Here is a 134,034-nt window from a genome sequence, read left to right on the forward strand (position 1 = left end):
CAGAAGGGAACATTTAATGTACAGTCAGTGAAAGTGATTTTGTGCCAACATTTTTATTTATTCATTCTTAAATCATTCACAATATACAGTTCATTGCACTTTTAGACTATATTTAATAAAAAAAAATAAAAAAATTGAGTGGAAAAGTGAAATACGCTGGAAAAAATCCTGGGATGATATTTTAACAGTGGAAAGTATGAGTTAATAACACATGAGGTAGGCTATATGAATAGCCTTTAAAGGAGCAGGTTTAAAAAAGAAAGAAAGAAAGAAAGAAAGAAAGACAGAAAGAAAGAAAGAAAGAAAGAAAGAAAGAAAGTTGTTTAAACTGCTCAAAGATTCACTCAGAACCATATAAAATATTCTTATGCAAAGGTTTTGCAAATTTCCAATGAAACTCTAAAGCAAACCCTTCTTAAGCTTCCATTACCTTGGTTTGATGTAACCCGGCCCATCTGGGGAAGAGAGTGGCCCAAAACTCAAAGAACTGGGGGGAGAAGTGAAGATAGAGGAGGGCAGATCGGACTGAAAACAAATCACGCCAACAGATCTCGCGCCGCACATCACATCTGACGATTCGACAAACTTGCTTTGGGTACATTTCTGTCGTGTTGACGGCTAAATCACTTTTTAATGTTCGAGTAACTAGTCTTTTGAAGTCGCGAGATGATGGATCGTCATAGTTTGCGAGATGCAACTGTAGCGCTTCGTCGTCCGCGAATGATTTAGTTTTTCCTTAAACATTTGCTTTTGCACTACGAAATAATTCGCTGATGGAGTTTCGTGCCACACTTCAAGGCACTTTTAGCATTTTCGTTTTTAAGTACAATAACGTTGTTTTCGGATGCACGCTGGACAACTGAGCAACTGACTAACTTTACAGCATCAAAACAGGTAAATATGTATTTCGTTATGATTTACTCTTAAGTTAGCAAATACAGTGTGCATGCAGCTTTTATGGGAACAGTTTGCATTTCATTTTAACTCACAATTGTTTTAAATGTCGCGACGTCAACTTGCTGTATTGGAATGTGTCATATGCTACAATATAGCCATGCTGACAAGAAAAGGGATTAGCAGTTTAGTTTTCACTAGTTATATTTAGTGACTTGAACAATCTCAAACTTCAATCAAGTGTCCCAGGTAGGGATGGGAATCGTAAAGAATTTGAGTTTCCGATTCAGATTCTTCTGAACGGTTCCGGTTCTTAAAGATTCGTTCTCGTGCCTTTAGCCATTCTTAACAATCTGCCGCCAAATGACTTGATGATCTGAGATTTGGATATAAGAAATCCAAAACAGACTTATGCATTCCAAATAGCCCTAATTATCCTAAATATATAGCTACCTTCACGTTGGCGCTTAACTACTGAAGATTGAGTTTTCTTTAGCCTTAGATACAACATAACAGTACATCAGTAGCCTAACAGCTGATTTATTTCCAGTCCAAACACGACAAAAGTGTGATTTAGAAAGTGAATCAGATTGATTAATTAAACGAGCGATTTATAAACTCACAACAGTTATTTGTTCGGGAATTAAGCCTCACTTATCGCGTTGTTTGTTTTTAAATCATGAGTTATTCGTTCAGGATCAGACTAGGATTTTGATTCACTTCAAAAGAACCGGTTCATAAGAGTCGTTGGCAGTCAGGCTACGATGGGCTGTACGTTTAAGATGTTAAAGATTACTTAAAGGTATAGAAATGTAGAAAACAATGTTGGTGAACCCAGTGTCATTAAAATAATTCAGTTCTGGTTTAGAATAATGTAACCGGTTTTCAATAATAAACAGTTCCCGCTGTTCCCTTAAAATGTAGTCTGTTTTTAAATGCCATAGGGCATAGTTAGTTTTTCCAAGTGAGTTCCCAAAGAAGATTTTTAAATATATATTATGTATGCCTATAATTTAACAAGCACAACATTTCTTTGGCTTTCTTTGGTTTTTCTGTTGAAACACAAGCTCAAGTAACTAGTTTCCAGTAACTTTATAGTACAAAAATAATAAGGTGTTATCTAAATTTCACTTTGTTTGTTTAAAGGATTGGCAAAAAAAAAGTGCGGCAAGAGTGTGCCTTGTTTTCCTGAAAAACAGAAAAGTGTGTGCATGTGTTAAATTTAATGTGATGCCCAGTTGAGAGCATTAGCATAAGAATAAAAGGTCTTAGTGAATTTACCATTGTGTAGAATGAGAAGCGCCAGCAGTCAGAGGCAAAGCGAGTGAATGGATTCAAAAAGAAAAAAGAAAACGAAAAAAAGATGGTGCATTCAGATTATTCAGCCTGGTTTGGGCTACGGTCATCAGCTTCAGAAACATGGGTCGACCGTGTCACTTTCATCTTCCCTTCCTTGCAGCTCTGCACATTTTCACACATTTCTCTCTTGTCCTGCTGCCTAAATCAGGGCTGTACAGCTTTGGAATTCCGCGGGAGATTTTAACAAACGCTCATAAAGGGGGAGGACGAGACAAGACAATGTGATGACATTGAAGGAAAAGATTTTAGAATTCCCTCTGCACTTAGGATGGAATACATCAGGGACATTTTGTAAAGATTTATTTAAAAAAAAAAAAAATTATTGTCATATTCTTGAGAATACAGATGCAGTTATTGTACTTCCTCGGCAAACTAAATGAATTAATTCTCAAGTGAAAAAGGCGTAACTCTTTGGAATCTCAAAGAGCTGAACTAGACCTAGACTTTGTATCTTGGTCAACACTGTGTCTCAGGCAAGACCTTGAATCTCTTTATCACCAAGCAAGAGTGCCTGAAGTACACTTGTGCCCCAAAGTGAATTGATGAGACTTTAATAGCCATTAAAAGTGCTGTGAAAGACAGCTGTGTTTCAAGTTAGTACGCCGTGTTTCTAGTGTCGTTCTGAATTGAAGATGAGGGCAGTGTGGTGAGAAAACAGAGATGTGAGAAGTGGTAGCTGCTTACATTAATTTGCCCTCTCAAAGGCTGTTCTTTGAAACCCATCTCCTTGGCTTTGGCCCGTAGGACACGGGACAATCCCTGCATTTTAGTAGCTGGTGTCAGACACCCCTCCAGACATCTGCCTCATTCTCTCACAAGTGTCTAGGGTTAATTAGGATCACATCACATCCGGTTTATGAGTGTGGATGGAGTCTTTCAGAGTTTTTTCTCCCTCGTTCTCTCATGCAACTATCAGGGCATTGTTAAGTTTGTACCAATTTCATCAAAGAAACCCATGAAAAAAAAATGCATATTATAAGAGTTTACAAAGCCATTAAATAGCATATGGCAAATCAGCGAAAGGCCAGGGTTTGATTGATTGACCTCATTAGTCACTAGCAACTTTTGCCAAGCTTAAAGGAAATAAGGCCCATTACAGAGAGTCCTGGTGCCTCAGAAGAAATAGCAAGTTTTCATTTTGAGGAACTAGTTGATCTTTTAAATATGCTGGAGACTCGCCATATGTGTTATTTTTAATAATGCATCAATGCATTTTTATATGAATTCCAGATCCCAGTGGATTTGGAAAAAGTTGTTGGTGTGGGCTAATGCATGCTCATGTGTGCGGGTAAAGAAAGTACATGGGCAAGAACGCCGTTCACCTTCCTCTGAGGCCTGTTAAGTTGTAAACCTTCTACTTTGTTCTCCTTTGCATTTTTTCCCCGCTCTCATACGTGCACGGTTTCATTTCCTTTGTGCTGTGGGCTGGCGAGCCACCGTTTAAAGAACAGCTGGAAAATGAACAGTTGAAATGTATACTGTTTACATTTAGTTATATTTGACTTGCCATAGCTGTGACTCTATACACAGTGAACGGCTAACGTTTCCCAAACCACACGTCCACCTGTGATTCATGCAAAAACCTCCAGACACAGTGTGCGGAGGACGGACCTACATTTATTTTATGAGCTGACCATGAATAAACATCATACTCAACCAAAATTACAAGTCTGTATTTGAATTTTAGATGAGGTGTAGTAACAGATGAGTACGTTGGAATATCCATAGAACATAAAAACAAGCAGTGGTACTGGGAATTATATGTATAGATAATGGTCAGAGTGAGTTCAGTGGTTCTCAGACTGCATAGGAGTTTCCCACGACTCAATATAGTCCTTTTTCCCTTTGGAATTATTAAGCTTTTTCAATGTTATTTCTAATGTATGATCTATATAAAATGTTATATGGGAGCAATCAAAGTCCATGCACCACACTGATATTCTTGCACTAAAAAAAGTCCAAAGAATACAAATATAGATTATACTTGTTATACAGATTGTGAATATTGTAGTTTAATTCTTGTTGTAGTGCAACTAGTGTAGCCCAATTCTCAAGCAAGTGACTCTGAATCAATACTACTTCTTAGTAAATTGTGGAAACAGTGTAGATTGATTCCCAGTCAAATGACTCTTATTTTTCTGTTCTTGTTAGTTAATCAGAAACATAAAATGCAGTTAGTGTGGACTGACTCCCAAAAATGATTGACTAATGTAGGGCTGCTTGATTTTTTGCGATTATTGGATTTTCATAATCGTTGGAGGCCAAAATCGAAATCGAACCATTTTTTTATTAATTGCACAGTCCTACTCTGAGTCAATTCTTTTTAGTAAATTAAACACACACAGCTTACTAATCAGTGTTGCTATCGATTGGTTATTCACATGATGAAGAGTCATTTAACGTACACATTTTGTATTTTGTCAGTTAAATTAAACATGTTTTAGGTTTTTCTTTTTTTCTTTGTGTGTTTATGAAATATTGAGGCCAGTTTTTATATTTGTGCTGTCTAAAAATTCGGAAACAACTAATTTAAAGTGTTTTTTATTCATTTATTACTGAAATTATCTCACTATTTATCAGTGAAATTACATTTCTTTTTTCTGAATACTTCTTGAAGCTACTAAAAGAATCATTGATGAAGCTGTTAAGGAACTGGAATTGTGAAGATGAATAAAAAATCCAGAACAGGAATCGATAAATTCTTCACAAATCCCATCACTGTCTTGAATTTTTTTTGGATTTGATCAAAGGTGGTACTTATCCTGAAAAGTTTGTGAACCACTGAGTTGGTAGAACTTTTACTTGCAATCCTTCTCAACAAGGGAGGAAGGAATCTAAACCTGTGTGTGTGTCAGGATAGGCCTTATGTGCAGCGGCTTACTATCAAGTCAACAGCCAGCGTTAAATCAAAGTGCCGTGTGACACTGTGGCCTCTGAGGGTTACCTTTGATGTGCTAGTTAATTAATTCCTGAAGGGCTGCTGACAGGCTATCCAGTTCTCCATTATGGGAACCTCTTCACAGCAGCTGCCTGTATCGTTATTACAGTTATTCTATCATCTTCACCGTCGCAGTTTACCCTCTCACTGTCACAGGCTCAAACAATAGCACACTGTTCCAAGTGTTTGTTGTCAAGAGCTAATCGGATGCAGAAACCCAGTCTGAATTGCAGAGGCCACCGGCGGTTCGCCGTGGTAGTCTTCTGTTTCCGGAATTATTGGAAACGGAGAAGTCGTTGCAAGGGAGTTGTGATTTATCAGGCGGCCTCCCAACTCCTGACCAGACTTGCCAGGAATGGAGTGGGCAGATAGATCAGTCTCATTGCGTTCCATAGGATGAGCAGGGAGATCCAAAGAGGAGTGCTGAATCCCCGCCAGGCCACAGACTCCTTTCCGACAGACTGGAAGACGAGCTGGATGTGTTGAGCAAGGAGAAGCCATGTGGTAATCTTTAGCAATCAGCCCGCTCTGTTTTCCCCTGACACACATGTCCACTCCCGCTCGTGGCCTCTCCCTGAACGCCGCGCTCGCTGTGGAATTCTCAGACTACACTGTGCTGGATAAGGATCATGTGTGTCCCTGTCATCATCTCGCAATTCCCAGTGTAGCTTAAATATATGACTCCCCCCACACTGGGATCTTTAGAACAGTGTGTCTCGAAGATTAATAACATTTATGAAAGGGGAGGGGAACGGGAAATTCTGTCATTATTTTGCGCATAGCAATGCTAAGTTTTGGTCTACTCAAAACAATAGAGGGCTGAAGCAGTGAATCCTGAAAGCTGGAAACGAGTGAACATCAATAATGGGTTATTGGTTACATGGTCTGTGGTTAACATAAGCTCAAGATATTTTCACAGCGACATAAAATACGTCAGTAATTCCACGCTCCTGATTTTTATTACAAATTTTTGTGTCTTGAAAAAGGCCATGGCTAACAAGTGGCTAAATGGGATTACAGAGGTTGTCTGGGATGGTTTTTGTGCTTGCGCTCATTCAAACGATTCCAACTCATACTTTCCAGCTTTTAGATTTTAAATAAGGATCATAGGATTTGTCAGAAGCTTAGTGGTGGTAACATTGAAATCATTCGACGGTGGTGTAATTCGTTCGTAGAATAGATTTAGCGTTTTTCAGTACGTCTGGCTTCAAAATTCATAAAAGTTATGTTCATTTGTGAAGATTACATTGATGATCAAAACATGGAAGAATCATAAACTTTTGTTGGTCACACACAAAGACTTTTTCTACAGTAATCCAAAAGCCAGTAGAAAAGTCCTATTGGCTTTTTGCGAAGGAAACCAGAGTGATGCAAACTTACATAATGGCCTACACAAATTCATTTGGAAAATTCATGTTTCAAATTGATATTTATAATAGTGCCGACAATAAACTATAGGTCTCTAATTGGCCAGCAGGTTATCACAGCCAGCTCACAGATGGATGGAGTGTCAGGGTGTAAAGCAGCTGGTAAAGTTAATAGGAATCCACACAAACACTATCACACGTTACAGATACCAGTGTGTCTCCACCCTCCGGACCCCTGCACAGCTGACAGACCACTGACTTGCAAAACAGACAACAACAAAAAAGCTGTAAAATAGGCTCACACATGCCGACACCATGAAGACCTCATCAGAGAAACCAAGATAACAGAGAAGCCTCAAACTTTGAACTGAGGAGATGCGTGGACCTCAGGGTTCAGGGATGACTTTATATAGGAGAATGATGGACTGATATTTTCAAGACAGGACTGTGCATGTAGCTCATAAACCAAACAGTGAAATGATCACTTGGATAGTTCTAACTCTAGGTTCTGTTCAGATTATTTATTAAAATGAAACAATACATTTAATACGAACAATATGAACAAATAAATAATAAATGGAAAATCTCTGTATTTTATCATTGCCTTTTTTTCTTTTCTTTTCTTTTATTTGTTGCAATTTTATAAAAGCATGCATCACAGGGATTTTGTTTATGTATTTAGACTGAATATTTATGGAGGATCATATTTATAAAAAAAAATATATAATATATATATATAATATATAATATATATATATATATATATATAAAATAAATGAATAAAAAGTTAAAATAAAAAATTAGAGTTAAGAAAAATATAAAGTTTAAAATAAACGAGAAAATAATTAATAAAGGGAAAGTAATACAAAGATCATATGAGTACTTAGTAATTTAGGATTGTATTTGTTTTGTGAAGTCATTTCTTTCTTTATTTTAATTTATGCAGGTTAAGGCCTCCATAGTTACCGACCAATTTAAATAAATAAATAAATAATTTAACCCTTGTTAAAATGCATTGGCTGTTTAAAAACATGCATTATCACAAAAACAGCCATGTGCTGGTTGTTCAGTTGGCATTCATTATAATTACGTAATGATATTTACCCGTAATGATACCGAACACCCTCAAGCTGCCAAGCCAAAGTGTACAATAAAATACGTCCCATTCAGTAAGTTAACTGCTAATTACGTTGAAACTACATTACACCACAACTATAATTGCCTTCACAAGCGTGTAATTAACATTTGTGTCTGTTTCTTTCTGGGAGGACAGACGGAGGGATGACAGCTGGGCCTGAAGCGAGAGAGCGCTAACTACCCATTTGGTTTAGTGACCCGAGCAAATGGTGTGCAGAGAGAGCAAATTCTTTCGTGAGATCTGTGATGTGACACGCAACAGCTGCACTACGCTCTGTTAAAGTATCCTCTCAGTAAGCCTCACCTTATTTATAAACACTTGTAGTATAAACACAGCTCTCATAACGATTTAATTAGGTGCACAAACATATACAACTACATTCTCAGCACACTCAACAGAGCTTCGCTTTGACCCTCGCTGAGAAGCTTTCTGAAACGATAGACTTGGTTGTAAAGTCAACATCTGTTTCAGATTTTTAGGAGGACAAAGAGATCAACCACAGGATATTGCATATATGCAGGGGTTTAGGGGTTGGGGGGATGGGTAAGGTCATCCTTTGGTCTTTCAGACGTTTCCTTGCTGGTCAGCGGGGTATATCTGATTCTGCATGCCAACTCATCAGGTCTGTCAGTGTTCAGAGGAGGATCTTGTAGTTCTCTGAAACATTCTTGGTTGTTATGGAAGACATTAGTGAGAGATTCTGATTGTGTTATTGAGTTTGTGCAGCATTATTATATTCTAGAAATAACAAGATCTTTCATGTGGGTTGATGATTATGCAGAGTAAACATCAAAGAAAAATGAAGATGATTTTCTTCAAACAGTGGAGAGCAAGAACGGAAGCACATCTAGTTTAGAAATTTTACTGTACCATACTTCAATGGTAAGGCTTCATTGGTTGTATTAGAATGGCATAAAATATTGTTTGCAAAAAGCATTTTAACTTTAAATGACCAAGATTGACTGTAGGTAAAAATTTACTGAACAGTATTCCCAATTGTTTTTTTTTATGTTGCATGCATTGTGATAACATTTTACAATAAAAAAAAATTGTTACTAAAATCATCATTATTAAGCAGTTTTTACTGCAAGGTATTACAGTCTTATCAGTCATAAAAGCACAGTTATTGTTCTGATATAAAATGTGCATTGATGCATATATTACCATTTAAAAAATTGTGGTCTGTAAGAATAAAAAAATATATAATAATTTTTGGAATGTCTCATATGCTCACCAAAACTGCATTCTTTTGATAAAAAATACAGTAAAAACAGCAATGCTGTGAAATATTATTATGATTTAAAATAACTGTTTTGTATTTGAATATATTTTCAAAATGTTATATATTCCTGCAATGAAGAAGCAGAGCTGAATGCTCAAGAAACATGTTACTATTACTTTTGAACAATGTAATGCATCCGTGCTAAATAAAATTATTAATTTCTTAAAAAAAAAATAATAATAATAATAATAATTTAAATTATATGATAATGGAAAGGTGTTGTAGCGTCCTAAAGTCATTACTCAAAAGTGATGTAATTATGGCTGAGTGGAAGTAAGTGATCCCATTATAATATAGAGAAAGCAATAATTGATAACCATTTTAGAGTCACTTGCCTGACCCTGTTGACCTCATGACATTTATATGCACTTCATGTTTGTAATGCTATCCATGTTCCTGGATAACAAGAGACTTTCCACATGCAAACGGCCACTGAACACACAATTATTATTAAGTATAAGGAAACAGTCTTGTCTTGTCTAATCACTTAGAAATGAGTTCTTTTGAATATAATTCACAATAGCATTTATGACCGCTCAGCATGGTTTAGTGCAAAAGATAAGGTGCCAAAGAAGACTAGAGAGATCTTCAAATAAGAGAAAGTTTGCATTCCATTGTGTTGTGTGAGGCAAGCCGTAACACAGTTGAAAAGGAATGAAGCTCCACACCAGACATGCTCATGTCATTAGCATACAGCATGTGTTTATTTGTTAATTTAGCTGTTTATTTATGTATCTATCCTGTGGTTTGAGCTTATGATGCTATCCGAGAAGCATGTGCTTCTAGATTTGCACTCATTACTTATTGATAGAAAATGTTCAGCTGTATAAGATGGTACATGGTGTTTCTTCAGCATCCATTCGATTGTTCAGAAGGGCCACAGGGGTTTCTCTCTCATTATCTTTGGGTTTTGTCGACCTGTCCTTTTTTTCACCCTCCCAGTCCTGTGGGGTGGATGGTCTTTTTTTCACACCTGTTGCTTCCTTTCAGACTGATTACAGGCACTGAAAGAAGCAGTCAAAGCTGCCTGTCATGCATTCAGGGGAAAAAATGAAGAAAAGTTCATGGAGCTTCCTGGAAGAAAAACACTTTTGACACTTTGGTACCGAGTCCACATAATTGCTGGTGTTAAGTAGTCGGCGTAATTGCATTCCTCAGAATGGAGGGAAAGTTGTGAAGATGAAGTGGATTTTGTCCAGTTTTATTGCTTGGCTTCACCTGCTTTTGTCAAACTATTGCCTAGAAGGAAATCAAATTTACAACAAGTATAAAGTGAATCAAATTTCCTCCTTCGGTGAATTGTTCAGCTCTAATCATTATGTGTGACGGAGAATTTGTTAAGGGGGTCTACACGGTCAGCCTGTGAGCAGGAGTGTTCAAAGGGGGGATTTTGGGAACGGTCACGACTGAACTTTCTGGCCCAGCAGTAGGTAGGGGGGCGGCTATGGAGGATTAGCCCACAAGCCTGCGTGGTCTCACACCCCTCTGTCATGCGGACCTGAGATTCTGATCCTTTTCACACGCTGCATTTGTCAGAGCAGCCACGCAGAAGAACAGAGTAGCTTTCTTGTCGTTTTTCACCCTCACCACCACCTGTCCACTCGGTTACGCACACCTGTACTGTCAGATCGTCTCGTCAAAGGGTCAGAGTTTGGCTTTGGATTGGAAAAGAGTAGTATGAGGGACTTTATATATCGGCTATCAATTGGTAGAATTTTGGCTATTTTGGGATGGGTAGCCTTAGCTTTAGAACCACCAACAGGCCTGCCATTGAATAGTGCACAATTTTCAAAATTTAGTGAAAAGTTGAATCGATTTCATTCATTGATCCATTCATGCATTTTAAAAGAAATGCCATATATATACCATTCAAATGTTTTGGGTATTTGTATTATTATTATTTTTATTTTTTAAAGAAATTAATACTTTTATTCAGCAAGGATTTGTTAAAATGCTCAAAAGTGAGATTAAAGAAATTTTTTGTGTTACATAAAATTACTATTTTATTTTATGTATTTTCTTTTTATTTTGTGGTTCTTTTGAACTTTCTATTCATCACAGAATTCTGAAAAGAATTATGATTTACAATAAAATTAAGACATTATTTTTAACATTGATAATAGTAAGAAATGTTACAATAGAAGTACATTTAAAAAAAGAAAACAGTTTGTAATTTGTGTAATTTGTAAAAATACTTCAGTTTTACTGTATTTTTTTAAATAAAAAAATACTTCTTCCAAAAACATTTGTAAAAAAAATGTACTGCCCCCTAATTTTTTAATGGCAGTGATGGTTTGTTTGTTCATTTATATAATCATCTATATATTATGTTGGCTTTGCTCTCTAGATATCGGTGGCGAGAAATCTTCTGATGCATGTTATTGAAATAATAAATTATCATCTTTGACAGGTATTTATGAGTCATTGTTACTGTGTGTCGATTCCAAGGCAGATTTGGCTGCAGTAATACCTTTTACTGGCAAATGAAGGTGACCAGTGCCAGTAATAGCATGTTTGTGTTTGACTAAGTTCATCAAAAGTGATTCAGTTCATTTAACATTCTCTTTTAACAATCGTGCTAATGATATGGAACAAGAAAAACCTCAAGTCCTAGAAGGTGGTTTCCATAAGAGACTTATAGAAATGTCCCAGTTGTTATAATTGGCCTGTGTACATTTGATGACAACACTGACTTCACAAGCAACATTAGGAGGCATCTCCAAAGGAAAGTGTGAAGAGGTGTCAGTGAGACAGGATGGCAAATGTACCCTCTTGGCTAACAAGCACTGAGACAGATGCTGGCCAACTCCAACAGCCCACCTCTAATCGGCTTACCTTGGCAAAGGGATGTTTGACTGGCACAAGAAAAGGCTAATGAATGTGGCCACATGTACTCTTACAGGATGCTGAACATAAGAAATTATATTTTGGATTTGCATGTAACAACTTTCAAAAGGTCAAAAGTAAAGCATCATTTAGTTTGCACGCATAGTTTGCCTTTTGCAGCACTCTGATATTTCCCCTATTTGTGGTATGAAAATTTCAGGTGGTTTTTTTTTATTTGTTAATATTATATAAGATTGTATTTGAATAAGATCAACAGTATGTGTACTTCCGAGTTTCCGATCAATGCAAAACAGAATGCTGCACAATAATCTTTTATTTTGATTATATTCTTAATGTAAGTCTAAATCATAAATGAAACCAATTTTGATGAATCACCCAGCTCTTCAATCTATTCAGCATTTAGTTGTTTAACTAGGTGTTACATAATATGAGTGTTGATGTGAAAATGATGTGTTGCCCTATTGGTTTAAATTGATTCGGAGTACATCATGCTTTGCATATAGTGTATGAAACATACTTGTTTATTTGCTGAAGAACAAACACCATGGGCAGCCACAATCAGAGACTGAATGGCCTCAGTTTGGACCTCTTTTCAATCCTAAACCGCTCACTGTTTGCTCTAAACCAGGGATAATCTTGTAGGTTACACAAAGTTAAACAAGCGGCGTGCTGCCAAGTCATCTGCCTTCAGCACAGGCACTTGAGCGCTCTGAGAGCTGCCATAGAGGAGGTTCTCCGCACGCTCTCTGCTTTGTCTCTTCTGGTAACATGGCATTTCTACAGCGGCTCCTCTAAGCTCTCAAAATAAACAGACAAGTCATCAGACAGAGCAGAGGGAAGTGAAGGATTTTTCTTTAGAATTGTAGTTTATATGATGGAAACATTTCAGTCAGACCCACTGATTGCCATCTGGAAGATTTGATGCATTTTAAGGACTTTTGGAGTGCATTTGTGACGCCTCTTTTTGTCTGCTACCTATTTGTTTGTTGCACGTTTCATCTGTTCAGATCAAATAACGCTATAAATCAGTTGTTGTTTTTGTCTTTCAAGCTCATCATGGAGACCACGAGTCCCACCAGCACAGAAAAGAAGGAATGCAAGGGTTCAGGCCTGGATGGCAGAAGTTTCTCAGACCTTCCCAAGAAGCCCTCACCGACCACAGCATCACGAGGTATGGTAATCTCAAATAGAAAACCGGCCACTACATTAGTGAAAAGAAAATGAGGCAATGCACCTCTATATTACTTTCTCTCCTATTCCGGTTAATTGTGTAAAGACCATTTATACAGTAGTTTGACTTACGAATTGTTTGTGGCGCTTTTTTTGTGTGTTTGGTTTAAGTTGCGTGACCAGGCTTAGCTTGTTAGCTAAACTCATTTAGCCCCTGGTGGTATATATCGAAAATACAGCATTGGGCTGCAAACTCCATTGACAGGAGAACACTGTTTAGAACAGTTACATTAGCACTATTCAAGCTATTACAATATTATTCCTATTTTTAATTAGCTTGTATTTTGATATTTTCAGTATTCATTTTAGTTTTGTGCATTTATCATTATATATGTCTTCTATTTAGATTGCCTTTATTTTGTTAACATTTTGGTACTTTAACCTAAACTTGACAGTTTTTCATTTGATATTTAGTTTTGGTTAACAGTAACTAACTTTTTTATTATTATTCAATTTGATATGCCTAGTAGTTTAACTTGTTGTTGATATTAAAAATATTTAAAGTGATAATTAAAAGTAATTTTGACATTTTGCACAAATACGTTTTTCAATTTTCAATAATAATAACAAAAAAGTTTATTTTCAGTTATAATTAAAGGATTAGTTCACCCCAAACCATTAAAATTCGGTCATTAATTACTCACGCTCAAGTCATTCCAAACCCACTCATCTTCGGAACACATATGAAGATATTTCTGATGAAATCCGAGAGCTTTCTGACCCTCCATAGACAGCAGTGCAAGTGACATGTTCAAGGCCCAGAAAGGTATTAAGGACATTGTTAAAACAGTCCAGTGATATCAGGGGTTCAACCTTCCTTTTGTGAAGCTACAAGAATACTCGTTGTGCACAAAGAAAACAAAAATAACAACTTAATTTAACAATTTCTTCTCTTTCATGTCAGTTTCTGACGCATGTTTACAAGACTACCATGATTAATTGTCGTGGTGATGCTGACGCAGGAGCCAGCATTCTGAAATGTTATCACATTCATATAATCAATGTTGATCCCCTGATGTCACATGGATTATTTAACTATGTCCTTACTACCTTTCTGGGCCTTGAACGTGTCAGTTGCTTTACTGTCTATGGAGGGTCAAAAAGCTCTCGGATTTCATCAAAAATATCTTTATTTGTGTTCTGAAGATGAATAAAGGGCTTACGTGTTTGGACGACATGAGGATGAGTAATTAATAACATAATTTTCATTTTTGGGTGAACTTTCCCTTTAACACCCTAGGTTGTGCAAAAGATGTGTTCATAATTGTCTGAGATGCATATGTAAATATATTGCATATCAGTCCGGTTTGCTTATGTATCACACTAGTTGACTCAAAGATGCAAAGGAAAGAGTGAAGAGAATGGACAAGAGGCTGTACATGTTTAAAAGATGTCAGTGAATGTGTGATGAAAACCCTTCTCTAACTAGGTTGAAAGACCTTGTTCTTACCTCCAGAGTATAAATGTTATAAATTTATTAAAGCTTCAGGGAGAGCAGTGGACTGCGCTGTCCATCTGACAAACATGAAGATGGTGAAAGACCTTTGAAATGCTAATGACCTGCTCATATTATGGCATCTTACTGTTTAATGAGGGGTTTGGTGGCCTGCCATGAGAAAGCAATGATTATAAATTGTTTAAGACAAAAGGAGAAATAGGGCATCGGTCGGTGTGCCCGGTCTTTGGAAGGATGTTATATTTTGTCTCAGTGTATGATGTCGTGGGTTTAATGAATATTAAAAGAGTTGGTTTGCATATTTAGAAACCTGAAAAGTATGATAGCAGGAAATACTCAAGGAATGGTAATTTATTTTGTGTGTTGTTGTTTGTTAGTTTTTGGCTAGTTTGAAGACTTTTGAATGCAAACCTCAATGATAGTGAAGGACCTTGTTCTCACCACTGGAGACCAGAAGATATGTATTACTAATCATGGCTGTCTGAGCTTGTTATCATCATGGTTTTTGGCCACCAGGGTCTGTGCTGAGATGGTAATGTAGTTTTTCATTGTATGACATACTTTAATAGTGTTGGGTGACACCAATAGAGTTTGTTGGCCTGCCAGTAAAATGAGAAAATCATTTTTTGATATAATGCTCATCTTTTTTTTTTATAATACATTCTGGTTATTATTGACACTGCAGTTCTGTGTTGCAGCATACCCATATAACATGAAAAAGTCAACAAATATGTGTATTAATTATGCATATGTTATTTTATGTGTTTATGTATTGTCCGATAGCGATCAGTAGACTGTTAATTATTATGTCTATATTTTTTTTTTTTTTTTTTGCAGTCAATGTGATTTTTCATTAAGGATAAAATTAAGTATGAAAGGAATGATTCATCCAATAAATTTTAATTCTGTTTTCCTTTATTCACCCTGATGTCATTCCTGACCTTTGACTTTCTTTCTTCCTTGAAACAAAAGGAAAGTAAAATGAAAGAATGCCATGGTTTTATTCTAAACATGAATATTTTAAGCTTTTAGGCTTCAAATATTATCATTTAAATGGTCCATATGAATGAAAATTGAGTTCGTTGTTAACTTATTAAAATCTAGCTCTCCTTAACTTGTTTGTGAGAAAAGAATCGATGCCCAATTCTTGAACAAATGATTCTTATTAGTCTGATCTTTTCAATGAATCATAAACTGGTCCGAATGATTCAAATCATACATAACCTTTTCTTGGGTTTCTCCAGCAGGGTTTCTGACTCATGTACATCCTGTGTATCTGTGAGCATTTAACAAGACATTTTTTTAACACATACATTTCATTTTGAATGCAGAAGGCATTAAATATAGTGCACAATATTGTATGAACAACTTAAATGGTGCTTTTGAGTCATTTATGAATCCTGAAAACGACCAGTACATTCCTTAAAAAGTCTGCTTTTGTGTTCAATAAAAGAATGTTAGTCATATGGGTTTGGAACAACATAAGGAAAGACATGACTGATACTAACCCTTAAACTCTGAAAAGCAATTCATTAATTCAACAAATGCAATATATGAAAAAATGCTTAGTTCTTCTGCAAAAACATTTGGCCAGTTACCCACATGCACTCCGTCCTGTCTCTGGAGATTTGCCTCTCTGCATGGTTTATTTCAAACCCTGCCTGTAATTGCCAATGAATCTGAAGACTTGGATTCTCTGAGTCAAGTGTGTTTGACTAGAGTTAGAAGATCTGAATCCTGCAGGGCGAGAGATCTCCAGGAGCACGGCTCAACTTATTTAAAGCATTTCTGAGCTATTCAATACCTTTTGTTTCATCTCACTTTTATGTCTATTTACAGCTTTTTGTTCAGACTTTTATGGTGCAGAATTAGTTTTATTGAGGTCAGTTTAGTGGTTACAGGGGATCTACAAGATTTATTAGCTGCACGGTCCAACTTTTGTTCAGTACCTCGAAACATTGTGTGCTCGGTGTAGGTACATGATACAGAGCAGGCAAAAGGAAAGGTGTCAGGGTTTCAAAGGAAAATCTGCAAAGAATTTCCTCCAGCCACAGCACATTCTTTCCCACCAGTTCAAGACCAATTTAAACCAGTGTTCTCAGATTTAATTTGTCCTGACATGATCCAACGCAAGTCGGTTCGCTTGGCTGCATGTATTGGATCACAATACAACAAAAACATTAATATCATTAAAAATTTAAATAATCATTTTCTATTCTAATATATTTGAACATGTAATTTATTCCTGTGGCAAAGCTGAATTGTCAGCAGCCGTTACTCCAGTGTTAAGTGCAATGTTTAAAATAACGGCGTTTAAAAGAACGGCGTTAGGTAACGACGTTGTTTTTCAGTAACGGGGTAACGTTAATCTAACTAATTATTTTCAGGTCATTATAACGCCGTTTACATTACTGGATGTTAAATGTGGTGCGTTACTATGCATTGATTTAATAAACTATGTAATCTGAACGCACCCCTGACTCACACAGCGAGTGAGGAGGTGGGTTAATAACGAGATAAGCAATTATGATTGATTAAGGCAGTCATGTCTTTCATGGTAGCCAATCAGAGCCAGTGGCGTCATACACACACACGCACGCACGCGAGATTTGCAGCAGCAGCAGAGATAGCGAGTCAGGAGCAATCCGATGAAAAATTGGTATTTTCAAGGTGGAGATATTAGCACTAATTCAAATTCATTGTGGTTAAAGGCAAGAACGTGCATGTAATGTGTACATGTAATATGTGCCACACGCATCTACAAAGCTAGTGGACAAAAACATGTTTCTTACAAAGATAATACTTGGAAGTGCAGGATAAAACTCTTGCTGTCTATTGACGTGCAATAAATATTGAAAGTTATGTACGAACACCTGTCTGTTCTACTTTTTCTAACTGACTTGTGAAAACTGCTCAAAAAATTTTTTTTTTTTTTTACATTTTAAATTATTTGACATATAGCAACTTTTTTTTTTTTTTTTTTTTTTTTTACATTTACGCAAATAGTTACTTTTCCTGGTAACGAGTTACTTTTATTATAGAGTAATTCAGTTACTAACTCAGTTACTTTTTGGAACAAGTAGTGAGTAACTATAACTAATTACTTTAAAGTAACGTTCCCAACAGTGGTTAAGTGTCACATGATTCTTCAGAAATGATTCAAATATGCTGATGTGGTGCTCAAGTAAAAAAAAAAAAAAAAAATCTTATTTATGATGAAAACTGTTTTGCTGGTTAATATTTTTGTGTAAACAAACCGTGATACATTTTTCAAGATGTTATCCCACCTCCTGCGCTGTGACATTGCTGGTTCCTGCTTCAGTATAAGCAGGCGGAGTTGATTTTTCCAGCTCAGAATCACCTTTTTTACATTAGTGAAATCGCTTCTAGATTGGTCTCCAGCACCATTTCAGAGAGGTATTTCTTTATCCCTCCTGATTAGGTCTCCGTAGAGACGGTGAAGAAGGGGAAGGGAGGCTGGGTGGGAGGAGCAGAGCAGTACAGCGGGCAGCCCAGGGGAGAGAGGCAATGCACCGGGGGTCAAGACACTGGCAGAGAAAAATGTGGCTTGAAAAGCTGCTCCATCCACAGCCCACTCTAAAGGGACAGCTACTAATCTTCCTGAGAAAGGGATTTATTCTTTTTCCCCCTCTGCCTTGCCTTTCTGTGTCTCTAAATGAGGCCCTTCCGCTGCAGTGAGTTTTCTGTTCCAGTGAAAGGGGATCTCTGACAGGATAGCAGGAGCAGGCCACATTTATATTGGTTGTAGGTTTTTTGTCTCGCATGAACCGATTTGTAATGTCTTAGAAGTATGGTAAGTTTTTGTGACTGTTCTTTTTTCTGTGGAACACACAATGTGATGTTTTTTTTTCTGTAACACTCTCCAAAATGATGAAAAAAAGGTACAAATATTATAAAAAGTATCTTATATGACTTATATTCAATTGTTTCTAGCTTTACAACAACATGTTGTGGTGAAATTCAAGTCATTACTCTGTGCCTCTCACTTATGCTACTTTGTTCATTCCTGAAGTGAACTTTGGCCTGTATGGTGATTAGATTCCCTTTTTTGGACAGCCGCCTTGAACTTGAGAACAAAGTTTTCTGGAGTTGCGGTGCTTTTTGTCCAGTGTGCAGCTGGCTTTACTCATGTCATAACGCTGCCATGAACTAAACTAGCACAAACCCTTCAAATTTAGTGCATGAAGCAAATAGTCACTCTTTGTATTGGTTTTGAAACTATCTCAGTCAATACTGACACCACCATTGCCCGACACCCGAGAAGTCATGCAGGCAGCTTACAGGAAGGCCTATTGACTGAGTCTAATTTTTTCTTCCTGTCAGATGTATGACCGCCCACTATCTGGAACAGACTGCAGTCTTTGCAGAAGATTGGTATCATTTTGAAGTGGGAAACACTTCCATTTCGGCTTCCCAAAAGGTGACCAAAACGGTGTAAAGGCACCTAGCCTCGATCCTACCTTGGCAAGAAAAACGAAGAGATCACTTTATTGCTATCGGTGCATAGTTTGCTTCATATTTCTTTCCATTTTGTTCGTTTCCAGTCGCGCTCTTGTACTCGCTGTTCATTCAGTCCATGTAGGAACAGGCTCTTTCACCAGCGGTTAAGGGGATTTGTGCAAAGTTTCCTTCATGTGGCTTTTATAAACAGTTAAGTAAATGGCTTTCCAAGATCCCCTTGCTCTCCTCATCTTAAATTTCACATGGGGGACTGACCAGCCCCAAAAGGGGATTTAAAGATTAGATATGGTAAGTGAAAGCAGGGGGATGTCTTGATTTTGTTTTTTCGAAGAGTCCACAGGCATTTGATTGTGGCATAAAGTCTACTTGAAAAACATGAGATTTCGATCAAGAAGTTGAAGAAGTAGCTCCGTTCCCTTCCACACTCATTAAAGAAAGTAAAAGTCAGAGAAGTTGTGCCCTACATACAGAACCAGACTGGAAAGAGGAAGTCCAGTGCACTTTTTCCCTTTTTTGAGTTGAATTCGGTCACATGGGTTTTAGTCTTTTTACTTTTCGACAGTTTGATGTTAAAAATGTCTGGTGTATTTCGAACATTAGTGTGCTTGAAAATAAAGAATAATATATGTATACTGTTAACATCTGAGTTCTGAGGAATATTTAAAGTGCTCTGAAAGTACTGCTTCTTTTAAAATGCGCTCTTATGCCTCGCAAACTTTGCACGAGAGAAGATTGACTACTACAAGGGCAAAGGCAAACTCTTCTTGACCCATTTCTCAGATGTTGTATCTGCCAGACATAACGCGTTGACAAAGATACAGCCGCCACACAAAGATACAATGCATAACTGACTAAGGAATGAAAGAATGTGCCTCTGATATTACTTTAATGCTGGAAGGCTCTACTCTTGCTTCAAAGCCCCTTGTTAAAAGTCAAAAAGAGGGAGCTTTAGGCAACGTCTGCGACTCTGTGCACATAAATCTCTCTATACTGGAGACATCTACACACACGGGGTCCAAAGACAACATGTTACATTCCAGGCCGTTTACAAGCAGTGGGAGACGAGTAAGGAGCAATATATGGATGCTTCGGGGGATTAGCCCACTCCCCTGCTCTGTTTTTTTTTTTTTTTTTTTTTTAATAGCGTGCCATTCCCAGCATGCACCGTTTAGTCCTAACTTCAAACTCTGAGATAATTCCATCCTTTTTATGTTTCCTTGTGTGGATTCAAAGGCTGTGTTGACTCGCTCTCACACAGGTGTTTTGTTGGTCCCTTTACTGTAAATGAAAGATCTATCTATCTATCTATCTATCTATCTATCTATCTATCTATCTATCTATCTATCTATCTATCTATCTATCTATCTATCTATCGAATGAAATGTAGTGTCCAGTGAACGAACACATCTGGACTGTCGTTAATGAGAACAGGGTGTGAACTTCTACCCACACACAACCCTGAGCCAGACCCGCAGCCCAGTGAAGCATGACCGGAAGAGCATTTCTGAAGTGTTACAGACATCTACGGAGGATAAACAAAGACAATATTCACTTCATAACACTCCTTCATCATTTACAGTACAAAAACTATGTGCAAGCCTTTTTTGTGGTTGCTTAATGATACGAAAAGCCCTTTTTAAAGATTTGTTAATGATGCATTTTTATTTCGGCTTAGATGCAGCTACAGGCATTTAGAGATGCAAAAAATTTTTTGTATCACATTCCCTGATATTTGATTGATATTTAATTGTGCATAGTTATTTTTTCCATGTTTCACCTTAAAATACCTGATTTAAAGTTATTGTTTAGCAACAAAAATTTAATACGATGTTAACTGTAATTTTTATAAAAATGACTGAATGCATTTGAATATTTTAAATATATTTTTCAAGTGGATTTTAGTTTTCCTTTTGTCATTTATATATAAAAAAACATATTTTAATATCAGGTGTATATCGTTTTTTTTTTTTTTACATGAACAATATTAGATAATAGAGTTCCTAAAAAGAACATTTGAATAGTGTTATTAAATTACTCAGTATACTTTTTTTCTATATTGTATGTTGTAATTTTGCAATAAATACATTTACTTGTAGCATTTAAATGTTATCAATATTGATTTTAGTTCATTTATATAAAAAAGTCAAAACAAAAATGTCCCTACAGGAACAGTACTATACGTAGTGAGTATGTTCTTAAAAAAAAAAAAAAAAAGTTTCCTCTTATACTAATGTTTTAACTTGTAATTGCTGCCAGATGAGGCTTCTTTCCATTCAGTCGACTGTGAGAAGCTTTAGCAACGGTAACCAAGAGGGGCGGAGATTAGCAAAGTGTCAGTTAGCACTCTTCAAGCCTTTATCAAGCAGCTCAAGAGACATTCAACTATTTATTTTTTTAATTTTTTTCAGAATGCTCAACATTGTAGGAGGTCTGCACAGAAATGAATGTTAAATATAATATCTAGAAGCATATTTATTAATACAGTTAAATGCACAGCTGCAGAGCCTCTGTAATGTGCTGCTTTCCAGGAAAAGATTTCCCACAGATTGGCGGTTGGTGTGTCAGCAGGTTGTCCTGCGTTGAAGACAGACGGAGGGGGGGCCGACAGTAGTAGTCATTACTGGACACACTCCAAGGACAGGGCCTAGACGCGCTATAGTAAACTGTGCAACCAGCAAAATAAGCAGCGGGGGTTGACTGTGTAAATGCAGTCGGTCAAGTGATAACAAACAGAGGAATCCTCCGACCGCTGGTGGACAGACAGTTGCACAGAAGCATGATGCAGCTCTTTTCACCATTCATTGAATTACTAAATGTAGGTGGACCGTATTCTTACTTGGATAGTTTGGCAAACTGATTCAGTGATGAGGGTGTTCATTCATTGATTAATAAAGTGGTCCATAACATTAATATGGCAAAGTCAGAGTTGTTCTGAAATCATAATTGAGCTTTTGTTTAGAAACCAGCTGAAATTGAAAGGGTAAGTTCACCCAAAAATGAAAATGGTGTTGTTAATTCAGGTCGTTCCAAACCCATAAGACCTTCGTTCATCTACGGAACACAAATGAAGATATTTCAGATAAAATCCCTTTTGATAAAAAATTGACCAGGTCAGGTAAGTCATATAAGAGCGAATAATTGATGAAAGAACAAATCCATTTAGACTAAATCTTTTTTCAAAGAGAAGATTGTTTAAAAGCTAAAGGGGGAAATCAGAAATGTCTGCTGTGCACTTTTCTTCATTTGTAAGAAGAAATTTGAAGCCTTACGTGGGGCTTGCCATGTTAGCTAGCTGGCTCTTTGAATTTCCGTTTTGCAGATCTGTTTGATTTGCAGAACAAGTGTCTGTAAACCTGCTGGTCAAAATGGCAGGGAAAATAATGTTAAGAAAATAATACATGGATGGCTATTTGCTCAGATTTGCTGAAGCATTGGTCTCTGGAGGAAGTCACAGGATGTACAGTATCATATATACTGCTCACTCCTCTCTTTCTGTGTGGCCTGTGGGCAGCAAGGAAAAGCTGCCAGAGACCAAACTCTTTTGGAATTTTGAAAGCTTGTACATGGGAAATGGAATCAAAATGTTTCCTTACTCATTTGCTTCTTATAAAAGCCAGCTCACACTGCTGCCAGAGGCATATAGTCTCAATCATTCTTAAAACAATTTTTTCCCAAAATAAGTCTGGCTGATGTTAAGAGAAGAAGTGGAAAATGGACACGATTTCCAAATGAAATGAATACTTATTTGGCTGGAACCACAGCCTACACACCCAGATGGTTGAGAAAGCGGGTTTTTTGGTCATGCAAAGTCCAAGTTCAGGGTCCATCTGATACTCGAGGTATAAATTGGTGTGGATTTGAACTCCGTTGTGGCTTAGGTAATTTCCCACAATGTAAACTGTGCATTCTTGGTTTGTGCTTCAAAGAGAAAAAAGGTCATCCCAAGGCACCAGCAGATACGGACTTGTTCCCAGCCCCAGTGTTCCCGCTAACCCTCCTCTTCCTGGAGCCGAGTGGTTTAACGTGGATCCAGTAGAATAGTATCTTATCCTTGACTAAGACGGCATGATGGAATAAACTAGACCTGCACTTGACATGACGTGGCATAGAGCCATGGAGGTATCAACACGAGTATGAAAGATCCAAATGTAACAGAAAGCAGAGTAAATGTCAGACAGCAAGTTGTGCTCAGTCAGAATGGTCAGATATTTGTACAGTGAATTATGGAATTTTGGCAGGTTTGTAGAAGAGAAATATCTTTATGGAGAGATCAAACGTGATATTTTCCAACATAACTGTTTTTATTGTATTTTTGATCAAAAGTCTTGGTGAGTTTAAGTTATCACTTAAACGTTTACTATGTTTTCGTTGACTACATTTGTACTCGACTCGATTGTACTAGATGAGAGAACAAAGAATATAACTTTTTTCCTGTTTTGTCACCCCCCCCCCCCAATCATGTTTCTGTAACGTTCTTTTAATTCTTTATGTATATTCATTAGTTATACGCTGTTTTTTGGGACATAGCCATTTAGCAGTCTGGTCCAGGTAACGCTGTCTTCTGTCAAGCGAGTCTCGTCCTGCTGGGAGCGACATAGAGGCGTCTGGAGACAGAGGGTGCTGTGCCGGCTCTGCCAAGAGCAGGAGGTGAAAAAGGAACATAGTTTCTCCCACACAACCCACCACTTCACAGCATAAACATCACTGCCTTTACAATAGCATTGTTTGCGTAGCCACAGAATAGCTAAATGGATTGAGAGCCGTGTTGACTGAGACCTTGTCACTGACAGACTGAATTGTAGTGTTGGGCGCGAGTGTAAATATGCTCTCTCTTATCTAATTTAAGCAGTCAGTGAATACCACAGGCATACAGACCAGGCCTCCATTGTGTCATCGCACAGATATAATCCAGAAGTGTTTTGATTTGCCTTAAAGGCTGATGATGGATTTCTATGGGAAATTATTTAACAAAGCAAAGCACGTTCCCGAGACTTCCTTTGAACTTCATACCACGAATGAATGTTATCATATCTGCATTTATTTATTTGTTTATTTATTAATTGCTTGCTTGCATGCTATCAGTTGATATGGCATATTTTTTCTTAAAAATATATATATTTTTTTACATAATGCTAGTACGATGCCAAAGTCAATTTGTAGCATTTACAATTTAAGGTTTTAGTTTTTTTTTTTCCATTTGTATAAAATATAGAATTAAAAAATAGCCATTTATATTTATTTATTCAATATTTTATAGGATTTATAGATATGAGCAATAAATGTGTTTTTGTATATCTAACACCACATACCTATACAACCTGTACATTTGTAATTTTTCGATTTAAAGCAGTGTGCTTACTGTTATCAGAGGCTATATTTGGTAACGTATGACAAATCACCTGGAATAAGGCATGGCTGAAATGTGTTATTGCAGGTGTGTTCATGCTAACTGAGGAAATGGAGCCTGCATATCCCCCCTAAATAGACCTTGTGTTCTTGTCTGTTTGTGTAGCCCAGTTCTGACACCTCACGGGGCTTTGAGATGGAAGGTTGTCAGATTCTCGGAGATGCTGTAATTGGCTGTAACTGCTAATGATAATGTGCTCAGACAGAAGAATATTCAGTGTGACACATTCCAGTGTTCATTCCACTCGACTCCATTCTGTCTATCGATTGTTCTATTTAATGCTTCTTCTTTCCATCCATTGTCCATTCTATTTGATTTCACATTCCTCCATCTGTTTATCTGTCCATCTGTCTGTCTCTATATTGTTCTGTCTGTCTATCTGTTGCTCTATCATTCTGTCAATTATAATTCTATCGTTCTGTCTATTCTGTAATTTTTTAGGGCTGGGAGCGATATATCTAACGATATGATCATGCGCATCTAGTCAGTAAATCTGGTTCCGTGATTAACGATAAATCGCCATCACCTGCTTTCAAATGGAGCGGCAGTTAATAGACAGAGCCGTAGATCACTGACAAGCTACGCAATATCGCGTTCATATTGCGTATTCATCAAAGGCGATAATGAACGCGATATTGCGTAGCTTGTCAGTGATCTACGGCTTTGTCTATTAAATGCTGCTCCATTTGAAAGCAGGTGATGGCGATTTAGCACAGAACCAGATTTACTGACTAGATGCGCATGACCATATCGTTAGATATATCGCCCCCTGCCCTATAATTTTTCATTCATTTTATCTGTCTATGGTTCATTCTGTCATTCTTTCTCTAAACTTCATACCCTGTACTGTGTACCCATGTCATATCAGCTCACTGTAACTGAGACTTTAGCAGTCCAGAAACAAAAAGTGATGCAGGAGCACCATCTGATAGTCATTGAAGGATCAGCTCGTGGATGTGAATACATCTGTGGCACATGTGTATCTTCATCAAGGCGGCGCCAACTGTTAAACTTCAATGCCCTTTGAGATTACTTTGTGAGAGAGGAGAGCAGCTTTTTAATCAAATTTCTCCGTAAAGCATGGTTCCGTTTTACGCCACCGTTTCGATCGCGACAGAAGTTAGAAGACCAGATGTTTATTTTGTGTGTGTGGATGTGCTACTCTAATTGCCGTCTCTGTTTACATTTGTAAACACATTCTTCTGTGGGACATGAAAAAAGATACTTTGAGGTATGTTTTTGTTCAAAACCATGAAAATCAGTGGGAACCGAAAACAACTGTAGCTCATTGACTTTCATTGCATGTTCCACAAAAATAGTCATATAGGTTTGGAACGACGTGGTGGTGAGTAAATGGTGATTTTTGGATTAGCTATACTGTGTTAAAACACAAAAGAAATAAAAACAGGAGTTGAAACACCCTCCTTAGTGAACTAAATGGAAAACAGGAACATTTTGAGGCGCTTTGATTACTGTCTAAATATCTTTGTAAGAGAGAACTTCTGGTAGTCATTTAGATTTTTGGCCTACTGACAAAAGCTGATGCAGAACAAAAGGTTCATCAAAGCCGTCATGAGCGATGAATGCGAAATTTGGGTTCCATGTTTTAAGATGCATTAAAAAAAATTAGGCTCATGTGCTGCCCTGCAGGAAAAATCCTCAGTCGGGAGTCAGTCTCCATATGAGTCATTTTATTCTGGTAAATCAGCTGGTGTTGCGTTTTGTTACTTTAGATACTATAGAAAAGGCAGGCTGAAGCGTTTCATTGTGACTTTCTGGCTGAGGGCACAGAAAACTTTTCTATCCCTTATTCTGTCACCTTTCAATAGTGTAATTTTACCTGTCACTAATTATCAAATTAAGGTGTCTAAAGTGACACCCTCTCTATTATGTGTTAATGACCTGCCTCTTAGCTCAGACAGAGTGCATTGTACTGCTCTTCCCGGCTGTCAGGCTGTGACCAGTGGCTTTTAGTCTCCACTTGTTTTAAGTATTCACAACACATATCTTGAATCTTGTCTTCTCTTTCTATGCACTGAGCTAATTGCTGACAATTATCAATCCAAATTTTACTCCTTCATCGTTTCTATGACCACAGGTAATGATAACGGAGTAATTCAGAAAGGTTTAATTGCAGACTTTAGTTAAACGAATCTTTATCACACAGATGTTCTGATAGTTGTGATTGTCAGTTTTATCTGTAGGTGTAAGGTTTGACCACGTAGAATGAAAAGACATCCATATACAGTTTAAAGCTTTCTTATTTTTATATTTGACTTTGAACAGGTGAACCTCATGCAGACCTGCAACAAATCATTACGAAATTTATAGCAAATTAAGAGCATATTTTTTTACATGAATTTGTGCACAATTTTTTAGGGCTGTTGCATTTTTTTCATTACCGTAATGCATACAGGTATTTCACTCATTTATATATATTTCACTTCACTTCTTTTAACTTATTTCACTATGATATATTCATACAAAAGCACATAAAATACCTTTTTTAAATAAATTATATTTTCATAAATCAGTTTTTTTTTATGTGATTGTTGTGTGATGTATGTTTTAAATTAGACATTTTTAAATTCAAACTTAATTTCTTTCAATTAGCTGAAACTTGCAAATGCATCATTTCAAAACATTTTTTTAATTGTTTCATTTAGGTCTTTCATCTAAAATATATATTTTATTGTATTTCAGCTTTATTTCAATTAACAACATGTTTCTTTATAGTTTTACTGCTACCAGTTAATACATGTTTTGTTGCTTTAAATATGATGTAATTGGGTTTTGTTGTTTTTGTAGTATTTATGTGATTTTTTTTATTGCATTGTGGTAATGAGAATTAGGTAGATGATGTGGTTATTAACCCACTTGAAATGAAATATTCCAGAGATCTGTGTAGTTGTTTTGTGGGGTGAAACGTGACCTGGACAAGTTAAGACTGTAACCACTACATTGGGAGAAGCACAAGTTGTCTTAATGCTACGCTCTAATGCTGTAAATTACAGCTTCAGTGGAGTTTTGGCATTTCCTCTGCCCCCATCCTCCCGTCCCCTATTTAGCACTGCAGGCTCTATCTTCAAACAGTTGGCTGTTTGCCCGCTTTGTCTCTGTCCTAGTTAGCACCGTGCCATAGAGCTGTGAGGTCAGTCACTGGCACTTTTCAGTAAAGTGTTGGAGGGCCGTCTCAGACCCCTCTGAAGTGTTTACCTAGACCCCTTTCTTGTGCTTTAGCCCTCCCTGCAGCCTGCACTAAGATAAATATTGCCCTGTGTAGAGAGCTCTCTGAGAGACAGACAGAGGCAAGCTTCTGCTCGTCTGACAATATTTACAAGAGCTCTAAGAGGAGTTAAATGAGTGTGTGAACAAAATCTAGTAGACTCGCAGTTGACTTTTGTCCCGAAGTTAAACACATGGATGTTTTGAACTTATAGCTTTGATACAAGATACCACTAAAAGTGTCTCAGGGGTGTGCACGAAAAATTAGGCCAAGTTTGCTCTGAAATACAGTGAACTGCCAATGCAGATAGCATTTTAAGTCTTTGTAGGCACACTCCAGTTTATTTTATTTTCTGCATTTGGGCAATCTGCAGTCAGATTTATTTATTTATCTATGTAAAACATGTGATTTTTATTTTTATTTTTTTCTTCTTATTATTTATTTTTTTACATTTATTTTTTATATATTTATTTTATTTTATTTTAAAAAAAAATTTTTTTATTGAGGATGCTTTAGAGAAACAGTGCCCCAAACATTAGCAACTTGTAGCTTCAGTCAGCCACATATTATTACTCATTAAACCAATTTTTTTTTACAATTTTAAGTATATTTTATTTTACTTTAAGTATATTTTATTTTAAGTATATTTTATTTTAAGTATATTTTTATTTTATTTTATTTTATTTTATTTTATTTTATTTTATTTTATTTTATTTTATTTTATTTTATTTTATTTTTTTATTTTATTTTGAAACATGGCCCCACACAGTAGCAACTTGTAGCTTCAGTCAGTCCAGCCAAATATTATTAGTTATTCACAATGACGAGGCACTCTCATTAATTAGTCTTGTTTGTGTTCTTTCGTTTAGACTTCAATGAGATGAGACATATAGACTAACATTTTCCCTACGTCTCCCCTCTCTGACCTCCCTTCCAGTGTGGGTAGGAAAAAAGCTACATGTGTTACTCATGGGTTCTTGTTTATTTAGTTTTATGCTTTCATTGCCGCCAAGTAAACATTTCAGTTGCAGTCTGTTAGAAAGACACTTTAGCAAAGCGTGGTTTCAGAGGTATGGGGGAGGCTAGCAGATTGCTCTGTGTGCGTTGCATTCATGAGACCCTTGCATTAGAGCTGCTCTCTAGTGCCTCTTTACCTGAGTTCACCTCAGCAACCACCAAAACATAGGATTAGTTTATTTACAGTGAGATCTTTGACTGAAAATGAACAGGATTTAAAGCTGACATGTTTAAACATTCATTAAAATTTTGTCTGGAGCTGTATTCATTCTGTACATAGGTATTAATGTAAAGCTCATCCTAACCACTTAAATTACACGTTCAGCATCCAAAACATGTTGGTCAGGTTAGGAGAAGCCAACTGAAAAAATACCCTTGCAGGATAAGGTCCTGTGTAAACATTTAGAACACTAAAAGTAGTAAACAGGTGGACCCCTAAATTGGGAACAATGGTGGGAAAAGCATGACTTGACTGAAAGGTTTCCTACAAGAAAGGGCACTCAATGGATAGAACAGGACTACCGCGATGATTTATGGGCACCAGGCGGCATGGCACAAAGAAACACATAGGTTCCTTAAGTCTTACTCATCACTGGAAAGAACTGAAAACAACAGATCCGCTCCCCTTTGCTTCCCCCTTCAGCCCCATTTTTACAGCAACAGGTCTTATCCTAAATAGAGCCGACATTTTTGTACAGCTGGGCAGTATGATGTTGTCATATATGAGCTCTGATGGCAGAAATGTGTCAAACAGTAGAAATTGTGCTGTGAATAAATTTGTTGTGAATAATCTTTTAGGTTGACATTTATTAAGTTCCAAAAATAAGTAAGTAAATACATAAATCTATAAAATAAAAATTAAAACATTAATGATGACTTTAATTTTTTATAATAATATTTTAAGTAATTCATATTTATTTGTTAAAATATTTAAAGTATTTAAAATAATTATTAAAAGGATTGAAACAAGTTTTTAAATTATAAGTTAATTGTATAATTTAAATTAAATTTGTAATATATATATATATATATATATTAGAATATTCTTAAAGATTATTTAACTTAAGTTAAATGTATAACATATATTTATATTAATACAGTAATATTTATATATATATATATATATATATATACATTATAAATATGTAATTTTATATACATATTTGAAAGATATATACAAATAATAATAATACTTATTATTATAATTATCATTATTTAAAATAAATCATATGATAATATAGATATTTTTTTTTACCATGATATACAAACTTACTCGTACCATAATATTCAATTTTGCTCTTGTGGATGGTTTAACCTTATATCTTAATCTTATATCGTGATATGGTATATTATGATAATTTGCTCATTACCTCCATGACCTCCTATTTTCAAGGATCATCCAGAAATTTGAGGCTGTTGTACCCCCTCCTTCTTTGAAAAACTTTGGGAATCATGGTACTGGAGGAATGCACCCCTTTTGTCTCTCATCCTCCCATCCCCCTTTCCCTTCTCTAATGGGAGACCCCTATTCAAGCCTGTTAGACATTTTCCTGCACCCTCCTCCCCCCGGTACTCTGTTGCTATCCCGTAAATTGAGCTTTCCCTTTGGAGGCACTAATTAAGAGCCTAATCCTCTCATCCGTAGAAAAGAGGAGGGCTGCTGGGAAACGTTTCCTTGCAGTTCATTATCTATGCGTCCAATGGCGCTGATGCTGGCAGTGCCGCTCCTGGTCGTAAATGTTGTAAAAAAAAAATCGCAGCCGCCCATAAATCATCTCACTTTCGCAGCATGACGGCATGAGACGGTTATCGTGAGCCAGGACGCTTCTGGTTAAAGTAAAGAACGCTGCCAATTTCGGCGCTGGTGGTAATGACGGGCCTCTTTGAAGCATGTAGGGTCCAAACGGCTGAGTAAAAAGCAATGGACAGCACTGAAAGCCATGAGCCACAGGGATATGGCAGCGAGAGGGGAAGTTTCATCCACGGGAAGTGATGCATTCACAATGGAAAAGAATTTTAATGAGGGGTCTTATTGTCAATGGCATTGAGGCAAAGCAATTGTGACCTGGAACTGCACAAAGAGGATGTTAAATGCTGAGTAACAGGAATGAGTGTTTTGCTACGATTGCTTACTTCATTCCAGCCTGCCAGGAAGACCACTGCCTGGGTGTAGAAGAATAACAAAAAGACCAAAATGGAGAATGGACCAAAGCTTCTTTGGTTTATGAAAAGGACAAAATTGCTTGGCGTTTGTGGCCCGAGGCGTACAAACAGAAAATGGAGGGCCCCCAACCAGCCTGTCTGACCCCCAACTGAGGCATCCGCAAGACCAATAACAGAGTGCCTTCACAGATGTTTTCAGTTTAAGGGTTTACAACAAATTCTTTCACATAATTCCCCCAGAGGATGTTGAAGTCAGAGCCGAGGTTTGGCGAGAGAGTCAGGGCCCTGTTTTGTGTAAATGGGCTATTACCTTAACTGGGTCTTATCACACATGGAAACCTCTCTCAGAGCTTAAAAGTCTTGTTAAACTAAAAATGATTTACTTGTTCCAAACATGTATGACTTTTTTTTCCCCCTACACAACACAAAATAGGATATTTTTGTTTTTTGTACAAAGAAAGACAATGGGATCCAAAACAACACTAATTCCCAATGACTGTCTTTGATTGGACAAAAAAAACACAAAAAATGTATGATTATTAAAAGAGTGATACTTGACAGGTAGAGGACATGTTATGGAAGCAAATTCTCCAAATTGATTATGTCCAACTCTGGGTTTTCCTGGTAGTGTCAAACGTTTTAGTGGGTTTTGAAATGGGTCATTGTGGGTCTTGCTTTATGCAACACCGGGGAAACTGTCATCTCAATTTTAAGTGTTGACTTTTTCTTCACTGTTGTTTTTTCCCCCCAACATCTCGGATAACAAGGTCTCACCTTGGTGTGAACCCAAGCAGGGATTCCCTCTTATGAATCACTGTGGCTCTTGAGCCCCTGTTTTGTCTTGATGTGAGAATACTTCCTCCGCAGCCATCGTTCCTTTGTAAAAGACCTTTTGGTGGACCACTGACCACTGACCACTGTTAGCACACCCATTGTGTTAATGGACATCCTTTGTATCGCCCACGGTTCAGAGGCCAAAGGGCCTCCTGAAACACCACAGAGACCAACGTTCCCAAGAGAAGATGTTCAAATGAACTCCCTTTTCCGTTTTTAGATTTGTAGAGCTTAAGGGAGTGCATAGCCATGAGCCTGTATTGGAAACCCTCAATCACACTAAGCTGATGTTTTCTGGGTTTCCATGGGTAAGGAACGATAGTGTGTACTCTAAGGAGCACTAAATCACTAATTCCAGCAAACACCAAAGGCACAAAGTAGCTCTTAAGAGGATGTCTAAGTGCCATTTTGAAAACCACAAATATCAGTGCTGTGACCCAGCAACCTCTCATCCAATCAGATCTTGAGGCATGCTATATGGATGTCAGATCTTCAGTATGATTGTTTTAATCCACCCTTTTTAAATGAATAACTTTGGTTTTGAGGGCTTTGGCAATCTGCAACCTCATAACATCTACAGCTCTGCAGATAATAAACCAAAAGTATTTACTTAATCTTGACAAGACACGTGTGTATGTTTTTTTCTTCTTCTTATGGTGCAAAAATCCTTTAATGTATTCAATATGTTGCCATTTCATAGTAAAATTGCATTTTTGAAAAAAAACAAAAATTACAAAGCAAGTATGCATTAATTTGGAGGAACATTAATAATGTTACAAAAGATTTCTATTTAAAATAAATGCTGTTGATTTTTGTTTTGTTTTTTTTGTTTTGGTTTTCTCAAAAATATTAAGCAGGACAGTGTTTTTTAATATTGATAAAAATATTAAATACTTCTTGAGCGCCAAATATTTTTTAAAATATATATTACAGAATTAAAATATTATAATAATTAATTTTTCATTAGAAGAGTAAACTATCTAAAAAAAACAAAAAAAACAAACAAACATGTATTTTATTTAATTTCAGATTTACTTCATAATATTTTTATTTATTATTTAGCTAGCTAGTTAATTAGTTTTAATTGTATTTATTTATTTTATTTTATCATAAATCCTTGCAGCCTTGGAGAGTATAAGAGACTTCTTTCACAAACATTTTAGTTTGTTTCTTTAGTTTAATTGAACAGTAGTTCCCTAGTAAAAAAAAAAAAGTAATATTTTTTAAATAAATTTATTTCATCCTAAGTAGAGTTCAAATCTATTAAAATATCTGGCATGCTGCTCGAGACTTACTGATATAAAATGTAAAATGAAACTTTATTTGGAGAACTACTTTTGCACAATTCACATTTCTTAATACTAACAATAAAATGTGTTTTAATGTCACTGTTGATGAGGACTGTATGGTTTTTTAATAATATTAGTCTTTAAATGTCATATATTTAAAGTGCACCTGAAGTGTACCTGCAATAGTTCCACTTTAGCACAATCAAACATACTTCAGTGTATCTTTAGATGGACTTCAGCACTACTTCTGCACAATTAAAGTGCATTAAGCACAAAATTAGTTGTTCCAGTTTAGCAGACTTTAAGTATACCAGAATAGAACAACTGCAGTTTTTTTTATTAAGTACATAAGTATGTAAATGTTTTTAGTATACTTGGCATGAAATGAATGTATTTCAAATACATTTTAGTTAATTTATTTTTCTCTAAGGTTGTAATTTTGTTGACAAGATTAGCGACTCTCGTGATAAATCAAGTTAGTGATTAGCTTTATTTGTAATTAGTCTTTATGTGTAATTAGTCTTACTGAGATTTTTATCATCATCTAACTGGCACTGAAACACCAGAAGCATGCTAATGTGTAGCAAAGCACACACTCAAACATAGCTCTAGCTCTTTACCTTGTACTGTGATGCATTGGGGTTATTTTCTGGTGCCCCCTGTCCTGATAGCTTTGTCCCAGGACTGAGACACAGTGGAAGTATCGAGACAATTAAGGTAACTAGTCCAGTGCCTCAGAGAGGCTTAATAAATCACATTCAGCTCTCAGGGCTTATAAGGGCCAGCAGCTTGCTGGAAATGATGTGAGTGATTGGATGGATTTGGCCAGTTGTTTGACATGGCCTTAGACTGCCAGAGAGAAGCCAGTGAGACCCTGCTTTATAAACATTAACAGGAAAGGCACGGAAGGACTGCAGAGGATCTCGGGCTACTGTATTTATGACAGGGTTTTGTAAACAAAGGTACTGCTATGAACTAAACCGTTATTTCATTATTCAGGATAACTCCCAAACCTTAATTATTCAACTTGTATCTTGCTAAAATTTTTTGAATAGCCTTTATAAATAAGTCAAACATATGACATAAAGCACGACAGATCATTAAGGTCTTGAATCAGTAAGATTTTTTTTTGCATTAGATATTTTAAACAGTCCACAGTAGCTCTTTACAGCATTGGTTATTGATTATTATTTTTTTTTATCAAATTGAATGCAATTTTTATTGTTTGTTTGTATACAATACAATGCTTAGGATTAACATTAAGATGCGCAGATGCTGTAAAATAATTTTTTATTGTAACATCATGTAAACTATCACTCTAAAAGAACTGATGTAATGCTAATATGTTTTAATGTGTCAGACTGATAATAAATTCCTATTGATTTACTCCGAAGCCATATCTAGAGACCAGAATAGCATAGAGACTTGGGTTTGGGCACTTCTGGTTAAGGCTGGTAAACAACCAAAAAAAGCACTAAAATGTGTACTTTTTCCATTTAACAGAAACCAAGTAGCTACTCTGCAATATTCTAAATTGGCACAGGATCTACAGTTAACAAGAGGTACTGTATACCAGTTATGATTGTGGTATGGATGCCATAACTTCATCTACCTGGCCAAAATCCCCAATTAATAAGAAATGTATCATTTTACAAAGCCCCTGGGGTGTTAAAAGAAAAGTCATTCACTTAATACTTCCTTTCAGTGCTGGAAGCAGTTTTCGTGCTCTCCCCTAAACCCCTAAATCCTTCTGCCGCCACAACTAACGCCTTGGGAAAAAACCATCAACACAGACTAAATAGGGATGTTATACAGTGTGACATTTCCCAGGTGCAGGGTGGATGGAGAAGACAAGCCTCTTTTTTCCCCCAGTGCATTTTGCGTACTGCTGCACAATGATGTGTGACATTAAGTCAAGAAAGGTCAAACTAGATTGTTCAAAAATGGGAACAAATTGCATGCTACCAGGATCGGCTGACTCCACTGGTGGCTCCCGCTCGGCCTGCGGCTTCCCAGGGTTCAAGGCAGCTTAGGGATCTGGTGTGGGGCGGTTTGCATGGTGCTGTGTAGTTAGGCCCCTTGCCAGGCCATTCTGCTGGAATTTCCTGTCTGAATCGACTCCCTCCTGCTCGCTCCCCTCTTGTTCCTGGAGCGAGACAGAAAAGCCTTTTTAATTACACTGCTGCTGCCTGGCCTCTCAGGATATTATTATTGTTCTTGAGTGCTTCCTCTAAAGATGAGCAACTCTCAGTACAAAGCCGGCTGTCTCTCGGCTCCGTTCGGACATGAAAAGTGAATGTTTTTCCTCTACTTTGAGTACCCGTTGATAATGTCTACCACCTGTTATTGTCTTTAAAAGGACATCAGACCACAAGCTAATCCTGACCTGCAACCGAACGTGGATGCCTGGTTCTCACCAGGTCCTGACAGGATGTTTTGTACATTTTAGGAATTATAATGGGGCACTGAAACAATAATACTTTTCGTAACCAAAACACAGTACTAACTACTTAAAATGATTAGTAGATGGATTGGAGTTTTTTTTTATTTTTTTTATTGTATTGCAATTTATTAAATTTTTTGGGGTGGGGGTGTTGGTATTTTATGGCTCAAAAGTTGGTAACGCTTTAGTATATTCAATTCAATTCAATTCAAGTTTATTTGTATAGCGCTTTTTACAAAACAAATCGTTACAAAGCAACTTTACAGAAAATTATGTTTCTACAATATTTAGTAGTAGCTAGTAGTTTGTGCACATTTGACAGGATTTTAGAAAAACTAAAAAATAATAATAATAATACAAGACGTAGTCAGCTAGACGATGAACTATCAATATTATTAATTAAGTTATTAGATGATTAAGTCACACATTTAGGAATAATTGTTAGTTCTGTTTGTTCATTCAGGGTTAGCATCATCTGAGGTCCTCTGAGGGTCAGCATCATCTCTTCTCAGGTGTTCTGGATCCAGACTGGAGCTTGTGTAAATCCTAGTTACCACGGGATGTGAATCCCGTGGCAAAACATAGAAACAAAATACAGACATCATTAGCATAGCTGTTGATCCAACAAAGTAAAATTAGTTTAACCCAAGCTAATGAATAAAAATGCACCTTTGATCAGAAGCAACTACACTCACAATTAAAAAGATACATTATTCGAATGCTTGGCGAAAGAGATGTGTTTTTAATCTAGATTTAAACAAAGAGAGTGTGTCTGAACCCCGAACATTATCAGGAAGGCTATTCCAGAGTTTGGGAGCCAAATGTGAGAAGGCTCTACCTCCTTTAGTGGACTTTGCTATCCTAGGAACTACCAAAAGTCCAGCGTTTTGTGACCTTAGGGTGCGTGATGGGTTGTAACGTGGTAGAAGGCTAGTTAGGTACGCTGGAGCTAAACCATTTAGGGCCTTATAGGTAAGTAATGATAATTTGTAACTGATGCGGAACTTAATAGGTAGCCAGTGCAGAGACTGTAAAATTGGGGTAATATGATCATATTTTCTTGACCTCGTAAGGACTCTAGCTGCTGCATTTTGGACGACCTGTAGCTTGTTTATTGAAGAAGCAGGACAACCACCTAGAAGTGCATTACAATAGTCCAGTCTAGAGGTCATGAATGCATGAACTAGCTTTTCTGCATCAGAAACAGATAACATGTTTCGTAGCTTGGCAATGTTTCTAAGATGGAAGAATGCAGTTTTTGTAACATTGGAAATATGATTTTCAAAAGACAAATTGCTGTCTAATATAACACCCAGATTTCTGACTGTAGAGGAAGTAACAGTACATCCGTCTAGTTGCAGATTGTAATCTACAAGATTCTGTGTAGTGTTTTTTGGTCCAATAATTAATATCTCCGTCTTATCCGAATTTAATTGGAGAAAATTATTTGTCATCCAATCTTTTACATTTTTAACACACTCTGTTAGCTTAGATAATTGGGAAGTTTCATCTGGTCTCGTTGATATATATAGCTGAGTATCATCAGCATAACAGTGGAAGCTAATTCCGTATTTTCTAATAATATTACCAAGGGGCAACATGTATATTGAAAATAGAAGGGGACCTAGGACAGATCCTTGTGGCACTCCATATTTTACTGATGATAAATGAGATGACTCCCCATTTAAGTAAACAAAATGGTAGCGATCGGACAGGTAGGATCTAAACCATCTTAGAGCCTGCCCTTGAATACGTGTATAGTTTTGTAATCGATCTATGAGTATGTCATGATCTATGGTGTCGAACGCAGCACTAAGATCAAGTAAGACTAGAAATGAGATGCAGCCTTGTTCTGACGCAAGGAGCAGGTCATTTGTAATTTTAACAAGTGCAGTTTCTGTGCTATGGTGGGGTCTAAAACCTGACTGAAATTCTTCATACAGATCATTTTTATGCAGGAAGGTGCTCAATTGAGCAGACACAACTTTTTCTAAAATTTTAGACATAAATGGAAGATTTGAAATAGGCCTATACTTTGCCAGTACACTAGGATCTAGTTTTGGTTTCTTAATAAGAGGCTTGATAACCGCCAGCTTGAATGGTTTTGGGACGTGTCCTAAAGATAACGACGAGTTAATGATATTGAGAAGCGGTTCTTCGGCTACAGGTAACAGCTCTTTCAGTAATTTAGTGGGTACAGGATCTAATAAACATGTTGTTGGTTTAGATACAGTGATAAGTTTATTTAGCTCCTCCTGTCCTATGGTTGTAAAGCACTGCAGTTTATGTTTGGGTGCGATGGATGAAACTGAAGTGTTAGATGCTGTAGAATCTACATTCGCTATTGTATTTCTAATGTTATCTATTTTATCAGTGAAGAAATTCATAAAGTCATTACTATTTATCGTTGGTGGAATATTTGAATCAGGTGGCGTCTGGTAATTTGTTAACTTAGCCACTGTGCTAAATAAAAACCTTGGATTGTTTTGGTTATTTTCAATGAGTTTGTGTATATGCTCTGCCCTAGCAGTTTTTAGAACCTGTCTATAGCTGGACATACTGTTTTTCTAGAATTAGTATAGAGACTAATTCTCACTATTAACTAGTTGCTTATCAGCATGCCTGTTATTATCATATTGGCTGTTTATTAGTGTTTATAAAGCACATATTCTGCATGACCATATTCTACATCCCTAGTCCTACACAAATTACACTTACATTTAGTCATTTAGCAGACCCTTTTTCCAAAGCGACTTACTAATGAGGACAAAAGAAACGTATTCATCTCACAGAGTTTTTTCATTAGACGTGCAACATATATGCCCTTTACAGCCATTATATGTGTGTGTGTGTATTTACACACACACACATACACACACACACACACACACACATACAAAGAAAATACATTAATTTAACAACTACCTTACCCCTAATAAGCAGCAAATTAAGAGTTTGAGGCAAAAGTTGCAAGAATTGGACCTTTAAAAAAAGTCTACATTTATGAATTTCATAAGTAATTTGGTACATTTTAATGTAATAATATTAACCATATGATGCATAATGGGGCCCACATGTTGTGATTTTAAAAATCTTTTATAAAATAGAATAATCTGGTTTTAATTTAATCCATCTATTTAACTTGTTTTTGGCTTGGTTTGGTTTGTATCTTGTTTAAGAATTACCTGTGTATTAAAGTATTGATTTTGTTGTATTAGACAAGACAGCATTATGAATAGGTCAGTATACATTTAGAAAAGAATTAAGTCTGTAATTTTTCAAAGAATGAAACATTGAAAGATTTTTTCAAGACTTTCTATTAAAACATTCTTAAATATAAAAAAAAAAAATTTAAGAACACGGCTCCAGTCTGTTTTGGGATGAATATTTATGCACAAGCCCCTTGACTTTTAAACCACTTGCTCCATACTGGTTGGAGCACACTGTATCATGTTGTTCTTTATAGGAAAAAGAGTGGGTCAAACCATACAATCACACCTGTGTAGTGTGTATCCTCCTGAGTTCTGGACCTTGGCCCTCCTTTTGGCCCAAGAACAATGGCGCTGTCTAGGTGATGGAATAAGCCCCTCTCAGGCCGTCCCTGCCTCTACATCCTCATGAGGCCTTGTCCAACTTCGAGTCTGAGTTACTTTATCCTAGATTAAGTCTTTCATTTAATGTCTGCATAGTTGTTGTGTTTGGAGAGGTTGCCACATGACGTTTGGTCTTTTGCAGTATATTTTTATGATGTTTAATGTGAATCACTGCATTAGTTCAGGAAAAAAGAAAAACTGCTCTTAGTAACTTTTTAAGTGTTTTAGCTCATATATGACTCTCCATACTTTACAGCACCAGTTCCCATTATGCTTAAACACACAGGAATCCCATGAGTTTCCAAAGGCTTACTCAAGCGCTGACATGCTGTGCACTTGGCCAAAGCATCAATGAATGTTATGTATATGCATGCTTATCCTCCTACACAAAAAACCCTCATTACGTTGGCCCCTACACACTGGTTTGAAAAATGCCTCTCCATATCCAACTCGCCAAGGAAAGGGAGTCCACCTAATTGGCAAGGAAAAACGCACTACTACAGCCTGAAAGTATGCAGTCACTTGGAGCTGTTGAGATGGATTTTTGCCAATGTGAAATAGCCCTGGTTACCTGTCAGTTGTAGTTTCCGCAGTGACAGTGATGAAAAAGTTGAAGAGTTGATCATTTTTCCAGGACAAATTCCACTGGAAATACCGACGTTTAAATTGAATGCAAGCACACAAAGTACAATAACATGTACTGTTTTTTTTGTAAAGCTTTGGTTTCAGAAATGTGCTTATTTTTGCCGCTCCAAAATCTATATTTATATATAATGCATGCTTGCGAGCCACGGTGATGATTGGAGTGAGAGTGGCAGCTCTGGAATGCTGACTCATACAGGTCTCCTCCCGATGGGCCCCTAAGTGGCCCCTGCGGCCCTTCCCCACCCTCATCTACCCTTATCTCCTTACAGGTAGAGATAATAATCTGAGGACTTTACCCCCATAGTCTCTGTTCTCAGGTCAAGCCTGGCTCACTGGTGCACGTGATGCCCAAGAATTTTAATACAGGCAAGGAATGGGCACAGACAGACACGCACAGGAGATGAGATGATGAGTCGCTCCAAAAATAGCCTTAGGAGCTCATTAAGAGCAAACAGTAATAACAAATTAAAGACACACACAGTACTCAAAGATCTATAACCACCACCTTAAGTAAGTTCCACTCATTAATGAAAACATGTTGGTTTTTTACAAGACCCCCTTAAAGCAATCAACCATTTTATGACAGGAAGAGCATGTTTTGGCTCTCTTTTTTTAGCCCAGACAAATACAAACTCATCTAGAGAAACTGTAATCCACTCATTGCACTTGTAAGACCAATAATATTTAGGAACCGTTCAAAAGTTTACAATTATCTTGGAGATGAGAGAGCCAGACTGTGGCTCAGTTAGTCTAAATCTGCCTTGTTGTCTACTTTGTCATACAAAGAGCATTAACCTGTTGCTAAACTTACAACTCTGTACTCTAATATGCTCAAAACTAGATTTTATGTATTTCTTTTTCTCTTTCTGTGGTATTATTGTGTAAAATGATTGTATAGCGTGGTTCGAATCGTGGTTATTATAACTAAAATGAAAACCATAAAAACATTTGTTATATGAAATAAAATTATTCACTGAAATAGAATAAGATCGTTTATTTTATTTTAGCTAGTTAGCACATTTAACTTGATGTACTAAAATAACTAAAACTGAAATAAAATGAATTAAAAACTATAGAGGCAATAAAAGAACAAAAACTAAAAATGCTAAAACAAAACTAGTAAAACTTTCAAATATATAAATAAATGCATAAAACTAATTGTTTATATTATTTAATTTTTTTTGGAATAGCAGCTTTGCCCAAAACGCCATCTTTGTATAATGTATTTTAGCCTCTGTTGACATGTTTGTCTTTCTTCTCTTCTGTCTTTGACTCCTTAGCTCCTCACTTATTCTCAACCTTCCACACGCCGATACCGATCGACATGCGCCACCACGAGGGGAGGTACCATTACGAGCCACATCCTCTTCACCCCATACATGGGTAAGTTTGGTAGCCACTTCAACATTCATTTTCCTCCTTTGCACTGATGGAATCATCATTAATCAAGATACAAACTGTTGAGTCATCTTCGATATAAAGCACACCGATTCAAAGCATGTAGTTGTCAGGTCTTGTCCAGAACATCTGTTTGTCTTCTGCCTGAAAGATTGTTCTGCTCTAGCTGTAGATGTGCAGCACATGGAAAGCAAACGTCCAAGTACTGCGAAACAAATGCCAGTGATTCAGTCGGTTTCATATCACAGACAAAATTAGCGTGTAGTACAAAGCTGATGGCATCTCATCCATGTAGTATTTTATAGTTTTGGACAACATCTCTACGTCTGACATTTACTGAAATGGTTTTTGGCAGGTTATGTCTTTTAAACCTGGAAATAATAAGCAAGTAAAAAAAAAAAAAAAAAAAACGTAATGCGAAAGAGATAAGCCAAATAATAATATTTTTTTTGTCAGTTTTTATGTTGATTAGGTTTGTAATAGGAAATATATGTGCAAATAGTATTTTAATATTATGTATATATAATAGAAAATATGATAATTTTCAGATATACAAAGACTAACATCAGTGCAACTGTGCATTTGCATTTAAAATCACAGATTGGATAGCGATACATACAAGCGAGCCCAGCAACACTAGAACAATTTATCAGAAGAGCCGGAAAAGAGTATTCCTGCCTTCTCTCTGTGTACTCTGGCTCCTTTGATTAATGTGACTTGGCCTTGACAGACGCCCCCTAATTCATCAAGACCTTGATTTAGCTGTCCTTTTCACTGCCTGTGTCCAATTCACCTAATTACATGTATATTGCACAGCAAATTAAGCACAGTGTTATCTTTTGAAGGTGTATGGCCAGGGTCTGATTTAGGGATCGGACCCTATAGAATGATTCATGAAACATATGCTTCATGTTACCATTTAACATAGACATCTTTGCTACATGTAAAAGTTGTAAGAGGTTTTCATAGGTAAATATTTGCAAAAATACCTCTGCATCAGTGGTAGTGTTTTTTTTTTTCAGTGTTCAGCGAGTCATTTATTCAACCCTTTCTTTCAAACACACTTTGACTCATTCAGGGCAAAACAAGTGAATGTCTTGAAGTGATTCATTGAATAATTCTCTTAACCAGTTCATTCAAACATACTGATTCACTGAAACAGAAACAATTGACTGTCTTAAAGGGTGATTCTTTGAATTATATTCTTAACGGATTTGTTCAAACACCGATTCATTCTTAACAAAAACATGTTACTTTCTTAAAGAGTGATTGAATTATTATCTTAACTGATACATTTAAACACACTGATTCATCATTACAGGATTATTGGAATTAGCTTGGAGACGTAGATGGAACACAAATACAATGCTAGCTTTTTTCTAAAATTAACTTCATTATTTATTGAATTGTCTCATAACAGTTAAAATAGTGGTTTCTGTATATTCAAATATGCCAAAGAGCCTTCCATAGCAATCAAACCTATCCAAACAAGCGTAAATAGGAAAGAGTTAACAAATCTTGAAGATGAATGTCTAAATGTTTGTAGAGTATTTCAGCATGTAAACAGAGCAATTAGCATCTAGAATTTAGCTTTCCTTTCCCAGAACCTCAATGACAGCAGAGTGAATGAGAAAAACACGTCCTCCCTTATCCACTCACTAGCATTTTTCTTTTTAGAAAACAGTTTCAGATTGCAGTGGTATTGAGAACCACCCAACGTTTTTTTTGTTTTTTTTCAAACCAGTGTACAATGTAAACCAGAAACTGTCCGACTTAATTAGTGTTTCTGTAGAGTGAGGGGAGTTTTTGCACATATCTTTTGGTTTATGTGACGGTAATTGAGATTTTACACTCACACTCGGTTGCATATTTAAGTTAATATATGTTTGTGAGGTTTGGACATGCAATACCTACTGGAGAGCATGCCTCGAGTTCGGAAAAGGTTCCCACGACTCCCAGTGGCAGTTAACTGCAGTCTCTGTGGGATACGTGATTCATCTAAATCAAAACACCTGACCAGGAGATGTGTCATACTGATAGTCTCTCTGGAATCAGCTGGGAATACGCGTATTCTGGATATTTCCAGAAAGCACATATTGTCAAAATATGAAAATGTTCAAGTTCACATACAGACACTTAAAGAATATGCTACTATGGGCAGGTACCACCCATGGTGCATCGATGGAAGACTGCTAAAATGAAAGGTAGCTATTAAGAAGAAGCTCTCTAAATGCACCATGACATACCCTGTCTATGACTAAGGTCTCTTTAACCATTCAAGTACCATCTTGTCAGAGAGAGGGCGTAACAACAAGATCTTAGTTATCATTCTTGTCAGTAGAGGCCCTCTTTTTCTTATTCCTTGACAGGTAAAGTTGTAAATAATGGCTTATTACTGAGGGTTCAGCACCCTGAGCAGTTTTCCTGATTTATTAATATGTTGGCATGCTGTCTTGTCAATTTTGACTGTCTGGCAATCACTGAGAAATGTGGGAATGTACCCAAAACTGGGTTAATTATGCTTTTGTATATTTAGGAGTTGTCTCTTGCTGTTGTTGACATAATTTCCCATAGTAGTACAATTATGGTGGGAAACGCTTCAAAACCATTGTAAATATGACTGCATTATTAATGTATGTTTTGTTTTTAATTGACATCTGTTGATCTTCAGATTGGGACACTGAAACAGTGGTCACTATAATTACAACCGTGCTGACATTTTCTGTGGTAATGCCATCTGTTGTGATAATCTTGTCAATGGTCAAGATAGCAACCAAAAGCACATGCGTGTATGGCCACAGATAACTCATCTTCGCTGGCAGTTTGCAAAATCATAGCACTATTGCAGGCGAATATTAATTTTGAGCACTTGCTCCAATCCCCCCCTGCCCCCTTTCCACAAATGAGGGGGAAGGATTTGGTGGTTTGTGTATGGCGAGTCTGTTTTCTTTCAGCTCCTCAAGAACAGAGACGTCTTTATGGCTATCCTTTCAAGGAGGCTGATGGCAGAAAGTTGGCAACAGGACAAGCTTGGTAGTCTGCAGGCGTTTACTGGAAACCGAGCACGACTCAGGCTGGGTGCAGGTTGGCCTCCGAACAGAGATGGTATAAATGAGAGACTGAGATGAATCCAGACTGTGCCAAGCATAATGCATCTGATACCCGCCGTTCAGACAGTCACTGAAGGCTTTGCTCACATCTCATTAAAGCTACAAAAAACTGTTTATCCATTTTTGAAAAATGCATGTATTAAAGCAATGGTTTCAAATTCTGTCATCATTTACTCAGCCTCATGTCATTTTAAACCTGTATTCTTCTGCGCAATTGCAAGAGGAGATGTTAAGCAGAAGCTGAATGGTAATCAAGGTTGTAAAATTACAAACATGACAAAAACACCAAGGCAATAACTTATCTTCAGAATGACTTATGAAGTCATAAATTTGCTTTGTGTGGTAAACGGACACACATTTTATAACAAAAGTTATTTACTGAAAAAAATAAATAAATACAAAATAACCAATGATGTTAGGCATACTTGAAAATTCTGTTCCTCACGCAAAGCTTTTGGGGAGCTCAGACATTTTTTTAATATAGTTATATTAACTATTTTTATAATACTTGAATGGCGCTTTTAGTCAGTTTTTGCAGCTGGTCACCATTTACTCTCATTGTATGCCAAACAGCAAGATTCAGCTTTCTGCTAAACATCTTCTTGGTTTGGAGAAACATGACGGTGTGTAGATGACAGAACTGTTACCTTAAGTATTTGGCACATAACTAAATACATTTTGATGGAGGCAATCTGTAATCCTCTCCATTCACATGACAAACAAAACTAAATAACATACACTTTCATAAAAGAAACATCCCCCTTTCATTGAGGCAAAAGCTTTTTTTTTTCCTCTCCTGTTTAGTGCGGTCTAATTTTCCTTGAAACAAAATGAATGTGTAGCTATAGTTGTAGTCTGCTTGCCATCAAATCCCCAGAAGAACCGACCACCCAACCCCCCCGCAATTTGCAGGCCGTGCGCAGAACACACCCTTTTGGAACGCAGGCTCTGATTCATATGTATGGTCATTTCCTCTCCCAGTGGAAAGTAAAGTAGTATGGGGACATTGACAGGTCTGCTTTATTTAACACTGTCTGACAACCCCTCTGTGTTCAAGAGCGCTCCATTTAGGGACTCAAACGCAACAAAAGAGTTCTCTGGGATGCTGGGTTATGATTGGTCAGTCACAGAATCAGCCAATCAGAATCAGTTTGACGTCATGGTCCAGATCACATTTTTTGGGTTTATTTTACAATAATTACTTTTTCTTTCAGGACCTTTGTGTAGCTCAGAGATTATGGGGATAGCAATGCCAAGGTCATGGGTTCGATTTCTAGGGAATAAATGAAGTGAAAAACTTTACATATTTAATCCAATATAAGTTGCTTTGGCTAAAAGCATCTGCCAAATGCGTAAATGTAAAAGAAGAACTTCCGATTCTGATCTTGCTCTCGTCCAGGTGTTCAACCACTGTACACTAACATGTAGGTAATGGGTTCGATTCCCAAGGAATTCGTGAATTGAAAAGAAATTACAGCTCGAATGCAGAGTAAGTTGCTTTGGTTAAAAGCATCTGCCAAATGCATAAATGTAAAAGTGGGAGTTCAGATTCTGTTCTTGCTCTCATCCAGGGGTTCAACCACTGTACACTAACTTGAAGGTCATTGGTTCAATTCCCAAGGAGTTTTAAAAATGGTATAGCTTGAATGTAATGGATGTCGCATTGGTTAAAAGCATCTGTCAGATGCATGCATATACTAGTAGGACATCAGATTCTGATCTTACTCTCGTCCAGGTGTTCAACCACTATACATTAACATGTAGTTGAAGGAACGGCACACAAACATTTCTTCAGACATATCTCTGATTGGGAAGATCAGACTGTGTGCTCCACTTTCATGAAATCTTAGAGTTACAGCTGCCGTCTGGCTGGTGTTTTTTGGACTGGCATGCGGGCGGCGTAGATACCTGCCAAGACGTGACACATTTATATCTTCACCATGGGGACCTGTGGGCTATGTGTGAACTTCTGCCCCGCTATCTTGTTTTACACATCAGTTTCTTCAAACACTGTCTGAAAAAATGGAGGGGAAGTATTAAGCAGTCTCATCATAACACTTCAGGCTTGTGTATCTTCAGAGGTGTCCATCCCACGCAGACATTACAACGACCATGTTCTACAGTGTTCTCGGTCTCGACTTGTTCAGTACCTCAGGCGTAAAGGAGTAGTATGTCTACATTTTGGAGTCATGAAAAAAACATGACCAGTTTCACAGTTCACACTGAAGCCTGAAACCAGTCCTTTGACCCAGTTGATACTGGACCTGACCTAAGCCTAAAATTGTTTGCCAGCAACTTCTGTCAAAAATGTAGAACTTAGTGAGATGCTAATTTTCTTATTTTAATGTGTATATAAATCTGCATCTCAGACAGTTTTTACATTTTTATTTTATTTAAGAGAGAAAAAAAATATAGGGTGAAATTTGATCTGATTAAACACAAATTGACTGAACTGTGAAAAGTGGTCATTATATACCAGAAGGGAGCCAGACGACATGGGACATGGGCTGAAAAATCAAAAAGGATTTCTGGCGTCATCCAAAAAGGAAAGTCAATCATGAACCATAAAATCAGGACTATGCACTTGGGAAGTGAATTGTCATTTTTGATTTCCTGATGACTTTAATAATAAGTTCGGAGCTTGTTTTAATTGAAGTAATAAAGCTCTTTCTTTGACATAGTGAAGAAGATTGTGATGGCATTAAGTATTTTACATGGACTCAAGGATTTACACAGAGGGTCCCTAATTACACTACACTTAAGCACTTAAACTATGTGGCAGCTTGTCTTCGTGTAAGAAACTAATTGAGGTCTTCTTTCTCTTTGTCTTTTGCCAGACCGCATGGATTAACTGGCAGTCCAGTTATCTCTGATATCTCTCTTATCCGACTATCACCTCACGCTGCAACTACCGGAGAATCACCCTTCAACCCACCTCACCCGTATGTCAACCCACACATGGAGCACTACCTGCGATCAGTCCACAGCAGCCCAACACTTTCCATGATCTCCGCAGCACGTGGACTGAGTCCTGCTGATGGTGAGTCTCATATTGTTCCCCATGTACCGGGGTCCTCGTCATTGACAAATCACTAGCGTTCAATAAGATTTGTTTTGTTTTAGTTTTTTGAAGATGAGACGACTACTCTCTTTCAGCAATGTCACATTAAATTAGTTCTTGACAGTTCCTGGAAACCATTCGGTTTCATTTTATGGAGTGAGCATCCTATCTAGCATCTTATTTTATGCTTGAAAGAAAAAAAGAAGTTTACAGGTTTAGAATGGCATGAGGGTGAGGGAATTACAACATAAGGGACAGCCAAGGTATTTCTACAGTGGCTTCCTAAAAACATGCTTTTTTTGTGAAACAACCTCCATGCTTTTAGATGCCAGTAGAAATCCAAGAGCATGTTTGAATCACCCATTATACCGGCAGAAAGTGTGTTTTATGTTTGTGGAAGTATGTCTGGGAGAAGGAATCAAAACATTGGTCAGCGAAGAAAGAAAGCTAATGGTTCCACTCCTCCACAAACTGAAACACAACAGACACTCTACTATTGTTTCTCTCCTTTAATGTGTCAAGTATTTGGATATTAAGCATGCTAAAAACATTACTGTAGACCCATTCTTATTTATGTAGGCCTGAATATGTAAATAGAGGATAGTCAGAAAGAAAACAGTTTGCTGAACATTATCTACCTAGCCAAAAGCCTGGTCATTTAAGCCTTGTTACTATAACAGGTTGAGACGAAAGATAAGTCACCAAGTACAAAGTCTTGGCAGTAATGGCTCTGCTTTCACACTTAAATAAGCAATGTGGAATAGATTGTGTTGGTGATTAAATGGCGGTAGAGATAATAAAAGGAGTTGAACTTGAGTTAGTCTAATAATAACTAAAAAGCCTCTTTTCCACCATTTCATGCACACCTTGGTTCCAGCAGTTGACAAACATCTTCAAAGGTCTTGCATAAAAGGAATACAAGTGATTAATTCAATAATTTGCACAAAATTCCTCACTAATTTTTTTTTCTCCTACATTATACAGTCAACTAATTTCCTGACAGAGCTTCAGTTGTGCAGAAGTCAGTCATGTTCTAATGTTTAACAGAAGGTCCATAAAGAAAACTGATGGAGATCTGTGGAGATGTCCCCTGCCCCAGAGCAGTGTTCTGACTCCTGATCTGCTTTCATCGGTCCACTGCCTTAGGGCTTTGCTGCACCCCTCCTCACTTCGATTCTGAGCTCCTCTAGGGACGCAGTTATATGATCCGGCGAGCGTGGAGAAAATAAACAGCCTTGTTCTGCCATGAATCCAGCACAAACACAAGCCTGTTCTTTTTTAACCTCACTAGGGCCTAATTGTTCCTGATAGAGCTGTTATGGTATGAATTGCCAAGCAGCAAGAATGAGGTGGAACCCCCCCTCAATCCTGAGTGTCCCATAACTTAAGCAGCAAGGACGTGAACTGCTGTTATTTCTTCATCGTAGGCGAGTGTTACGGAAATGACATAGGAGGCACTAATGGTTATCTGACCTAGGCAGAAAGAAAAATAAATACATCCATTGCATGTATTGCTTTTGACACCTTTAGTCTGGGATTTACTACATGCTGGTGTTAACAAATTTACCCAAGTTTAGGCAAGAAGAGAGCACCACTTTTTACTTGTAAACATACTTCAAGATGTCTGCTGTACACCTTATATCTATATAATATATTTATTTTTTAAACAGACTTTTATTTTTTTTGTTCAGCAAGGTCAAAAAATGTATCACATTTTTTAATTGGTATTAAGATTTCTATTTTAAATAAATGCTCTTCTTTAAACTTTTTATTCATCGATGAATCCTTTAAAAAAATTATCATAGTTTTCACAAAAATATATAGCAAAGCAGCATATTTTTTTTGCACTAGATAAGCATTTTAGAATAATTTCTGAAGGCTCACAGCTGCTGCAAATTCAACTTTGCCAGCACAGGAATAAACTACATTTTCATTGTATATTAAAAAAGAATAGAGTTATTTTAAATTGTAACAACATTTCATAATATTTTTATTTTCTATCTTTTACTGTATTTGTTCAGACTTTGCTTATTACATTATGTAAATGATTTTAAAAATAAATGAAAAGTAAGTCATATTAATGTTAATTTTTTAGTATTAATGTTTAGTTCTTTCATTGTCTTTCATTACACAGCATTTATGATAATTTTTCCTATTTGAAGGTAACACTTACTGTTAATATTAGTTCAGCAGCACACACAACTTGGCTCACAAGATACTTCATTTAATAATTCATGACTAATCATTAGCCAGACATTTTAATAGTTTTATTCATATGAATTTTTTAGGTATTAACCATTTTTGATGCTACACGCTCTGCTCCCCATATGTGTGTATGAATCCTAAAATACTAAACTCTTCTCTTCTCTGTCTGAGCAGTGACCCATGAACACCTGAAGGAGCGGAGCTTGTTCGGGCTGCCCCCTCCCCCGCCAGGGGCCAACCCTTCAGATTACTATCACTTCATCGCCAGTCACCGCAGCCCTTATGGAGACCTGCTTATGCCAACGGCGGCCGCAGCTGCTCATCTCCCTGACTACATGAGCCCAGTGGACAGTGAGTACAGCACTAACCAATCCATAATGTCACCTTCAAGAGCCCCTTTCACACTGCGATTCCGGCAAATACATGGGTAAAGTGTTCCGGCAACTGTTCCCGGGTCGCTAGATTTTGCACTTTCACACTGCCAGTGATTACCCGGGATATGTGCGTGCTTTCACACGCAACCTGTAAAGGTCCTGTAATGACATGTGACATCAGGGCGTGACGTGTAATGTACTAGTCGAAAACATTAGGCACGTTATACTTTCACTGAACTGGCGAACGAACTTGGCATCAGTGCAGAAAGTGAGGAACAAACTGATCTCTGTTTCATTACAGTTTGCACATATTTTTTTTGTTGCGAACGTTGATCTTCCTTCAAAACAGCCGGTAAAAGAGTCGCGCGATAACGCGTGTCATCACTTCGACACCGCATTAGATTTGGCTTTTGTTCACACAGCGCTCCCCCCCGGGATTGAACCCGGTAATGTTACTAGGTCCCTGACCCGGGTTCAATGCCGGAATCAATCCCAGGACATTTGCTTTCACACAGAAGGTGACCCGGCAATGTTCCGGCAATTTGCTGGGTCCGACGTGCAGTGTGAAAGGGGCTAAGGTAAAAATGTGTGAGAGTTCTGTTATATAGCAACCCATGAGAAAGCAAGATGTACTTGAATGCACCAACATATAAAAATTTAATAATGGCGCTTTTCCACTGCGTGGCATGGAACGGTTCACTTTTGGGGGGAGGGGGGGGGGGGGGTTTCACTGGGTACAGTATCTGGTACCAGGTACTTTTTTTTTTGTACCAACTTGGTTGAGGTTCCAAGTGAACCTCACCATTACCAAAACGTGACATGTAAACTGCTGATCACTGATTGGCCGGAGAGAATCTTCACTACCTGCATCACTGAACTTGCGACATAAACCACTAAATTTAAATCAGCACAGCCAGCGAAGGATCAAACGCAACCGTTTTGAATTAGCGCACCTTTTTAACAATCCAAAAATGGCTGTTTCGTTGTCTGTTAAGCAAATACAGACATTCCTCTTGTTGATAGCACAGATGCGGATCCAGCGGGAGATTGATGTGGCGACAGAAAGTTTTTCACGAGTCACGGCAGTAGAGGCGGCACAACAATAATGGCATGTGAATAATCTCGCCCATTCTAAAGCAGCACTAAACTGCAGAGAAAACGCAAACTGATTTTTTTTTTTCTATACTCTGAATTATATTCTTTCTAATATAAAAAAAATGTAACACTATTATGCTATTTCAATTTGCCAACAAAAAATCTTGTAAAAGTTTAATTCTGTGAGTCAGTGGCTCCCATAGCGCTCAGTTTTTTAATTTGGACTCCTGCTTTTAAAGAGTGTAAACAATGTGGTTTTGTGGTGATTTCGAAATATTGCTCTGTTGGTTTGAGTGGGCCAACATGTCAACTTCTAGCTCATCCAGTGGTGTTCTGAGCAGGACTATCTGTTTTCAAGCAGAAGCAGAGGGGGAGTGTATGGATACTAAATATTTATTATCACTGAAACTTCAGATTAATCTTTAAAAAAAAAAGAGAATCTAACTTAAGCAAAAGCAACTTAAAAGGACCCAGAGTATACAAAGCCAGTACCTGTGTTATTTTTTTTTAAATAATTTATATACCCTTATAGTCTGTGTAAATAATTTCAATGATTTTCAATAGGCTTTCAATTTTCACATTAATTTTAGTTAGTTTTAGATATTTTTTGTGTGTAAACTTTTTTTATATTTGTTTATTCCAGATACAATGTTTTTTTTTTTTTAATGAGTTTAAATTTACTTTAAGTTAACGAAAATAACTGGGCAGTACAAGTAGGCTAGCTAACTAATTTGCTACGCTCTGTAAAAACATTTTTTTAAATTTTAAAAACCGTGTTACAAAATCAATAGATACAAGTTTTTCACATCAAAGAACAAGTCTTTAAATCTCCACCTGTGTATAAAACGTGACTCACATGGAAAGGGGCTGTAAACATGAGCCATCCCAACAATTTATGAGGCCTCTCTGTTATGGCTTCTAATTCAGATTGGGCTGCAAGTGTGATGCGTTGTTATAAGTAACACTCGACTTCCCTTAGACCTACCTTAAAAGGGAAATACAATGTTTAGAGGTAGACATATTTTTTGTACCGTGGCTGTATTGCATGTCGTTGCGTGATCTTTAGGGGTAAACCAGGGCAAGAAGGTTGCAGTTCTTGTAGAGCCAAGCAGGTTTTCGGCTCTCATCCAGAGTTTCAATGAGAAATACAGTGTTGTGAATGGGTAACACTGTGAGAGAGGATGAAGGGGAAGTCAGTGTAGGGTTTCTGCTCAGGAAACTTGCGATTGTAAATAAATAACAAGCTGGCACAAAGTCATGCTTTAATCCAGTCCAGTCACCCACAGTAACTCTTAGTGCCACAAATCTTTGCACCCTCTCAAATCGCATGTCCCAGTTACTTCCAATCACTAATCAAGCATAATTCTTTGCGTTTTTATGACTGTAATGAGTCGGTCATGAGAGTTCCTGCATCTCTGACCGCCAACGCTGGCCGCCACGGAACTGACTGCCCACAGTTTGTGTAGTGAGGCTTGTTAGCTCAACAGCGCAGGGCTTTTTCCTTCCCGGCTCGAGTCTTTGGCCTTCTCCTCTGCCTAGCTTGATGTGGTCTCACTCTGGGCACTCAGGTGTTCACAGCTCTCCACACTAACCCACAGACACAGGGCTTTCATTGATGGCCGGTGTCAGCTCATGGTGTGGTGGCATAAAGCAAGCCCTTCAGTAGAGCGAAGCCCTGATAAATATGCATTGCAGGGTTTAGCGTTTGTCTTGGAATGGTGTGGCGATAAAATTCGTATGCGTATTTAAAAATCAATTTATGTTCTAATAAATTCAGCAGACCCACCACAAGAGTCGGTGTTCAGCATGCACAAAGTGGCCCTCTTGTCTTTCCCTTCATGATTCCCATTTGCCCATTAGCTGGCTTGGAGAGAGAATGTACAGGTTTTCCTGTAAATGGTGATCGTTGTTGTAAAAAAAAATGAGAAATGTGCACATGGAAAATCTGTCCTGCTTGTCATTAGCGCCAACATGTGCAGTACTGTAAATTTATTTGGACGTTAGGCAGTTTTACACACACACACTACTGGGTCAAACCGTGACGTTAACTGGAGTCATGCGACATTGAATAGGTTTTTGCAGACTTCAATGTACGACAAAATAAGCATTTACAACTATTTCATATAGTTGTAAAGATCACGATAACTACAAACTCCACTTTGCAAAAGCCACCTATAAGACCTCATTATATATATATATATATATATACAAAAAAAAAATTTTCTTCACTCATGCAGTAGCTTACATGCACAGACTCTGTTGTGCTGATAGCAGTTATTAAAACAAATCTCTTGTCATTAAATATGCTTAGCATGTAACCCCACATCAGTCATTTATGACTATAAAGGTAAGAGTAAACTCTTAAGATGTAAAAATGTTGGATCATCACCCCATCTTGAATTTAAACCCTAAAAGCTTAGAATACATGTAGCTCACTCCTGCGGATCACTGCTCCTCCTGGCAGCAATGTGAACAAGCGCATTTGCCCGAACAGGCCCCAAAATAACAAATAGCAGCAAACAATGAAAGGAGTTGGCGTCGGCTATGAGTGCACGTCTTGCTGAAACGCTCCATTGCTGTGCCAAGTGCATGTGCATGCCAATGCCTTGCACTTAAAATGTTAATTATCGTCTCCGCCTGACAGGACGACACGCCGATTGAAAGCGCAGTCGCCACTAAAAACAACACAGCCGCATTTCCCCATCACACCCACACGGGTTTTTACTCAATGGGCACGTTCCTTAGGCCCTCTTTGTGTACTTTAAGTAAATCTATTGCACATGCAATGTTATGAGAAGTCTCACTCGATGCTTCTCAATGAGTGAGATGGGAAATGCTGGCCTTATCCCCTCTGGATGGATGAACACGTGAATAAATAAATCACCACAGGCTCCGGCTCACAGCCAGACTCTGCCTGATACCCAAAACAGCAGGATAATAGATTGAACAGACCTCTGTTTCAGTTCAGCTCTGCTTCTCCTCTCTGTGTTGAAGTGAAGAGGTCTGCAGCCTCTAATTGAGTTGCTTACACAGGAATGCTTTAAGATTATGAATGGAAAGAGGAGGAAAACAAATGCTGAACTCATTTGTGTGGCATAGCCAGCGGGGAACTGTTTAAGGTCCCGTGATAATAGGTGCTGCCAAAGCAAACGTCTGCTGGCCGACTACAGGCAGGACTGTTTGGGAGCAGAGGTTTTTTTGGTGTAAAGGGAGGGAGTCTTGTCACCACTGCACCTCAGGCCAACATGCTCACACACACACACACAACAGACACTAACACGGGTGCTGCTGCTGTACACGCACACATTATATATATATACACACACACACACACAGTCATTTTAAACTGTAATCATATTTCACAATATTACTGGTTTACTATTACCTAGTAAACTTAAGAGTAGCTTCTTTCAAAAACATAAAAAAAAAAAAAACTTACCACCACCAAATGCAATATATTGCATAATTGATTATTTATTGCATAATATTTTTTTTTCAATACTTTTATGTAGGTATTTATTTATTATGAATAGTTACACTTTATTATTTGCGCGATATACTTTTTTATTGATCCCCAAACATAAATTAAAGAAGAGCAGAAACATAAGAATAACACCTTCCAAATAAATTTTTCCGGCATCCCAATAAAAACATCAGAGCAGTTGCCTAATATAATTGCCCCTTTTGTAAGCGCCTGTAATTATGAAGCCATATATCAGGCCAGATCCTCAATTAGAAGCACCCCCTCCTACCCACCATTCCCCATCCCACAGGGTCGACAGGACTGCCTGAGCCAGCCTCTGCCACCACCACCTCACAGCACTGCACATCTGGTTTAGCGCTCTCCCAGGAACCTGTGCACCCCTAAATTAGAGAAACTGCCTATAAAAACAGACGATTGCAGAGTGTGTGGGACTCGGCAGCTGAGGGCAGGCCAGACACTGCTACCCCCTGCTGTTCTTTTCAGTCTGTGGGCAGCAGCCTGCTAAGACCTGTCACACGTCATCCCATCAACGTGGCAGTCACTCAGCAAACTCTGCACGAAGTTTCTAGACAAAATCAATTATGTTTTTTAGATAAATAGGTTTAGGCTTTTAGGTATAACTCTATTGAGAGGCATTCTGTGTGTGTGTGTGTGTGTGCGCGCGCATGTGCATGTTTTTAATACTAAATGACAACCAAAAATGAAAAGCATATTTCAAGTTACTTGACTTCTGTCATCCTGTGCTTTGCTGTCTGACCCTCAGGCGTGCAAACTATTGCTGCTCCTCTCAAAACACTAAATTGAAACATTTTTTTATTATGTGGCTGAAACAAAAAACTTAATTGTGAGATATGAACTCACAATTGAAAGATTTAAACCCCGGAATTTCAAAGAGTTTTGTATATCTTACAGTTTTGACTTTTATCCTAAGATTTGCTCGTTAATATTTCCCAATTCTGAGTCGATATCTAACAGTTATAAGAATTATTATGAATTATTAAAGAAATTTTCATATTGCATAGTAAACCTACTATATACTTAAACAGTAGTAGTTTGTAGTATATATATACACTATATACTTAAATAAGAGTAGTATGCTATTTTGAACATAGCCGGTCATTATTTTTTTTATTTAGCGGTGCAGGAATAGTGCGTTTCACCTTTAAATGAAGCATGGAATGTGCGTACAGGCATTTGAATCAAATGTCAAATTTTCACTTTTTTATATATATATTTAGCATAACAACCTATAATAGTTGCTGTTTGCAGAGTACATAAAAACGATTGCTTAACGAATGGCAGGGGGAGTAATTAACTGGTTGGAGGTTGTAGATTTGTGAGAGTTTGACAGGCGTCTGTTTGAAATGTCAGTGGAGGGTTTTTTGTGAGGTGCTTGTGTTTGTGTGTAGTTTAATGGACCCATTACATGTTTCCTGTTGTAGCACCTTTGCTGATGCCCCCCGGAAGGCAAAAAGCCTCCTTGCCCGACTGCTGTTCTCTGTCCTCTTACACCAGGCCTAATGCACAGCACCTGTTTACTACAGCACTGGGCACATGTACATGGAAACAAGGCCTTTGGATCGACACTTACTTGAAACTGAAATGCATAAGTTCAGGTCTGCAGTTTGTACACTTTTGGGAAGTTTAATACTACCCTTTAAAAAGTTAGTCGAGATTTCTACCTCAAATGTCATGATGTGCACTGAAAAAAAAAACGATTCATTGATTTTATTAAAAAATTTTATGGTAAGTGGTTGCAATCAATTTATTTAGCTATATTTAAATATACAAATTTAGTTGATTGACTTTCAGCAAAATTTGTTTATTTAAACGTACCTAAAATAAATTGATTGCAACCACTTACCATAAAAAAATAAATAAATAGTAATTTCAATTAATCATTTTTTTTCGGTGTGGTATTTTTGAGGTAATTTAGTAATTTTTTACCATAAAATTACTAGGTGTGATATGTAGATATGGTTGTGATCATTTGTAATTTAGTTTCAGTAAATTCAATAAAAAACACTCGCTTCTATTCCAAGTGGTTGTAAATAAACTCAAAAAACAGAAATATTAAATTTTTTTCTGTATTTTTGGTGAACAAAAAAAATTTATATTATTATTCTTATTATTGGTGTTTTGTGAAATCTGGAGTCCCTCAAGGATCAATTTTGGGCCCCTTGTCTTTAAAGATACAGGTTGTATGACCGCAACTAGAGGGCGCACTATCAAAACAATAACAATCGCGTGGTTTGGTGACGCTAAGAAGGGGTGTGGAATGATGGGATTTGTTGTCTTCTACCCAACCGCTGACAGCCATCAGTCAGATGATATGAAAACGATTACCACTTGTTCAACAAATATATAGACTCGTGTACATTCAAACACAATAACTGGGCATACATAGCAAACGCGAGTTCAACGTTTTGGTCGAGTAGTTTACATACAAAGTCAATGCAAAGATGGGATCAGACTATGGATCAGACGTGTCCTCGCGTGGGTCTAGAGACACGATGCCCCGCGTTTGGTGTGTATGCCCCATAATACTAATCTTGTTGATCCTTATGATAGCATATGTTTTCTGCAAAGATATGAATCAAAGCAACTCACCTGTCGAGTAAAACACAAGCGAGATCTCTTTCTAGTTCGCAGAGCTCTCTCCATCTAGAAAATGCAACACAGATATTGATCCTCGCTCTTTCTCTCCTCTTGTCCCAAACTCTTCTTGGGTCGTTTGGTTGGCCCGTACGCTAATGTTTACGGGAGCTGTCCTTGTCTACAGAACCAGCAGCAGACGGTAAACAGTAATTATGTTCCTTAAGTAACACAATCCACCATAAAACATGCAAGAAGAAGTAAATAAGGAACTGCTTGAAGCAAGCAAGTGGTTTGCTGGACGCTAGACACTACTTCTGCATTTGTCCACGACACTGTTGTCATGTGGTTTCTACGTCAGTAAAGGTGTTTAGAATGGGAATAGTAGTTGAAAGCATTAGAGATATTGTTAGTAATCAGCTGGACAAAATATATAACAACTCTTAAGATCTCTTGGTCTAAAATGTTATTTCTATGCAAATGACACTCAAATCTATATACACTTAAAACCTGATGATACTGTGCCTGTGGATTTTTTTTCTCAATGTATTTCTAAGATAAAGAAATGGATGTCGCAACATTTTGTGAAGAGACTGAGATTATGCTTATTGGTTCACCCCATTAGTTGCATAAAGCTGGAACTGTTTCTTTCATTGTTGATGATTCTATTATGGAATCTCTGACAAAATGTAATAATCTAGGGGTAATATTTGATTCAAATTTAACATATGAGCCTCATGTTCTGAATACTGTTAAAACATCTTTCATCTTAGAAATATCGGCAGATTAAATTCAATGTTGTCATTCCGTGCTGCTGAGAAGTTGATGAACACCTTTGTTTTCTCTTCAATGGACTATTACAATGCTCTGTTGGCTGGGGTATCAAAAGCTACCCTAAACAAATTACAGGTCGTGCAAAACTCTGTTGCCAGAATCCTAACTAAAACAAGAATAAGGGATCATGTCACTTTTGTCTTGAAGTATTTGTATTGGCTTCCTGTTAGGTTTAAGGTTGATTTTAATAATCTGATGGTCACTTACAAGGATCTGCATGGTTGACGCCACAATATCTGTCAGAGCTTTTAACTCCACATACCCCAAGGCGGAACCTTTGTTCTTCTGCTACTGGATTGTTAATTGTTCCATCTACCCACCTAAGATTGATGGGAGATTGGGCGTTTTCTTTCTATAGCTCCATAACTATGGAATTATCTTCCTACTGAAATGAGGCAGGCAAATTCTCTTAACATTTTTAAACCTCACCTTAAAGATTATGTCTTTAGGGTAGCTTTTATAAAAAAAAAAATGTATAGTATTTTTTATTAATATATATATATATATATATAATGTGGTTTAAAAGTGTTTTTTGCTCATTTTCATACATTTTTATCTGTTATGTAAAGCGCTTTGAGAAGTAACATTTAAAGGCGCTATAGAAAAATAACGATTAATATTACTTTTATTATTATTATTATTCTTGGGGTCTTTAATAAACTTTATATATATAACTACCAGAGAAGAGCCATTGCTAAAGCATCTTACTCAAATCAAGTAAAATATAGACTTTTCAGCATCCCACACTTTATTTGCTTGCTTATTTGCCTTATTTTACTTTCAGATCAATGTTGTTAAACCGTATCTGTTTGGCATTCTGCTGAACAAACTATTGGCTGAGATTGGTATGATAAACTGATTAATTATTCATAGTGATTTGTATGCGGGCCAGCACAGTAGTGATGCTAGAGATAAAGAGAATTGAATGTCCCGCACAGAGCACTTTAAGGTGAGAGTGAAACGGTGTCTTTTTTTTTTTTTTTTTTTTTTGCTGCAGTGTCCCGTTTCCCCAGTCCCAGACTGACGCCGAGGGTGAGCAGGAAGCGAGCGTTGTCCATCTCTCCAGTCTCAGATGCCAGCATCGACCTGCAGACCATGATCCGCACCTCGCCCAACTCTCTGGTGGCCTACATCAATAACTCCCGCTCCAGCTCGGCTGCCAGCAGCTCTTACGGCCACCTCTCCGTCGGGGCCATCAGGTACAGGAATGCCCATCTGTGTTGATTTTTCGTGTAAATGTTTTTGCAGGTTGCCCATTGCTTGAACTAACACAAAAAAATTTTTTTTTCTTCTTCTTCTTCACGTCTCAGTCCCTCCTTTACGTTCCCACATCCTATCACACCGGTTGCATACCACCAGCTGCTGTCCCAACAGAGAGGTCTAAACGCGTTTGGACACACTCCCCCTCTCCTACAGCCTTCTCCGTCCCTCAACACCAGGCAGACACTGGCGGCAGCAGCTGCTCTGACCAACAACAACAGCGCCGACACAAACACACAGTCCAGCCAGGTGATTTTAAGGGACATTTATGGTTTCTGTACATACTTTTCTATACATATACATCTACACTCAAGGTTCCTAAGGTATTGAGAAACCAGGAGGTTGTATAATATAGTTTAAGTTTGTTTGTTTTAAGGAAATGATTATTTTTTATTTAGCAGGGATGCATTAAATTGATTAAAAGAAGCAGTAATCGTAAAAAAGACATTGAACATGCATATTGTTCCACAACAATATTAAGCAGCACAACTGTTTTTGACACTGATAATAGTAATTGTTATTATTATTATAAATAATAATCATAATCATAATGATTCATGTGTTTCTTGAGCACCAAATTAGCATAATTAGAATGATTTGTGAAGGATCATGTGACCTTTAAAACTGGAGTAAAATTCAATTCTGCCATCACTGGAATAAATTACATTTTAAAGTAAATTAACATAGAAAACTGTTTTTTCAATTTTTTATTATTTCACAGTATTACGGTTTTGACTGTATTTTTGATAATATAAATGCAACCTTGGTAACCATAAGAAACACCTTTCAAAAACATGTAAAAAACATTTTTGCTGATGCAGATAGACTTATCATTTGCATGTTATGGCAAATAACCAATACTTGGCAAAATTATGATTTCATAATAGTTTTTCAAAATAAATTAAAAATGAAATACTGTATTCATGTTAACATTTTCTAAAGATTGAATTGCTATTGTTTTTTTAAAGAATAAATGTTAAACTGTGGCAAATATGATTAGCATGGCTGTAGTTGTTCAACAACACTAACCAAAATGAACAAACCTAAAAACCCATGCTAATCTGAACTGACCCTTTCATTCATCCCCATTTTTCCCCAAGTCTGCGTAATGCTCATCGACCGAGAGCTGCTGTCGCTCCCATGTAAACAGAGTGACCATCCAGAATATAAACTTCCTCTGACCTGCTCTCAGTCAGTCCAGACACTCACCAAATCAGTTTTCATTCCAGCTTTATTGCTGATCTCCAAAACACATACACGCACTATAGTTATGAGGAACACATTTCCCACACTTTTGAGCAAACCATGTCAGGGTTATTGAGTTATAGAAAACATGGGCCTCTGCCATACTGTAGTGGTTGGAAGGAAAGGCACCACTTCAATGCAGAGCCTGCGTGTTCAGAGAGACTGTCTGTTGAATTATGAATCCATCTGAGGATCAAAGACTGTAGCTGCTCTCTGGGCGTAATCATTTCTTCCTTTTCATATTTCCATCTGACAGATGCTCATAGTACAGTCTAAACTGTTTAGTCTGTGCGGCGAGTTGCTTTGTGAAATATGGCATCTGGAGCATGGTGCCTTTGTAGGCGTGAAATCACCACTCATGCCAGCAGCCAAACCATCGACATGGTGGCTCCAATGACTCTTCCCTTGCTCTCTTGTAGAATGCTGGTGGAGACCCGGCTGTCAGCAGCACCGTCAACCCTATGATCTTCAAGAGGTCAAAGGTGAAGACTGAAGCAGATGAACCCCACCCCATCTCACCTGGTTCTCAGGTTTGTGGATTATTACTGTCACTTTATTACATCAAAATGGACTCTAAAAAAACATTAAAATGCTGTAGAAATGGTCTGTACGATTTTTACTCTATTCCTCATGTCATTTGAAGCCATATTATAGCTATTTGTGAGAACACATCTAAATTTTAAGTAGTTGTTCCCTGGAAATCTCCTTGAACAATATTTTCTTTCAATAAAGCATTGAGATGACATTGCATTACTGACCAGTGTTGTTATTGTTTTAATATATAATTATTTTGTTGATTGACATAAAACAAAACAAAAATTTAATCCGATTTAAAAATTAGTAACTAAAATATTTTTAAAATAATTTATATTTAATTGCCAAACAACCAAGATAAATTAGTAATAAAATGACTTAAATAGAATTTAAAATAAATTAATGCTGGATAGGGAAATTATTATTTTTTATTTAGCAGGGATGCATTAAATTGATTAAAAGAAGCAGTAATCGTAAAAAAGACATTGAACATGCATATTGTTCCACAACAATATTAAGCAGCACAACTGTTTTTGACACTGATAATAGTAATTGTTATTATTATTATTAATAATAATCATAATCATAATGATTAATGCGTTTCTTGAGCACCAAATTAGCATAATTAGAATGATTTCTGAAGGATCATGTGACCTTTAAAACTGGAGTAAAATTCAATTCTGCCATCACTGGAATAAATTACATTTTAAAGTAAATTAACATAGAAAACTGTTTTTTCAATTTTTTATAATTTCACAGTATTACGGTTTTGACTGTATAAAATATATATAAAAATATATAAAATAAAAAAATAAAAACTGAAAATATAAAAATAAGAGCCAAGTCAAAATATTAATAAATGCTGAAATAGTACTGTATATACATAATACTAAAATAACAGAAGTCAGTGTTATGAGATGGGCATCTGTCATAAATTCATAATGATAGCTATATATACAGATGTAGCCATTGAAAATGCGCGCTCAGAGGGAAAGAATCACATGTGACCACAGTGTGGCACGCAGGACCACAGGGAACGCTCTAACACTGGAAAAGACATATGATCAGTAGGGGCAGTCATGTAACGTACTGTACTGAAGCGGCAGAGCACAATTAACACAAAGGTAAGCTGTAGTCTACTAAAGTTTATTGCATGCACTGCTCGAAGACCTATAAACATATTAAACAATAATAGTATTATTATCTAATAGTATTTATCATGTCAGTTTGATCATTGAAAAAATCATCATAAAAATATTACTCTACTACATGTCATCTAAAATCACCATCTAAAACGTAGCTCAATGTGGTAACCACTACGACCAGAAGGCCAACACACAGGAAGAGACAAAAAAATTAATTTTCAACCATGAGAGTGGCTTAAGTACAGGTTAGCGTTAATGCTTAGCCTTTGACCCGAGTGACATACGTACATATCTGTTCATCTCTTATTTTCTGTTTTAAGTCTCTCTTATGGCCAATTCTCAACTCATTTCAAGTTCTGTGACAGTGCGTTGGTAAGATACATGAGGAGAAGTGCAGAGTGTGATCGGGGCAGATGTGAATTGATTAGCACACAGTAGTGGGACGCATATAAACATGCTTTAGTCAGCATGGACCTCTTTCAAAACCCTTCATATCTGAGGTTGATGTTCCTTACTTGGAATGATAGAAACCAAACTCGGAATGGTTTCAAAGAAACTATTATCAGTTGTTGCTTTAGTGCTCTTAACAGCACGGTGCTCACTGGTAAACATACCCTTGACTTTGACTGGATATCACACACATTAGCCCGTGGGAGGTGACATTAGATGTGGCCGTGAAGCATTCCGTTCTCTCGCCACATTAGAGAGCTTTTGAACCGTTTCAATTTTAAGTTCATTAAAGCTTAAAAGCATTCTTAACATTCCCAGACCTTAAGAGAAACGAGGGTTGCAATATTGTGTTGGAAATCGATGTAACCACCAACTATAGTTCCCATCTGATTCTCAATAACTCAAGACCAGGCTGCCATAAGAGATATAAAACACTAATGAGACCTCTTTTTTAATAGCTACATTTTTTCACTAAACCACAGTGCATGTCTCTTCTGGAGTGTCAAACAACTATATCTCAGAGTTGCCAAGATAACAAAGTCTGTAATCAGAAGTCAGAGATCTCAATATGATTCTTACTATATATCAGTTATATTTAACTCCATTCAGCCTCACAAGCTAAAAAGCAACTACTGAGCAATGCAATTATGTATGACATAAGATGTGCAAATAAAGTTTACCAGTACTGTTTTCTTTACAGGATCACATGGAACTGCGAGAGGAACTTGACAAGGATGAATGCAAGCAAGAGCCTGAGGCCGTGTACGAGACCAACTGCCACTGGGAAGGATGTTCCAAAGAGTACGACACCCAGGACCAGCTAGTCCTTGTTAGTCACTATTTGTTTCTCCTTTGTCATAAAATGTCTTCTAACTTGATGCAGTGATAACTTCTATGACACAAGGGCTCAAAACCGTGTGAGCTGACATTGCTGTTTCCATCCATTATAGATAGCATTTATAATTGATATGGATCCTCAATGGTGTCTTTACATGCAATATCATTCAGAAGTTTGTTGTCAGTAAGATTTTTGTTTTTGAGGGTCACCATGGCTGCATTTATTGGATCAGAAATACAGTAAAATCAGTGACACTGTGAAGCAGTTTACAATTGAAAATACCTGTTTTCAGTGTCGTCATATTTTTAAATGAAATTTATTCATGTTTTGGCAAACTGAATTTTCCAAACTTCAGTGTTACATGATCCTTTACTGTGTTCACTGTCACTTTTGATCAGTTGAATGCATTCATGCTTAATTCAAGTATTAATTGCTTTAAAACAGTCGTACTTGCACCGAACTTTTGAATGATAGAATCAACAGCGCTTTGGATTGGCAGGTTGCTAAACTAACAGTGTAAAGTCTAAAAAGCATACAAATACATAGCACAAGTATTTTTATAAATTAGATTTAGATGCTTTAACAAAAATGTTAGTATTGAATCAGAAATTTGTATTTTTAGCTTAGATCATTTTTATCCCTGAGGTAGTTCAGGAGTCAATTTTGGACTAACTAGTGCATCTATTTTAGAATAATCTTAGAAAGCATCTTAATTAATTATTTCCTTGGGAAGAAGCCTTTGTGTTGGGGGTGTGCATAGGACCCCCTTAAATGCTGTCTAGCTAGGCAGCTCACTAGGTTTTAGAAGAGCTATTGTCTTGAAAGAGTCATTGTGACTACGTAAACCGAAAAAACACCAATGGCAAACAGCTTCCCTGGCTTTTTAAAAGCAGAAAAAACTGTAAATAATTAGAAACACTGCACATGTTGGACAAGTTTCTCATCGTCAGCTTTAGCCAGACTTGTAACTGATCCTTTCCTGTCAGACACGTGTAGGGTTAATGAGCATGTTAATTCCTGCAGAGGTGCCGAACATGTTCACTTGAGCACATATACTCTTATATATATGGCTCCTGTCTCCGTGCACCCTCTGACCTTTTACCTTTCCTGAGGCCATGCAGTAAATCCGTCGTCATGCCAGCAGCTCTGGAGTGGCCCTCTCCACCTCTGACACCTCAGCCGCTCTGCTGGGCGTTATTAACAATCTGCGAGCCAAAATGTGACAGATACACTTGGGCCCAGAGTCAGACTCACTGCCCTGACAGGAACATGGCGAGCCAGTCTGGCTCCTCATGAGACCTGGACCTGGAGCACAGGAATCCTTTGGGGTTATGGATCAGTGGAATTGGGCTCCTGCCATTCTCCAATTCCAGAACAAGCCCAAACCAGTCTACGCTGAGTCTAGCATGTGTTTTATGTTCCAAAACCCACACTAGACTAAAATTGAAAGCACAAACAAACATATGGTCTTAAGTAGTTGCAAGTGAATTGTTGTTTGGGATTACAAGATTGCTGTCCGTGATTAGTCAGATTTCTGAGAAACCTGATAAAATGGTTCTGGAAAGTGAGACCGAGTGTAAGGTATAATTACAGCCAGAGAAGACAAGAAAGGAGAATCAGTAGTGGAAACAAAGAGATGTTTGGAGACCAGGGCAACACTGAGGGCCTGGACTTCCTCCCTAAACACCCTTCTTAGTCCTCAGGCTATATTCTGTGCTCTCTGCTTGCAGTCTAAATTATATACCCCAAGAATCTAATAATGGCATGGTGTTTGATTTTATTTTATGAGTTCTTCCGTGGAGAAATTCATTCAGGGTTATTTTTGGTGTTTTAGAAGAGTACAAAGCAAGTAGCTTTCAATGTACACAGAATACAGTTATTTATTATATTATTTAGGATAATGCAATATGTATATATACACCTTACAAATGTTTGGGGTCAGGAATATTTAAAACAAAATCTAATTTATTTTAAATAAATGCTGTGCTTTTGAACTTTCTAATCATTTCTGATTTCTAATCAAAAGCATCATGTTCTATCCAAAAATATTAATCAGCACAGCTTTAACATTGATAATAAAAAAAAATTTCTTGAGCACCGAATCAGCACATTAAAATGATTTCTAAAGGATCATGTTATACTGATGACTGGATTAATGCCTGCTGAAAATTCAGCTTTGCAATAACTTTTAACATAATACTATAATAGAAAAGAGTAATTTTACATTGCAATAACATTACACAATATTTTTTTACTGTATTGTTGATAAAATAAATGCAATCTTGGTGTGTGTCTTTCTCTAAACAAGAAAGATTTTTTTTATATATAAAAAAAAATGGTATTGGACTTTCATTGCATGATGGGGGAAAAATTAAGGAATTATGACGGTTGTTTATTTCATATTGTCGCTTTTCTCTACCTGCAGCATATCAATAATGACCACATCCATGGGGAGAAGAAGGAGTTTGTGTGTCGATGGGAGGAGTGCTCACGAGAACAGAAGCCTTTTAAGGCCCAGTACATGCTAGTGGTCCACATGCGCCGACACACTGGAGAGAAGCCACATAAGTGCACAGTAAGTGACTGACACTGCTCATCAGGCCATTTCATTCTAAAATGCATGTCTTACCTCACCCCTCCCTATTTAAAACCTATACCTACTGTACCTTTAATTGCAAGAATAAACAACTATTTCTGTACCTACAAGTAAAGCAATTGTTTGCTGTACAGAAATAGGCTTATTGTTTCTTATTTCAACAGGACACCTGATTTTAAACAGGACACATTTTCACATTTTACATCTCGGCTACTTTTACTCTCTTAAGTGAATAATGAAGACGCACTGATCTGCTGTCTTGCATTTTTAAGCATCAATGTCAATTTTAGTTGCTTGAGATCCTATTAAAACGTGAATTTCTGAGGGTGCTGATTGACAGGATGAAGACATAATGAAAGTCTGAGGAGAAGAAGGCGCCATGGGTCTTTATTAAATTTTAGTGAAATTTCTACACACCATCAGTGTGTATATATATATATATATGACCTATAAGATACAAGAAAATGCACCTATGACTTTAATTAGAACTTTTTTGCTTATCTAAGATGATCTCTTTTAACACCAATGGCTTATTATTAATGCAGAAGCTAAACTTTATGAAGAAGAAAGCAAAAGATTCCACAACACAGAAGATTGATCATAATAATTGATGATGACATGGTCTGAACAAGCAAAATTTTCAAAGCTATCACAATAAAAAAAAATTGTTAAAAGTATTTTATCTGGAAAACATGTCCTGGAAAAACTTTCCCCAATAAGCAGAAGTATGTTTTCATTATGGTAATGAGAATAGTGTAGAAAATATGCTTTATTGTCATGAAAATATTGCAAACTATTTTAATGGTCCCTGTTCTGTTGTCTTTAAGGTAAAATATAATTTTGTATTGTACCTTTAAATTAAGGATGAAATATAACCCCGAAGTGTTCTTGACAGGTTTTATGAGATTCTGTCATAAAATTGTTTGATTTTAGGTTTAGATTGATGGTGGCTGATGTAATGGCTTGCTTTTCTCTTTCTCTCACTCTCTCTGTCAAGTTTGAAGGTTGCTCAAAGGCTTACTCGCGACTGGAAAACCTCAAAACTCACTTGAGGTCTCACACAGGGGAGAAACCTTATGTATGTGAGCATGAGGGTTGTAACAAGGCGTTTTCCAACGCTTCAGACCGAGCCAAGCACCAGAACCGCACGCACTCGAATGAGGTTCGAGCTTTCAACATCCATTTCATTATGTGCATTTTGTTTCCCATCTCAAGACTAAGACGAAAAGATTTGATTTAAGTCAGATTTGATTGCACTCTGAAAGCTATCTGTTACTGCTTTGCAGAAACCATATGTGTGCAAGATCCCAGGTTGCACAAAACGCTATACAGACCCCAGTTCTCTCAGGAAACATGTTAAGACTGTTCACGGTCCAGAAGCACATGTCACTAAGAAGCAGCGTGGTGATGCACCACCTAAACCTCACCCTCCTAAAGGGAATGGAGAAAATGAGGCACAGTCAAAGCATGCAAGAGGAAAAACAGATGGGTCAGAGGAAGCCAACAGCACCACCCGAGGAGTGGAGGATTGCCAACATGTCAAATCTATCAAGACGGAAAACACAGTGGTAAGAATAGTCTGTTTTGTTCTTAATAAATTATTACACTGCTGATGAGATGTTTTGTTGAAGTTTTTGACTAAAAGCAGTTTTACAGTATACAGCAACCACAAGTTCCCAGGTTTTTTTCATTAGGAGAGAGGCAGCACAAGATAAAATAAAGCTGGAAATGTTTGTTACTGTGGTGTATCATTTGAATTTATGTGGTCAAAAAATAACATGGAAGAGAAAAAAAAATGTCTATTGTTGCTGGTTCATACTTCTACTGTTCAAGATGGTGTCTAAACTATTTTATGAAGGAATAAATGCCATAACTACTTACTTCTGTTGACTCATTTTAGATATTAGCGTTTTGCATGTTAAGTAGTATTTACTGTTATCACCTCATGCAGAGATAGAGCATGTTCAGATCTTGCGGTTTATCATGTACATTGTAAAATAATCTTAAAGGGATAGTCCACCGAAAATGAAAATTTGATGTTTATCTGCTTACAAAATGTAGGTGTTTTTGTTTCTTCAGTAAAACACAAATTTAGATTTTTAGCTCAAACCGTTGCAGTCAATCAGTCTTATAATGTAAGTGGATGGGAATCACAGCTAAAACATACAAAAAATAAAAACATTCACAAACAAAACCAAATTAAACCCTGCAGATCATGATGATACATGGATGTGTAAAGACACAAAACATCTCGATCGGTCTGTGCAAAAAACTGAACAGTATTTATATATATATATATTTTTTTTTTTTTTTTTTTTTTTTTTTTACGTCTGATTCATGCAATGTCCAAACTGTTAGAACTGTCCTGAGCACATTCTCAAGCAGGCACATGTGGAGGCTTCTTCTTTTGCTTTATGGTGGATCGCAGACTTAAAAGTCCATTACCGCCACCTATCTCTCAAATGGACCATTGACACTCCAGTTACAATTAGGAGTGTTAACGGTCCATTGGTCCAGAAGCCTCCTCACATGCTTGCTTGAAAACGCACACAACAAGACGCGCTCAGGACAGTTCTAACAGTTTGGTAAAAAATGATATAAATACTGTTCAATTTCTTGCACAGACCTATTGTTTTGTGTCTTTACACATCAATGTATCTTCACGAGCTGCAGGGTTTAATTTGGTTTCGTTTGTATGTTTTTTTTTTTGTTGTTTTTTTTTTTGTCTTAGCTGTGATTCCCATACACTTAAATTATAAGACTGACTGAATGGAACGATTTGAGCTAAAAATCTCAGTGTTCAACTGAAGAAACAAAGTCATCTATATCTTGGATGCCCTGGGGGTAAGCAGATAAACATCAAATTTTATTTTTGGGTGAACTATCTCTTTAATGCAGAGATCAAACTAATGTACTAACCATTGCCTCATCAAATGTACTAATCCTCTCCTTTCCTCTTAACTAACTTGCTTCTCTTTGAAAATAATGGACAGACTGTACTGAGGTGAGCACTGCAGTAATGCCTTTTTATGCATGGCAATATCAATACTTTTTCAAAACCCAACTTCAATTATGTTTGGTATAGTTGTGTTGTCCAAATGTTTAATAAAAAATCTATTCATTTTCCTGCATACTATCAGTAGAACAATTCCTATTTAGAACAGCTTATTGAATTCCACAAACTTTACCGCGATTCTGTCACAAGAATATCAGTGGAACTTATCTTTACTCATTACGGTTTCATTGTAGATGTATCAGTCCAGCCCTGGTGGTCAGTCATCATGTAGCAGTGAGCCATCGCCACTTGGCAGTGCCACCAACAATGACAGTGGAGTAGAGATGGCCATGCACAGTGGAGGCAGTTTGGGGGACCTGAGTGGTTTAGATGACGTGCCTGTAGTAGATTCTACCGGTTCTCCAGGTACTTCTGCAGGAGTGGGTCTCCAGCTGCGTAAAAACGGGGGAGGACTACTACATCTTGAGAACATCAAGAAGGAAAAACTAAAAACTGTAAGAGACCCCTGCTCCTGGGCGAATGCATCTCCTCAAGTCCGAAATACCAAGCTGCCTCCAATACCCTCTATTGGTGAGTACTGCAGCCAAACATGGGTTTATTATTTTATTCCCACTTTGTGCAATTTGAGAAAGTAAAATGTCTCTGATAACTCTGTTCTTTAGATTCACTGCTGGAGACTCCATATATAGGCAATCAGATGCCTGGACCTCCAACCCAACGTTTAGGAGACTTGTCTTCGTATGAGATGACAATGCTAAATCAGCTGCAAGAGCGCAGAGACAGCTCCACCAGCACAATGAGCTCAGCATACACGCTAAGCCGTCGGTCCTCTGGTATTTCACCCTGCTACTCCAGTCGTCGCTCCAGCGAAGCTTCACAATTTGGTGTCCGCAACCACAACATCAGCTCAGCAGACTCCTATGACCCCATCTCCACAGATCTGTCACGCCGTTCCAGCGAAGCTAGCCAATGTGGTGGTGTAGGTGGACTCTCAAGTTTACTAAGTCTCACCCCGGCTCAACACTACCGTCTCAAAGCGAAATACGCCGCAGCCACAGGGGGTGCGCCACCAACACCTCTGCCCAACATGGATCGCATGAGTCTTAGAACTAGAATGGCCCTATACAATGACTCGCAGGAAAGTTCAGCACATTTGCACCATTCCCAAGGTGTAGTCAACTCAAGACGCTGCAGTGACACTGGCTATGGTGCCCCTGGCATGATGCCTCATGAAGTTCCAACCAATCTTCCACGACGAGCAAGTGACCCTGTTCGTCGTACAGCTATCGATCCGCTCTCCTTGCCGAGGGTTCAGCGATTCAACAGCATCAGCAACATGAACCTGTCACGTTTGCCTGCGATAGAGCGCCGTGCTTTCAACTTGCAGGGCAACACCTGGTCTGATGGCAGCTTGCATCGTCATCCTTTCAGCCAGAGGCCACCTAGTATTTCAGAGAATGTTTTAATGGAGAATATGGCCACTGATGGAGGTGATCAGCAAGAAGATGATATGGTGCTACCAGATGATATGGTACAGTACCTCAGCTCCCAGAATGGTAGCTCAAATCAGGACCCAGGGATTTCTGTCAGCTATGGTCATGCACTAGACACCCATGGTAATATGATCTCCCAACAACAGTTTTATGGACCGCGGCGAATGGGCATGACAAACAACAACGGAAGCCAGGTAGAGCCTGTATGCCCAGGTCCAGAGCAAATGGCCAATCAGCAAAGCATAAACAAGAACAACATGCCAGTGCAGTGGAACGAGGTCAGTTCTGGTTCTGTGGATACAACTGCAAGGCTTCCAAAGCAGCAACAACTCCGAGGGAACTTGACAGTGGTTCAGCAGAAGCAGAATTTTGGCTCTTACCAAGGATTTGCCACTAATCAGCAGGTTATACCAATGAGCCAAAATCTAGCTAGCCTGCAACAGGGTTATCCACAGAGGGCCACCCAAAGGATGAACTCTGTCCAGCAGTATCGGCAATCTGTTACCAATCAGAGTCAGAATCTCGGCGAGCAAGTAAACCCTCAACCAGGATATCGACAGGACCTAAATTACAACTCCAGTCACCGCCTAACATGCAACAGCATGGGTCCACCCAATGGGAGAGTGATGCAAAACCAGGAGATGCAGAATTACAGATCCAACTTTTCACATATGAACAATGTCAACCAGCAAAATTACGTCCCAGCCGTTCAAAATACAGGCAGAGGTCTGATACAGCCCAGACCTCCGTCCGAACCCAAACCTTTGAATAGACAACACTCAGGTTCAGCAATGATTCAGCAAAATGGTTGCTCCCTGTCCAACGTCAACTCCTCAGAAGCTAGCCCAAAAAGATCAGGTGACTTCGGTCAACACAGCAATGGGAATGGCACTATGTACTATTCAGGAGAGATCCATATGTTGGGGAGTAGCGTGGATTATGGTTCTCCCATGTCTCCATGTGCAAGCCAAGCCCCAGCTGCTCCAGTGTCTACAATGGCATCTCCTGGGGTTAACCAGGTCACCAGTACAGTGGACTCCACTCAAACCCTCGAGCACACCCAAATAGACTTTGATGCCATTTTGGATGACGGAGACCATTCAAGCCTAATGTCTGGCACATTAAGTCCAGGCCTTCTGCAGAGTCTTTCGCAGAATTCCTCACGGCTCACCACGCCGCGTAACTCTGTTACACTAGCCTCGATACCGGCAGGTATTGGCAACATGGCCATTGGTGACATGAGCTCAATGTTAACAGCCCTTGCAGAGGAAAGCAAATTCTTAAACATGATGGCTTGAGAATGAAAGAAGTTAATCAGGGGTTGCGTTTTAATGTAAAGACATTGAACAAGTAAATGTAACAGAATACATTGAACTGTTTAAGAACACTAATTCATGCTCTAATGGGAGGGAAAACATGTATGTTTATGCATTATTTTCACGAGCAAAGGCACTGAAAATACAATTCCTGACGAGTTAAACTTGCAGCATTTCAGGTGAACAGTCAATTACATTATCAGACATTTGCTAACAACTGTTGTATGCAACTAGGCTGGCAAAGACCTCAAAATGACATGTTTCACAAGCCATATGTTCAATGTAAGTTTGTTAATGCATATTAGTGTACATCAGGGTAATGGTTATTGGGCTTGTATAAGTCTGATTTTCCCTTTCTCAACAGTGCACTGAAATTCACTAAGTGCCTCTCTTAAAAGAACATAAGTATGTTTTTAAACTCATATAATGCTATGTAATCTGGTATGTAGCTATACTAATAGATTTATGGATATTTTTATTGCATTTTGCTCTGTTTTGTTTATAGTTATTCCATATCCTTCATGCTTTAAATTATGTGTAATGCATATTAACTGCACAAGCTTGTTCAGTGTGCACAGTGCTCTGATGTACCCCCTTGTCACTTCTGTGGGGTATTATAAAAAAAAAACTGGTGGAAAATGAATTTCTGCTCAGCTCCTCAAAGATGGTCGATTTCATCTATGTTGACGGATTCCCTTGAAGCACGCTCCAGGAGTTACAGATCTCTGTAGTTTCATCTGATCTGGCTGTGTGATAGTGAAGGACAGCATTACGTCTCTGAGCTTCAGTCTGCGGAGACCTGTCAGCCCGTGTGTCCTTTGAGATGCCTTTAAAGGAATATGCAAGTACTCTGTGTGCTCTCAGCGGAGATCGCATCCCAATTAACAGGTTCATCACCCTGTTGAGCTTGTGATGAACCACAGGCGCATACTAAAATGACTTCAGCCTTTGATTTAGTAGTTACAAAAAATTTCCACCAAGGACGGAGCGATTTTGAAGGTCTAAACTAGGAGTTCTTTGTTTTTTTTTTGTTTTTTTGTGATGCCATTTGCCGAACTCAACATATGTATAGCTTTTGTACATTTTCAATACAGCATCTTCATTTCTGTTTTAACACTGGGTTTGTTTTGTCTCTTATTCATCTGCTAGATATTGTTCCAAAACCTCTATAGTTGAATTTAAGAAATAAAAATGGGAAAAGTGTGCATATTCATTAAAATGCAGTAGCAAAAAGTATTAAAGGGGGGGTGAAATGCTATTTCATGCATACTGAGTTTTTTACACTGTTAAAGAGTTGGATTCCCATGCTAAACATGGACAAAGTTTCAAAAATTAAGTTTTAAGTTTGAAGGAGTATTTCTGTTCCAAAAATACTCCTTCCGGTTTGTCAGTATATGACATGACATTCCCCGTATAGCAGAGCACTGAGAGCACAGACATTCACTGATCAGAGTGAGAGCGTCGCGAAAAGTCACAAAAGAAGTGTGTTTTTGGTTGCCAGGGCAAGACAACCCTGCACAGATTACCAAAAGAGAAACAGCATTAAGGGACCAGTGGATGGAGTTTATTTTTACAGAGCATCAACGGAGTTGTGCAAGTGTTTGTGTTCGTTCCCTGCATTTCGAAGATGCTTGTTTTACAAACAAGGTCCAGTTTGACGATGGATTTGCACATCGTTTATTTCTTAAGGATGATGCAATCCCAACAAAAAAGGGTCACGATCGTGTGTTGGAACTGCAGGCGGTGAGTAAAACTGCTTCAAATATCTCCGTGTTATTAACTTAGCTATCGGCGCATAAGCACATCAAGTAAACAACATGCGATGTTGTCATCAAACTGCACTTTCCACACGTACAGCTTAAAAAAAAAAGAGACAAAGTGGAACTTAGTCATTTTCCAAAACCGCTAAGCAAATATATACAGTTTCAGTAAATACCACACAGAGACGTCGTTGCTGCTGCTGCTCTTGTTCAATTTCAGCCTCTGGATCTGGTTCTGGATCATAAATATACGCTGAATCTGACTGTTAGCCATGGTTTGTTTTGGTTGGTTTTGTCCTCACGTAATGTCACAGCTTCCAAACGCTCTCAATGCAAAAGCCTACTGGCGCTCGTGATTCTTTAGCTCCGCCCACACATCACGCCTCCAGCCGGTCGTGTTTTTCCGGGAAAAATCGGTACAGACTATCTTTCTCTTATGAATATAAGAGCAAGATTGTATCATAATACAGCTAGAAGTCTGAATTTGGATGCAGAAAAACTTTTGAATGCTTTGCTTTAAAAACACAAAACCATGTTTTAAAAAACCTAAACAACAGAAAACTCCATACTTGGAACTTCCTAAAGTTAGTTTGCCTGTAGTTGAATGGAAGTGAATCAGGGGACTGACTGATACGTATAGGGAGCAAATGATTTGATTCCAGTCTTAAAAATTTTTTTGCTGAGGATTTATTTGATCCACATCCAAATTATTTCTCTTTCCTTGTAATTCTTTATTCTCTTAGAGAAATGATGGAGGAAAAATAGCCCCAGGGTAAATCTCAGAAGCGCAAAGAACAGGAGGATAGCATGAAAGTGGAGTTGACTAGCAACTGATAAGGCACCACTGACAATTCCGGAAATGTTGCTTGGAATAAGATCCTAAACCACTGGATTCTAGAATATAAGTTTGTCCAAACGGTACCATGACATTTTCTGTCATATAATGCATTGGAAATCATTTTAATATGCCGATTTTATGCTAAAGAAAAATGTCTTACTATTATCTATGTTGAAAACAGTTTCTGATCCATGAAAATTTCAAAAGAACAGCATTAATTAAAACAGAAATATTTTGTAATAGCCTACTGTATTATTATATAAGTCTATTAATTTCATACAAGAAAAAAAAGGAGAAAACGAAAAACTTGCTGACCCCAAACTTTTGAACATTAATGTTTGTGCACTAAAATGTGCAATAGAAGGGCACACTCTTCCAAAAGAAGGGTAGTTACCAAATAAGGGTGAACTCTGGACCTCTTTGGGAATCCCAAGGACATTGTGCAACAGTCCCATCTTAGGAAGACATCAAACAGCTGAGAAAAGATCAGTTGTTCGGTCAAGAAGCTTCATTTTTCAGGACAAGCCCCAAAAATATTCAGGAGATGAACAAACATTAAGCATTAAGTTATACAGCACCTGTAACCAGCTTCTATGATTTCAAATTATATCATGTATCATCATACTGTAGATGCATATAACATCTTTTCCACCAAAGGCTTCCAGTTTTGCAGTGTATTAAAAAAAATTGTGCCTCTGTCTGACCTCTGACCCTCAAAAGCAGAACGTCACATTAAATTACAACACTTTACTGCAGCCTCTTCTCTATACTTTCTTTGAGTCGGTTAAGAATTTCCATCAAAGGATGCTTGTGAGGAACACAGGCTCCGTGATCAAAGAGATCTGACCAGGTCAGGGTTTGGGGCGCAAATGCACCCTCCTCTCCTTACCCAGCAATGCTTTGGGTTATGAGAGGCTTTTGGCTTGAAAGACATGCATGCATGAATGAATGGTGACATTGTGTCTGTAGTGTGAGCTGAACAATGAGAGCCCTCACTTTGATCTGTGAATTTAAGCACAGAGCACTGCACCAGGCAAGTGAGATCAGTTGTCCATTTTAGGCCTGCTAATAAAAAATACAAAATTCTGTTAAAGTACTTTTTAATTCAGTATTCAACTCTTGTCAATGTCAGTAAGGCATCTCTGCAGTGAAATAAAGATACATTTATGATAGAAAGATAAGCTTATTACCTTGAAGAACCAAATAGGGCCTGAAATATGAATAAATCTCCCAACATTCCACCAGTGACTGAGAAACAAATGTAGTAAAGCTTTGAGAGTAGGCTGTATAGATAAGTATCACGTTTGCTTGAGCCTTTAAAATAGAATTAATTTGGGTTCGGTCAAGATTTTGTGTTATTTGATTTTTAGAGACAAAATGCCAGACCTGTGATTTGAGTGGTCGTGCTGTTAGAGAAAACAGCTCAAATTCAACCACAAAACGATCCCTTGACCCTGCAAACTCAGCTAACTGGGAATTATGCATGGTGGGTCTGCTGCTGAATTACAAGGCAAAAAGACTATTTTGACAATAAGGAACACTTCAATTACTTTACACTCCTAAAATAACCGTTCTTTATTGGCATCTGTGGTTCCATGATTTTTGATCATCCATGGAAACTATAAACTGCGCAAAAACGTCTTCAAGGTTGAAAAAGGTTCTTTAGATTAATAAAACGGTTCTTCTATATAGCATCACCCTTGTGTTACCTTTATTCTCAAGACTGTATTCTACCAGAAGGCAGGCAAAATGGAAGAAACTGTGTGATCACAATATTAAATATTCTAAAACAACCCATTTTCTAAAATACACAATAGTTCACTAACACTGCAATGGCCACTGCTAGACACAGTGTGTATTGTACTGGTGCAGAGAAAGTCTAGTTGAAGATTTTATTCCTGTGTAAAAACTGCACTGGATTTAGGCTGTAAGTGCAGAGGTATTGTGAGCATGATGTAAACATGATAGTTGCTGTAGTTCTAGACTACAGCATGTGAACATGCATTCATTTATATCAGTTGCAAGAAATTACGCAGGAAAAGTAATTCAATGCATTACAGAAAAAGTGAAACAAATTACACCTCTACCTCATCTTGGGTCACATGTCTCTGTTAATATTCATGTCATTGTTCTTGTCAATTATCAAACGAGTTCATTTCCATTTCTGATCATTATATCACGCTTTCAAAGTTCCAGATGGCTATTAACCTAGTCCATCTGATATCCATCATTACACAGCCAACTCTTTCCTCACAGTTCACCCTGGACTTAATCCACAGCCTGACAAGGCAAAGTATGTTCATTAGTGTGCAGAGATCTTGGAAACCATTTACATTTTTTTTTTAAGTGTGGTGTTTGAACAGGATCTCAGGGGGGCAAAAGATTCTCTTGTGTAGAGCCAGTAAAGAGGAAAAGATCTTTGGAAAAACAAGGGAGGGGTCAGAAGAAATTTTACAGATTTTTATTTAAACGTGATCCAAAAGAAGTTGAAAAATCGGAGGAATGCATAGATCACAGAGGGGAAAAAAGCTTCTGTCATTAGTGCCATATATATTTAATAGTGTTAAAATTAAAAATGACAACTTTGACAGGTTTTTACTGGTATAAGCCACTGTTAAATAAAGAAAGAAAGAATATAACGTTTTAAAACACTATTTATTTATATAGTATTTAGCCACAGTTCTTCCAAAGTATCTTTGTTGTTGAGGAAATCCCCGGTTAGTAGTCTCAAATGTCTTTCAGGTCACAGTTGTCTTTCACAAAGCTCTCTGTAACGCTTTACAGAGTCTGATCACTTTCCTTAAAACAATAAGCATTTCACACGATCATAGAAAGATGAAAGCCTCAGAAAATGGCCATTTCAAACAGATTGTGAATTGTGCTTGTTGAATTTGGCAGTTTCTTCTATTGTTAAATATAGTCATTTCATGCACAAATAAACAGCACGAGATGGGCCGCTGGCCAGTGTGGCCGTTTTGAGGTCTTTAATGACCCGGGAGGTCACGGGCTCAGAAGATGTAATAACCGATCAGAGTGAGCACGGGGCAAGCGGCCAGAACAAGCTCAATAAATCTGCTCCGCGCTGAGAACTCATCTATTGTTTCAATCTCAATTCAGACAAATCACAATACTCCCATTGTCTGCCACAGCAGCTCCAGCTATAAGGGTTTAATTCAAGAGCATGTTGGGGAAAATAAAGAGAAGACAGAGAGCACTCGTTTATGTTTTATGACCAGAATACACTACATCTTTTATCCTATCTCTTAGCACACACGTGTAGGTGATAAATATGTGATAAATATATGCCAGCATCTGAAAGAGTAAACATCCATAAGACAATATATAATGCTTTTAAATATTTTATACTTCAAATAATGCTTTTTAAAGCATTCTAGCCACTCTAATTCCGCCCTGATCTTGGATTAATTTCTTATTTTCTGATTTAGGCCTATTCTAAGCAGCATAAAAACATAATCTGCTGTTCACTCTAAGGTGGATATGTAATAGTGGGTAAGAAAGCAAAACAAAATGAAAGTGAACACATATTCCGGAATTGGCTCTTTGAAAGACAACGTAGCCAAATACAAATCCCAGAATGCCCTCTAGTGGTGGAATGGACGATATGCCGATGAAAACCAGACATTTATTGAAAGCTTGTGTATCATTTACTTACATTAAAATACTTTGTTCTCAGCAGAAACAGCAGAACACAAGGTTTTCACGTTTTTCAATTAATTGCCATGCTTTTTCCATTCTTTCTTTCTTTCTTTCTTGTGACCCTCACCCTGCTGTATATCTGTGTGTGTTCTCGTTGGAGCATATGCTTAAGGAGTTCAACCTCACTAGAGTGGATTGGTAATTTTGGTAACTTTTAATAAGATTTGGTGACCCAGCTGCATATCCGCAGCAATGCACATCTGTGTAAAATGCCTTATAGAGTATGAAATAGAAGAGATTAGACATCACTGTGGATTTTAGTAAGCTGTTGGCTTTTTGAATTTGGTGACACTGCTAAATTCAGCTGTTCATATCAGAGTAATCACACCAAGATGCTTTCTAAAATACAGAAAATAGACATTTAGACATCAAAAGAGTGAATAAGAGGAGTTTTTCTGTCTTTACCTTGATAAATATATTTTTAAAAGGTAGTAAAAAAAAATAGATTTACAACAATAATAACAGAGAAAGCATCACTTGAAGTAGGCCCCTGAACCTGCTTTACAGCACCGTTCACACGATAATAATGTGCACGAGAGTCAAGGACTATAGAAGGACTTATGAACAGCGGCCTATAGTCAGCTTTCCAAGATCACCAAGATTGTAATAAAAATGACTTGTTTCTGTTGGTCACACAGTTATCATAGAGCTTCAGGAGACTTCACGAGTTGAATGGACCGCTTTTTGAACTGTGATGATTTTTGTTTATTTTGGAGATTGACAGCTCAGTTCTTAATCACTTTTATATGAAATAGAGGCAAAATGTATTCTTTGGAATAAAGGTTTTGTAATAAATGATCAAGAGAAAATAATGGCAGATATTGGACATCAGATTAGATTTAAACCGTCATTTTGCTCATGTCTTTTAATCGTTTAATAGTTTTTTGAAGGGCCCCAGTGCACTTAATTCGCGCTCTTATGCACTTTACTGTTCTTAATTACTTGTATTTTTTTATGGATCGTTTATTTATTTATTAGTGGCGCTTCCTTGCTTGCTGAGTCAATAGCAGAAAGTCCCAACCATGTTCAACAGACACAAACATTGGCTATTTGTTTTAGAAAGCGTTACAGTGCATCTCCTACAGAGGGCACACGGGTACATTTGAAGGTGGTCATTGCACCACCTTCTGAGATATATCATGTATCCATAGGATGAAATTGTCTTTTTATTTCTTCTTCTTCTTCTTCTTCTTCTTCTTCTTCTTCTTCTTCTTCTTTTTTTTTTTTTTTTTTTGATTAAAGTCATTTATTAAATGTCAGTTGTATATTGCATCTCTCTCCCTTGCACACATTAAATATCTATAGAAAATAACCAGAGGACCTTATAGTAGTTATAGATATAGTTATCTTTATATCGCTTGAATCAGATCTACCCAAAATCCTCACTCAATTGCTTTTATGATACAATAGTGAAAAATATAAATAAATAAAAATTTTGTGCATTTAAATACACATAATTTATTTACATAGGCTGTTGCTCAGTGACTCTTTTTTGGGGTCATTTTGAAATTTTGGCTTATCGAGGCATACTGCCAGACTTTAAAGTTTCACCAAGTTTACATATTATTTTTAATGAATACAATAAAACAGTAAAACAGAGATATTATTAACATTTTAAACAACGATTTTTAATAATAATAATAATAATAATAATAATAATGTGCTGGCAAAACCTTTCAGTCCTTAGTGTCACATGATCCTTTAGAAATCATTCTAATATGCTGATTTGTATGTTCACAAAACATTTCTTACTTTTTATCAATGTTGAAAACAGTTTTTAATATTTTTATATACTTTTAATATAATTTTTTAATTAATCTTTTAATATACTTTTTAGGATTCATTTCTGAATTTAAAAAAATGTATTTTTGTAATAATGTAACAATTGCAGTGGTTACTTTGCAAATAACTTTACTTTCACTTTTGATCAGTTTAATACATTATTGGTGATTTTCTTTTTACTCTCATTTTATACACACACACACACACACACACACACACACACACACACACACACAGACACACACACACACCTAAAGGATTATTAGGAACTTCATACTAATACTGTGTTTGATCCCCTTTCGTCTTCAGAACTGCCTTAATTCTATGTGGCATTGATTCAACAAGGGGCTGAAAGCCTTCTTTAGAAATAATGGCCCATAGATTGGATAGCATCTTGCAGTTGATGGAGATTTGTGGGATGCACATCCAGGGCACGAAGCACCCGTTCCAACACATCCCAAAGATGCTCTATTGGGTTGAGATCTGGTGACTGTGGAGGCCATTTTAGTACAGTGAACTCATTGTCATGTTCAAGAAACCGATTTGAAATGATTCAAGCTTTGTGACATGGTGCATTATCCTGCTGGAAGTGGCTATCAGAGGATGGATACATGGTGGTCATAAAGGGATGGACATGGTCAGAAGCAATGCTCAGATGGGCCGTGGCATTTAAACAATGCCCAATTGGCCGTAAGGAGCCTAAAGTGTGCCAAGAAAACATCCCCCACACCATTACACCACCACCCCCAGCCTGCACAGTGGTGACAAGGCATGATGGATCTATGTTCTCATTCTGTTTACACCAAATTCTGACTCTACCATCTGAACGTTTATTGGTACAAGTGTGACTGCATCATATAATAATTACTAATTAATAATATTAATAATGTTAATCGTCTGGCTGACTACGTCTTGTATTAATTTTTCTAAAAATCCTGTCCAACGTGCACAAACTGACAGTCACCACCATAAGCTACAACTAAATATTGTAGAAACATGATTTTTCTGTAAAGTTGCTTTGTAACGATTTGTATTGTAAAAAGCGCTATACAAATAAACTTGAATTGAATTGAATTGAATGTCTCAACAGAAATCGAGACTCATCAGACCAGGCAACATTTTTCCAGTCTTCAACTGTCCAATTTTGGTGAGTTCATGCAAACTGTAGCCTTTTTTTCCTATTTGTAGTGGAGATGAGTGGTACTCTGTGGGGTCTTCTGCTGTTGTAGTCCATCCGCCTCAAGGTTGTGCGTGTTGTGGCTTCACAAATGCTTTGCTACATACCTTGGTTGTGCAAGAAAATCCCAGTAACTGAGCAGATGAATTACTCAAACCAGCCCGTCTGGCACCAACAACCATGCCACGCTCAAAATTGCTTAAATCACCTTTCTTTCCCAATCTGACATAACACACACACACACACACACACACACACACATATATATATATATATATATATATATATATATATATATATATATATATATATATATATATATATATATATATATAATTTTCCACTTATATTTACTCAAAATCTCTTTAAGATAACTCTCACTTACTGACTATAATACGTTTGTTTATTTGGAGAACATTTTAACTAAAGAACCGTCAAAAAGCTCTGTTCACCGTGTCTGATGACCGCCAGTAGTTCGTTAGATGCTGAAAAGGCTCCTCCTCGTTACAGAAAGAAGTGGCAGCAGAACTGAAGGGGGCACAAGTTTACTAATTAGTGCACTTGTACACAGCCTAACCAATGCAACAGCCTGAAACATAACTCGAGGAATGACACTGTACTGTAAATATACTTTACCTCAGACATTTGCTTTCGTAAGTTCGTTAAATTTGCAGCGTTCGTTTACATATTATCAGTTTAGGATTGTGTAGCTCCGTGTAAACCACATGATCTGATGCATGTTTTGGGTCTCATGTGGCACGTCGACCCTCCCGGTACGGAGTAAAGGATTCTTTGTCATGAAGTAGAACATTAAGCCAAGAAGGTTAAACAGCTTTAACCGCAGCGTGAAGCGGATGCCTGTGGAGGGACGGACTTGGACGCGCGCTCAGGAATCCTCTAGATTTTGAGTGTCTTCCTAATACACACTTGGATTTATTGAAGACATGGGAAAAAAGAAGGGTAACGAGCACTGTTTTTAAGTTTGAACCCTTTCAAATGCTTTTGCAAATGTCTTCGTTGTGACAGTTTTAAAAAGATTGGAATATTCTGCGAGACGTCCTTATTTATTTATTTAAATTTTTTTTTTTCAAATTTTCGTGGATTTAACATTTGTGCAACTTAAAAGTAGTTGTAAAGTTTAATATTAGCGTAAAAAAACAACAACTTTGCTACATGCATAGCCTATATCACGTATTTCATAATGCTAATGCAAATTGTCGTGGATTTAACATTTGTGCAACTTTTAGAGGTAAAAGTAGTTGTAAAGTTTAATATTAGCGTAAGAAAACAACAACTTTGCTACATGCATAGCCTATATCACGTATTTCTTAATGTTAATGCGAAAATATGATGCACTGCCAAATAATCGATGACAGGAATGTTGAATGCTACAGTGGCGCCTGGCTGTGGGAAAAACAATGTCGCGTTCCAAACTTGCAAGCAGTGGAAATGTACGCGACTTAATGTGGCTTTATCAACTGGATTCTATCTAAACCAATACAAAGTGCACTGCAGGATCTGGCATTTTTTTCCCTGTTAGGGTGAACCTGGAAGCAAAGTTTAAAAAATGATAATCATTATTGAGTAATATCATATTTAAAATTCCACAATTATAGTAGGCCTACCTGATGTTTGTCATATCTTTTTTTTGCTCTAGACAAAGATGTTGATGCAGAGGACCATGGAATAGGACAGCATTCACCGGTGAGAGTTATTGAACTTTTTCTTTCTGTTACAGATTGGAAAATGTCTGCCAGACAGGAAATACAGGTATCTGATGGTATCTGAAGTCACTACTGTTTGTAAAGCTACTAAACAAGATGGGACTAGGAAGAGTACAATATTGTGCAATATTCCAAACGTTAGATGACATAAACAAATCGATGGAATTCCCAATGGGGACATTTTTGTCACGTTCTGTGTCATTTTTGCCTTGATCCCTGATGAACTTTTCACCATACTATCATTTTATTCTGATAAATGAAACAAAAGATTGCATTTATGATTAGGATATTGCTAACTGTCTTATTTTCTTTCAGTGTAAATGGGACAAGCCTGTTTGTAATCAAATTCTTCTTTGTTTTGCGTTCAGAAATTATGTGGCACTAACTACCCAGTTAGCATTGCCTTCATTGTGGTCAATGAGTTCTGTGAAAGATTCTCTTATTATGGAATGAAAGGTAATTAAATAAAAAAAATTAAATAAAATAAAGAAGAAATCTGATATCACTTTTATATGTATTCATGTATTTTCTAATGATGTATTAATTATTATACGTCTTATTTATAAAGCGGTGCTCACGCTTTACTTCATTCACTACCTACGTTGGGACAAGAATCTGTCTACAGGTGTGTACCACGCTTTCTCAAGCCTGTGTTACTTCACTCCGCTTCTGGGGGCCATGATAGCCGACTCATGGTTAGGGAAGTTCAAGTAAGTCTTGCTGGGTTAAGAAACATCCTAACTTAGAGTCTTGTCCTATCTGCTTACTCAGTAAAGCTTATTGTAATGTAATTTTACATAAGATTTGAAAAAGTTCTATTTCTTAAGAATAAGGATAGGTTTCTGAAATGCAGCCTGTAGTATTGTACCTACTGTAATACTCAGTAGATGAATTATAGGATTTGTTTTCTGTTCACAGAACCGTGATCTATCTGTCAATAGTCTATGTGATTGGTCATGTGGTCAAGTCTGTGGGTGCCATTCCTGACGTGGGGGACAGCACTGCTCATGTGTAAGTTTCTTTTGATGCAGGGTGTAGCATGCTACTGTGAGACCATACTGTAAATCTGCTTCAAGTGAAGTAAACATTTATTTTATGTAAGAGGAAGGAAGGAAAAATAAAATTTTGTTCTTTCCTTGTAGAGTTTTCTCAATGCTTGGTCTGGTCCTCATAGCTTTTGGGACAGGAGGGATCAAACCATGTGTTGCAGCATTTGGTGGTGACCAGTTCGATGAAGAGCATGTAAGTCACAATATAAAATGATGTCCAATGACACCTATCCAATTCCATAAATTAAATTAAGTTATTTTTAATAAAAGCACAGAACAATCTGAGATTGCACAGTAAGTGTTGTATAGTTAAATTACAGAACCAAATATGAAATAACAAACAATACACTGGTTAGACATTATATATATATATATATATATATATATTAATTATAATTATAGTAAAAGTGTGATTTTTGTTTTTTAAGAGTACAATTTATGAATACAGTCATTTTAGTTATTACAAATCTAATTGACATGGGCTAAAAGACAACTTTTGATCTGTTTGTGTCTTAAATAAATCTAACTTTTATCCCTTTTGTATTAAGACAGAAGAGAGGACAAAATTCTTCTCCATCTTTTACATGTCAATCAATGCTGGAAGTGTCTTGTCCACCATTATCACACCAATACTAAGAGGTCTGTCTCAAGATAAGCTTCACCGATAAGGATGCAATTAATCTTTTAAAGAAGTATATGTCATGAAGTGTGGTTATTATGCCAATTAGAGAAACCTGAGATCATCATTACTCTCCACAGGCGATGTGAAGTGCTTTGGAGGAGATTGCTACGCCCTGGCCTTTGGAGTTCCCGCAGCTTTAATGGTCATTGCCTTAGGTGAGGGTCCTCTCAATTTTCAGAGAGATTGAGGTGGAAGAATGGAAGGAATTTGGGAAGATTTTAGGAAGAATTTGGTAATCCCAGTAGATTGTATTTGTGAAACCACCTCTTCACATTAGACTTGTATATTTAACTCCTGGCAATTTATTTAGAAAATCCCAGTATGTTATGATAGCACATTAGGGAACCCCATTCACTGTGCCATGAATCCTGTATCTAGAGAGAATGGATACAGCTTTTGTCTGGAAACTGTATGGACCATATACACATACAGTGGATATTTATATTTAACATTTATTTTAGTGTGGCTGAAGTGCCAGAAACATTTTGGGGACTCTGTAGGTTAATTCTTGCTTTGAGCTGCTTGCTATTCGTTTAGTTGCTTTGGATTAAAGTATCTTCTAAATGCATAAATGTAAATGCATTTAGCAGTAGAATATATTATAAAATAGAAAAATATAATTTTTGCCAACGCATTAAAGCTTATATGAATTAATATTTGATTATTACTGCACTCTAGAGAAAAGCATGCTATTTCTCTCTCCCTCATTTAAATCATTAGGCATGTAATTAACTTTGCATCTATTCACATAGTGGTATTTATCGCTGGAAGTGGGCTGTATAAGAAAAGTCCTTCGGAAGGAAATATCCTGGTGCGTGTTTGCAGATGTATTGGGGTAAGCAAATCTTGTCAATGGCTTTCCTTAATTGTTTTACTGAAGGATCTGGAGCATGAAAAGAAGGCTAACAGTCATCTTTTGCTCTTTTTTTTTACCAGTTTGCTATACGCAATCGATGGAAGAGTTCCAAAAATAGCCCAAAAAGGAGTCACTGGCTGGATTGGGCAGAAGAGAAGTACTCAGTATGTATCAGTTGCTGTACAAGCCAAATCTAGCAAGTTGAAATCATGTTGCTCCATACCAAATTATGTCATGGTTTTGATGTTTTTACAGAAGCGGCTCATCCAGGAAATTAAAATGGTGTTCAGGGTGCTGGTTCTTTACATTCCGTTGCCCATGTTTTGGGCTCTCTTTGACCAGCAGGTAAAAGGTTATATTCAGTTGATATCCTTTGTATTTTCTAATTAATCAAATAATTGTTACAGTATTTCACTTAAAGGGTCAGTACATCCTCAAATGAACATTGTAATTTAAGAAATAAGGAACGCTTCTTGATTGCTTTTGTGTTCTGTTTGAAATTCCTCTAATATTGGAAAATGTCTGTCAGACATGATGTAAGGAACCAGTGGAAAATGCTTTTCTGATCACAGCCCTTTACAGTGATCAGAAAATAATCAAATTATAAATATGATAAGAAGTTAATTTAGCATTGTTCTCTTTGTTCTATGCCAGGGTTCCCGCTGGACCCTGCAAGCCACTCGAATGAACATGGATTTTGTAAGTCCTTTTTTGTTTGACCTCCAATAGAAAGACATGAATACTTTATTGGAATAAGATTAGCACACCCCTGTGGCGAGTGGGGCGGGGCCGAGAGGCGTGGGAACGAGGAGTGAGGCCAGGTGTAGTGATTGAAGATGAGCTGCACCTGCGCCCCACCGCCGGTATCGAGTCCCACGGTCGTCGCTCCAGTTTTATATCCTTCCATCTCCTACGTGGGACTCGATACCGGCGGTGGGGCGCAGGTGCAGCTCATCTTCAATCACTACACCTGGCCTCACTCCTCGTTCCCACGCCTCTCGGCCCCGCCCCACTCGCCACAACCCCATTTCATAATATTATTTTATTCCAAGTATGTTATTCTAAGTAATTAAGCAATATGGCAAGTAAGATAACATGATGCCCTTGAATTGATCTCTTTTTATTTTGATAACAATATACAGGCTTTGACATTGTCACTATTGAGTCCAAAAGTTATACATATTTAACATTTTATTGCAGTTCTTGTTGTTTTGTTTTTGCTTTTTGACTATGCATATCCGTTTTGAAGATGACCGTAAGACAAAGATGACAAAATGGTCTTCAAAATCAGAATCATGGGTTCCTCATTTGTTTTACAGGGTGGAGGCTTCATAATAAAGCCTGATCAAATGCAGGTGAGACAAACAGACAGAAAGTTCCCCATATAGATGCATATGATGCAGCCATTACTCAGTCATAAGGTGTTTTATATCATTTTTAAGAGTTGATGATATACATTTTTGCTTAAAGACTGGCATAAAGTGTAAATTGATTTGAATGAAAACAATATGTTATCTAGCTATATCTTTTAAAAAATAAAATCCCAAATTGTCTGTGTTGTTAAGATGCTGAATGCTTTGCTGATTCTGGTGTTTATCCCGATCTTCGACATGGGCATATACCCGCTGATAGGGCTGTGTCGGATCAAACTCACGTGAGTGCTGTATAAATGCACAATCACATAAAAAATACATATTTCAATACCTATCTGTCTACCAATACTATCTATCTATCCACCTTTATATAAAAAAACAATACCAATCTCTCTCTCTCTCTCTCTCTCTCTTTAGATATATATATATATATATATATATATATATATATATACATACATACATACACTGAAGTAACTGCTTGAAGGAATGTTTTCTTGATTCCACATTTGTGAGATTGTACACATAATAATGAATAATAAAAGAAATAAACAATAATACACAAAATTTAGTTTACTGTTTTTAATGGAAAACATTAGACCAGGGGAAAATATTATAATACATTCTACCATAAGATATAAGCATTATTTGTGTTAACACTACACTTACTAACCTTGTCTGTGATAAGTTCTATCCGGTTTTTCTTGTTCATTTTCAGTCCACTGAGAAAGATGGCTACAGGCATGATCCTTGCTGCACTTGCATTCTGTGCTGCAACTGTCGTAGAAATCAACGTCATTGTATGTACATTTTCAAATATTGCATCTAAAGAGCTTCTGTGGAACCACTAAAAGCAGTAATTTAAAGCTTGTCAACATTAACTGAAAGTAACATTTCATCTCTCTGGCCAGAAATCTGTTGTGGAGCCACCTCTTGCCAAAGAAAGCCTGGTTCAGGTTTACAATCTTATGGATTCAGAGGTCACCGTGCAGTTTCCAGGACACACCGTCCTCTCAGATCCACTTAAATCATATGAGGTAACATCACTAAAGTACAGACAAACACTGATTGCATTTTATGGTGTTTATACTTAACATACTTTTAATGTATTTTCTGTGTATATTACCATAATACACTACTGTTCAAAAGTTTGGTTAAACTAGTACTTATGTATTTATACTATGTATTTTAAAAAATATATGTTCACATATTAAATATGTATATTTTCAAAATAATTATACTGAATGTTTGTGTATTTATATATACATAATAAATGAACACAGTACACTTACGTATATTATGTAAAAACAAAAACTTTTATTTTGAATGCAAAATATTTACATAAAAAAAAAAAAGTTCTGGACTTTCAATTCATCAAAGATTCCTGAAAGAATAAGTATCACTGTTGTATAAAGTATATACTTTATTCTAAAATCTTACAACCCCCATGCCAACTTTTTTAACACATCAATATTACTTGAAATAAGAGTGAATATGATCTTATGTCATACAGTTCCAGCTCTAAATTCTGATTCAGAGCCATGATTGAAGACGTTCTTGTCATGCAGGATCCTTCGGGATACACAAGTCTTCCGCTTACTGGTGAATCCCAGCTCTACACAGTTACTGTCACTCACAATGGGACCGAATACCAGTGTGGACTCACGTTCACAGAATGGACTGCCTACAGTCTCTTCCTGCACACTGCACAACCCGGCGACACTGTATGCAAACTGGTGAGCATCTGGTTGTGAAATTTGCTTTCAGATTTCATCAGCAAAGAGTGTACCAGCATATACATTATTATACGTTACAATACATTATTTGAGTGATTTTAATCATTATTAAACTAAATACAGGTGAAAGATCACATCATCAAATCTGAAACCGGGGATGCGTATCTAAGGTAAATTAATACTAGCAGAACATTGTTTTATATTGTTTCAGATTACTGTTTAACAGCTGTGTTACACTTTAGTGTTTGCTGTGATTATCAATATCTTCCAGCTAACCACTGACAAAACAACTGGCATCTTCTGAAATCATTTACAGTACATTGCATGTTTGACTTTTGCAGGTTTATCAATACTCACTCAGAGAATATCAACATAACTATTGGCACTGATGAATTTTTGGCGGCTGCCAATTATGGGATTTCTCAAAATATCAGTGTCCCTAGGGGAGAGTAAGTCTATTCTACATCTATTTTATTAAACTTATAGTTTCAAGTCGCCCCACCAAATGACCACATTTCTATTACTCTCTTTTCAGATACAGTGGAATTGTAAGCAAAACAAACTCTAACCAATATCACATCGACCTGGGACTTCTTGATTTTGGTGCCTTCTATACTGTCATACTCTCAAAGGTGGGTGATAGAGTTTCCAGTTAACGTTTTTCTGCAACTTTTACTTTACTACAAAACTTAAGGTATAGGTTAATGTGTACTTTTATAAGGGCTGAGTCAATGAGAACTTGGCTGAAGTTTTTAATGGTTAATTTTTGCTGATCTATGAGATGTTTCACCAACAAAATATTTACTGCAAAATTCAGTTCTGCAGCCTCCAGTTATTCCGTTGTTTTTGTGCCACATCCATCACCAGATAGAAAATAATGTTTATTTTGTTTATAATGTTTAAGCACCTTAAAATTCTTAAAAGAAGAATTTTACGAATCGAATGCTTTTATTCATAATGGATGCATTCAATTGATCAAAAGTGATAGTAAAGACTTACACAAAATAATACAAAATAATACAAAAAAATACAAATAAATACAAAATAAATAAATACATAAATGTCGTTCTTTTGATCACTTCATCAAAGAATCTTGAAAAAAGGGTGTCACTGTTCTTCACTGTACCTTTGTTTCTTGAGTCAAATCAATACTGAATATATTATTATAGTCATAGTAATTGCATTTCACAATATTACTGTTGTAACTGTATGTTTGATCAGATACATGCAGCCTTGCTGAACCTTCTTCTTTTATAAAAAAAAATAAAAAAAAATCTTGACAACCTCAAATATTAAAAAAAAAAAATTCAAAGGCTGCACAGGCGTAGATTCAAGGCACTGCCTCTATGGATCAATATCTTGACATGCATATGGCTAATTTCCACAGGAAAGTAATGGTCTGACATTCAAAAAGATGGAGGATATCCAAGCCAACAATATTCACATCGCTTGGCAGATTCCACAGTACGTCTTCATCACTGCTGGAGAAGTCATGTTCTCCATCACTGGTTTGGAGTTCTCCTACTCACAGGTAAGTCCATCAAATGTCTTGTACTTTAATCTTGTCTATAAATTTGATATTCTTATGCTTTTGTATAAAGGCACCGGCAAGCATGAAGTCTGTTCTCCAGGCTGGATGGCTTATGACTGTGGCATTTGGAAATGTCATTGTACTGATTGTGGCAGAGGGGGCTGGGATGGAACAGGTAGACACTGGACTTTCTTATAAACACCTCCTTGGTTTTAATGCATAAATCCTTCAGTGACAAACTGATTTGAATCTACAGTGGACCGAGTTCCTCCTTTTTGCTGGCCTTTTGGTGGCTGTCAGCATCATCTTCTCCATCATGGCCTATTTCTACACTTATGTGGATCCAGACCAGCTGGACAAGATTTTCGAAGAGGACACAGACGATGAGAAAGTGGAAAGTTCTGATAGGAAGAAAAATGAGGCCGTTTCCTTGATTGACATGCCGAAGCAAACCAATATGTAGCAAAATGTCTGGGTTTTGTTATGAACAATTCAGATCCATTAATTGCCAATAAGCCAATGAACTTCTTTCACATCAGACTGTTGTAGTCGACCGTGTTAGATTATTTTGCTCCAGAGCCTTTATGTGGCATGATGCTGATCTCTACTGCTCACGGATCATATTTCAGCTGAATTAAGAGTAATGTATTACGCTGAAGGAATTATGGTTTTACTTCACCTGATACCTCACAAAAAGAATCCGTTTTTTTTAAGCAGTTCCAAAATGTAATCATTAAGATGTAAACATTTTTGGGTTTTGAAGTCTCTAATGTTCAACTAAGGCTGTATTTATTTGATCAGAAATACAGGAAAAACTGTGAGATTGTGAAGTAGTACAATTTAAATAACTGTTTTCTATTTTAGTATCCTCTAAAATATAGTTTATCATGCCTGCCACGGCCAAGCTTCAGATTTAGCTGCCATTACGCCAGTCTTCAGTGTCACATGATGCTTCAAAAATCCTTCCATTATGCTGGCACTCTAGAAACATTTCTTATTTTTAGCAATGCTGAAATTATCTGCTCAGTATTTCTGTGGAAACACACATTTGGTGGGGATTCTTTGATGCAAGCTGAATAAATTAGTCTTTGCTGAATAAATGTACGAATTTCTTTAAAAATCAAATGTGTAGTCGTAAGTTGAAAAAGTTGACCCCAAAATGTTAGTGAATAAACTTCAATGATATCACCGTCTAATGCCATTTGCACATTTCAGTTCGCAATTGTACATAATGTTTGTCAGTCCTGCAGTATTCAGATGAAATCAGTTTCTAAACAAGTTATTAAAGCAATAGAGCTGGATGTGTTACTGCCGACCCATATTGCCTGAGGTCTTCCAGCCAGAAAGAGTCTTCTGTGCAGTGTCTTCAGGAGTCTGTCTGCTTGTGGTTGGCCTGGACAGTGATGGTCTTTGTGACTGTTACATCATCAATACACTGTAGGCAGTGACCGTTTTCTAAGTACTCTGTGGTCTGTGGTGTTATTGTATGTGGCAGCCTTTTTTTTTTTTTTTAAATATTGCAGTCAGTGGTGTCAAAACAGTTTTGAAGAGCCTATGACCACCCTTCTGGCCACACTTGTGTTTGTGAACTAGTTTGGTGACTTTAATGAGCGCTCTGTATGCAGGCATTAGCATGACACTGATGTGGTCTGAGGCACCGAGGTGGGGGAGGGGCCTTGTAAGCTCCTCTCTGGGTGGTGTAAACAAAGTCCTGTGTTGTTTCCCCGTGTTGTAAAGTCTATGTGTTGGTGTATTTTTGGGAACACACTCTAAGTCTCGGATGTTGAAATCCCCAGCTAAAATGAGGAAAACACTTGGCACTTGAGAGCCGCCTGCCAACAAAATAGACATTTGATGCACTTTTATTTATCATCTGCAGTTCTGAATCATGACCGGGATCTTTTGTAGCTGGGACTGGTTCATCTTTAAGTATCAAATGATGTGCAAATCCAGCATCAAACTGGGACTTATTTATAAAATGTTCATCAACCAACACTTCTGAAACTCCATTGCTAATCTGGAAATACAAACTGAATCCACTGTCTACATAACGCGGGGTTCTTTATGAAGCTGAACAAAGTTATCTTTCCCTTGCAACCAAAAACACACTTCTTTGGAACTCCCTGAAACTTGTACGAACCCGGAAGTAAGATTTTTGATAAAATACTCTTTATCAGTGTAAAAAGGCCCTGTTCAGAATGCACGAAACAGCATTGTAACCCTCCAAAGCAAATGCGTTGTGCAACAAAAATATTATTATAAATTATATACTACAGTCACAGACACCCCTCACGGGATTAGAATTCTACACCCGCTTTGACTGGAATAACATTTTCATTTGGCCGGAATAATATTTTCATTCGCCGTGTGCTTGTTACAGAAGTTGTGATTGAAACTTTTCAATTCAATTGGGATTACAATCCTTAGTAAACGTATATTTATGAAACATACTTTTGCCCAACCTCCTTAAAGATCAACTTCTGTATGTCTGTCTAAATAGGGCCTTTGTTATAATGACCATTCAGGTGATACATACAAAATACATGCAAATGTAATACATGCAAAATGTGACTGTATCTAGTCTTTATGTTTTACATCAATTGTTTTGGGTCTGGAAAAACAACTCATGTACAAAAGGAGTGATGGATTGAAGAAATAGCATGAGATCTTTTATTTCTACAAAAACTGTTCATCTAGTACAAATTAAGAGTGGAGTTCTCTTTGTCGACACATGATTAGCCTTGTAACCAGAGTGATGACATCAGGGTGTACCAGGAACTGGAGCATGTCATTGGTCGATATGTGCAAACCAGCACCTCCTCCTGAGGTTTCTGGACTTCCTGCTTCCTGATGTGCATGCAGACCGGATCTTTGATGAAGTTCATTGTCACTTCTTGGTTCATCTTCATCTTGGGATGTACTTTGGCACCGTGACAGCTCATTGTACCTGTAACAAGATGTGTCCTTTGGGCAGGTGTATGTGGGTTTGTGAGCCAAATTAACAGGAATGAGATGAGGTCCAAAGGGAACCACGAAAGAAAGAGACGTTGGAGTCTTTAACAGTCCGCTGGAGTCGCGTTTTCCCAGCTCTGCAAGTGAGGCCGTGCCTTCAGTATCATCATCTCTCCTCTTTTCCATACAAGCCTTTACTGCTAGGTTCAAATACTGCATGTTTTCATCATGTGAAGAAACCCCATCCTAAGAAACAACAATCAAGATGACACGCTGTACTGTACAGTTAAACAGTTTCACACAGACATTAAAATTCTGTCATTTTTGGCATTTCAACGTGTTTCTCATACAAAAAAAATCTCTCATTCGTACTGCTTCAGAAGACCTGAAATGCACAAATGGTATCACCGTTTGCAGAGATTTCTGTCATGAAACAGCACATGGGTTTAAAATGACATGGTGTTAAGTAAATATGATATCTTCATTCATTAAATAAATATTCCTATATGCTATTCATGTAAAAAACTAATAATAGATAAGTAAATTATTAGAAAACATGGCACTGATCTGACTCACACTGCACATTGTCCTAAAATGTTATTATTCCTCAGTATAAAATGTGTGTGTGTATATACTAAACTAAAGATAATTTCATGTGTCTGTCATCACTTACAGTATTATAAATTCACTTTTTATGAGTTCAGACCTATAGGAATATGTATACTTTTAAAAAACTGATTTTTCAATGGGCATAAGCTACAAAAACCTGGTGAGTAAAACCAAAAATGTACACTGCCATTCACAATTCTTTTTTATTTATTTTTATAAAAAATTTAATAATATTGTGAAATATTGTGTATATTTTATTATTAGTTTAAAATTCAACTTATTCTGTAATTGCAAAGCTGAATTTCAGCAGTAGTATATGCAGCTCTAGGAACATTTCTTAGTGCTTAAAATGTTTGTGGAAACTGATAATTGTTTTTCAGGAATATAAAGTGAACAGGATTCATTTAAAATAGAAATCTTTTGTATCTGTGTCTGTATGTGCTGGAGTGAATACCTCAGTAGGATTGAGCCAGCGGTCATTGTTGTCTAAACTGGGGGCACCCTTTAGGGCACACACAATCGTCTTAGTGAGAGCTTCTCCTACTCTGGCTTCATCATCCATGTCCTACGGCACAACGAGAAATGCAGCCTGATGATTTCAGAATCTCATTTTGATGAAAAAAGCAGTGATATTTCCTATGAAATAATCCAGCAGAGCCATAAAGTGTTTTACCATCTCAATCCAGGAGTTCACACTGACAGTCACTGGATCCACTGACTCCACATAGTGCCACCAATGTCTGGGGACAAACAGAACCTGATGAAAGATAACAGCAGTCAGTCAAAACTCCAGATATTATATAAGATATTAACAGCTCTTCAAAAAATGACCTACTGTGCACTCTTATATAGAGTGAATGTACAGTAGGGGTGCACTATAGTGACCGCTTAGAAAATGAATTTTCGGTTTATCAGTAAAAAGTTCAATTATCGACTTAAATGTCAGATGCTAGTACTTTGTTCCTCTTTTGTTGCGACAGCAGCACTCAAGCTGCATGAACTACAAAAACTGTAAAACCTGATGATTATGTCCTCCATAATGATTTCAGAATGATCCGAAGATGTGCATACTGTAATTCCATGTACCACCAGGTGGCAGCTGTGCTCTATAACATCACATCATTTGGATCATAATCAAAATCTATATCCTAGCAATATTTATGAAACTAGATGGTGTCAATCGATTTCCACATACAGAGGTTTTTAATCTAAGCAAAGTCTCTACAATAATAATAATAACAAAGCAGTAAACAAATGTAGCCAAAAGTCAGGAACCAATCCATGGTCAAGATGATGCAGACAGAGTTAAGTGCTCATGGACTGACATGGAAACATCCTTTAAAGTGAGCACTCAGTGAATGTATTGTTGTTATATTTAAAGAAGGAAATCAGAGAGGGTTAATTAGTTAGAAAGTATTTACTAGTATGGTTTTTCCACACATACACCAGAGGGTTAAAACCATTCTTTACCGCTAACAATCCAGAACTCAAGGTACATAGCAAATACAAAAGTTCTTCTGGTGATATTTTCCCCCTGTATTTGCAGTGAGAGCAGTGGAGCAGTGTTAGCTCTCTCAGAGAATGGAAGTCTGTGTCTCTCGTCTTCATTAGTATGCTGGGAAAAGTGTGAGTGCTCCCGGAGAGTACGCTCGCTGTGTTGGACCGCCGCTAATTGCCTTTCCACCGTCTCGCCTCTCAAAGAGCTTGATCAGAGAGGTTTCACACACGCTGCTGGAATCTGAAGGAGGGGGATGTGCTACAAAACACACACAGCTACACGATTCATCTACGAGCCGCTAAAACTCACACACAGGAGACCGATTGTTGTGATACAGGATCCAAACAGACACTCAGGGAATGTTATATGAAATGTTTTGGAAGCGTACCATCAATGACCTCACTCTACAGTTAATTATGGACAAATCATTTGTAATGATTCAAACAACTTGTGACTACACATCTGAGATGAGCTTTGTGGGCAATTGTGATCAATTAAATTAGATCATTTTAATTAAATAATTTAATAATAACACATCTAATGTTATATTAAAAAATGATAATTATTATAATATTTTATTAATAAAAAAATAATAATTTTGCTAAGGGTGATTTGAAGGGAATTGTAAAGGAAACTTCTTTAATACTTATTTTTATGCCTATTATATTTAGGATAAAAATACTTCCCATTTGTGTTATTTTATACTATTCTAGAACAGGGCAAAATTAGCCAGTGAACAGACTGACATGGAGGCAAAAAGTTAAAGTGAGCGCTCAGTGAATGTAGTACTTTATTCAAAAGAGAAAATTACAGATAGATTTTCTAAATCAGAGGCATGAATGATTAAATGACCAAAGATACATAAATAATATTAGTTTCATATGACTGTACAAAAATAATATAACCGAGAGCTGTATATACAGTGTAGTGCAATAATGGTAAATATTCTAGAAGTGCTTGGTGCACTGTTTTCCTTATGTTGGATTTATATTGTCATAAAATAATGCATATAATTAAAAATAACTTGGTGTTCCTGTAGCTCAAGTGGTAGAGCATTGTGTTAGCAAGCGTAAGGTTGGGGGTTCGAATCACTGGCAACACATGTAAGGAAAAATTGTTAGCCTGAATGCAATGTAAGTCGCTTTGAATAAAAGCGTCTGCTAAATGCATAAATTTAATTTTTTAATTTAAATAAACTAATTTTAGGTAATCCCACTGTTATTTTAGTATTTCTAAAATACTATAATGGTAGGTTTTCATTTTTATTTTAGTTTTAGATATTTTGTTTTGCGTTTTTGTCATTTTTAAGATGTCATCCCGGGATGCACCAGATACACCAAATTAGTAGGTGTGTCCAAAACTATTGACAGGAAGTGTTTTAAAAAATGTCAGACTGGCCTACCTGACCAGGCTGCAGAGTGACGGTGTGGATTCGAGCTCTTCTGAACGCTGGGAACTTCTTCAGGTCTGGCTGGACGACACTGACCTGGCTGAACACGCTGGACTCCTCGTATGGTATACGTGTTGGGTAGAGACAGTGTGAGTCATCGGGAGGAAAGAGATGCCAGCGTTTTCTGGAAAATGAATGACTTTATTGAAATACAGTGCCATTCAGATTTTGTGCCCAAATAAATATATCAGTCACAAATATATATATTTTTTCAGTGGTAAAGTTTTTTTGGTAGCTTGTAAAAAGCACTTTAGGCATGCAGTTTTTGTATTTGCTTAAAGTGCCAACCAAGCAACTGCCATTGAGATTAATGGGAATCATGGAGCTTCTCGCAGGAGATATTATACCATAACATGATTTCAGTGGCAGGCTATCTTAACACGAGGAGTCCAAATAAGCAATTACAGAGACAAGTCAAGCTCCAGAGAGAGATAAGATGGAGGAGAAGGTGCTTCATTGTCAGGTTCTGCTTCTCTCATTGGAGCAAATAACAAAATCTCAATAGCTGTTCACATCACTGCACTCTCCCTTTCTCATTCACTCTTTTGAATGCAGAGGAAAAATAGCTTTCTTTCAACAGCTCAGGATTGGATCAGGAGCCCTAACATAAGACGAGATAGAGCTCTTGTCAAATATTTGAAGGAATCACATGGTGCCGATCTAAACCATGTTCATAGAATAAGCCAAATTGGCAGTTTTGCCCTGGGCTTATCTTGTTTAGGGGTTTATTGACAGCCGGTCATCAAAAACTAGTTTCATCTAGTCAAGAGTTCCTACTGGCACACATAAATACAATAAAATAGCAGAGTTGTGGGTCCTCATTTATTAAATAGTGACATTCACGCATTTATGAGGGCATTTTGTTTCTAACATCATCTAACAAAAAAAGCCTAAATCTAACATTTTCTTTGTGTCTTTTACACAACATGGGTGGGTGAGATGTCTTAACTAAAATAAACTAAAATTAAAAAAACCTGTAATAATAATAAAAAAGTTATGTAAATAAATTAAAAAGTTTTACAAGAAAAAGTTTAAGTTAAAGTAATACAAAAAATAATTAAAGCTAAACAGAAATGACAAAAGCACATAAAAAGATTAAAGCTTTAACTAAAAATAAAATGAAAGCTGAAAACATCAAATAAAAACCAACTGAAAGTATGGATAAATGCGTTAACAAAATACTAATTTTACATAAAAACCTTTCAACTCTATCTTGCCTGTTAAAGTTGAAGTCATTTAAGTAAATTACTAAGTAATAAAATTACTAAAACTAAATAGAAATATCAAAAAACTTGATAAAAGCACATAAACTACTAAAACCTAAGCTAAAATTAAACTGAAAACTTTATGAAAATAAAAGCGAATTCAAAATATTAATAAATACGATAAAAATACATAAATGGTACTAAAATTACACTGAAATGGAATAATGTTGGCAAACGTAATAATTGCGAATACCTCTGGGCTGTTTGTCCCTTTTAGTGGAGTTTATGCCTCAAAACTTGTGTAAACCTTGTCTTAACCTGGTTCTTACCTGCCTTGGATCTGGAAGACAAGATTGCATCCATAAGAGTCAAGGTGACAAGGAGTGTTAGCACCCTGCGTCCCAATCCAAAGTGTGCTGTCTCGTCCATCTCGACCAGAAAAGCCAAAGTCGGACCACACCACATCCTGCAGTTAGAAATATTTGTGGTTCCAAAGAACAGAAAACTGTTTGATTGCCTACTGATGTCAATTCTTTTCAATATTACAAGCAAGAACCACTCAGAAATGCTGCCCTTGAAGGTAGATAATGAAACCATTACCATGTCCAGGGACTGTAAATGAGATGGTATGTAATCAAGCCCTCAGCAATGTTCAACCTGCCCTATTCATCATTTAAGAGAGGCCCTTGTCTGCTCTCGATGCCCTGGCTGGCAGGGAGAATATTGGCACCTCATAAGCATTTATTATGATTTACAAAAACTGAAAGCTAGAAATGAACATTAGCTTATTGTTCCCTTGGCTGGGACGAAACAAAACAAAATAAATTGGCACAAAATATCATTAAATGTCCACAGAATGACAATGATGTGCCACAGGATATGTTTTAGTGAAATAATGAGAGCAAGAATTGATTAACTGCTCTTCATATCTGTTATTCCTAGTACTGTGATAAATTTTCATGAGATGTTGTAACAATTGCAGGCTAATAAACAGTTCCAGAGCACTCATAAAATAAAGGTAAGCATCCTCGGAAGACAAGGCAATACATACTGATGAATACTCGACTGTGTTTATTGATCAAAGCTCATGTCATTGACGTGCCCCGTGTGCTTTAGAGCGCCACTTCATGAAAAATTGGTCGCTGTCAAGCATAACTGGCATGCGGAAAAAGGCAACTGGGTTAATGTGGTGCTTGATGAGGTCTGAGAGCATGATTGATGGTGGGAGAAAATGAAAAGAGTAGTGTCTTGGCCATTTAGTTTTATTTTAACAGTCATAAAAACTCTAGAATGTGCAGTGGCAAAATATCCAAACATCCAAAATAAAAGCTTTTGTTTACATGATATATGAGTGTGTACTGTATATATTTATTATGTATTTATAAAAACGAACACATTCATGTATATATTTAAGAAAAATATGTTATGTTTATATATTACATATATTTATATGGTATATAAATGTAAATGTATATTATACACGTAAATATTTTCAAAATACAGTATTGTTCAAAATAATAGCAGTACAATGTGACTAACCAGAATAATCAAGGTTTTTCATATATTTTTTTATTGCTACGTGGCAAACAAGTTACCAGTAGGTTCAGTAGATTCTCAGAAAACAAATGAGACCCAGCATTCATGATATGCACGCTCTTAAGGCTGTGCAATTGGGCAATTAGTTGAATTAGTTGAAAGGGGTGTGTTCAAAAAAATAGCAGTGTGGCATTCAATCACTGAGGTCATCAATTTTGTGAAGAAACAGGTGTGAATCAGGTGGCCCCTATTTAAGGATGAAGCCAACACTTGTTGAACATGCATTTGAAAGCTGAGGAAAATGGGTCATTCAAGACATTGTTCAGAAGAACAGCGTACTTTGATATAAAAGTTGATTAGAGAGGGGAAAACCTATAAAGAGGTGCAAAAAATGATAGGCTGTTCAGCTAAAATGATCTCCAATGCCTTAAAATGGAGAGCAAAACCAGAGAGACGTGGAAGAAAACGGAAGACAACCATCAAAATGGATAGAAGAATAACCAGAATGGCAAAGGCTTAGCCAATGATCACCTCCAGGATGATCAAAGACAGTCTGGAGTTACCTGTAAGTACTGTGACCGTTAGAAGACGTCTGTGTGAAGCTAATCTATTTTCAAGAATCCCCCGCAAAGTCCCTCTGTTAAAAAAAAGGCATGTGCAGAAGAGGTTACAATTTGCCAAAGAACACATCAACTGGCCTAAAGAGAAATGGAGGAACATTTTGTGGACTGATGAGAGTAAAATTGTTCTTTTTGGGTCCAAGGGCCACAGGCAGTTTGTGAGATGACCCCCAAACTCTGAATTCAAGCCACAGTACACAGTGAAGACAGTGAAGCATGGAGGTGCAAGCATCATGATATGGGCATGTTTCTCCTACTATGGTGTTGGGCCTATTTATCGCATACCAGGGATCATGGATCAGTTTGCATATGTTAAAATACTTGAAGAGGTCATGTTGCCCTATGCTGAAGAGGACATGCCCTTGAAATGGTTGTTTCAACAAGACAATGACCCAAAACACACTAGTAAACGGGCAAAGTCTTGGTTCCAAACCAACAAAATTAATGTTATGGAGTGGCCAGCCCAATCTCCAGACCTTAATCCAATTGAGAACTTGTGGGGTGATATCAAAAATGCTGTTTCTGAAGCAAAACCAAGAAATGTGAATGAATTGTGGAATGTTGTTAAAGAATCATGGAGTGGAATAACAGCTGAGAGGTGCCACAAGTTGGTTGACTCCATGCCACACAGATGTCAAGCAGTTTTAAAAAACTGTGGTCATACAACTAAATATTAGTTTAGTGATTCACAGGATTGCTAAATCCCAGAAAAAAAAAATGTTTGTACAAAATAGTTTTGAGTTTGTACAGTCAAAGGTAGACACTGCTATTTTTTTGAACACACCCCTTTCAACTAATTGCCCAATTGCACAGCCTTAAGAGCGTGCATATCATGAATGCTGGGTCTTGTTTGTTTTCTGACAATCTACTGAACCTACTGGTAACTTGTTTGCCACGTAGCAATAAAAAATATACTAAAAACCTTGATTATTCTGGTTAGTCACATTGTACTGCTATTATTTTGAACAATACTGTATATACTGAAAGTGTGTTTATGTATATATACATTATAAACAAACACATTACACATACAGTACATATAATATGTAAACATTTTTTATTTATTTTTTGGATGCGATTCATCACGATTAATTGTTTGACAGCACTAATTTAAATATATATTCCAGCCTTTAATTTATTCAACTCTATATTTTGCCACTGCACATCCTAGATTATTTATGACAAATATTGCACATATAAAAAAAAAACATATTGCTTAATGATAATAAAACCTATTAGAAAAATACAAATATGAAATATTTATTTAAAGTAATGGAAGGGAATTGGCACAGTTTACCTGAAACATGGCAGGTTTATCCTGAAAAAGCTGGGCAATGTACTTGTAATCAGCATAAGCCCAGAATTCTTTGCAGTGATAGTCAGAAAATGGCCCAACAAGAGATTGATCTTCATTGGCAGTCCAGGACAGAAACTCTTTAATGGTTGCTTCAATGTAGAAACACTCTGTTTCGAAAAGAGGAGCTGGTGCAAACAAAGTGAAACAAAAGCAAAAAGTAATTAATGAATAGATTATTCCAAGAGGGTTTATTCTAAATGGACACTTGAAAAGGCACATTTTGTAGAGGTTACTTGAGTATAGAAATGGTTTATTTTTCATATTTACTAAATCACCATATTTAAGCTTTTAACTATTACTGAATTATGTTGTTGAAAATTTAGAAGTGCAGTTTTCACTGCTTGACATTTACATTCTCACTTCCCATATTTGCATTTCACTTCAGTAAAAAGTCTAACAGCTATGATGGACTGGTTCACCATAACTATTTGCCAGAAGTGCCAAGGAACCTGAATCGGCAAAGCCTCCACTGGTAGCAAAGGTTTCTGTAAGGCTTACTATTACCACTTCACACATCTAGCAATTATTCCCGTCACACTGTTTCATTTGCTGTAAATGTGTCACCAATTAACTTCAAAATAAAATTGGCTTCAAAGGAAACTTACATATTGTGATGGAGGGCATATATTATCAGAAATTACTATTTTTCTGTTGACACTCTTGGGGAACGGTTACTCAAAGCATTCTAAAAAATATATATATGCTTCCATTCAGTACACCACCTTCAGAAAGTATGCACACCCCCACAGAAACTTGTTTCACATTTTGTTTCTGTTACACTGTAACACAATTTTTACCATGCTTACTTTATTCCTGTCAGTAACACCTTAACACATTTTCAGTTCAATTTAAAAATAAAAGGCCTGATAATTTGTTTATTTTTTTTATTATTATGTTCTGGGCAAATGGAGTTTCTATACTCTGATGATCTTGTTAATACCTATGAGAGGCTGTGTGATGTTTGTGGCTTACCCACATCCTCAGTCCTTTTCCCAATACGGAATCGAAGCCTCTCTGTAAGGCAAGTTGACAGGTGCTTCACAGTCCAGTGCAATGCTGGCCAGTCTGTGGTCATGTTCAGGAACACAGCAGGTTTCTGTAGAAACTGGACAATCCTCCTCGTCTCTCCTGGGGTAAAGGGTTTTGAAGCCATTCTAGCGTTACATAAAAATTATGAGATAAGGATGGTTAAGATGAGTGGATTTTGTCTTGTAAAACACAAATCTTATCTTTCTGATAAACTGTTGGAGATTCAGTTTAAAGCACTCATATAAACACATCACAATCACTCAAGTGAATCACAAGGTCAAAACCATATCTAGGTCAAATCAGCTAGTAAGTGTCACCATCAATAGAACTGATATATTAAAATGTAAAAACATATAGTCTGTGCATGTACAGCCCCTGCATAAACATAATATTCTTATTTACTGCAAATATTTACATTTTTTAATCTACACACATGTAAACACACCCAAAATCTATTTTCCAGCTAGTAAACAAAACTCACGTGAGACTTGCCGCTGATTTTTCTCTCTCAACACACGGGAAATGAAACAACGGCCATGTTGGTTCAACAGAAGTGCTGAAGTCTCGTTTAAGTTAAGGGCTAAGTTGATCCAACATGGAGAACAAAGACTTTCAGTTTCATACGTTACGTCAATTCCGTCTCGACGCAGCGCATGCGCATTAAAGTTTGGATCGTAGCTGTGAGTGTCATCGGTTGTTTTTGTTTCGATGGGCAGCTGACAATTGAGCGACTGCCCTAGTTTTTAACGTGCTATGTTATAGACGTTGCCGGATAGCATAAAGGCATTTTAAAAAGTGATCCCAAGTCTTTTCAATGGGTGCCGTGGAAAGCACCGAAGGAGAAAGGGAGCCTTTGCTGGTTCCATCCCAGCCGGCGACAAACACACAGCCTGTGTTGAGCAGGGTGTACGGGAGAAGATGGTTTGTTCTCACCATGTTTTCATTGTTGGGTTTTATGCAAGGACTTGTGTGGAACACCTGGGGCCCGATCCAGGTCTCAGCCAAACATGTGTTCGAGTTCTCCCCGACAGATATCGCGGTGCTGGTGATGTGGGGTCCAGTGGGTTACCTGCCCTGGCTGTTGTTTATGTGGTTGATGGATAAGAAAGGTGAGCTACTTTGGTTTTAATTTTTGACATGGCAACCATACCTATAAGTACAAACCAATGATAATAGATACATCTGGCAATATTTGGACAAATTTGTTGATTGTGTAATATCAAAGCCAGTTTGATCATTTCAGTGTGTCATGTATGCACAAATTCATTTTATTAACAAAATTTATCTCCGTGTCATTAGTCAGATGTTCATATCCTATCTATTTTAGACATATGTTCACTACAACAAGGGGCTTTCAAACCACACATCCAATTCCAAACTATCATTGGTATTTACCATTGACCCGTATTCATAATTCTATACAACAATCCTATTTTTTATATCAACAGATATTTTTCCAAAGTGTTCATGTACCAATTACCTTTTGAATATCTGAATATCAACTACAGACTTAAATATGTGTGGCCAGATGTGAAATTCTTGAAATACTATTTTTTGGGGAAAAAAACCTAGAAAATTTGGGAATAATTATATTTTATACACTGCTTTATTTCGATTTGATGAACCCTAAACTGCACAGAAAGACTCCTTATGTCAGTTGAAATAAAAAAATCACATGTCAAGCCACAAAACCATTTCCCTAGCATCATATGACAAAGTTGGGTAATTGAACTTGGTATGCTGTTCACTGCATGTTCACACTCTAGTAAAGTGAAGCCATCTCTAGATATTCGGTAAAACAAATTTTACACATTGCTACTTTACCTCTCTTGCAGTGGGATAAGTCCATGCTGATGACATGTTGTTTTAACTTACCACGCCGTGTGCACAGAATCGGCACTCACACAGCTGAAACGCTTCACTGGAGAAGCACTAACCAGTGTTTCACTCTATGTTTTTGGCTATTAACCTATTTAACCCCACAATGGTGACCTTGAAAAAGGTTTTAATTTATAAAGCTCTGAAAACCTTACTGACTGATGTTTTAGTGCACTCTCTGCAAATATGGAAAACATGAAGGGTCTCAATTAAATATGTGCAGTTTCACATGATTAGTTCAAATTGTCACATGACTAGGGCAGTTTATTTCCTGTTTGCACCTTGTGCAGATGATATCAAAGCTCTAAAACGAAAGGCTAGTATGTGAACAAAGATATGGCAAATATTTGTAGTACTCATTATCTTTAAGGTGTCTATTAATGTATGGATGCACATATATTCCATTTTGTTGAGTGTGGTCATAGAATGAGTAAACATGTTGATGGTCAAAATAGTGACCGTTGGGATAACAGTGAACTTAGGTATCTAAATTATATAAATAAAGAAAAATATAAATCCAATTGCAGTTGTTAGAGAAAATTACCCTAAAATGTTGCAATGACAAAATATTACACCAAATTAAAAATATTTAATTTCTATCAATATACAATATTGATGTGAAAGTGAAAGTGAGGTGACCCATACTCAGAATTCGTGCTCTGCATTTAACCCATCCAAAGTGCACACACACACTGTGAACACACTCCCGGAGCAGTGGGCAGCCTTATGCTGCGGCGCCTGGGGAGCAGTTCAATGCCTTGCTCAATGGCACCCAAGTCGTGGTATGGCTGGCCCGAGATTCAAACCCACAACCCTAGGGTTAGGAGTCAAACTCTAACCACTAGGCCATGACGTCCCAAGATGTTGTAATACTGGTAGCACTAAAATTAAAATGTTATGTTATATTTTACCAAAAAGTAAGTGAAATGCGTTGATGGGTGCATAATGATGCATAAGTTTTTTTAAAATATTTTTTTAATGCATAATAGTAACCCTGGAATGTGATCAAACTGTTTAAAATAACTGGGCTAAGATATATTAAAAAAATTATGGCTGCAGAAATATGTAAATTAAGTACATACATTATCCCATCGGTCACAATTGTAAAACAAATTTTTTTACACACTTAGAAAAAAAGAAAATTATTATTATTATTATTTCAAAGGGTTACTAATCACACGTTATTTGAATATTTTTATGTCTGAGAAAAATTTGGGATTAAATGGGTTAATTACTTTGATTTCAGTCTTTTCCTAACAAAAAGCTATCGTATGTCTTCAGATTATGTATGGACAACTTTTTAGTGCTTAGCCTATTAAATGGTCAATATGAATTGTCCTTATATGGTAAAATACAATTCTATGGCAAAATAACATAAGCATTTCTGTTTTGGAGGAGATGAGGGTGAGAAGATTATCTTGTGAGGAATCTGTTTTGAGCCTTGAAAATGACATTTTCACTCACATGGTTTATATTAAGAAAAGAGAATAAGGTCAAACAGGACAGAATGTTGTTGTTTTTAACATTTCCCCACTATTTAAGTGATCTTGCCTGAAAATAAGGCATTTTCAGCTCTAAGACTTGATAATGTCAAACAAATGTTTTCGGTTTCCACATTTTTATATTAGCTCATACAGCTAGTTGACACTTCAGTTCTGTTCATTAACACATTAGAGCACTTTATTTTTACATATTTGCTAAGAAAGGATATGCTCTTATGTAAATGTTTAGGTAAGAAATCTCCAACCATAATTGTTGCTCTTTATCTTTAATGGGAGCATTTCACCTTCCCTTTTGTTCTCAACACGAAACCGATTGCCACAGGTTGTGAAAACTACGTCTGCCAAAAACCACAGGCCAGAGTTCCTATATTAAACTCAATTTCCCTTTCAGTTGCTCACTCTCAACGTCACATTGGCGAATGACGAATTGGGAATTGGGATGCACATTGGCTTTCAATTTTTTCTCATTTGCAATTATTGCATCCAGCTGTCGCTGATCACAGCGAGATTAAAATATGGCAGCAGATGCAGTGCATATCAGCTTTTCATTTCGGAGCTTAGCGATAGAATCGTTCTGCTCAACTGTGTGTCCAGTCATGAACTACGAGTTCAGCACCCTCTTGGAAGCTTCCTGTGTTGTCGAGACGGCACTTCAGCCCACCTTGTGCATATGAGACCACTCCAGCACTGGCTTTATTGCCGAGTCCCAATTGGCATGGAAGCGTGGCACTCACCGGGTCCAAGTTACACAGACTTGTCTCCAGAACCCTCACCCCTTGGTCAGATCTTATGTTCCTCTAGGCAGGGGTGCCCCTAGAACAGATCTTCCAGGCATGCTGTGGTTTACATGGATGCCTCCACCACCAGGCATGTACCCACGTACAACAGGCATGCAGTCTCAGGGGTTTGGATGGGCCCACAGCTACATTGGCACATCAGTTGCCTAGAGTTGTTAGCAGTATGCCTTGCCTTGAACCGTCTCAAAGGGCACTTATGAGGCAAGCACATGCTGGTCCGAATGGTCAACACCGCAACCGTTGCGTACGTGAACCGACAAGGTGGTCTGTGCTCCCGTCGAATGTCGTGACTCGCCTGCCACCTCCTCCTTCGGAGTTGGAAGGTTCTAAGGTCTCTTTGTGCTGTTCACATTCTGGGTCTGCTCAACCGTACAGCTGACGAGCTGTCTCGAACAACGCTGCCTGGAGAATGGTGCTCCTCACGCCAGCCCCTCCTTGGCCGATTCCTCTAAGGAAGATTTACTGACTCAGAGATGGGGCACCATTTGGCACCCTCGTCTAGACCTTTGGAAACTCCATGTCTGGTCCCTGGACGGGATGCAGAGGTAGTGAACACTTCAGCAAGAGCATCGTTTACCAGAAACGCTTACACTTTGAAGTAGAATCTGTTCATCGAGTGGCATTCTTCTCTCCGAGAAGACCCCCGGAGATGCCCGATTGTAGTCGTGATTTCATTTCTGCAGCAAGGGCTGGAGCGAAGGCAGTCTACTTCCACCGTCAAAGTCCAGGTTGCTGCTTTTGCTGCATATCATGACCCCTTGAATGGGAAGTCTTTAGGTAAGCATGACCTCGTCATCAGGTTCCTTAGAGGGGCCAGGATGTTAAATCCTTCCTGGCCCCCCTCTATACCCTCTTGGGACCTGAATCTAATGCTAAAATCACTACAGCAGGGCCCATTCGAGCCTTTGCATTCAGTGCCTCCATCAAGAGGGTAGGGTAGATTCAATAGCCTTTGTGTAGATCCTCCTGTGTTTACACCTCAAATGGGAAGTGGCACTGAGATGCCCTGGCTAGTGTCGGCTAGTGTTGCTAAAACTGCTCCAGAGTGTCTGTACTGTAGCCCCTGTTGAGATCCTCCATCACCCTTGGCAGCCGGACGTGGCGAAACAACCGGCGCCAGACCTTCATGATGAATCCGTGAGAACTGTAAGGCTGGATTCCATATTGAGACCTAAGTGGTACTTGTATGCGTATAGTCCACAGTATAGCCTTCGAGCCCGTGTTTCCCTGGCAGACCTCTGCCTTTCCATGAGGGTTACAATCACCTCCAATTTCTCCATATACACCTATACAGATGCTATATGCATAATGCAGGATGGGGCTTCTGCAGCGTCCCTGATCCCAGTGGAATGGGTACGTTTACCTAGTGTTATCCAATCTCACTCAGTGTGGTAGTGATTTGACAATGGTGAGGTGAACTACTTGTTCTGAGCCCCGGCCTACACCAAATAGTGGTGCAGGCGGCCCCCACAGGGCACTGGAAGGGCCAGCACCCATGGCACTTTGGTAGGGAACCCAATTCGTCGGTCAACCATGTCGATAGTGACTGACTGAAAGGGAACATCTCGGTTACGTATGGTAACCCTCGTTCCCTGAAGGAGGGAACAGAGACGCCACGTCCTGTCGCCACAATGGCTGTACCACCACTCAGCCACCGGGGCACCGGCTTGGCTCCTCAGCGAAAACCTGGTATGCATTGCACCTGCTGCCTTATTATACTCACCCTGTAATCAGCAGCAGCTGGATGCAATAATTGCATTCCATTGTGCATTGGCTCATTTAGTTTACACTCAGAGTAGATTGATCAATCAAAGCGATTTCCCAATTCATCGGTCACCCACTGACGTTTCTGCTCCTATGCTTAAATCCAGAAAAAAATTTCATAGAGTAGAAATATTTTACTATGGCTTTTGGACACAAAAATTTTGTTTTGTCACAAATAAATCATGTTTAATTCTTTTTGATTGTTGAATGAACCAATACCATATGATTTTCTAATCCTAATATCTTTGTGATAGTCGTGCATAATTTGCTGTTATCTTGGGGATGGATCTGCATCAACAACTAATCTCATCAGTTTATCAAAGCTTAAAAGATATCACGAGTCTGATATATCTTCTTTCCTTCCTCTTTGTGCCAAAGGTTTGCGAGCATCTCTGCTGCTGTCAGCATTCTTCATGTTGCTGGGCGCAGCATTACGAAGTGTTCCCCTCAAAGACCTGTACTACAGACGCTGGTAAGACTCTGTTGCACAATGTTATGCATCATTTATTCAACAAAAACTCCACTTAGCCAAACTAGCTTTCAATGCTGTTTCCTTTTCACTTACATAATTATGAAATTCCTTAATTTCCCAATGTGATAATTCATGAGAAAATCAGAGATTGTTCTCCAAACTTGATGCTACACTTTGTATAAAATGTTGCCTTGGAGTGAAATTATATGAAAGTGACATGATATACAAGCCATGCCTGATACATGTTCTTTAGGTTAGTTGCAGATTTATTTGGTCGTTTTAATATTTTATATTGTTTTAGGACTCAATTTGCACATCTAAAGAAATATTGTTGACAATCTGAGTTTGAAGATGGTGATGATGATGGCAGATATTTTATTGTTTGGTTATGGCTTCCGTCACCTAGCTCTATTTGTGTGATTCAATGTAGTTTTTGACTGCTATCTAGAGAGCAGGTTAGACGGTATATTCATAATACAATTTTATGATAAATTACATGAAACACTTATTTTCTAAATATTTATGGAGAATTAAAATCCTCTGCAACATATGATAAGAGAACATTTGTTATTCATTGGCAAAGTTACATGGTACTGTTGCAAGTTAAAGACGTGACCTTTTCATTTGCTTAAATACACTTTAACAGGACGACTGCGTTCTGTTTGCTTTAGATTAGGATTCTTTTACCTGTAAAAATTGAATGTTCCTGTCCTGTTCTGTGCTTTATGTCCTCTTTCCATTTTCTCTCACTCCTTATCTCTTTAAGCTTTTTCATTCACACATGGTTAACATTAGCACATAAAGAAATAACTAAAGCAAATTTCTCATTGCAGTTGTGAGAAAAGGAAGCAGAGCTTTTCTATTATTACCTTTTGGACAAAGAGTTAACTACGCCATGGATGGACATTTAAACAAGGTTTTCTAAATGACATTAAAAGGATGTAGCTTTTGTCAGTGAAGTCAGTTGACAATAAGTGGGTATAAATCATATTTTATTATTAGGGCATGAAGAAAATAGTTGGTTCATTGAATTTAGAGAACGCGAGTCTTATTGTGAACTGCTAAGAGTACCATATAATTCATGCAAATTGGCAGGTACTTATCTGTATCTGTATGATGTTATTTCCATCTGAATTAAAACATTATTGTATAAATGTGGGTAGTTAGAAAGTCCAGTTTCATAAAAGTACATGACCACCAGACACTATACTACATTTGTATAGATTTTCTTTTTTTTTTACACTTAAAAAATAATTTTTTGAACAGTGCATTTATAAAAAAGTTATTAGTTATTAGTTACTTGAATGAAATAAGGCTACATAGCTTAGTTTCACAGCTCCCACAATCCTAGATATCACAGTGACACATTGACCTACTCAGTTATATAATCTAAAATTGTGCATTTGCTTGATATATAACAGAAAAAGCTTTTTAGGACTGTTGAGAGACAGCAGAGGTTATGTTGATTGTTTTATATAATTATATATTACACCACAAGCACATTTAAACACAAAGATACATTGCAAGCAACTGTTGCCTGCAGTGACTGTTAATGTAATGGCTGATTTCAACACGGGAGCACTTAATGTGTCAAGTCTATTGATTCATATTAAGTTACTCAACTCTATGTTGTGTGTTTTATATTTAAGAAGCCCGGTATAGCTTATGATGTATTGCTTAAGTACATTTACATCACCAGTGAACATTATTCAATGGACTGTCTTTTCTCTCTGTATAGATCTCTCAGCTTTATTGAAATTAGCAGGTGCTAGAAAGTACATTAGTTACTGGTGGATTGCTTAGGACTTATTCACAGACCCCATGACTCACACAGCGTTTAACTGCCTTTGTCATGAGATACATGTGTTGTGACTGTAAAACTGAGGTTTATGGAGAGCTACTGAAAGCCTTAAACTTAGATCACAGAGGAAGTAGGAGACCACACAGTCGTCATGCTGCATGCATCATCATCTGGTGACATCAGCTATGATGTGAATTAAACTACCACTAGGTGTCAGCACTTGCATTAATAAAGTCTAAAAAGCGGTTCATTGAAAAGGTAATGACAATCTTGCATATCAAGTGATCCAGCCTGTGACTGATGGTGATCCTTGATATGCTACACTAGAAAGAGTCATTCTGATCTGAATATGCAGTTTTGTTTAAGAGTTTACAGTGTAAGGCTAAATTGAACAACATCACACAGCAGTTAGCTCAGTTTAGATGGCTTATCCTGGAAGCGTTTTTTGATTAAAAATGAACTAAAAATAATATCATTGTTTAATATTTTGAAGTATTATTTAAATGTTTATTATTTTATAATAAAATAGTTTACATAAATTATTTATTAATATTTTATACAAATTAAATTAATATATTGTTTTATATTATTTTTACTTATTTTATTCTGTGTAACAACGTAATTTTGAAGAATCTCACAACTCTTTTCTAAACAGCAGTTCAAAATGAGCAAGCTTGGTTTGTTCTCACACAAAGTTATCTTATTGCTTCAGAAGACTTTGATGTCCAATAGACTCGTTTTATGATGCAGACTTTGTAATCACTATATGAATGGTGGTTTTATGCAAAAGAACAGTGTACTGTGGGGGGAAAAAAACTAAATATTTGTTTTGGAAAAATGTAAAGAATAGTTTTGGGGTGAACTGTTTCTGTTGACCCCTATTCTTTTTTTCCCCCTTTTTTCTTCAGATTTTCAGTTGCTTTTATTAACCTAAATCTCTATTTAGAAGCTTTGGTTTGGTGTCAGAATGACTGCGATTCAATCATGGCAGCATCCAGCAGAAATAAATAAATCAATTTTTACAATGTCTTTTGATTACAAATGCCAGTGTTTAGTCTCAAATCAACAGCGATTGTGGTCACAGCAGATTGTGCCGTTGTGGGTTTGTCAATTTTTTGATTTTGTTGGCAGCGAGGAGTCATTTGGTTAAAACCACCATGTTCCTTGCAAGCCAAATTGAACAGAAGTTTCAGGCATTCTTTTGATAAAAAAACTATTACTTTTTTTTTCTGTAGCTTAACATAAGGACACAAATATATAATGTCTTCATTGGCTGTGATATTAAAACTTGCACTGTTTTAGATTCTCCCAGGTCTCTCTTTTATTCTGGCTTTGACGTTTAGTTGGAGTATTTTGCATTACCATTATTGTTTTGGTCAGTAGAAAGCAGTCCATTTTTTTTATATGTGACTCAGGTTATATAATTTGCATTAAAATCCTGTTACCCAGCAGTTTCATTAGAAAGCAGAAAATCCTCCCTAACATTGTCCGTGCCGGATCAGAAACATCTAAGGCTAAATTACCACTCCTCCACTGCCTTCACATTTCTCCAAGCATGAGACTCAATTCTCCCTTTTCATCTCTTACTTTGATTCAAATTCAAGGTTTAGTGGATTGTCACCTGAAGAATGATCACACGACAGTGATTCTCCACAAATTTTGCTTTAGGACAAGTAGTTATCCAACATGATACTAATATGAATAGTTTATAATAGTGCAAGTAAAAAAAATTGTGTGAACCGTTTCTGTAATCAGCCCTTAACACAAACTTAATATTAAAGAACAGATAGTCTTGGATGGTGATTGGTCTATACAGCGTTACAGCTGTACCAAAATACATAATGTAGTTATTAGTTGTAATGCCTAACACCTAGTTGCTGAATTTATTATTTTGCTTTACCCATGAATGCCAAATATTAACCTTTGTTTACATGTCAAGGTCTGAATCATTTACTGGGAAGATGGTACTTAATGAATTTACCTAATGAAACGTGTGCACAATTTTTATGTATAGCTGTTTGAAATGATCTATGACTCTCTCAAGGCTGTGCTTTATTTCCCGTATAGTCATGGCTGGAAGGGTTAAAGGCACGCTTCTGAGCGTTCTGTGTAACACTGACCTGTATTTGATTATAATCACAATATAGTACAGCCTCTTACACTTTATTGCTCAATTAAAATAGGCTAACAGAATCAATTCAGACTGGAATTCATTGGCCTTGATATAGTAGGCAATATCTGTAGTCATTCTCAGTACCAGAATTGCCAATTTTGCATTGTTTCCAACCATAACTGACAAACGTGAAGTCATAATGATCAGCTCAAGGTGTAGGATTTAGAGTCATCTACGATCCAATTATAAGCGACGTGAGGGGTATCACAATGATTGCAATCACTGCAAATGCAGACTGCTGCTTCTTATTTAGGGGGGAAAAATCCCACAGTGCATTCTAGTAGTGTAGTGTCACAGGGGCTGATGTCCAGTCGTGAAACATGCAGTAGGAATGCATAAAAGCCTTTCAGCAGAATCAGATGTCAACATGCTGGAACAAAAGAGAAAGGAATAGTCGAGAGAGCTTTCACACTGTATTAGATTGGGAATTAAGGACAGCACTGCATGATTGATGACTGAACCAAAGTCTTTTGCAAACTGTAAGGTTCAAGAACCTATAAAAGACAGTTTAAATGTTGGGTATGGTGTGTACTGACCAAACCAAAAGCACTTGTGAGGTGGTTTTAAATCTAGGGCATGTATACCATCAATCCTCCACTCAGTACATCTCCAGAGGTTTTTTCACCATCCCTCAGACAATCTTTGACAAGCCACAGTAAAGATCTTCACATCTTCATGAAAGCAGGAATAGACCTTAAAAACATTTTGTTCCGATTGTGACAATTGCTAGGAAGAAACTAGAAAAAGCTCGACACAAAAAGCCTCTTGATCTTTATGACAGTGATTACCATGAAGGAAAAAAGAACATTTCGGGCTGGTTTGGTGTACGTCTGGCCTGTAGGAAATGAAAAAGTGTTTCAGTCACTCTATTATCTTCACCAATGCTGAAGATCTATTCTGGGGACAAGCGCTGTGCAGCATTTATTCAGGCAGTTAGGCTATCACAAGTCTCCCTGCTGCGGGTCTCAGTCATCCTGTCTCACAGATAAAGCTCTTTTGTTTCCCCTGCTATCAAACATCACCTCTGATAGATATGTAAAAGAGCATCGATTGGTGTTTAGAAACCAACAAAAAGGTGATTGCATTTAGACCATTTTTTTTATATTGATTTGTTAATTATTACATGTTTGTCTCAGACATTTGTCTAGCTTGCATGTATAGGAAGTAAAATATCACTGATGCTTGAGTGGTCTTTTTGAGCCCCCAAAACACCCTAGTAATGGCATAGGAACATAATAAAAACACTCATATCACTTTATCTGCCGCATTACAATCCCCTGGAAAGCCAGCATTGTGCAACATAGCATTTTCTTGCTGGTTTTTACAGGAAGAAGCTAAATTTATTTACTTTAAAATCTTATTGTCTTTCATTTAAGTTTTTCCCCCATTTCTTTTCCCAAATCAACAGGATGATTCATGGAGGTCAACTTCTGAATGGTTTAGCTGGTCCTACCATTATGAGTGCCGGTCCTCTGCTCTCTACTACTTGGTTTGCTCCTGATCAGAGAGCTACAGCCACCGCTATTGCATCACTCATCGGCTACCTGGGGTCAGCCTTCGCCTTTCTGATTGGCCCGTTGGCTGTCCCTGCACCCAATGGCACTGTGGGAAGCACAGTTTACTGGAACCAAAACCACATTGGAGACAGGATACAGTTTGTTCTTTACGCAGGTACGGTATTGTCTGCTGACAATCCAGCAACAGCATTCATTTTGAATCAATACTAAATAATTTTAAGCATTTGCCATACAGAAAAGCAATCACAAGAAAGCCATCCATGGTGGCTCTCCAAATACCACAATCAAATGTCTTCACGTGGTATGCGTTTACCTCGCTATAAAGATTGCCTCACATTGTTCCGCTTAACTGATTCAGAAAATTAAAACATTTTGAGAGAGAGAGAAAGAAATCTTGTCAATAATAGATTGATACTCTGCCTCTGTTTAGGTTGAAAGATGTTGCTGTTACTTTAGACACAGGAAAGACATCGATTTGTTAGTAGTTTAGAGGTCATTGTGACACTTACTGCAACATTGGGCATCGAGATGCAGCCACATGCACCAGATTTTGACACGCTCCTTGAAGACGATAAACTTGAAAAGATCCAGTGATCTGTCCCGTCCAATAAGAAACTCTATGCTTAATGAGGCTGCATTCCTTTGGTAAAACAAAATGTCATTACATATTTCTATATTAAATATTAGAATCTACAGTGTTGCATTATCCTTCAGAAATTAATTTAGTGTTCTGATTTGGTTTTTGATTTTTAATATTAATTATTAAAACAGTTGTGCTGCTCCGTGTTTTTGTGATGAATAAACTGATAATTTTTTTTCAGGATTCTTTAATGAATATAAAGTTAGAAATCCTTTGTAACATTATACATTATAATTTCTTTACTCAAAATGTCACTTTTGATCAAATGTATGTGTCCTTACTAAAAGTATACGTTTCATTAAGTCTTACTGACCCCATACCTTTGAGCAGTAATGTATATCATGAGATATACTATTGGTGCAATGTAAAATTGTTCATTTTTGATGTAAGATTTTTTTATCATATCGCCTGCCTGCACCCAAGGCCGCTTTATAAGTCTGTATTTTATGACAGAAAAGGCAGATTTATAGAAGCGCTGTTGTAAAAGTTAACTAGCTGAATAAAAATGGGATCTGTCCAAGGAAACTGCACTTATTTTATCATGTGGACAGCACACAGGAGGGACGCAAAATTTAGGAACTCAACCTGAAGACAGTGCTGGCATTTTGAGATACTGTGTGCCAACAGGTTTTTTTGTGCTTGGCTACAGCAATGCTCAATTATGGACTCGGTAGCACTGTCACATATTCCAGCACTGGATAAGCACATTTGAAAACAGGAGCTTTTTGTGGACCTGGGTTAATGAGCTGATCAGTTGTTTCATTGTGCATTTCCTCCCTCTACAGGATTGTAATAAATCTGCTAGACTCATGGTTAACTCTAGATTAATGTGAGCCATCTAATGACCGTTAATGATGTTGGTTTGGATACCACTCTCTCTCGCTCCCTCTCATTAATTTGAATTTAGTATCTGAAAATTGCAGTGAAATGCCAGGCGCATTAAGCTCTTTTTCTAATTAACAGAGATAGATTAAGTCTGAATCCGTAAAATCTTTGAGAGATTTAATGTTGACACCAAGGCTGCATGATAAATGTTGTGTATTTTTGTGACCTTCCAGAGGTTGGGATGATTGCAGCACTTTTCGTGGCTGTGCTGTTCTACTTCCCCTCCAGGCCGCCCATCCCTCCCAGCGTGGCAGCGGCTAGCCAACGTCTCAGCTACAGGAGCAGCATCTGCAGACTGCTGAGGTATAACCACATTCCTCCCTTACCAAACAGCTCAAACTGTTTTGAACAGAGAATGAAAGAATGGAGGTTAGGAAGTAGTAGTTCATGTGAAAATAACATTTTTCTTTTCATTTAACTGCTGAGAATGGAAGATGGAAGAACCAACATAAGTTGTTCATATCGCTTAAGTTCTTTATTTGAAAGGGAAACTCCACCCAAAAAGAAAATTCTCTCATCTACTAACTTTCATTTCATCCCATATGTATTTGACTTTCTTATTATCTGTAGATAACTTTAGGAAAATAATCAGTCTTATATAATGTGAGTGGAAGGGTTGACACTTAAAAAACTATACAAAACAAACACAAAAGCAATCCATATAACCCCAGTTGATGAATCAGTGTCTACTGAAGTGGAACGATACTAACCTTCACTTCCAGCCAGGTGTCAGCACAAACTGCACATCTGTACATTGTGAAAAAAGCTTTAGTAGGGGTTCAAATGTGATACTTTTTTAAAGTTTGGGACCAGTAAGATTTTTTAAATGTTTTTGAAAGAAGTCCCTTTTGTTAAACTTTCAGCAGCCATTACTCTAGACTTTAGTGTCACATGATCCTTTAAAAAAAATTTGAATGGTAGTGTATATTGCATAAATTATATTGATCATTTTAATGCTAAATTTCAATAATGGTGCTTGAATCACTAACTGTTGAAAGGAAAATAAAAATTTTTGGTAAATATATACTTCTGAGGACAATTAAACTCTTTGATTGACGGCATTGGAATGAATATATGATAACAAATCTCTTGTCCTTGTAAAACCAAGTGCAACTATTTCAAACCTTGAAAAAACCTGAGCACATGACTTATTCTTGTTAAAATAAATATATAACATTAATATCTGTATTCTTCATTGGCATTCACAAGAGATTTTGCATTGGGTACATTGGACACAACAATGGACATCTGTTATTTTAGGCCTTTAGTAACTTCCACATTCTGTCTCCCTGATCTCAGCACGGTCTTTGAAGTTTTATCATTCGCTTTTACAAAAGAGAATCTTAATGAACAGGGTCTTGTCATTTCGCCACTCACCATATGCCACAGTTGTCATTTAATACACATCAAAGAGAAGATCCTCTCCCTGCAGATTAATTACCAAGTCACATGCTGACCATCCTTAATAAATAGAACATCTTGGTCTGTACATTTAGTAACCCACTGAAGTCCACGAAGGCCAGCGTGACCACATTTTTACAGTTAGTCAGAACTGTCTTGATGTAGTCGCACCCGCAGCTCTTGGGGTAGTTGCGCTATTCAACGATCAGATGAAGCCAGCCCTGCTTTGAATGCGTTCTCACATCAACACTAGAGGAATTGGCCGAAATCTGTGAACTGGAAAAGACTGTTGAGCTTCCACTGTTGGGGAGAGTCTGCAGTTCGACCTCCTCTGAGGAACGCCAGAACTTTCCCACTCAAAGAAGAGGTGAAAGCAAAAAGAAGAACAAACAAGAATGGATGAAGTCACCCCAGTGAGACTGTAATGCTGTCTGGAGTCCCATAGATAGGCAGAGTTCCAGTAGCCGTCTCACATTTGTATGTAAATGGAGGAGTGGATTGGTAGAGCTTTGTAAAACAGCTAGTCTACAGGGACAGTTAATTGGATACGGACTGGGGGCGTGCGATCATGATTGCGTTTCACCTCCAGTCTCTGAACTCTCAAGTCCTTGGCTTACCTGAGTTGGTGAAACCTCAGAGTTTTTTTTGTGCTTGACTTGTTTGTTGCAGAGAGTATCATTAAATTCATTGTTCCTTTATGGAAACTATTATCCAGCGTTTTATTACTGCACTAACAGTGATGATAGAATAGTATTAGTATTGATGGACTCTGTGTTAAAAATGGCCTTGGCTTGCAAAATCTTTATCTTGAGGTATTAGATCCCAACAAGGCCTGCCAAGGATAAATGGCACTTAGCTGATGATCCTTCTGGCTTGATGGCTCCCCCAAATTTTTCAAAAGAAAGGAAAAAAGGCTTTCTCATATCCCATAATCTAAATGGTGGGAGAAAAAAGTGCATAGATATCGATCTCCCCCAGCTGTGAGGTTAATGAAACGGGTACAGTTGGGAGAAAGGGTCCTCTGTCAACACCTTTTTCTGTGATTACCCCTTCAAGGCCACTGTAAAATTCACTGAAACCATGCTTGGCTTTCACACTTTCCTGTTAATAGACTGAATGTACTGTGGATGGTGGAAGTTCCTTACACCCAGTGGTTCATACCTTGGAGGTAATTATGGGTAGGGTGTCATGGAAGTCAAATTTTCTACGAGTAACAACGGGTGCATTAATGTAATATCCAGTTCATTTGTGAACTTATAATTAGCATCTTTGCCTGGCAACCTGGTCAAACGACTTTTCTGCTGAAAACTAAAACAGGCAACTGCTGAATTTAAAAATGAAATCACAAACAAGGTCCAGAATTGCAATTTACATTTGGAAGTAGAAATACATTTTTGGAAGCCTGGGAAAGTCTTATCTGTGCAATTGCATCATCATGCCTTTACAGGAACCAATATGTAGTGTTAGAATACTGCAGTAAAAGTGATAGAATTAGTATTAGTATTGATAGACTTGGTGCTAAAAATTGTCGTATCTTTCAAAATTTTAATCTTGGGACATTTAGATTCCATCACAGCCAGCAAAGGACAAAAGGCACTTAGCTGATGATCCTTCTGGCTTGATGGCTCCAAAAACTCTGGGACTGGAGGAGGGTACAATCATACAACAACTTTCTTTCAATCGAATCAAGTGTGAGAGACTCAAATACCAAGAACCAAACTACAACAAGTAAATTCCATACAGCACACCACTTCAAAAGATAAACAAAGCATTTTTGGAGAGCCCTCGTGATTGGTTTCAGATGCTTTGTTGTTTTACGGGGGAACCTTTCGTATTGGGTAAGTTGGGGAGACGCTGTTTGGGACACTTGAGTGAGTGAGAAGGGTGGGTGATTGTAATTGGGCCGGGATTGATTGGAGGCCTGCCAGAAGCCAGACATAAACACTGATTCCACGAAGGGATTCTCAACCTGTTTCAGTCTTGACTACAGCAATCCTGCGACTGGATAGATGCTCATAAAAATGCTAATACATGAAGAAAAAACATCCCTCATAGCAAGGGATTTTTGTATCAGGGCAGGATTAACACAAAATTGACAGTACACTAAACCATGCACTGTGCTTGTATTAATGGTTGTATCTACATAGCAACTTTGTTGTTGCTTAGCTTCAAAAAGGATTTGTTGGCAAATACTGCTTGTTAGAGAGTCTCGTAGATAATGTTATTATAGAGTAAAAGTATTTCAACTATGCCCTACAGATATATGATTTATTAAAAAGCATGCAGATACTGATATTATGCATAGCTTTGCCCAGTGGGTCAGTTAGATTTAATAAGATGTTCAAAACGATTCCTGCTTGGCTAAACTCTTGATATCAAGGTCTATATTACCTGAAGAAAGCTATCTGTTAGTTTTGCATATTTTCAAAGGCAATTTAACTTTTGCTGCAGGACCTCAATAATTAAAAATAACCCCTCATTTTTCATCATAGTTTTTTTTTTTTCAATATTTTATCATGTCGCATTCATTAATTAAGTCAGTTTTACTCTTACGAAAATGGCAAACGGATTAGAATGTAAAAAGTTCACTGGTGCATTTTTGTCATTTTGTTGTAATGCTAATAAAGTTGTAATATTGCATTGACCCCTTGCTTGATGCTGCCTGTTAAGAATCATATTTGGCTGAGGAAGCTTAATCCATGTAAGACAAATCTCTGCTTCTGGGCATGTCTTTGTCCTAGCATTATGCTTCCCTGATATCTGCTTTTGCTATCAGATTTATGTATTTTTTTTTGTATTCAGGAGACTTTTATCTGTCTGTCACTGAGCTGTAAGGTAGGATAAATGTTTGGTGACAGTCTGGAAGGTATAGGAAAGAAACTCGACAATCTTTGACTCTCTGTGAGATGCACAGGCTTTGATGTTCAGTTTCATGACAGCTCTGAAAGATCTGTTACTCTTTCAGAAACGGGCGTCATACACAGTCAAAATGCAGCCTAGTGCCTTAAAGTGCTTTCATACTGTTCTATTTCGAAAAGTTTTCATCAGTCCTCATCTTTGCTTTTGCTTTTTCAGCAACATGCGCTTCCTGATGATAGCACTCGCCTACTCCGTGCCCACAGGGGTTGTTGCCGGCTGGGCTGGAGTGTTGGACATGATTTTAACACCTGCTAAAGTCAGCCAGGTAAGATATATTCCATGTTCCATGCTGGGCCCATTTAGATGATACATTATAGGTAATTATAAGGTTTTCAGGAAAAGAATGAGGTCTAGTTTATGCTTCGATGGTTACATTTTTAATATATGTAATGAATTAATCTAAATATTGTGTGTTTCAGTATTTCTTGTGTCTGAACTCAGTTGCATTTATCAGATATTCAAATCATTTGCACCTTTTATGAGTTCAATTATAATTTAAAATGAAATGTAATTTCAGTGGATTAAATGGTTATTGACTCATAATTAACCCTGGGAGTACAAACACACATACTGAAGTATTGACTGGAAACTCTGACCAAACATTTTTGTTTGCCTTTCTATACTTTCTCATTAAAAAGCTGGCAGGCCTGAATGGGTGGACTGTGAACTTCAAAACAAGCTGTTAAGAAGATCTAATTATAGTTTTGAAAATCCAGAGCTATCCATATGAAGATAGCCCTCTACATCCTTTCCCTCTCCAGACAGCTCATCAGAATCTAATCAAACATACATGCTCAAGATGCTTTTATTTGCATACTCACAAAAGTACTCCATCTTTGATGGGCCAACCACAGCTTAATGAGATGAGCTCTCCACCTCAGAGTTTCTGATTCTCCCCAGCCTCCTCACATTAGCATCTGAAATGTTAGAGTTGTGGGCCAAAGCAATCATGTTACATTCTAGGCCCAGCTGAATTACGGGCTTGCAGAGACAAAGACGGTGGTCTTGTAGTTTCTTTTTCAGGTAAACTAGGAGATCTTTGAACTGGCATTGGAAAGAAAACCATACAAGTTGAAGATAGCATGCCTTTTTCCTTTCCCCCCCAATATGTATCCGCTGCCAAAGCCATTGTGAGACTAATTTGAATTTTCCGACTTCTCATTCAAATCTCAGTTCTTTTTGAACAACAATTGAAAGTGTACGCAACATGCATTTCCTTCTCCCATTTAAATATTTCACCATTGTTGAGAAGGTCTTTTTTTCCTGGTCTTTTAAATTTGAAGGGAAATAAGTGTTATCAGACAAACTGAAATTATATATAGATTTCTAGGAGCCCATTGTGTAAAATAAAGTGCTCACAAGATAGCAGTTTATTGATATTTTTCAGACATTCTGGTTAGGGATTTGTTCCAAACCCCAAACTCTATGTATTAAACTTCAACAGTTAATTCAGCCTAGACCACTTCGGAAACCTGGCATTGTGTATTCTATATAACATTCTAAGTAATGTTCATTGTTTTTTCTTGATACCTAATCCAATGAGTATTGGGACTTTTTTCACAATAGTCAGCATCCAGTTGTCATATGAAATATAATTTGCAAATGAGGTTAGAAGCCTTAGAAAGTTTGTATTCAGAGGCTTTTATTTAAGTTATGTTTTGATCAGTGTCAGAAGTCAACAACAAATTTGTTTCACATTTGCACTTGGTAATTTGCAAATGGAAAGTTAGAACCCTGAGGCAGTAAGCATGTAGAGTTGTACAACAATAATTAGCATCATTTAAGTGCGCGGTCCTCCGCTACATTAATCAGCCTTGTCTAATTGCTTCATTAATGGCGAATGGCCATTAAGTCTGCGCACAATGGCTGTGCACTGATTAGACAGACCTTTTGCCATTGGAAACTCATCATCAAACAGAAGGTGGATTGCTGGTTTTATCAGAGGTGCCTCAAACTGCTCAAAACTAGGGCTTGATTTTGTGGTGCCTGTACCGAACTTTTTGGCTCTGATTAAAACTATAGGTGTAGCAGTGTGGTTTTCTGATTTAAACCCCATTTCAGTGAGTGATGCCATGGTTTTTTGCCTGTGAGGTTTCCAGTGTAAACATGTTCGTGAACAAGGAGGTCTAGAATACCTGGAAGAAGTGTTAGCATTCCCAGAAGAACGTGATTTGTGTGATATTAGTTTATACTGACACCAGATAATGTATGATGTTTTCGTTTGTTTGGGATGGATTTAGCATTGTGCCTAGCTGGCCCTTGCTAACTCTATATTTTCTATTGAATCTATTTATAATTTAGTTGTTTTAGATTGATTCAGTGTTATTATTAGTCTACCGGATCTCTAGTGATGACCAAAGCATTTCCTAAACTGCGTAGACTGTATGTAGCATAATTTTCCTAGGGGTATGCATGCACCGTATTATTCTTCTCCTTGTCCCAAGTCCTAAAAATTCCAGTGCACTATGACAGAAAAATTTGAATTTGAAATAATGGTTTGGACACACATGAGTTACACTTTTTGCCAAAGGAAACAGCATAGTGTATGATACCTCTTTCATTTCCTGGGGGAAATAGCAATGTTACAGCAGAAGACATAAATCACAGAATGGAAATAGCAATTAATACATCCAGGGGCATCGGAACCAGGGGGCCAAACATCTCTTCCCCCACCCCACTCCCAGAAAACTTTTAGAACACATCACCATCGTCTGATATTAAATTATGTAGTCTACTTGGCTCGCACATAATATATTACATTCTGATTATGCACTATGATTTACTGTGTGTTTTAGCACTTGATGTTTATTTCAAATAGATAAAGATGTCTTTTACCCCTGCAGTAGGACATTTAATCAGCACATGTATCCTCAGACCATATAAATTCTCAGAGCAGCGGCGCCTTACTGCCAGTTATTGAGGATATGCTTGTCCAGAAAGAAACATTGACAATGTTAAGTAGATGGTTAAATCTAAAAATGTATCTCCACACACTGTAAAAATAATATAATAAAATAAAATAATATAAAATAATAATAGTAAAATTTGGGTTTGTGTAGTCTAGTAGGATGAAGCTGTCAAATAAAGGTCACATGCACAAATTGAGCGTCACATAAATCACACTTTACGACACTGAACTGACAGTGTGTTATTGACCATTTTAAAGGGATGGAATAAATGTTAAATTATTTTTAATGTCTTGATGTTAAATTAATATTTGATTTCATCTCAGAGGTAAGCTCTACTACATCCCAAAACAGTATGAAATTTGTAATATTAATTAGCATGATTCATGAATATTAATTTAGCACTGTGACACTCTGGCCTAGGAAGATTATCTAACAATGAGCAAAGTTATATTTATGAGCCCAAGGTTCTTTAAATGGTGATATTACAATCCACCCAAAGACATCATGAGATTCAACTCAGGGTAGAGTTGTACATCCTGATAGCCGCAGGTTGGAAGGACCTTAAGGAAATGTTCTGTTGTTGGATCAGAGTTTTGCTGAAGGTGCTTTCCTGTGCAGTGAGTGAGAGATGTGGTTCCTGGTGCTGGAGAGCATAGCCAGCCATCCCCACCCCTAGGGAATTGAGTCTGTAGCCCAGAGAGAGCCAGCTTTTCTAATCCCTCTGTTAGCATCCCTAGTTATCAAATCAGCCAAATCAAAGACCAATGCTTTTCCAGTCGCAATTATTATTCTACTTATGTGGTATGTTATAGAGCAGTTTATTCAATTTCTATGATCCGAGTGGACAAGAGGCATTTGTGTTTGCTTTTCCAATGTGTTTTAGAAAGTTTTTTTGTTGGCTGAGAAGACATAAAAATAAATTGGTTGAAAGGCATTATCTCGCTCACAGTTAAGTTGTTTTTCTAAATACGTTTTAAAATTGCATCTATCTATCCATCCATCCATCTGTCCTTCTATCTATAAAATCATTAAGTCAGTGTTAGACTTATTTATTTTTCAGCAAGGATGCAGTTAACTGATCAAAATTGAAATGATAAAATAGTTGATAATGTTAATGATAATAAAATATCTGAAAATAGATTGGCGCCGATGGCCTCGCGGACAGTGTGCCAACATTTAATTCTGTTGTGCTTTAGGCGTCCCGAGTTCGGGTCCCGGCTCAAAGACCTTTCCAGATTTGACCAACTTTACTGTTTTTTCTATCTTTTATTCTAATAGACTGTATTTCCTTTCAAGCATTTAGACATTAATATTTTAATCCAAACTACTTTAAACCTGTTTGCCAGCACACCCCCCCCCCCCCATTATGGGACTCGCAGCTGAAAGTGCTCTACCTAACTTATAATTGTAACAGTTTCCTACTTCAGTGTGTTACAGACATAATTTTGGGTCTTTGGAAAGAAGACCCTTTGGGCTTTACTTTTTATCAACCAGATTTGATAATGATCAAAAAAATTACAAGTTATAGACACTGAAGTGCCTTGAATTTTCTTTTACCACACTTAAAAAATATTTTTTATTTGATATAGATATACATGAAATTAATCCTGGAGCAATCTAGAAAATTAATGGGTTGAAAGCCACATGTCTCACGAGTTTCTATTTCAAATCTGAAAAAGATATCATGAAAAATGAGAGTCCTACAAATATTTTTCTGAGACTGTCTAGAGCCCCCAATTCTTGCCTGGCTTTCTCAAGCCAACTTCAGAGTTTGTCTCTAACTTTTTTTTAATATATAATATTTCATGTATTATTTTCTATTTTCAATATTATTATCGAATTGTATTTTCAATCAAAGAAATGCAGCCTTGGTAAGCATGAGAGACTTCTTTCATAAACATAAAACAAAATACAAACCCAAAACTTTTGGACTGCAGTGTGTCAAAAAAACAGATACTAAGTTTAAACAACATTTGATTTAGTTCTCATAGAGAAACCTGTTTTGTTCTCCCTGCTCTTATCAATACGGTGGTTGACCTCAGCCATGCCTGATATAGACCATCTGTTTTATGAAGTCTGCTGTTGAACCAGACTGTTCATCATAGGCATGTTCGTGGACAGCATGATGTCTGGCAGTTTATTCTTCTCTCTGATCGACACTGCAGATGCCCCTGGCTCACTATCCATCTAGCTGATCCACAAGTGATGTCCAGCATTACAAGCAGCGAATAATCTCAACCTATCACACCTTTCTCTGCTCTCACAGGTGGACGCAGGCTGGATCGGGTTCTGGTCCATAGTTGGAGGCTGTGTGTTTGGTGTGGCCATGGCGAGGTGAGTAATGGCCCATGCATGAGAAATGATGGTGGTGTTGTCATACATTAGCATTTGCTTTACATGTATTGTCCAGTGATGTGAAAACCAAAAGCAGCAGAGCCTAAAACATTAGTCACACATCAGCATGCCTTCCTTCTCAAAGAAACCAAGTCTCAGGTTTATTGGCTTAGTTTAGTAAGGTCAAATTGTGCAGTTTTTTTAGCAGTGGAGCTTTTAAGTGGCTGAATTTAGAGATTTTTTTTTTAACTTCTTAGGAAGCAGTTTAGCATGCTGACAGTGTGTTATAACTGTTGGGACTGTCAGCATGCTAAATCTCTCTCTAAATTCATCCTCTTTAAAGCACCGCAGTAACAGCCATCAAAGCATCGCTTTTGTAACAATTTGACTACCTTTTAACAAAACATTTCTCAACAAAAATCATTGAACTCCCTGTTTGAATTGTTGATCTGCATGTTTTGTTCTGTGTTACAACACAACCAGAAATCCTGCGTGAACGCACCTTATGGGTCTAAACGACATCAAAAAACTAATTGCAGTGAAAGTAGACTGTGGTGTCGCCTCACGTTACCTGCATCTGGGCCAAAACGTTGTGCTTGAACATACTAAAAACACAACCAACAAACAATGAGCACATACATTTTGCTAAATTAGTAAATTAAAATTAAAGACCCGATATACTTCAAACAGAGTTCATTTTTGGTGTTCGTTTCGGGGGAAAAGGAAGTTCGAAAAGGCTGAGCAATGGTATACAGTTAACTAAATTTCCAACACCCCCTAGCTACTGGAGGCGGGGAGTAGATTAATGTAAACATGACTCGCAATGCTTGCTCTTATGCCCTAAACACAACAATGATGAAATGAAGAAGTGTAGGCAATCTAGAGACGACCCCAATGGTCAGAATATTATAGACAAAAGAATAATGTTTAGTTAAGTATCATGTTTGCAATACAAAAGAACCATTCCATAATCAGTCCTTCATGGGAAGTGTGAATGTCTCAGAGTCTGAAAACTTTAGCATGATGTGGAAAAAAATTTTTGGAGTCAGTTTTTATTTTATTAGTGTTTAATTATTTTATTAAACTGGATAAACTGTTATACTTTTTTATGTTTTATGTGGTGTCCTGATTTACTTTTGATAAAAACAGGTTAATTATTGTATATTCGTTTTGGCATTTCATTTACTATATACCCTTTAAATTTGCTTATTGAAAGAACATCAACAGCAGCAGTAGGCCTATGGTGTAACATTTATTTGAAACACATGTATGTGATACTTGCGTCACTTGCCATTTGCATAACGCCGGGTCGTCGACACCAAGCTTCGTTGCAATTTCTTTCTAGGAATTAAATGTTTTCTCTGAATCTTTAAAGTCTCTCCACGAGCGATAGTATAGGTGTGGGTATATTTTGCTTGCTTTTCATTTGCTTGCTTGCGACACTTCTGTTTTTCCAGTTGTGCACTCGTTCACTAAGCAGAACAGCCAATCAGAGCGGTCACTCTCACAATGTGCTACAGGCGTCCAAAGTTCGCATCCCGGCTCGAGGACCTTTCCCGATCCTGCCCCCCTCTCTCTCCCACTTCCCTTCCTGTCTCCTTTACACTGTCCTGTACTAATAAGGTCAAAAATAGAAAGCCGTAAGAAAAGTGTCTGATTAGTGTTTGAAAGACACAACTTCAATTCAGTGCAATGATGCAAGGCTAACTAAAGACTAACTAGTCATTCAAGCAGCACACTAACTAGTCAGTTTCAAAAAGATGTATTTTTGAACTGTTGCCCTTCTTTTATAAATTATCAAATTAGTCTCCCACACTTTTTGGGGTGATAATCATTATATTTTTTGGTTTTGTTTGACAGTCGTGCGCAGGAAAAAATGTAGACAGCTGGTAGTTATTACTTTTTTTGAGACCAGCACTGGTTCTCTATAGGAGTGGGCTGAATGGCAGGTTTTCATCCTACAGTGGCTACCAACTTCCACTTCACAGCAAATCAATTAGGGCAAACGTCAAATAAAATAATGCATATTCATGATATAACCCACGCCAGGCACAGTTTGTGTGCCGAGCCACTGACAGAAAGAAAAACTTCCTGAGGAGAGAAAATGCAAACTACAGAAGAAAATGTTTTTTTATATATTTATACTTGTCACAACAGTGTTTTAGGCCTAATTATTAAAGTTTCATGACCAAAATGGTAGAATGCTGACGGTGCTGGAAACTTTCTATGTTTTAAAAAAAAAAAAAAAATCTCATATAAACCAGTGTCAAACTTGTGTCATACTTTTCAGGTCATTCCTACACATTTATTTTGTCTCTGTTAGGCTTTTCTTTCCCCCCAGGCTGTTTTGGATCCTCCCAGGTCCCAAAGCTAATTTATTCTCTTCCTGCTAATTTATTAAAATCAGCTTTTGTTATGAACAGTGGGTGAAAATGCTAATGAAATAGTCATGTCGCACAGACTGATTAAGACACTGGTGTAGAGAAGAGAGAAAGAGCAAACTGTTGTCTGCTAAAAAAACAAACAAGAGATTTGTCTATCCCTGATGACTAAATGTTTGCAGAAGGGCCCCAATCAGCACATCCAGCCAGGTTCTGCATTTTGAAAACCTTTTAATTAGGCATTTAATCAATTGTTATATTGCTGCATTGCATTTTGGGTTAGTACTCGAAATGCCGTTAAGCTGGGGAGGGACAAAGAGGGTTAAAACATCAATGAAAACCTGTGATCTGCCTTAGTTGTGTGTGTTATTCAAATGAGTTGTGAGCTACAACCCCAATGGGGATTCATAAAGCTAATTAAAGAATGCACATCACACCTGTTGCTTTGGCACTTTTACTCATTTGCTTTTTCTCACTTCGGCTGTTCATTTGGGACTGGTTGCAGGGAGAAGCAACAGATGCCCCACTAAGTCTCCAAGCCAACCTGGTCCTATTAGTGGTCGTTTGGCGAGTGATCTCTTGTTAATTGGCCCCTGTGAGTTACAGGGTCCAGCGCCCTCCCTATGCCATGAATCGTGCTGCAAATGCGTTAACATGAGTTATTATACGCCACCAGCTCTTCGCCGCAGAGCTCAGCCCTTTGGGTCAAGTCCATGCTTTAGAAAAATGGATGCATTAAAATTGAGCTGCAGGGGTGATAGCTGCACATTCTAATTGATGCGATTCTAGAGGCGGATATAATAGCCGCAAGTCCTCGTCAAAGATTCGTCCTCGTTCACCGTTACGGTGGAGTTATACAAGACGGGTGAATCATAAGAGGCTGTCTCCGCAGGTCAATTAACGGTTTGTGGTGTGAGGTATGCTGAGCAGTTGGGCAAACACTGGGATGCCTGACAAACCACCAGACTTTAATTGTCAGACAGCAGTCGGGAGGTAGGGGTGACATTGCTTTTTCAACGTAGAAGGTGTTGTGTGGTCAAGAAAGCGTGATCGACAGCCAATTAAAGTTAATGCTTAAAATGTAAAGGGATGGATCACCCAAAAATAAAAATTCTGTTCATTATTAATGCTGTCCAAACGTTTGACATGATTTCTTTTATGGAACACTAAATGGGAAATTTTGAAGATTGGTCTATCCTCTGTTTTCTATACAATAAATGTGAATGGAATCAACTGTCAAACTCCCAAAAAAACAGCATAAATGTATTGAAAAAGTATACATCTTATATGTATATATAACCTATTGACTTATCATACATGGAAGATCTGTAAATATTTACATACATTTCTGTCTTTTCCTCACACAAAACAAATTAGCTTTAGAATACTTGAAATGTAACTTAAGTCATATGGACCATTTTTATTATACTTTTATGGTGCTTTTTGTAGTTTTTTTTTTTTTTTTTTTTTTTTTTTTAAGCCTGACTTCCTCTAGTCAGGGCCAGTGCTGGGTAGATTACATGCAAATTGTAGTGCATTATTGATTCCTAATTACATGACAAAAATTGAAGTAATGCAATCCATTATATTGCACTTTTTAGGTAATGTAATCAGACTACTTTTTGATTACTTTTAGATTACTTTGACCTAACTTGTTTATCACATTGATTTAAATAAGATAATCTTGTAAAATACTGATATAAAAATACAAAGAGAAATAAAATATATTACTTTAGTTATTTTTAAAACATGAAGAGCATCAAATATTATATTACGTCAAAGTTCCCCAAACGGGGGTTTGTGAAAGAACCGAGGGGGTTTGTTAATGGAAAACTAATAATTAATTAAATCATAACAATTTAATACTTTAATTAAAAAAAAATTCTTTAAATGACAAAAGTCAAAATATTAACAATTCATAAAAATTAAATCGTATACCTGTTTATCTGCCTGTCATATATCCATGTGAATAGTATGTAATCAATGAAAAACTGTAGTCTGATTGCAAGTATTTTAAAATGTAAAATAATCCAATTACAATTACATATAATCAGTTACTACCCAGTACTGTTCATAACTTTGTTAATAACTTAATAACTTTTTCCATTAGTGTTCACCAAATATAGAAACTCAAACATGAGGGTGAGTAAATTAGGACAGAACTTTCATTTTGAGGTTAATAATTACTTTAAAATGGATTAAAAGCCCATAAGCCATTATTAATGATGAGTCTTGCAACCAAATAACAGCTTACATTTTTATAATGGCTTTCATCTCTGTTGTGAAGAAAGGTGATGAAGAACATGCCCTAGAGATATTGCCATGTATCTCCATCATGTTAGATGAGCTAAAATGTGCTTGATGAGAGGAAACGGTGTGGGGAACTTTGTCAGAAATGATAAAGTTAGTGCGGATCAAATTTACAAGACTGTAAGAATTTGTTTTGAGTCATCTCCAGTAGTCAAGTCTTTGAGGGACAAGATTTTCCGCATGCGTCTCTGACGTGGGTGCCAAAAATAACATTTGTGAAAAAGTTTCACCTGCGCCTGCCTGTAATTTGCCTGCCTGCCTCTGTAGTTTTTTTTTTTTTTTTTTTTTTTTCTTGTTCTGTCACCTTTGAGCTATGACTCGAGATTCAAGTTTCTCTTCTCCTCCTCCTCCTCTTTTCTTTTGTCTTCTGTTTTTGCCCTCAGGTTTGCTGACTATATTCGAGGAATGCTGAAACTAATTTTGGTGCTGATGTTTGCCGGAGCATCCTTGGCGGCCACCTGGTTCACTCTCACCTGCCTGACCAGGCTTACTCACCTGCCCTCCACTCAAGGTATACTGTGCTGAAAATGGCAGTATGTTCTGCCTTGTGCACATCCACAAAACTGTCGCCCCGCAGGGAGTCTGGAAGGCAAGCGCTGGCATAGGCAAGCTGCAATTGTATCGGTAAGAGGGAGCCAGAGGAACTCATTAAGCCCAGATCAGTGAAGGGGAAAAGGGAGTGGGTCTCTAGAGAAGCCGGCCTGAATCAAACATATGCCCTATAGATCAGCCAGCTCAAATATTACCATCAATAATCATTTTATGCTTGGCACCTGAATTTTTTTGTCTGCTGTCTCCCAGAATTCCTGGCAGACAGAGCTCTTAGACTCATGGGCCTTCACTCCATCTGGCAAGATTTTATCACTCACACGTGTCCCATTGCCATCCGTGGCTTTCCATGCCTCTCGCAATTCATCTCTCATGCTAATGAACAGAAGGCTATGTTGTGGCAACATCAATTCATCAGAACCTATTCTGGCTGGAATCATTATGCAAGGAATAATTGACAGTGGACCTTCGCCTACCATGTCCATTTAATTTAAAAGGCGCATTGCCATTTCCTTCACTTATACAATAGTTACCACATGGATACCAGTCTTTCTTTACATCAAATTTACTCCCGTCACAAGCTAAATGTGGGTGTTTTTTGCACAGTGATGAGGTAATTTTGCTTCTCTTCCAGTCACTGCGACCTGTAAGATTTCTCGGAATGATTTTCAACGAGACATGCTGTTGCTTAGAAGCAACACTTCATGCTTGAATAAACCCATTGATTGTAAATGTCAGTGCAAGTGTTCCTAGAACACACGTAAAGAGTCTTCATGCTTTATTGCATCAGTTCAGTGGGTTGCAGTGCAATTTGAAATAGATTTGTCTTTTATCTGAATTGTGTAAATATTATTCAAATAAAAATATTCATTATATAATGTTATGTAAGGAATAACTGACAGTGATTGCCATTGTGGCCACTTTACTACCTTGACTGTTTGGTGCCTTTGTTAGTTCTGTCACTTATACCATGATTACCACATATATGGAAGACATTTCTTCTGGATTTGTGGTTACAACTAAATTACATTTAAAAGCTGGGAATCATTATGAACTTTTTATGTTTTTGAAAGCATTTGATGCTGTTATTCACCATGGGAACATTAAATTGGTTAAAAAGAAAAATTACACTACTTTTTAAATTGTGAAATAATGCATACATTATGGATACATTAAATTGATTAAAAGTGACAGTTAAAACATTTATGTTTCAAAAGATTTCTTTTTCTTATAAATACTGTTCTTTTGAACTTTATGCTCAAAGAATTCTGAAAAATGTATCATGGTATACACAAAAAATGGAAATATTAATATTGAACTGTAATCAACATACAAATTTATGAAATTATAATAAGAAATTCTTGAGCCACAAATCATCATATTAGAATGATTCCTGAAGGATCATGTGCCACTGGAGACTGGAGTAAGGGGTGCTGAAAATTCAGCTTTGCCATCACTTATTTACTTACATGTATTTTTGATCAATATATGCAACCTTAATGAGAATAAGAGACATCTTTCAAAAATATTGAAAAAAGTTACTTTTTTATTTTAAATAATTGCAGTATTTAAGGTGATATTTTAATGCAACATTCACCTTAGGTTTTAAAGTCTTTTTCACATAGGTACCCACAATTCAAATGTTAAATCTTTTAAGTCTTTTATTTATTAATGTATTAGCCCATTTTTGAAACTAGTGTTTCCCCTTTACTTTCAATGACACAGCTGAGGGATCTGTTTCTCAAACCAGAGACTCTGATGTGCTCGTCCTCTTCCTGTTGTGCATCGGGGCTGTCCATTTATCTCTCTGCCCCGGTTAGAACCAGTCTGCGATGTTCTGTTAACACACAACTGCACATTCACACATGGAACAGCTTCCCATCATTTAAAATGATAATAGACTCGGGAGTTTCTAAAGCAGGGTGTTTCTTTTTGGCAATTATTTTTTTCCAATGAAATGTAATTTTGGAAATGAAAGTGTTTTAATACTGAAAAACATTGTCTTTCCAACATTTGCAAAAAAATATATATATTAATGCAATTTCCACACTTCATTAAACTCTGAGCTGTGCTAAGATAAAAAGAAAGCTTTTTCTAGTACTAACAGCTCATAATAATCATTACTTAAGAATGAAGTGTAACAGTGTTTTCTTAGTCGATTAGAGTCATATCCGCTGAAATAGGGTTTGCCAGCACAGGAAAATTGAGTTAGAAAGCTTTTCCCCCTTAAATATTCATTTGTAAGGTTGTCTTTCTTTTCTGTGTAAAGGAGGTATCCTAGAAATGTATTTGAGATACAGCCCTCTCTCTCTCTCTCTGCTCCCTTAGCCACTCTCTACACCTCCTGCATCCTGGTGGGTATCTTCATCAACAGCAGTGTGCCCATCTTCTTGGAGCTGTTCATTGAGACGGTTTACCCTGTTCCTGAGGGCATCACCTGCGGAGTGGTCACCTTCCTCAGCAACCTCTTTACTGGACTTTTGCTGTTTTGCCTCACCTTTTACTTTACAGGTATCTTGATATTTTAACTCTTGACAGACAGGACAGGGTTTACAGCAAAGAAAAACTTAAGATTTTCCATCAGCCCTAAACAAACAGGGACAACATGGAATAGATATGGATTTACACTTAGGACAAAGGGACATTGTCCCAATGTCATTGTCCTTCTGAATGATGATTAACTTTCAGTGTAGGGATGTTCAAATGAAAAATGTGCAGGGAGATCTGACTCACCTGCCCTATCTTGCAGTGTAAATAGTAGCTTCAAGCTGAATATTCATGAGTCTCTTCTAACAAGTGTCACTGATTGACAGGCAGTCCATGATGGTTTTTAATTCTAGCTCTTGCTGTTTGTGGACAACACTGTATGTGTTTTCCATTCAAAAACAGCATATCACGAGGCATTACGTTTTAATGTGCCTACATCAGACATGCATAACATATATATAAACATAAGTAACATACTTAAATATAGTAATAAATAAATAAAGTAATATAAATTCTAGGGGTGTAATGATATGTGTATTCCGGTGCGGGTCTTTTGGTTTGGTATGCACGTGTAACAAAGAAATCATTCAAATTTTTTTTAAGGAAATTCTAACAATTAATGTTGTTTGGTGCTCTTGATATGGCGTGACAGATCGTTGTATAGAAGCCTCAGTTTTAACGGCAGCGTGAGCCCAGTGAGCGTGAGCATCCCTTCCTCTTTACTACTAGTTCTAACGTGAAAATAAACATGAATGAACAAATCACACCTCATGTAATCGCTCAGTTCAGTGATTCACCGCAGAAAGACATCATTAAAATAGCTGTAAACAAAATGTCACATCGCATTTCATTTACCTCGGGCAAGTCAGTGTCTACAGCTCATTATTTGCTAGAGAAATAAAGTCTAGAGAGGAGCATTTTGAGAAATGTCATACTGTATGCTCATTATATTTATTTACCTGTTAGTGAGGTCTTAATTATTTAATGTATGTTTATATACATTTTTGTGGAACAAGTTGACAGCCGCGGTGTAAATTATTATATTTCAACAGCAAATAGAAATTGTACAATTTAGAAGTTAATTTAAAAACTACATTATGTGCAATTTACATTTGCATACAGTTTTATTTCATTTGTGTTAATTTTTAAAGTTGTTTGGGCTCTGTAAAGTTTGG

General features: G+C 37.3%; 4 protein-coding genes across 6 annotated transcripts; 3 read left to right on the forward strand and 1 right to left on the reverse strand.

Annotated features, from left to right (window-relative positions):
• Positions 1-482: 482 nt before the first annotated feature.
• On the forward strand, positions 483-72,862 carry LOC113108178 (zinc finger protein GLI2-like). Of its 2 annotated transcripts, XM_026271037.1 has the most exons (15): positions 483-894; positions 7,832-7,988; positions 12,876-12,996; positions 40,891-40,993; positions 46,956-47,158; positions 49,559-49,735; positions 58,764-58,965; positions 59,077-59,275; positions 60,691-60,801; positions 63,101-63,229; positions 65,664-65,813; positions 66,832-66,996; positions 67,121-67,402; positions 69,084-69,420; positions 69,513-72,862. In XM_026271037.1, the coding sequence occupies exons 3-15, from the start codon at positions 12,882-12,884 to the stop codon at positions 71,639-71,641; spliced, it is 4,302 nt and encodes a 1,433-aa protein (XP_026126822.1). In that variant the 5' UTR covers positions 483-894; positions 7,832-7,988; positions 12,876-12,881; the 3' UTR covers positions 71,642-72,862. The 2 variants fall into 2 exon arrangements, with proteins under 2 accessions (XP_026126822.1, XP_026126821.1); XM_026271036.1 differs by lacking the exon at positions 7,832-7,988.
• An 8,577-nt stretch (positions 72,863-81,439) lies between these two features.
• Positions 81,440-91,071, forward strand: LOC113108179 (solute carrier family 15 member 2-like). The gene is made up of 23 exons (XM_026271038.1): positions 81,440-81,893; positions 82,591-82,637; positions 83,026-83,113; positions 83,226-83,367; positions 83,576-83,668; positions 83,800-83,899; positions 84,255-84,345; positions 84,466-84,543; positions 85,141-85,223; positions 85,325-85,408; positions 85,500-85,589; positions 85,899-85,943; positions 86,564-86,599; positions 86,810-86,898; positions 87,336-87,417; positions 87,529-87,654; positions 88,186-88,353; positions 88,477-88,523; positions 88,695-88,802; positions 88,889-88,985; positions 89,741-89,884; positions 89,955-90,059; positions 90,141-91,071. Exons 1-23 carry the CDS (start codon positions 81,878-81,880, stop codon positions 90,345-90,347), a joined length of 2,166 nt encoding a protein of 721 aa, XP_026126823.1. The 5' UTR covers positions 81,440-81,877; the 3' UTR covers positions 90,348-91,071.
• A 1,453-nt stretch (positions 91,072-92,524) lies between these two features.
• LOC113108180 (HSPB1-associated protein 1 homolog) lies at positions 92,525-102,741 on the reverse strand. 2 transcript variants are annotated; one of them, XM_026271039.1, is made up of 8 exons: positions 102,622-102,741; positions 102,084-102,265; positions 101,052-101,236; positions 97,928-98,064; positions 96,346-96,517; positions 94,119-94,202; positions 93,900-94,010; positions 92,525-93,082 (listed from the first exon to the last, which is right to left on the reverse strand). In XM_026271039.1, exons 2-8 carry the CDS (start codon positions 102,262-102,264, stop codon positions 92,588-92,590), a joined length of 1,365 nt encoding a protein of 454 aa, XP_026126824.1. In that variant the 5' UTR covers position 102,265; positions 102,622-102,741; the 3' UTR covers positions 92,525-92,587. The 2 variants fall into 2 exon arrangements, with proteins under 2 accessions (XP_026126824.1, XP_026126825.1); XM_026271040.1 differs by lacking the exon at positions 102,622-102,741 and adding an exon at positions 102,586-102,616.
• Positions 102,742-102,813: 72 nt separating this feature from the next.
• LOC113109280 (disrupted in renal carcinoma protein 2-like) lies at positions 102,814-133,196 on the forward strand. The gene is made up of 9 exons (XM_026272906.1): positions 102,814-103,249; positions 108,460-108,553; positions 113,936-114,198; positions 115,743-115,872; positions 120,046-120,154; positions 125,065-125,132; positions 130,207-130,334; positions 132,701-132,883; positions 133,186-133,196. Exons 1-9 carry the CDS (start codon positions 102,955-102,957, stop codon positions 133,194-133,196), a joined length of 1,281 nt encoding a protein of 426 aa, XP_026128691.1. The 5' UTR covers positions 102,814-102,954.
• Positions 133,197-134,034: the final 838 nt, after the last annotated feature.

The sequence above is a fragment of the Carassius auratus genome, chromosome 9, assembly GCF_003368295.1.
Source record: "Carassius auratus strain Wakin chromosome 9, ASM336829v1, whole genome shotgun sequence".
NCBI lineage: Eukaryota > Metazoa > Chordata > Actinopteri > Cypriniformes > Cyprinidae > Carassius > Carassius auratus.

Excerpts from the sequence above, each read along its gene's own strand:
- LOC113108179 (XM_026271038.1), top strand. Across the intron at positions 83,669-83,799 it reads GGGGACAGCACTGCTCATGT|AGTTTTCTCAATGCTTGGTC; the intron begins GTAAGTTTCTTT and ends CTTTCCTTGTAG. Across the intron at positions 87,418-87,528 it reads TCGTAGAAATCAACGTCATT|AAATCTGTTGTGGAGCCACC; the intron begins GTATGTACATTT and ends CTCTCTGGCCAG.
- LOC113108178 (XM_026271037.1), top strand. The coding sequence starts at position 12,882 with ATGGAGACCACGAGTCCCACCAGCACAGAAAAGAAGGAATGCAAGGGT. Across the intron at positions 63,230-65,663 it reads CCCAGGACCAGCTAGTCCTT|CATATCAATAATGACCACAT; the intron begins GTTAGTCACTAT and ends CTCTACCTGCAG. Across the intron at positions 69,421-69,512 it reads GCCTCCAATACCCTCTATTG|ATTCACTGCTGGAGACTCCA; the intron begins GTGAGTACTGCA and ends TCTGTTCTTTAG.
- LOC113109280 (XM_026272906.1), top strand. The coding sequence starts at position 102,955 with ATGGGTGCCGTGGAAAGCACCGAAGGAGAAAGGGAGCCTTTGCTGGTT. Across the intron at positions 108,554-113,935 it reads GACCTGTACTACAGACGCTG|GATGATTCATGGAGGTCAAC; the intron begins GTAAGACTCTGT and ends CCAAATCAACAG. Across the intron at positions 120,155-125,064 it reads CACCTGCTAAAGTCAGCCAG|GTGGACGCAGGCTGGATCGG; the intron begins GTAAGATATATT and ends CTGCTCTCACAG.
- LOC113108180 (XM_026271039.1), bottom strand. The coding sequence starts at position 102,264 with ATGGCTTCAAAACCCTTTACCCCAGGAGAGACGAGGAGGATTGTCCAG. Across the intron at positions 96,518-97,927 it reads GTCTTCCAGATCCAAGGCAG|AAAACGCTGGCATCTCTTTC; the intron begins GTAAGAACCAGG and ends TTCATTTTCCAG. Across the intron at positions 94,011-94,118 it reads TGAACTCCTGGATTGAGATG|GACATGGATGATGAAGCCAG; the intron begins GTAAAACACTTT and ends GTTGTGCCGTAG.